This window comes from Ochlerotatus camptorhynchus, unplaced genomic scaffold (assembly GCF_037179485.1).
Source record: "Ochlerotatus camptorhynchus isolate MF236.1 unplaced genomic scaffold, CSIRO-AGI_Acam_v1.1 ptg000530l, whole genome shotgun sequence".
Classification (NCBI taxonomy): Eukaryota; Metazoa; Arthropoda; class Insecta; order Diptera; family Culicidae; genus Ochlerotatus; species Ochlerotatus camptorhynchus.
Genome location: NW_027041014.1, coordinates 967260 through 1111438, shown reverse-complemented (window position 1 = coordinate 1111438; position 144179 = coordinate 967260). Strand labels below are relative to the sequence as shown.

The window sequence follows — 144179 nt, the reverse complement described above, 5'->3', positions numbered from 1 at the left end:
AGCACGTTTTTTCGGGACCTTCTAGTCTTAGAGTTACCTCTATGGTTGTTCTTGGCTACGGTGATCGCCTTGATGACCTCGCTCATCCCGCAAGCATACCGCGTTGAATTTTGACAGGTTTTTAGCTAATGTTTTGAAAATAAGTGCGCAGTGAGGAATCCATGGCAGAACTTCACCAGACATTCACGACTGAGGTTATGAAACCAAAAATTGAATTGTGTCAATAGCATAACATAATTAACATTTTGACACATGCACAGAGTAGGCGCAGATATAGTACAGTGTTGCCAGTAACTTTAAATATCATGCAAATTACTAACCATGGGTGCCTCTCACAGATTACAAAATAGATTATCTGACACTGCAAAATATACCTGGTACCTCTATATACGCATTTAGATTAACATCTGAAGTCCCTAATTTTTTACATATACTGCAAAAAAAAACTTTCTGCTCTGCCCCATTCGTAAAAAAACGGCGGGAAATCCTGTCAGAAGCGAAGCATTTTTTGTGCAGAATACATGGGGTAAGTCACTCAATACATTGTGCCGAAATTAGTTTCGGCACAGCTTAGGCACAACCATCGGCACACCTTAGGCACAATCTGGAAGGCATTGGTTTGTTGTAACAAAAATGGGAGCACTGCTGGACAACTGTCATTGAAGTTGTTCACAACATTACGTGCTGTTTGACTGTATATTCAGGAAAATCCCCCAATTGAATATACCAGAGGAACTCAGACCAGCAGTTCACTTATAGATCTAAATACGAAATGTTCTAGGTTCTAGAGTGGGCTCAAAAGAAAGAGGCAGTTAATCAGACCCCATTAGTACGCTTAATTCAATGTGTGCTGTAACTCGCAAAAACAAACTAAAGAAGTCTAAAGAGAGAGAGAGAGAGAGAGAGAGAGAAGGATTAGTAATTTCCATTTCATTCCACTACCTTAAATGGAAACTACTAATCCTCCTCTCTCTCTCTCTCTCTTTATATAGGACGCCCACATTCATCAGGATAAAGAAGTCTATTCATCAACGTCTATAGTCGGTCTCCAACAATGCTCCCCACCGGTTCCAACTCTTTCCGGCCGCTGATAGACCGATGCTTTTCACATAACGAAAGGCTAGGTTTCTGGTCTGCTTGTTGGGGCATTATAAAACACTAAAACAGGACTTTTATTACCCTATGGAACACAAAACACCAAAATTTTGCACACCCGCCACTTCCCGCGACATCCGCAATCCGATTTATCCTCGCGACTTTAAACCAAAACATTCAAGGTGTTAGAAATACCGGGTTGCCGGGATGGATATTTTACAAACAATCGCAGCTTGCTCTATGACCGGCACACCTGCGGCACACTGACAAAAAAGATGACCCAAGATTGGTGTGCGAAGTGACCTACCCCTTGGCAGAATATGTAAAACAGGAGGGACTTCTGATGTAAATCTTATATGATGTTCACACTATGGACTTGTAACATTTTTCAAACCCTTTTCATGATACAAGCGCTGTATCATGTTTTTAAAACGTGTTATTCCCATACGATTTTGACAACTCTGTACCTCCTGCTTGTAACTAGATATTCTGAATAACATGTTTAAAATGGGGTTCGACCTTCTCGAATCAGATCTAAAATCGCGCTTCATCGCAGCCCTGCAATAGATTTGACATCTCATTATGCATCATCATCGCGTTCGCTGTCAACAAACATTTTGTAGGGGGTTCCGATGTTCTTTTGCTCGAGAAAAATTTATTAAATTCTTTCGTTTGTTTTAATTTGCAAAGTATCGTTTCGTCCTGGAAAAAGTGCTCACCGTGCTTCTTGCATCATAAGGTTAGTTTCTCTTACAATGAAGCAAGCAATAATTGACTTTTGTTTTGTTTTTTCTTCAGCACTTCCCGTGTCCCCTATCCAATCAAACGTTCCGATTAATTGGAACGATTCTCGTACTCGTGTGTGTCTCGTTTCAGTGTGATTATGGAATTTGACCAAAAACGCAGAAAGTGCAACCGATGGACAACAGAGCACATTGATATATTAGTAGAAATATGGGCAGAAAAAATTGATGATCTGCGCGGTGCTCGGCGGAACAACCATGTGTTCCAGGAGATGAAGCTGGCTCTCCAGGAAAACGGTGTAGAGGCAACGGTGGAAGACATCAAAGTCCGCATACACAACCTCACCTCTAAATACCTGTAGTTAATATGCATGTTTATTGTTTTTAATGCAATATTGTTGTTATTCCTATAATTTTGAAATTTAACACAGGAAAGAGAAATCAAAAATTGGGCCATCAGGCGGTTCCCCATCTGAATGGCCTTTTTATGAAAAAGTTCATGATATACTTGGCAAGCATGCCATTAATAATCTGGAAACGTTGATCGAGGATAGCATAATGCTGCCAGGTAATTCGTATGAAATGATAATGAAAGACAGTTTATTTATTGAAAACCATACAGAAACAACCGAAGAAATCCAGGTAGTGTCGGAAGAATGGCTGGATTACGAGATGAGGTCACCTGACCTAGACGGGATGATGATGATGGTCCCACCTCTTACCCCTACAAAGGTTTGAGCTGGACGATTTATCTTTAAGATGATTAAATATGACATTTTAACCAGGTTGGCAAACAAAATCGAACTGGTTTCAGTTACAGATATAAATTCCCTCTAGAGTTTACAGTTGCTTCACAGCGATATAAATGTTGAAAAGCTCAGCCGTCCACCTCTTAGTTCGCCTTTTTGTCCACCTAAAATATTCATAAGTATTACAAGCAATCAAGAGTTAATGAACAATCAACAAAGCATCCTATTACACTAGTAACCCTGCAATCTGATGCTATCATAATTTTCAGCAATGTCAGGAATGCTCACGAACCCCTAACATTTGCCAGAAAACTTACTACTAACTCAAGGTATCTTCCAAATAAGCTTCAAAATTGCATTTTTTTTTTTATCAAATGTTAAATTCAGTCCTCTATATCCGTAATACGCGCGCGAGGCTCAAACCTTTGTAGACTACTATTTTTTTTACTACTACTATTAAATCATATATCAAAAATCCATCATCACCATCGTGGCGAACAAAATAGTTTTTGCAGTGCTACAATAATTATTAAAAAGTCGTTATAACAGTACAACAGTATTCCGTTAAAAATAACTTCGTCAAGATAGGGTTACGGTATGTAATGTGGGTCTAGTCCTTTCATTCGGCCTATCACGCAAATAAATAATTAATTAAGGAATATTACACAAAAAATAAGGAAAATATTGATCACTGATGGTTGATAAATGTGTACCACACACAAATCAATTTATATCACAACATTTCAATACATTTTCAGCTCTCGTAAGTAATAAAACTGGTTGAGAATATCACAATGTTCGGAGTTTTTAGCCGCCATGACTTATAAGGTTAAGATGGGAAGGTTGACTGACGATCATCAAATGGCCTGATTATGGCATTTATTGATTGGAATTACCTGATAATACACACTAGACGTAAAACTTACAGTTGCTGTTTGAATATTTTATGTTTATTTTAATTGTTTAACAACGTTTTCACAAGTAAAACATGGACCCAACTTTAGGGACACATTTCTTTTCTATGTTCCTAACTATGGCCCATGAAATTCATTTGACAGCATATAGCAATAAGAGTAACGTCAACAATGTTGTTTTGCATTTGGATGATAAGGAACGAACAGGAAGGGAGATTTTTTCTGCCAAACCTGTATAATGAACATCACAATGTTCTGATTTAGATATTCTGCGGTCAAAAGACGATAAGCGAAATTTTTAATTTTTAATTTTTAAATTGAGTGATTTAATGTAGTTTTCGTAAAATTTTCTCTAAGAAATGTTTTGAGGAATGAAGAGCATTAAGTTAACAGTGATAGTGATAAAAAAAAATACATCAGAAAACGTTACCAAGAGCGTTTTTTTGAGGATCAAACAAGATAGGACGAAGTTGCATCCATAAATAGACCCAATTTGGGGACAATAGACCCATATTACATACATTTCCCTCGTGAGTTATTGTCTTAAAAAAAGTAAGTTTTTCAACTTTTCGTGGTTTCTGATAGCAAACGACATGATAAGCATATCTAAGCATACCATTTAGCAGTAGAATATCGTTTGCAGGTAAATTCATTGATGAGTTATGATTAAAAACGTAATCGATGGCTGCATATTAGACCGAGGTTAGGGACGTATACCCTACATAATTTGTCAATTCATAAAAAAAAAATCACTGGATAACCGTTCAAAAGACAGTTTTAACGTGTGAAATGCAATGTCTCTTAAATTCTGCTAATGTTGTTGAACGTTTAATGTGTCTAGGCATCGAATTGAAAACATTTATTCCTTTATAATATAATGAATTTTGTGAAGCACTATAGGATACTATAGGATTTAATTAAAACGAATTTATTTGCTTCCGTATTCGATCGTAGCTAGCTTAACAATGTCTGCCTCGAGTGGGAGTCGCCTTCTCCGCGCTATTACTCAGACACTGAACTGAAATGTGTGAGGGGTATGAAAATGGAAATGAGGGGTAATAACTCCGTAATAACTACACTGAATGTTTTCTCTTCTACAGCTCGGCCATCCTGCGGAACTTTTCTCCCACTGATACCTAGTCCCTATGCTGCGTTACAAATGATTGTTTGATCTTCGTTTTCCAGTCGTTATGCTATTCAAATTCATGTTCGTCCTGAAATAGATAAAAGCTAGCGTTAATCCTCTCTATCACTGCTTTCGGATTCAACTTCTTGATCTACATCCGAACTACTACCAGCTTCATGTGACTTATACATTCGCATATTCTGTGGATCAAAAATTCCCTCAAAATGTTTCGTCGACACTTGATACCCATCTATATCTGACACAATATATCTATTCTGATCAAGAACTTTTTTCACTCGGTAAGGCCCTTTGAATCGAGGCCTTAGCTTTTTGTTTTCCCCGACTACTGGTACACTTCTAATAACTACCAAATCGTTCTCCTTGAATGTAGTCCTGAGACTTCTACTATCATGACACTTCTTATTGTAATCCTGCACTTTTCGTATGCATTCGGCTGCCATGTTCCGTGCATCTTCCAGATTTAGCCGATCAGATGACTCCAGCAGGTCCTGGAAGTATTGAACGGCATCATGGTTAATTTTTCGGTGTTGTTGCACTCCATACAGCAGCTTAGATGGAATCGACCCAGTTCCTCGGTTGATCGAATTGTTGAGAAAATACTCAACATCGATGAGCACAGTATCCCAGGACGTCTTAGAGGACTCAGCAATTTTAGCCAATACTGGAAGCAGTGTACGATTGTACCTCTCGACTTGGCCATTTGCCTGAGGACATGCTGTTGCTACAAGAGTATGCGAAAATCCATGGGAATCCGCAAATTGCTTGAACGGTTGCGATGTAAAACAAGATCCACGGTCAGTGATAAGGATTCTTGGAGTACTGTAGTTGATGAAATATGATTTCAGATGGTTCATTACTTCTTTGGAGTTGGTTGTTTTTGTTGGGTACAGCTTCACGAACTTTGTGAATCCATCTACCACCGCCAAAATATACTTGTTCTTCCCTTTCGTCATCTCTAGCGGACCCAAATGATCTGCATGTAAAGTCCAAAATGGTCGGTTTCCTTTGGCGATGTTTTGAAGCACACCATCATTTTTCCTTGCCTTTGGATTAAAAAGTATACAGGATATACACTTTTTACAGTGTTCAGCTATTTTTTCTGACATATTTGGAAACCAGAATGCTCGCTTGATCAATTCTATAACTTTATCCTTTCCGAAATGCCCCATTGAGTCGTGGAATCGGTATACAACAGAATCTTCCATTGCTTGAGGCACGTACAATAATAAACGGTTTTTCTCCTTTCTGAACAACAAGTTATCTCGAACCTCGTATTTTTTTAAGTCTCCATTTGTTGCTGATGCTTTCAATGCGCAAATGACAGGATCTTGAATTTGAGCCACGTACAGAGCGTTCTCGAACGAATTATCTTCATTGATGTCCTTGGCCAAGTCAACTGTGTGAACGTACATCCTTGAAAGGGCGTCGACGTGCTGCATTTGCTCCCCAGAACGATGCACGACCTTGTAGTTAAACTCCTCGAGGAACATGGCCCATCTTGCAATTTTCGAGTTGATATCCTTTTTCTCCAGCGTTTGCTTCAGGGCTTTACAGTCAGTTACTATTTCAAACGGAATACCAGTAACATAGTGTCTAAAGCGCTTCAACGCATATACTATTGCCAGGGTTTCTAGCTCAAAAGAATGGAGCTTGCTTTCTGCGGAATTTGTTTTACGACTGAAAAACATGACCGGGTGATATTTATTGTCAATCCGTTGACGCTGCATCAAAATACCTCCAAATCCTTGCGATGACGCATCTGTATGCAACTGCGTATCAGTATTTGGAGAATATATGCAAAGCACAGGACGCGATATCAACAACTTTTTAAGCTTTTCTACAGCTTCCAACTGCGGTGCTCCCAAAAAATACTCAGCATCTTTCTTAAGAAGATCGTAAAGAGGACTAGCTATCGTAGAAAATCCCTTGATAAATTTCCTGAAATAGCTCATCAATCCCAGAAAACGTTGCAAGCTCTTCGCGTTTTGAGGAACTGGTATTTCGCGAACTGCTTCCACATGCCGGTCACAAGGGCTGATTTGATTGAAGCTGATGCTGTATCCCAGGAAGTCAACACGAGTGACTAGAAAACGGCTTTTCTCCAGATTTAGTTTCACTCCGTTATCTTTGAGAGTAGCAAAAACTCGACGCAAAAGATCTAGATGCTGATGCACAGTTTTTGAGCAGAGCATTATGTCGTCCATAAACACTATCAGTTCTCCAGACTTGACAAAAGGATGCAGAATCTTAGCCACATAGCGCGAAAAAATGGCGGGTGCGTTTGTGTACCCAAATGGAAGCTTGTCGAACTCAAATTGTCCGTTTTCCGTGACAAAAGAAGTGTACTTTTTTGAATCCTCGGTAAGGTCCACATGGAAAAACCCATTTTTCATATCCATTGTAGAGAAATACTTCATTCCATCTAACTTTGCAATCTGGTCCTCGATTACCGGAAGAGGAAAATGATCTCGTTCAACTAACCGATTCAAAGATTTGAAATCGACGCACAGTCGGAAAGATCCGTTTTTTCTTTTTCACCAGAACAATCCTACTGGAATAAGGAGAATCGCTTTCACGTATAATGCCTTTATCTAGCCATTCAGCCACTATTGACTCTACCACCTTTCGCTCTGCGAGACACAACCGTTGTGGTGAGACGTTATAATATTTCTCTTCCCGCAAACGAATTGATGCTGTAAATTGTACCGCTTTTCCGTAGTCCGACTTCTTGATGCAATAATTGGTCTGATAAGCACGCAAAATTTCTTCACGGAACTTCACAGTCTCCTCGTTATCACCACCAATCAAGCAAAGTTCTTCTTCGACCGACTGGTTTAGAGCATTCTCTCCGAATGCTGTGTTCATTAGTACACTGTCGTATTCACTTTTAGGTTTTTCTTCTGATTTCGAGAATCGTATAACCGATAGATTGTTTCGTTTCATAAAATCTCGACCTAGAATTGCACTAACTTCCATTGTCTCATCAGGAACAACATAGAAAGAAACGTCATAAACTAAGGACCTGAATAGAACTATTTTTGTTTTTAAACAACCTTCAACACATATTTTCGAACTATTCACACCTATTATTTCTCGATTGTTTGCTACCTCTTTATCCAATCTAACTAGAGCTGCCAGTGCTGAATGCTTAATTAGGCTTACCGCACTGCCGGAATCCACCAACAGCTTGAGTTGCTTGAGACGTCGTCCAATAATCGCTTCTCCTTCCATCATTCCGTCTTCATCCGTATCGATTCCTTCGTTTGCCGCCGGCTGATCCTGATTAGATGCAGAAATCATAGCGACTCTCAGCTTCGGTGCAAAAGTTGACGGCTTCTTGTCTGAACAAGTATCCTCCTGATGACCAACCTTGGAGCAGCAAGCACACCGAGAACGACGTTGCGGTTTGGGGCAGTTAACGGATTTGTGCCCTGGCGCGTTGCAATTGAAACAAACCCAATCACTAGACCCAGCTTGTGATGTTACTGGTACCAGTGCTGCTGTTCTTCCGTCGTTACCTGTCGGACGGCTTGCTTGCGAAATGCGAGCCACGTTGTAGTTTGGTTTCTTCATCCGGAAATTTGCTTCGCACCACTTCAAACGCTTCAAGAGATCCATAACTGTTCGGTATTCCGCCGATAATATTTGCTCGTAAAGCTTATCACGAGACAGCCCACTAATGATGTATTTGATGAGCGAAGACTGTGACATTTGTCCTTTACTCGCAATGTTCTGCATTTTGAAGACGTAACCTTCGTAGCTTTCCTGGTTGCTTTTCATGGCTGCCATCAGCTCTCGATGGATATCGGCATCATCGACGTAGTTTGGGAACGTTGCAGCTATCATCTCTTTGAAATCATGGAAATTGAAAATGTCCTCCTCCACAGAGTTGTACCACAGTTTTGCTGATCCAGTCAACCAAGAGCAGCTGCATCGGTCCAATTGTAGAGTGTTTTGTAATGATCCAGTTTGCGTAGCCATGACGTAACAGCATTTTCGCCATTGAATTCGCTTATCAAAGCCTTCACTTCCTCCGGATGGAGCGGACGGGATTGAGCTTGCGGTGCGTTCCTCATCAGCCAGTTTTCTTCTTCCTCCTGTGAATCGTATTCTCGTTCGTCGACGCCATGTCGTCGTCTTCGTCTGGGCATCCTTCTCAGTCAGGTTTTTACGTCTTAGACAGAGAATTAGCCTCCTCGTAACCGCACACCGTTTAAAATCACGTAATCCAACTAGCGAATCGAAGCTCAACGTATAAAGCCGCGGTGTATCCCACTTCTGAAATTTCTATAGGATTTAATTAAAACGAATTTATTTGCTTCCGTATTCGATCGTAGCTAGCTTAACAATGTCTGCCTCGAGTGGGAGTCGCCTTCTCCGCGCTATTACTCAGACACTGAACTGAAATGTGTGAGGGGTATGAAAATGGAAATGAGGGGTAATAACTCCGTAATAACTACACTGAATGTTTTCTCTTCTACAATACTAACTCTATCTCCGGGACCATCACATTCGGGAACTTCGCAATCGACTCCACAGACTGTAAAGAAGAAGAAAAATAACTTTCAAGCCGAGATTCTCAAACGATGGGATATCCTAGAAGATCAGGTTACGACACAAGAAAAACGACAACGGGAGATCGACGAACAAATCTTGCACCAGGAAGCACGTCGGACAGAGCTGCTTGAGAAGTTTGTGCAGGATTCAACCGAGCTGAAGGACGCATTTATAAGTTGAACCAAAACGTTATCATCCTTTTGTTGATTTAACAACCATGATATATTTAAATCGTCGTTTCGTTCATTTAAATAGTTGTGCAGAACACAACTACTTTTTATGATTAAAGACACATTGTCCATCGAATTGTCAATTCCCTTTCCCACTCTTCTGAAGCGTGCTTTCAGATGTCCGAAAGCGTTTTCGACAACTCTTCGGCACTTAGAAAGTGCATAATTAAAATTACGCTTTAGATCTTCTTGTTGTAAATAGCTGGAAAGGGTATGGCTTCATCATATTAGCTGAAAGCCGGAAGGCTGAATCTCCGATCAGCACAATGGGAACCTGAACACCGTGAATGATTCGTGTCATTTGCTGCAAAACCGGACTGTGCAGAATTTGCTGCTTCAATTTGGAAGACTCGTACAGCTGCGAATCGTTGCAACGACCAGGACTGCCAACGTTGATATAGAGGAAGCGATATCTAAAATAAAAATAATATATAATTTTGCTTGAGTACAACATCACAAAAACAATTTTATTTTATTTTACCTGTGGTCAACTAGAGCCAGCAAGTTCGTGGAATACCACCCTTTATAATTATGGTAATCGACGGCGTCTTTGGCATGCGGATGGACTTCGATATGACAGCCATCTAAAATACAGAGCGTAATGTATCAAATAATGAAGAATAAAGCTGTAAAATTCAAATGCACATAGGCTCAATGAAACTGACTATATATTTGACTGATATATTTATATAAGTCGTGGTTGATCTTGTTGATCATCAAACTTGAACTCCACGATGATATGCAGAACCAACAACATCTGAATGCCCCAATACACTACAGAAAATATAAAAATAACATGTACTTACCAATCGCCCCGAGGCATTGGGGAAATCCAAGTTTTTCAAACCCGGATATGCAGTCCTCCACTGTGTCCTTCACTAACGGGAAAAAGTTCAAAAATTTAGGTTGTAGGGTATCCCATACAGCTTGGCAAAATTCCAGCAAGATACAGCACGTTGTCGATTTGCCGATACCAAAAAGGTTTGCAATCGTCCGGTACTCCGACGACGACCCAAGGGCATAAACAGCCACAGCGATCCGCTTTTCCAAAGGTATTGCCTTTCTGAAGACGGTCGTTTCCTTTTGTAACGAAGACAGCAAACTGCAAAGCTCTTGGAAGCAACCACGGCTCATGCGGAAGTTTTCTTTAAAAAAATCTTCTCCATTCACTTGGCAGTCAACTTCCCAAAAGTATTGCGACCGTTCCTGAAATATCAATAATAGATCTTCGTTAACTAACACACATTTGAAGAAAAAAATACCTTGACCCAAAACCGAGGAACCAATGCATTCTTTTCCACCACCGCCATTAAGAGCGTCTGCTGCTTCCGAAGCTTGAAAATCGTATTGGCACATTCCCAGCGTTTCCTCCGAGGCCGCGTCAGTGATTCCTCAAATAAATCATTGAGGATCCTCATTTTTCTTTCAACATTTTGAAGAAACATGAAGATGGCAACGTGATTTATTTCCATTTTTGGATTGAGTCTTGTACTTTAAAAATAAAAAGTGGTTTTCCGGCAAAGACAATGTAAACAAAAACATTGGAAACCTAAATAACCACCGAGCTGTCAACTTGTATCACCAAAAACATAATGTGAACGGTTTTGTTGCAGGGTTGTATTAAGTATCGAATAACATGTTACAACTCTCTAATCTGAACAAGGCATTAATGCATATATAGAGGTACCAGACATGTACTGCACAGCACTGTTCTCTGTGAACAATTAACGAAAAACAGATCATGCGTAGTTTCCTATCGATGGCATCGGAAACAACAGCAATGACACAATGACGCTTTCATTTTCTATTAAATGGTTAATTGTAAACAAATAATGAGAAAGTCACGATCGAGTTCTCCTTTTTGCTCTGGATAAACTGCGCCAATTTGTGAGCGGTGTTGAAAATGAATATTCTCCAAGCAAAATAGCTTGAAAATTGAAAGTGAAGGATTCCGCACCACTCAGGTGTGTCGAATTATGACAGCTATGAGCTGAGTCGTTTGCTCATTTGTCACTGCTTTGATGCTTTTTTATTTACCCTAGCAATATTACTCATATAAGTTCATAACTATTCAATTTTTTTTCTCCATGACAATGCTTTTAATAGTATTTTATTCGAGAATGCATCAATTTTAATTACATATCCTTCGTATGTGGTTCACTCATTCGAATCCGAATAAACTAGCCAATTTAAAGCAAAGCCTTCAACCGGAAAGCTTTGTCAATGAACTCATTATTCATGAGTCAATCATTGCCTCTTCCTACATACATACAGTCCATTTGGAATCAACGATTGCCCAAACAAACCTAACTTCTGACCTTTGCTTTGCCTTCCGTTCTGCTGCCAGTCTAAAAAATCGTCGTCCAGATGAAGAAGACTGTGCATGTGTCCACCAACCGAAACCGCACCGAAGAGACTCAATTCCGTCTCTCTTACTCTTAGTTGCTACTAAGTTTGAAAAAGATTGACATCAGACTAGTCCGGTTTTGACTAGTCCAAGAGCGACCATTAATATAGGGTTGATTGCAACAGCATTATGCTGACTCGAAGGCCCTTAAAATTTGAAATTCAAAACTGCCCTTCCCATGGAGTCATCTTTATCGATTTGACCATTTGAGTGCTGCAGCCTAGCGTTTAGATGATCTGTTATCGGTAGGTGATGCCATGAACAGGTTGGTTTGGCCGATGACCTCCAAGGGACTTCACGTCATCAAGCTTATGGTAAAAGCTAGTCGCCACTAATAAATTAAACGATGCGATCGATGTTGACATTCTTGCAAAAGACAGACAGGCTTTACAACTGTTTGCCCAGACAAGAATGGTTTCAATTCGTCACCAGGTTGTGACTTGAGCTCACCTGTTGACTTAATCGGGCAGCAACTATCGGATGCGATCAAAGGCGCAGTGAAAGATTGCACCGTGAAGCGCAAATGCAATTGCGGATGCACTTTAACATGGAATTATTGTTTTTTTTCCCGTCCCATTCTTTGGTGGACACGATGACCTTTGACTTTGACGATTTACACGGTGCAAATCTTAACACCAGACATGTCAATCACGAAATTGCACCTGCCCTTGCTGCAATTGTTGACGGCAAACTTTGGTTTGTCCATGTTTAGCTATAATCTGTTTTCATTAATTTCCCCAATTGAATATGCCTATGTGCTGCAACTCTGAACAAGTTATTTGAATAAAATCAAACAATTACAAACAGTCATCTATTATCAACCCACTTCCGTGTTTATGTACAGTGATCGAGTTAATTGAAAACTAACACACCTGTCATCTCACAAATGATACGCAGCGATGTTCATTTTTTTAATCTGATTGACATATGCATCAGATCACGGTACCACCCTCATCGACCCACATACACCTGCTGACATACCGGACATTAATCGGAAGCTATCGCCGAAGCATATTTCCTCCACACGTCCAACCGTCGGTATGTACCTACCTACGTGCTTGACCATCGAAGGTTTCGCCTTTAATTCAATATTGATGAAGCGCCTCAATTGTGGCAGGACCATGTAAACAATTAATTGAACAGATTGCTTGTACTCTCACGATTGATTCGTGCAAAAATTATTTATTCATGGCCCCGTGCCACCGTCGCCCCGATTCCATTATCCGTATTATAATTACATCGAATGCCTTGCGAATACAAACAACTGCAGAAAACGGTCCATCACACGGAATTAATTTTTGATGCTGGAATCGGACGGGTTCCAGATTGCGCTGCAACCGGCTTTAAATAATTGATTCTGGTTGACATAAAGCATCAATTCGTGTTTCATTTAAGACGCCAGGAACGAACCAGGGCTGAGACGCACCCGAGCGTGCTTGTAGGCTAATTCGTGCCGCTTGCCGATGACCTTCACGCTCAGCGCCAGAACCTCTAGTAGGTACCTAAGACTGATCGGCAAGGCACAGGGAAAACAGAAAATTTTAATCCGTTCTGCGACGCTGCTGATGGAATTTCCCTGAAATTAATTGAAAATGAATGATTAACTCAGCACAGGCAAGGCGAACATCAACTTCGCCACTACGCATTGGTAGTAGAAGATCAGAAGAAAAAAAAATCAGACTTTAGAAATCAACGAAACTGCGAAGCTAATTTTTCAAAGGTTCAATGCCGTTTGTCAGAGAATGGAAATACTATATCTTAGAAAAGATGAGGTTTGCTGAAACTTGGTACGCAAATGGTTGACTGGAAGGTAACTGAAATAGCACAAGGAATTTGATCAGATGATTTGATTTCTTTCATTTTCTAAAATGATTTGTTTTTTGACTCGCAAATTAAATTTATCGTACATCCAATATAAGAGTGCACATGTTTCATACAACAAATTTGATGGCAGTTCTTGTGGTGGACAAGCAAGTTTTTCCAGAATGCATATTTTTGTATAAAACCTTCATTAGATCATTTTCATCTCACTGCGTCCTAGCAAGAAGTACGGTCGACTTGTTTCGCGCTCCGTTGTTTTGGAAGTTTTCTCGGTATTCGCTTGATATAAATTATCAGTTTTTTCTCACTAAGTGACTCCTGGCATAGTTCCCGGTAAATTGATCGAAAAGTGAGTTTTTTTTAGTAGAAAGTGTCATTTTCGGAAAGATTAATCCGTGCCATTGGAAATTCGCAAACAAATTTGGGCATCATCGTTGCGTGGTCACGCATACGCGCTTACGCATACCCGATCACGTATCATCATCATCGAGTGTGAGCACCCGTTTCTACATCTACATCGTTCATCAATCATCGTGCGCCTGTGTGCGCTGAGTACCGAGCCTCGATCAAGTGCACCACAGCGAAGGTCATCCACGCAGCGCGTCTCTTCCAGCCATCTGTGTAAACGCCTACACATATAACGCTCGGTGGTAGAAGTATAGAATTATCAGATAAGTTTTTGTTTTTTTGTTTCTTTTCCTCCTCCATTAGTTAAATTTTCATTTTGTATTTCTGTGTTTGTAGTGTTTTCTGTGTATTGTGTCTGTGCGTTCAGTGGGAGAGCGTTTTGCGCTCCCACTAGTTGAACAAAATGGATGTTTTGTCAGAAGACGACATGGATGACCATTCATCTCAGAATAATGATGATGTCATCCCTGGTTCGTCGTCTCAGTCTGTCAATGGGCAGGATGAGAAAAGCACCAGATTGCGGGCCTACCCGAATGACTCGACTGGCCCATGGGTTGTCTATTTTCAGCCCAAAAACAAACCCTTGAATGTTGTTCAGATATCTGATGATCTGACAAAGCGATTCTCTGCCGTGACCGAAATAACGAAGGTTAGGCACAACAAACTTCGTGTGACCGTCGCTAACCTGAAACAGGCCAATGAAATTGCTGTTTCCCAGTTTTTCACACTGGAATATAGGGTGTACATTCCAGCTTCTGATGTGGAGATCGAAGGCGTGGTCACTGAGGCGAGCCTGAACCCCGAGATACTGGAGAAGCAAGCGGTTGGCCGATTCAAGAACCCCTTGCTTCCTCCGGTAAAGATACTGGCCGTTCATAGAATGAAGTCAGTATCGCTCAGCGAGGGTAAAAAGAGTTTTACCCCCACAGACTCGTTTCGGGTGACCTTTTCTGGATCTGCCCTTCCTCAATACATCGAGCTGGGAAAACTTCGTCTTCCTGTGCGGTTGTTTGTACCTCGGGTCATGAACTGCCAGAATTGTAAGCGGTTGGGACATACGGCCTCCCACTGCGGCAACAAGGCACGCTGCTCCACATGCGGGGAGAAGCATGAGGATGGCGCTTGCGCAGCTACTGCACCAAAATGCGTGTACTGCAATGGAACTCCTCCTCATGCTCTCTCGTCGTGCCCGGCGTACAAACAGCTCGGGGACAAAATGAAACGCTCCCTTAAGGAACGTTCCAGGCGGTCTTTTGCAGAAATGCTTAAGACAGCCAAGCCATCGACCAACGAAACAAATCCCTTCGCTCTTTTGTCAGATGACGAGTCTGGCTCTGACTTGGCTGAGGAGGGAGTTTCTTTCAGTTTCCCGGAAGGTTCTGCCCGGAAACGAAAACGCATCCGTTCGCGGAAAGTTGCAGATCAAGAACTCCAAATCAGCTTGCCCAAATCAAGGAGTGGTGGAAAAAAGGAGACTTCTACTCCTCCTGGATTCCGCAGAACTGATTATACCCAGGATTTTCCACCTCTTCCGGGGACATCCAAAACCCCTGATGCCCCAATTTTAAGAACAGAAACCCCTTCTTCATCTGGGCTGTTCTCATTTGATGACATTGTGGACGGTATTCTCAAATACCTCAACATTTCTGATCCTCTGAAAAGCATTGTCCTCACATTGCTTCCCACTGTGAAATCCTTCTTGAAGCAATTGACTTCAAAATGGCCCCTTCTTGCAGCTATCATCTCCTTCGATGGATAATTTTCCAAACGAGGTCGGGGATTTGATCACTGTTCTACAGTGGAATTGTCGAAGTCTTATTCCGAAATTAGATTCGTTCAAGTATTTAGTCCATAACAATAATTGCGATGCATTTGCCCTCTGTGAAACATGGCTTTCTTCAGAAATTGATCTCCCTTTTTTTGATTTTAACATTATTCGATTGGATCGTGAGGATTCACGTGGAGGAGGGGTACTTTTGGGGATCAAAAAGTGCCATTCCTTCTATAGAGTGAATCTTCCCGAATTCCCCGGTATTGAAGTTGTCGCATGTCAGGCTACCATTAAAGGTAAGAGCCTTTGTATTGCTTCTGTATATATTGCTCCTAGAGTCTCTGTTAATCGCAAACAACTTTTCGACATATGTGCGGTACTTCCCGCTCCATGGTTGATCATGGGAGATTTTAACTCCCACGGTACAGGCTGGGGGGAGCTGTACGATGATAACCGTTCTACTTTGATGTATGATCTCTGCGACAACTTCAACATGACAATACTTAACAATGGAGAAGTAACACGTTTGGCTGGTCCATCCTCGAATGGTAGCAGATTAGACCTCACCTTTTGCTCCAATTCACTATCGTTGGATTGCACTTGGCATGTAATCCAGGATCCGCACGGTAGTGATCATCTGCCGATCAAAATTTCGATTGCCAGTGGGTTCAACTCGTCAGAATCCGTTAACGTCGCGTATGATCTAACCCGTAACATCGATTGGACTAAGTTCCAATCCGCGATAGACGATACAGCATCGTCAGTGGAAGAGCTTCTGCCGTTGGAGGAATATAATTTCCTCTCTAATCTCATCGTCGACAGCGCACTTCAAGCTCAAACACGACCGGTGCCGCGATCGTCTATTCGTAAAAAAAAACACCATCGCTCTGGTGGGATCAACAATGCACGGAGGTTTACCGTAAAAAGTCCGACGCGTTTAAACTTTTTCGGAAACGCGGAACACGCGAGCATTTCAACGCATACACATCTCTTGAACGCGAACTCAAGAGCCTCATCAAGGCCAAAAAACGGGGTTACTGGCGGCAGTTTGTAGACGGATTGTCGCGCGAAACGTCTATGAATACGCTTTGGAGTACGGCGCGAAGAATGCGTAACCGGTCCACTAACAACGAAAGCGAGGAATGCTCGGATCAATGGATTCTTAAATTCGCGCGAAAAGTGTGTCCGGATTCCGTGCCGTCGCAGTTGACTCCTCGCGAAACCGCGAATTCGGTAGACGAAATCAGTCAGCCTTTTTCAATGGTGGAACTTTCACTCGCTCTCCTTTCGTGTGGCAATTCTGCCCCGGGATCTGATAGAATCAAGTTCAACTTGCTGAAAAACCTCCCAGACGTCGCTAAGAGGCGCATGTTGAACTTGTACAATCAGTTCTTGGAGCTCAATATTGTTCCCGACGATTGGAGACGAGTGAGGGTGATAGCCATTAAAAAGCCTGATAAACCCGCGTCGGATCACAATTCGTATCGGCCCATCGCGATGCTGTCGTGTATTCGGAAATTGATGGAGAAAATGATCCTTTTTCGCCTCGACAAATGGGTTGAGACGAACCACCTTCTTTCAGATACTCAATTTGGTTTCCGTAGGGGTAAGGGAACGAACGACTGTCTCGCGTTGCTTTCCTCGGAAATTCAGTTGGCTTTTGCTAAGAAAGAGCAAATGGCTTCTGTGTTCTTGGATATCAAGGGGGCTTTTGATTCAGTATCCGTTGAAGTTCTTTCAGAGAAACTCCACGTTTGTGGATTGTCTCCATTTATGAATATTTTTTTGTACAATTTGCTGTCAGAAAAACATATGAGCTTTTCTCATGGAAACTCTACAGCTTTTCGATTTAGCTACATGGGTCTCCCCCAAGGCTCATGTTCAAGCCCCCTGTTGTACAATTTCTACGTTAGAGAAATTGACAATTGTCTTAGTGACAATTGCACGTTGAGACAACTTGCAGATGACGGCGTAGTGTCTATCACAGGGCCAAAAGAGGTTGACCTGCAAGGACCCTTACAGGATACCTTGGACAATTTGTCTACTTGGGCTATTCAGCTAGATATCGCATTCTCCACGGAGAAAACTGAGTTGGTCGTTTTTTCTAGGAAGCATAGCCCAGCACAACCAAAGCTTCAACTTTAGGGTAAACCGATCACTTATTCCATGTCCTTTAAATATCTTGGGGTCTGGTTCGATTCCAAATGCACCTGGAGATCCCACATTGAGTATCTGAGACGAAAATGCCAACTAAGGATCAATTTCCTTCGATCAATTACCGGAACGTGGTGGGGAGCCCATCCACAAGATCTTCTGACGTTGTACCGGACAACGATTTTATCGGTTTTAGAGTACGGTAGTTTTTGCTTCCAGTCGGCAGCTAAAACGCACATCATCAAGCTGGAACGGATCCAGTATCGTTGTCTTCGTATCGCGTTAGGATGCATGCACTCGACTCATACTATGAGTCTCGAAGTGCTGGCGGGCATGTTGCCTCTATCCGTCCGTTTTTCAGAGTTATCTCTGAGGCTCCTCACCCGTTGCGAAGTAATGAACCCACTGGTGATCGAAAATTTTGAGAAGCTTCTGGAGCTAAATCCTCAAACATGTTTTATGACTTTGTACTACCTATATTTAACACAGGATGTCAGCCCTTCAAGAAATATTCCCAATCGTGTAATATTCTCCGATTTCGGCAATTCAGTGAATTTTGATTTATCTATGACGCAGGAAATCCGCGGAATTCCAGAGCATCATCGTTCTATGATTGCTCCGTCATTATACGCTGCAAAGTTTGGCCATGTTGATTCTGCAAGAACGTTTTTCACAGATGGATCTCTAATAGAGGAGTCCGCTGGTTTTGGTGTATTTAATGAATTTCATAGCGCCTCTCGAAAACTTGAAGCTCCTTGTTCTGTGTATGTGGCTGAACTGGCAGCAATTCACTACACTTTGGAAACTATTGCTTCACTTCTTCCAGCCCACTACTTTATTTTTACGGATAGTCTCAGTTCTGTCGAGGCTATCCGTTCCATTAGGCCGGTAAAGCACTTCTCGTATTTTCTCTTGAAAATACGAGAACTGCTTAGTACTTTATCCGTGCGCTCTTTCATCATCACCTTCGCGTGGGTCCCTTCGCATTGCTCAATTTTGGGCAATGAGAAGGCGGATTCACTTGCGAAGGTGGGCGCTATGGAAGGCGACATTTATGATCGACAGATCGCCTATAGTGAATTTTTCTCTATTTATCGTCAGCAGTCGCTCGTTAGCTGGCAACATCAATGGAATGAAAAGAGCTTGGGACGATTGCTGTATTAAATCATCCCTAAGGTGTCGAAGTTTACATGGTTCAAAGGGTTGGACTTGGGTCGAGACTTCATACACTTCAATCACTATTGTCTAAACGCTCACTTGTTCCGTGTGGGGTTGGGAGACAGCAATCTCTGTGAATGTGGACAAGGTTACCAGGACGCTGATCACATCCTTTGGTCTTGTGCGGAGTATCGTGGAGTCAGATCACATTTTTATGATTCCCTTCGGGCTCGAGGTAGACAACCTAATGTTCCAGTTCGGGATATTTTGGCTAGACGCGATCTGGAGTTTATGAAACTCATATATGTTTACTTTAAGGATATTAACCTTAGATTGTAAGTTTGATTAACCTTGTGTTTAGTTTGTATTTTGTACGTGTGGGTTTTTTTTTCAATGTTTGTTTTCAAGATGAATAGAAATAATTTCATGCTTTAGGATTAATTAAATAGTTGTATCGTAAACCACATTTCAAACCTCCTTCTTCCCTTTTCCCATCCAAAAAATTGTAAATCTCCACTAACCTCGAGACAACCGCGAGTACTCGGTCCAGTTCCTTTAACTTTAAATTTAAGACAGTAATAATGTATAACGCAAAGAATAACTCGGCTCTGTAAAGTTTATTCGATTGAGCCTGTACAAATAAAGTAATTATGAAAAACCTTGCAGAAAAAGAAATTAGTTGGCCGTGCAACCAGATTTACTTTTATTCTCTCCGCGCGTCTCTTATACAACATCGTCTCTGATTTACTCCATTGGGCTTCACATTGGGTTCGGATTCCAACGAAAAATGCTGTCAGCATTGCCTGCACCTGTCTACACCATGAAACTAAGTTTAGCTCATCCGATTCGTAGCGAGAATCCCAGCGGCTCGTGTTTCCTTCCGGAATAGCTTCACGCCAACATCGTTCTTCCACACCATGCTCGGTCAAGAGGGTCGATACGGCAGTCAAGATGACCATAATAGGTTCCCTCCAGCAACGGTTGGTCAAATGCCTGTAAGATCGTCCAATACGACGGTACGGTGCGGAATGCGATCGGCGAACTGAATGGACAAAAATCCTCTGAACGATGACAATATTGTGCCAGCTGCGGAGGATTTTTGTTTTGTTTTACAAGGTTGTTCTGCAGAACGAACGATAAAGAAAAAAAAACACATCATAGAGGGTGTGTGTGATAGGTTTTGTATCTCAGCCAGGTTTCAATCCCGGTCTTGCCAAGGGTCTTCGGGGATGAAAGTTTTCTCCTACGTTTTCCTTAGGTATTCTTGCCAGTCATTGATTCCAATTGGTGGACTTCGATGGGAAATCTACAGGGCTTATAGGGATGTACCAGTAATTATTGGGGGATGTCGATATGTATTTACTCCAAAGATTCCATCAAGTCTGAACGATTACCTTAGCAAAACAGTATAGGATTTATAGGAACAGATCAATGCAATCAAAAATGCAAGTACATTCTTTTCCGTGAGTACACCCCATCACCAACCACTCTTCTGTTGCACTAGTTCGTCTCAAAAAGATCCGGTGCGATGGGTGGCCTACCAATCAACCAATTGACCACTTTGTCAAGCAGTTTTGGCGTGACGTTCTACCAGTGATTTCACAAAACTTGACCAAATAATTTATATTTTTATGAAACGCACAAATGTTGGCTACTTTTCTCGAGGTTCTAGAAGAAAAAATCTCAAAATAATGTTTTATTTCAAAGTTCGAGTGGTAGTAAACGTCATTTTAAGTGTTCGAATAAAGTGGTTCGTCTAGTTCGTCTAGGCCTTGCTCAATCTCGAAAGTGTATGAAATATGACGCCAATAGGTCATATGAATAAAAGCAAGTGCTTTTGATTTCATATGGTGTCTCGATTGGGGTCCCGTTGAAAAGTGGAAGTGTTACTCCGCAGACTGCCCAAGAAACTACTGCAGAGATACCTCCGCATGAAAATACTTCTGAAGACGAAGCCTCAGATGATCTACATGGAAGTGTTCTCAGAAACCAGGTAGACCCATTACCATCTATAAGTTCTACGCACATGATCTAGAAGTCCAATGCTACCATTATAAACTACTACAACGTTATATAAAAAAAATCAAAGCCTGGAATTTCAAACACGACCGTCTGGAATGGTTGTTTGAGGCCAGAAACATCTTCCCATGTTCTATGCAATCCTTAAGAAACGTGGGACACTAATGCGTATAACAGCAGTAATCCTGTGAACTTGTTGAGAACATTATTTCTGGTATCTTTTCAGATGACACGACAAAAACATCCAATTCAAAGCATCGGTCAAAAAACGATTCTTGAAGAACAACTTAAACTGATAAAAGCTCCGTAGGAATACACGGCGCAATTACAGGCCCATCAAAACGAGCGCCACCAGAAGGAAATGGTGCTGTTGGTGCTCAAAAGAAAGCTAACGGTGCTGAAGATACGGCAGATTGAAGATTCCTAGGCTACTACCAACTATCAATACGAAACTAACGATTTTAAATTGGCTCACCACTTTAGTAGCCTATTGGTCCCAAGCAAACGATTAACGTACCCTATTCTAGTTGAAATTCTATTACTACACTATGTTTGTTTTGATTCGCTATGAAAGTTTGACAGATAACATCAGGGGTGTGTGGATTCATGCAGAACATGCAGGGGTGAGTGAAATAGCTTGGGACTGCTTGGGACCGTTGTTCTGGTACTGAGTGAGCCAAAAACAATAATGATTTTCTTCGGGACCCAGTGGTCTTAGAGTTACCTCTATGATGCTACTACTATGCACCCTGACTCATAACGAATAATCGTTATGCATGAGTACACCATATAGAACGTATAATTAGTCTAATTGAACAGTCCACATCGTGCTCTCTTGCCGTGCGGATCTATTTGCTTTTTTGCTGAAGAAAGTGCTACTACTACCTAAAGCTACAACAAATTTAAACAGCACTTTTCAGTGCTCAACCTGTAAAAAATGTTCTACCTTGTTCAACTCTTATTCCTCTTCGATCCTTGTTTGGACCCTATCCGAGGTAATCCTTCTTGGATATCGATTTGGAAAATTCCTTTTCGATCGTTCAGATTCTTATAGTAATCTGCTTGACATGGCGCCTTAACGCAAAAGAAAGGGGCAAACTCTTGACCCCCTTCTGATGAAATTAATTTGAGTAATCAATTTGATTTGCTCACGGATGATGAGAATGATCCATCATCCAAGAAAAATTCTAGTAAACTTTCCCGGCTTAATGCCAAGAAGGAAAAGATTCCCCCTATTGTGATAACCACTTCCGATTTCCATGCTCTTCGCATGGCACTTTTGAATTTCGTGAAAGTTAAGTTTTCACTACAAATTGGACGTCGGAGTGAATGCCGTGTATTGGCTGAAACCTTGGACGGATTTAAATGTCTTCTCAAGCATCTTACTGACAAGCAGCACAATTTTTTTTACTTACGACACCAAAACTGAACGTGTGTTCAAGGGTGTCATGAAAGGACTGCCCAGTGGTGAATCCCTGGATCAGATCAAAGATGAACTGGCAAAATAAAATTACTTGGAGTAGTGCCACTCCAAGTAATCAAAATGAAAATGAAATCCCGTCCTGGCGATTCGCGCAACGGGATTTCTAGTGATTTTTATTTAGTTCACTTCAAGTCTAGTGAACTAAACAAGTCTGGAGGAAATTTCCAAAACCTCACCCAGTACCGTAAGTGCCAGGGATGGGGTCACGGAACTAAAAATTGCTACATGCCAGCTAAATGCATAAATTGTGGTGAGTCCTCTCACGCAAACGAAGACTGCCCTGTGAATGAAGATCCTAAGAAATTTAAATGTTCAAATTGTGGTGAAAATCACAAATCCAATTTTTGGGAATGTAAGACTCGCAAAGCGATCGTACAATCTCGTTCTAAGCGACAGGTAGGAAACGCTCCACGTTCCCTAACAGGTATAAATTCCTCTGCTGTTAACAACGGTCAGCGAAGAACAAATTCTACATTCGTACCCGTAGGTTCAAATATCACCCCTGCTTCACATTTTTCATCTATACCTACTCCCCTCGCTGCTAACAATGTTCAGCGAGTTAATGGAGCTACCTATGCTGCTATTGCAGCGGGTAGAAATCAAAATACTAACCAACGTTCTAACGGAAATTTTGACAATTTTGACTTAGGAAGCATTACTGCCCCTAAAATGGAATTTTTACAGAATTCATTAATTGACATGATTTCTGATATGCTTAAATCTAACTCCATGTTTGATGCTATTCAAACTGGAGTAAAATTTGCAAATAATATTACCATGAATTTAAAATTCAGTAATGGATTTTAAAGCGTTAAATATTTTTAATTGGAATGCTCGATCACTTAAAGATAATGAAGAAGGGCTATTTAACTTTTTGAGAGTTCATAACGTGCATATTGCCGTTATAACTGAAACGTTCCTTAAAGCTGACCATAAGGTTAAGAAGGACGCAAATTATTTGGTTTATAGAAATGATCGTCTTGATGGACCCTGTGGTGGCGTTGCCATCATTGGTCAAAAGATTTTTCTCAAGGTTGACCTTCAGAAACATAGGTCTAAATTCTTCATTATTGGTGATTTTAATGCAAAACACCGCTCATGGAATAATGCTCAAAGCAATTCCAATGCTAATATTCTGTTTTGATGATTGTTCTGCAGGTTATTACACTGCACTGCTTTTCTTCTGCAAGATATCCCTCAACTATTGATTTGGTCTTAACTGATTCATGTCAACTTTGTAGCCAACTGGTTACCCATGCTGACTTCGGTTCTGATCACCTTCCAGTAACTTTTGAAATATCCCAAGAAATAATTTGTAATCCCAACAGCTCTACTTTCAATTACCATAGAGCTGATTGGGAGCAGTATCGAACATTTATGGAATATAACTTCGATCCAAACATTCCTTTGCAAACCAAAGATGAAATTAATTATGCTCTTGAATCTCTGACTACTTCTATAGTTGCAGCAAGAGCTGCCTCAGTACCAAAATGCGAGGTTAAATTCGATTCAATTATAATAGACGACGATCTTCAGCTCTTGATCCGTCTTAAAAATGTCCGTAGGAGACAATTTCAAAGAACACGCGATCCTGCCATGAAGGTTATCTGGCGGGATTTGCAAAAACAAATTAAAAAGCGATTCTCTGCCCTGAGGAACAAAACCTTTGAAAATAATATTTCTAAATTAGACCCGAGTTCCAAACCCTTTTGGAAACTCACAAAAATTTTGAAAAAACCTCAAAAGCCTATTCCAGCGCTTAAAGAAGGTGGTAAAATTTTGTGTGTGTGTGTGTGTGTGTGTGTGTGTGTGTGTGTGTGTGTGTGTGTGTGTGTGTGTGTGTGTGTGTGTGTGTGTGTGTGTGTGTGTGTGTGTGTGTGTGTGTGTGTGTGTGTGTGTGTGTGTGTGTGTGTGTGTGTGTGTGTGTGTGTGTGTGTGTGTGTGTGTGTGTGTGTGTGTGTGTGTGTATTCCATCTAACCCCCACTGGCCGGCAGTGGTATTATGGAAGAACTCTCCCTACAATGTCGCATTTATGGTCATTGTAGACAGCTTTAGTCCGGGAGTTAGAAAGTGATAGCTCTATTGCAGATCCAGCAACCCATTTCAGAATGTCTGGAGAGTCACGCCCATTCCGAGGTTACTTTCACTTACAATAAGCCCCGCATGTATGCATCACCGTTATCAAATGGATATTGATATTACATACACGCTTCCAGGTTCGAAAACATATTTTTTTAAACCTGGCATGTATTTAGTTTAATTTTGATATATATTTTTTTTAATAATTGGAAAGCTCTCACCATATTCTGCTTTTCCGCCGTCGTTGATTACTTCATTTGGAATCCCTTGGACTTTTTCTCTAACGCTTCGTATTTCATTCCGTGCTTCACCAGCAATTTCCTTCCGTAGATCGTCCTTGGTTGGGTCTAATATGATTACGCCTTTTTTGGTCGGTTTCATTGAATTGAAATGAATTGCCATGGTGATCTGGGACGAGGCTCACATCCAAAGTCGCTGTTCTACCGAGCGCTCCGTGTGCGAAAAGAAAATGAAAGAAATTCAAAAGCGATCAGTTTCAAGAAGTGACAGTTTCATCAGATTCCCCAACTAACCATAGTCAAGCAAAGTAAGAATATACAAGCTATATTGCGACTATATGGTTACTTGGGTACTCATATGGCCGTCAGAATGGTTCATCGGTTGCGAAGTGAATATTTCTGAAAGTGATGCGTTATATTTCTCATTGTTTTGATTTTATCCTAACGTTACCTCCATGTTATATCATAGACAAGCAGACACAACACATTGAACATTTATCATTGTAAACCCTACCGCCATCTGTCGTATATACTTTAATGGGCAATACACTCAACAGATGGTTGTAGTGTGTAAACGTCAAACGCTAGGGAATTGATTATGTGCACCACAAGTGGTGGTACTACCGACTAAGAAACATTTAAATTGACCGTTAAAACGATTTCTATGAAGGTTTTAAGAGTGTTATGTCTGCTTGTCTGTGATCATACCTTCACTATCGCAACTTCGGGTAATCTGCGAAAGTATTTGCATTTTTCTCAGGCACTTTTGATCTAACTGCAATTACTCTCTCATACCCGAAATGTACCACGACCAAATTGGCACAACGACGCCCTATACGCTCTCTGACCGAAGCGCAGGGGCTTAAAGAAGGTGGTAAAATTTTGATCACAAATTTGGAAAAAGCTCAGAAACTTGCTAAGCAATTCGAGAGTTCCCATAATTTCAGTTTGGGTCTTACTAGTCCTATTGAGAATCAGGTTGCTCGGGATTTTCTGAATATTTTCTCTCGGGAAAATATTTTTGATGATTCCTGAATTCCAGCTGAAGCTTCTAGCTACCGTCCAATAAGTTTGCTTTCATCAATAAGTAAACTTTTTGAAAAGATAATTTTAAATAAAATGATGCTTCACATCAATACGAACTCAATTTTTGCAGATGAGCAGTTTGGATTTCGCCATGGGCATTCAACTAAACAAATCTGAAGGCTACTCTACTGGAGTTGCTCTTCTAGACATATAAACAGCATTCAACAGTGTTTGGTATGAAGGTTTGATTGGAAAATTGAAAAAGTTTAATTTTCCACTCTATATTATGAAATTAGTTCAAAATTATTTAACTGACAGAACTCTGCAGGTAAATTATCAAAATTCCAAATCTAATCGACTACCTGTTAGAGCAGGAGTTCCTCAGGGTAGCATTCTTGGGCCTATATTGTATAACATTTTCACTTCGGACCTCCCTGATTTGCCTCAGGGTTGCCACAAATCTTTGTTCGCTGATGACACAGGCATTTCCGCTAAAGGAAGAAGTCTTCGTGTTATTTGCAGCAGACTACAGAAAAGTTTAGATATTTTCTCTTCTTATTTACAAAAATGGAAGATTTCTCCCAACGCTTCCAAAACTCAACTTATAATATTTCCACATAAGCCTAGAGCTTCGTTTTTGAAACCTAGTAGTAGTCACATAGTCACTATGAACGGAGTTCCAATTTCCTGGTCAAAACAAGTGAAATATCTTGGATTAATACTTGGCCAAAAATTAACTTTTAAAGATCACATTGAGGGCATTCAAGCCAAATGTAACAAATATATAAAATGTTTGTATCCTCTTATAAACAGGAAATCCAAACTTTGCCTGACGAATAAACTTCTAATATTTAAACAAGTTTTTAGACCGGCCATGCTTTACGCTGTGCCAATATGGTCTAGTTGTTGCACTACCAGGAAAAAAGCACTTCAAAGGATTCCACCCTGGTACAGTACTACCGAAGTACATAGAATTTCGAATGTTGAGACTTTAGCACAAATGTCCAACAAAATAATTAATAATTTCCGGCAAAAATCGTTACAATCCTCAATTGCAACGATTAATTCCCTTTATACTTAGATAAGATTTAGTTTTAGTTATTTAGTTTTAAGCTATCAATTGTTACACTGACATGCAGGTTTAAAAAACCTGTTTAAAATACTGAATTGCCAAGACAGGAACAATGTAAAAACACTTAGATATATATCATAACAATTAAGGCTGGTAAGTTACTGTACTAACTGGAGCACCTAGGTTAAAATGAAATGTAATTTATTTTGAATTTGGAACAAATAAAGAGTTAAAAAAAAAACGAAGAGAATCAATGTTACTTAGGACCTAATGCAAAGTTCAGCTTGAAATATTTTTCTTTTCTGTTCGTTAATCGATTAATCGATTGTTCGAATTAAAATCGGACATCACTAGACGAATTTTCGACAAATCGCCTACAATGAATTTTTCTTCATTTATCGTCAACAGTCGCTCGCCAGCTGGCAAAATAAATGGAGTGAAGGAAGTTTGGGACGATGGCTATTCTCGATCATCCCTAAGGTGTCGAAGAGTCCTTGGTTCAAGGGGTTGGATGTGGGTCGAGACTTCATTCGTTTGATGTCTCGCCTCATGTCCAATCACTATTCGTTAAACGCTCACTTGTTTCGTGTTGGGCTGGGAGACAGCAATCTCTGTGAATGTGGACAAGGTTACCAAGACGCCGATCACATCCTTTGGTCTTGTGCTGAGCATCGTGGAGTCAGATCTGAGCTGTGCGATTCCCTTCGGGCTCGAGGTAGACTACCTAATGTTCCAGTTCGGGATATTTTGGCTAGACGTGATCTAGAGTTTATGAAACTCATATATGTTTACTTAAAGAATACTAACCTTAGATTGTAAGTTTGATTAACCTTGTGTTTAGTTTGTGTATTGTGCGTGTAGTTTTTTTTTTAATGTTTGTTTTCAAGATGAATAGAAATAAGTTCATGTAATATTTGTATAATAAATCATATTTCAAACCTCCTTCTCCCTTTCCCCAACCAAAAAATTGTAAATCTCCACTTACCTCGAGACGACCGCGAGTAATCGGTTCAATTCCTTTAACTCTAGATTTAAGACATTAATCATGTATAATGCAAATGATAACTCGGCTCTGTAAAGTTTATTCGATTGAGCCTGTACAAATAAATTAATATAAAAAAAAATCACTGGACGAATGTCATTTCAAATATAAGTGCCGTTCATAAATAATGAGATAAATTGTAAGGGACCGGGAGTAATCACAAATTACGTTCCCATGGTAACTGAAATAAGCACGGGTGTTGACCGGTTGCGCTTACGACCATGAGCGTGATAACAGCTGTTTGGAAACGATTGCTATGATCTTAAAAATCTCACTTCTATTATGAAGCTTGCTCATAAATTTCAACCTCTGGCCCAATGTCATCCAGATCGAAGATAGTCGAGTTAGCTGACCGACCGTTTTGGCGTTGAATCGTCCAATTATGCCATTTTTAAATCTTTTACAAGGTTCAAAATTAACGAATTTAATCGCAAATTGTGATGATTATTCAAACCCACGGATGTCCATTCTAAAAATCAGTGTTTTGCCTAAAGCTGTCAATGAGCATTGTCAAACTGCACCGCGCACAGGGACCAATTTCGGATGAGGGCAATGAGCGCAGCACAAAAGATCTTTCAATTAATTTTCTCTTTATTTTTGAAATCGTTAAAATCGTTAAATGGGTTTTTGTTTGTTTTTTTTTTTTGCTGTTGTTGTAAGTACAATATAATATAATAATTGTTTTGTTCAAAGATAGCTACAATATAATAGAACTTTTTTTTCCGCTTTCGGTTTCAATAAATTAATTATAAGAATATTTCTCTTGTTTTACCAATTCTTTCTTCATGTTCTTTCCAATCTTCACTGTTCCTTCATTTTGCTATGCAGTTTCCGTTCCCTTCTCCCCCGAGTGTCTGTGTCTGTGTCACATGTTTATGTCTGTGTCTCTGTGTGTGTATGTGTGTGTGTGTGTGTGTGTGTTTGTGTATGTTACCTTACTTGCTTGTTTTCTTCTTCTCATCATTGCTTATCCTTTCCTTCATTTTCACTAGAGTTTGGTTTTTATTCGTTTAATTTTTAGTTTGAGTTAAATAATGCTGAAGAAGAGATTTGTTTTCTGCTTTAAAGAGTTTGTTGGATTTTCAAGTAAAAAGTGGCTGAAAATTTCATTTTCTTCCCGAGTTTACTCGTCGGGCATTTTTACGTTTCGTTACTCTAATGATGCGTGGTAAAACCTGACCGGTGCTGCAATTAATGTTGAAAGTTCAAAAACCATTCGACAGTAACACGAGCGGCGTGATAAAGTTTCTTAAACAATAGTCAACAATGAATGGAAACCAAAAGCTGTGGAAAAATCACGTTCGTGATTTTTTTTTTAACTTTGTTAAAGTGAGGTTATATACACAAGAATCATTGAACCAAGCACCAGGGAAATGGATTGAATCTTTTTTTTTATTTTGTTAATTTGCGTGGCTAAATGTTCCATTGGTGTTCTGTTTCAACTTCTTTTTTTTTTTTTTTGCTCTTTGACTGATTTCCATTGCACTTCTGATCGGGTCTGCAATACTGTCCGTTTGTTTTGTTAATGTGTATTTGTTTGTTTGCTTGTTTGTGGGTGTGTAACCTTGCAAAATGACATTTCCTCAATCGGGATTCAATTAGCTTTGAATGTTTCGATCGAATGTCCAAAACCTGACTGGACTTAGGTACTTCAGTGTGTATGTGTTTTTTTTTTTAATTTTAGTTTTCAAGCCTCAGCGTGTTTTCTCTTTATTTACAAAGTTGATTTGTATTTTGCGTTTTCTTTGTTTTCGTATCAAATGGATGCTTGCAATGAATGAAGCCTTATAATTGATGAAGCCAAAGGTGTCTGTGTGAGTGAGTGTGATTATTTGAACGCGACTTGAAGCGAGAAAAAAATGTATGTAAATGTGAAGTTTTCTTCGACTTTAAATTTTAACAACCTTTTCACTTATGTCCTAAATTGTTTAATGTTGAATGTCAAATTGAGTGTGTATGTGTGAATTTTTAATTCATTCCTCTCACTTGCGTCACTTATCAAAGTAGTTGTAGAATATGTATTTTGTTGTATTCTTCCGTAATGCAGTGTGTTTATAAGTGTTTAATTAGTGCAGTTTTTTTTTGTTGTTGTTGTTGTATTCATTCTATGTTGCTTCTATATAAAAATTTGAAGAAGAGAAAAAGTCTATCTATCTCAAGTTCCCTAGTCTAAATATTTTGTTTCATGTTGCTTTGAATATTCTGAAAGATACGAATCGTGTTATATACTGCTTCTGTCTGTGTTTGATGAATTCTCCGATCAAAGCAATCAACAAAAAAGCAATTTTGACATCTATGAAGGAAAACAAAATACAACATAATGACAAAATGTACAACAGATCATCAGACTTTCTATTCAAATTTCTCTCCTGGGTTTGGTTGCATTTGTTTTGTTTCTTTTATAAATGTTTCCATCGACGGCAAATGAACAGCGTTGTTTTTATTGTTTGACATTTGATGAAACTGGTAATCGTTTTAGCGATCACTTTCGTTTCAGTGTTTTTGGTGTTTGTTTACATTTTTTTTGTTCTAATCATCTCATTGAATTTGTGTTTGTTTTTCTTTTTCTATTAAAGCTTTCGTCAATACTTGTTTGCATCTGTCATTCCTTGCTTTTTAACCTGTGAGTGCTTTTTGATCAAACTTGATTGAGGTGAGTAAACTGGTGACAAGTGCGGCTGGAGTTTGACCACCCTTAGGTTGTATTTATTTAGGATTCAAAGACAGTGCCGGTTGTCTATCTGTTCTAGTTGGGTTGGAAAGCTGAAGGTATGCAAACTGTGCTGAAAACGATTGACTCTTTTGTGTTGGTTTAATGTTAGTTTGCTTAAACGGTTTTGGCGTGAGAAGTTAAATTTTCCCTGGAGAAAGAAAACTTCTAGATATCACAAACAAGTTGCTTTCCTTCCTTATAATGACAGTTTCCTCTAATGTATGAGTGCATATAAGAAAAGTGAATTGTGCCAGTGTTGCTAGTTTTACGTGTCTTATTATATCGTTATAAGCCGAGAAAGAGATTAAATACAAGAATAGTTTCCTTCACATGTAGAAAAATATTTCGAAGATTTTTTTAATTCCTTCCATTGTTTTATTTTTTGTTTTGTTTTTAAAGAAGATTGAACTTGTTTTGAGTTTTGTATCTAATAGAGTTGTCAAAGAGTGTTTGTTTTCCTGCAGCCGATCTCTATCTATATAAATTCATAAATAATCACTGCGAAGTTTTCTTCTCCGATCGCTACTTTCAATGTTTCAATGAACTGTTTTTCTTATATACCTAGTTATGAATTTTCCAAGCAGTTTCAGTGTTTGCTTAGATACTGTTTTCTATTCTACTGCCAGACTACCTTTTTTGTTTGTTTTGCTACTGCCGCATTTTCTTCGCGAATAATTCAAGTTCTAGAAAACTATGGACGTTTTTCTGCTTTTATGTTACTTGTTTCGTATTGTTTTCTGCGTGTCTGGATTCAGTTTTGTTTGATGATAGTCTTTTCATTTGTCTTTTGAAAAATGCCTAACCCCAAAATTAAAACGTAAACTTAAACCGAGAGGTGATACACTCCATCCGACGAGACCTTGCCGTCGGATTGCTACCGAGAAAATCGAAAACTGAACTATTATACACGCACATTCGATGACCCACCGGCATCCACTCGGAGAACCGGTCACTCTCGCAGGTGAACTGAATTTTACGGTGAGATTAATTTTAGGCCTCACGACCCACGCATTTTGGCTGCGCTGCACTGTTTATTCAGAGAAAGACAAGGTGTCATAAAATATCGATCCCAGAAGGTACCAGCCCAGATCGAGAAAATGAAACCAAACAGTTTGTTGACATTCTCGCTCGTTTAAAGGGCAACTCAACAATTTCGAAATCCATCGCATTCAACTTGGTGAGATTAGGTGAGTTGAGGTCTAGCCGATCGCTGCTCAAGGTACATCCATCAATGGCTTTCCGCCTAAATTAGCATGGATAGACGATCTTGGCCAAAATCGATTCTACATGGTCCGGTTGAAACGAGAAGCTTAAGAGCAGCAGGTTGTGCGCCAGAGTGGAAAATTAAGAAATGAAAAAAAAAGCGTTACTGAAAATAACCCCACCCTCCTCCGTTAGCTAATTGTGCAGTTCCAGGCCGAATAGCGAAAAAACTTGAATTTTTTAATCGACCTTCTCCAATTTGTATAAAACTTTGCGTAATTGTTTGTCATAGGCAAGATTCACATTTTTTTCTAAAATTCAGCCATTTTGGATTTTGAAAATTTTTCAAAAAGGCGTCCATGAAATTTTTCAAAAAATTCTAATACGGAAACGACACTGCTGATCAAACTGACGTCTGAGACACAGTTGCAAAAAAAAAAACATTTTTTTTAGATAAATTCAAAATTCAAAACCCATACACTGTACCTTCATTTACGGACCAAACCGGGGGTTCGTAAATCGAATTAGTGCGTAAAAAAAACCTCGTTATTTGGGATTTACTTCGTAAAAAGAGGGTTTTGAAAATATTGTCAAATACCCCACAATATGGGTATTTTTGGAATCGTGTAAGGACCGGAAATCGATGTCTGGCACCATTTTGGAATCCAAGATGGCGGTTTCCGGTTATAGGAAAGCTTGGAAATTCTGTCAAATACCCCACAATATGGGTATTTTTTTTTAATCAGAGTTATTTGTAGGAACCGGAAATCCATACCTGATGCCATTTTAAAATCAAAGATGGCGACTTCGGGTTACAAAAAAACAGAAAAATACTGTTAAATACCCAACAATATGGGTATTTTTGGAATCGGGGTGACGTATAAGGACTGAAAACCCATGTCTGACGCCATTTTGGAATTCGAGATAGCGTCAGACATCGATTTCTGGTCCCTATACGCTATTCCGCTTCCAAAAATACCTATAGTGTGGGGTAGTTGACAGAATTTCCTAGTTTTTCTATAACCGGAAGCCGCCATCTTGGATTTCAAAGTGGCATCAGGCATGGAGAAAATAAAGCATTCAAATTTCGTTTTACATCACATTCAAACCGTATATTTCAAACGTTTACATTACTTCCTAGACTTCGCTTTAGCCTCATACTCCTTTTTAGTGATTTTTGACACTAATGCATAACAGGAGCCACACGTGTTGACTTTAATTTGTGTAACACTCGAGTTATCAACAAGACATTTATAATAATAAAGATGAAAAGGATTAAAGCAACTGATTTTTGGGTTTTAAAAATTCCGGGTAAACCATCAAATGCCGTTCTACGCATATCTGTCCCATGTTATAAAAGTTGCATTCTGAGAAAATCGCGAATGATGTTTCGAATCATTGCTGCTCATTGACAGAAATATACGATAAAATAAGCTCACATTTCAACAGAATCAGTAGGTTTTAGTGAAAACTACAGAAATTACCTTCAATGAAATCAGTTAAACCTCTTTTTATACGAACAATATTAACCGGGACTATTATGCCGAGAAATTCGTTGTGGAGCAGGAAATTCTACGCATGCCAGTCCCACTACACTGTAAGAAAAGACCTGCCAAATATCGAATGGTTCGTCATGTGTTAACAAACGCTAATTTCATGTGTTTTATGAAAATCATTTTTTAAATAGATGACAACAGACATCCAACTTGTATGAATTAAAGATTGTTTCCAGAATGTACCAAACCAAACGATCATAATCTTCAGTGTTCACTCGGCTGTCGACAGAAGCAGACCACTCTCAATGTGTGTCACGCGATCGTCTGTTTACTCGGCAGCAACCATTGTGTGGTCCTCCTCATTGTTCTTCAGTTCTTTCAGTCGATGCGTCGTTGACTTTGGAAAGCAACCGTGTCGTGATGAGTGTGTGAGTGATGACCACGTTTTGCGTCCATTGCTGCAATGGAAGCGCTCTGACCCTCGTTGGCGAATCTGCCATTGCCATACAATGAAACCACTGGAAGCGGCTCCCGTTCTGGTGGATGAGGCTTATTGGATAGCGGAAGATAAAATGTTTATTGTGTTGTACCTTTCGACTATAGTTTTAAGATGTATTGTATAGTGAACAAGAATCCTCGGCTCTGTAAAGTTAATTCGGTTGAGCCTTATCAAATAAATTAATAAACAAAAAAAAACGATCATAATCTTAAATCTGAGAGATAAATGTATCATCGGAGGCCCATAACGAGATTCATTCATTTTCATAATGAACTGTTGAAAATTTAAAAAGACGACAGTGACGTATCTGACAGACATGTTTCAAAGCACGTAACTTTAATTTTTCAAATTGAATTTTGAGTTTCTGTAGGCTGTTATCTTCAACGATGGGTAAGTTTTTGATTAGTTTATACTTAAGTTTATATTAAATTAATTAATATGGCGTCAATTTAAGATAACTACACCACAGTGCAGTGCATATGATTGTTCGCCACATAATTGTGACGCCGAAAACTGGAGGCCGAGGAACGGTAGCAACGAAAGTTGCTCTACAACGATGCCGTTCGGACGCGAGACGGTGTCATGGACAGTTTCCTAGAGGCACTGCAGACGGGATCGGTGTTCGGCAATCAAGATCAACGATAACGACGGGGACCATGACCTGCGCGAGCGGAGCAGAGGGCACAACTGGATCGAAGCCGATTGCGAACAGAAATCCCATCCAATGCTCACTCCCAATCTCAGTTGGGAGATGCTCTCGGAGCTGTTAGGACCTTTGTAGGAACTATTTAGCTCTATGTACATAGGTGTACGAACTGTAAGATCGACTCTACTTACGATTATATAAAAATGAAGAAATGTAATACTTAACATTTTACCTATTTTCAACAGACAATATTGCTGCAACTATCACTCAATATAAATAAAAATAATATTTATTTAACGTATTATTTTCATTTGATTTACATCCACCTATGCTCTCAAAAATTGAACTAAAATCATCCTAGATTAGGACGATAAGCATCCAAGTTGTTGTGGTTTTAACAGATGATGAACTGAATGACAATCATCTCAAAATCATCTGATAATAGTTATAGCTCTTGGGTGAAGCAATAATCATTCGATCAAAGGAACTCTAACTTGCCGTGTTGCTTTGATGGCTTTACTCGTGAGTTTTCATGAGCGTGCTTGCGTCCTCTACCAAGCTTTGGAAGTTCCTGAATTGTTTACATAGGTTCGCATCATTAAATGATACCAATAATAAGTGTGTTGACATTGCTGTAATCGTCGGGAGCTAGTTCTATAAAGTCATTAAATGTATGGGCATCTCGAGAAACTAATGATGCATGGTCTGTGTAGAACAAAACCTTCTAAGCATCTTGTTCTACTCTTTAGCAATATGAATATATGCCTAAAAAATCATCACATATGAATTGATAACATTTTTAGCATTGTCAAAATGGTCTTCCCTTTTGACAATGCTAAAAATGTAAATTTTCGAGGCCAGAAGCATCGTTCACAAGGACATCAAATTTACTCGCGAAGAAAAGACAGACAACAAACTCCCCTTCTTAGATTTTCTCATCATCACAAAATGGCCGTCTTCGTTCAATTTCGAAATCTATAGGAAACCAACAAATACAAAGAGAGTAATACCAAGCACTTCAAACCATTCCCAACAACACAAAATGGCCGCTTTTCACGATACGGTTCACAAGATGCTAACTCTTCCTCTTATCGATGCAGGCAAATCAAAGGAAATAGCTCACATTTTTTAAATCATTAGACTTAAGTGGTACCGCAAAACGCGGTAATTTTGATAGTTTTTTGAAGCAAGTTCTATATATTTTTTGCAACTATTACTTTTTTTTAATCATTTTTTTTTTTTCAAACAAGCACTGAGGATCCTAGAGTCAATTCGTTCGTAATTTGTTTAACGGCGATTATTGCATTTGCACTAGATTTTTTTTTGTCTTATGACCGAACATTTTTTTTTTGGGATTGCTTTGATGATATTCGATGAATGTAGGAAAACATGCGTGAATCGCAAACAGTTTACTTTAATAAATATGAAACTTTGAATGAGTATATAATCAGAAACATCATTAGCAATAAGAAGATAACATTGAATTTGTGAGGGCTTCATCGGAAATATATTTAATAAGTGATGGTTTGAATGCCTTCTTAATCAGGCAAAGACATCACCCCGATTCCGAAAATACTCATATTGAGGGGTATTTGACAGTATTTTCCAGTTTTTCTATAATCTGAAACCGCCATCTTGGATTCAAGATGGCGTCGGACATTGATTTCCGGTCCCTAGACGTCACCGAGATTCCGAAAATACTCATATTGAAGGGTGTTTGAAAGTATTTCCTAGTTTCTATACAACCCGAAACCGCCATCTTGAATTTCAATATATAGTGAGAAATCAATTTCCGGCCTCGAGCCGTCACCCCGATTCCGAAAATACGCATATTGAAGGGTATTTGACTGTACTTCCCAGTTTCTCTATAACCGAAAGCCACCATCTTGAATTTCAAGAAGGCGTCGGACATCGATTTCCGGTCTCTAAACGTCATGCCAATTATAAACATATCCATAATGAAGGGTATTTGACTGTACTTCCCAGTTTCTCTATAACCAGAAACCGCCATCTTGAATTTAAATATGGCATCAGACATCGATTGCCGATCTCTAGACGGCACCCCGATTAAAAAAATACCCATATTTAAGTGTATTAGACTGTATTTTCCAGTTTTTCTATAATCGAAAGCCGCCATCTTGGATTTCAAGATGGCGTCGGACACCGATTGCATAATACTTCATTTGAATTTCCATTTTCTTCTGTATTTGAAAAAACGCCATTTCGACTTGACACTTGATCAAATACAAATTCTGTTTGATTAGCTGCCATCACTGGCAATTATGAATAATGCGCACCACGCACAACACCACCGGATCTCTTCTTGAATTCAGAACATCATCCTTGTGAACACGAAACCCGGTACTTGAAAACCAGAACTGCACCGTGTGTATTGATTAAGACATCCGCACCGATGCTGAACCGGTGTTTTGCCCATCACTGATAATCCATTGAACAGGTTTTTGAATTCTCATGATTGGTTTTAGCAAGGGGTAATCAACTCTGCACACGGTGCCAAAACACAGCATGGCACACTGTTCGGCACAGTAGCACGTTTTGCCGCTCGTTGCTAAGGTTGACTACTTTATTAACTCCATTGGGCTTCACAATTGGCTCAAAAAAATTTGCAAGGAAAAATCTGCACCATGAATCTCGCCAAAACCAGCTAATATCATCCGATTGGAAGTTCAAATACCAAGGGTCGTCCGGAATGGAAATTTTCTCATTTTCCCCTGCGTTTTTCCTCAGATGTTCTTGCCAGTCATTGGTTTCACTTGGGTATGGAGTTCGATGGAAAATTCACAGGACTTTATAGGGATGTCCATTAGACTGATGCAAAATTTTAAATTTTCGCTCCACAGTGCTTAAACGGTTCCAAATTGGGTCCTGCTTAGCCTCCTAAAATTTGAACTACTTTAGTAAGAAACTGACTTCGCACAAACCATTTCAAGTTTATATGGGAATTACTATGGGAATTACTATGGGAAAACTTATGTTTTTGTTCATATGTATCTAACAATTCACCACATCACTATGCTTTTAAAAATGATAGCAGTGATTGTTTTTCCAGCCACTTTTCCCACTTTTCAATCAAATGTAAGGAACAAAAGTTATTAATCATTCAAGTCACTGATGTCTTATGATTATGCTCATTCAACTGTTCAGCAGGCAACATTGGTGTTTCTAGTGAGAATTATAGAGCATAAATATCATGGCTACTATGTCACACTGCAGAAGACAGTGTTGCTAACAGAACAGCTGCTTGATCATGCCATAAGATTATCAATCTCTTAAACAATTAATAACTATTTAATTTGACATTTGGCTGAAAATCGATAATCCGCAAAGTTGTAGCTTAGAAAATTTCCCATAAGAATAGTTATAGAACTTTTCGAAAAAGCAATATAGAAAATAGGTAGTAGACAATGAACAAAAAATTTGGTTTTCCCATAGTAATTTCCATATAAACTTCGAATAGTTTGTGCCAAGTCAGTTTCTTTCCAAATGAGTTTAAATTTTGGGAGGCTAATCAGGACCTGATTTGAAACCGTTTGAGCACTGTGGAGCGAAAATTTCAAATTTTGTATCAGTCTAATGTCCATAGAAGTTCCTGTACTGCTAGGGGATGTCGATACGTCTTAACCTAAAATGTTCCACCAGTTCTGGACCTATGTATCTATGTATCTAAGTACAAATTACCTATGTAATTGCCTCAGCGTAGGATTGATAGGAACAGATCAGTGAAATTACATTCCATTCCGTGAGTCCGACAACAAGCACATACCTATCGTCTACGATCCGGCCATTTTTCAGATGCATCTCTGGCATCATCCTTCTGTTGAACTAGTTTGTCACAAGAGGCTCGATGCGATGGGTGGCCTACCGATCAGTCCTAGTAAGGCCTGTAAGGTCTATGGGCGTGCAGATGAGCTTCAACGACCACAGGGTCCTGCCTGCAGTAGAACCAACAATCAATACGAAACTAACGATTTTAAATTGGCTCACTACTTGACTAGCCTATTGGTCCCAAGCAAATCGATTAACATATCCCATTCTAGTCAAAATTCTAGTACTACACTATGTTTGTTTTGATTTTGACTATGAAAGTTTGACAGATAACATGAGGGGTTCGTGGATTTTCCTATGTTTCGAGGGGTGCATCGATGAGCTTGGGACCGAAGATAATACCAGAGCTGAGACAAAAAGTTGAGCTCGTTTCTTCGGGACCTTCTGGTCTTAGAGTTACCTCTATGGTCCTAGTTTGTACCTCTATGGTCCTAGTTGGTAGAACTGCAGATGCGAAGCTTATCTGGATCATTTCTGAACTATGATTGATCTGGAGTGGTTGGGGGAATAATGCTAACTTTTCAAATGTTTTTTTTTTGTAAACAATGGCGCAATGTATTTTTTGTAAACAATTACGCCTCTTTGAAATGTTGACACTGATTTGATGGTTTTGGCCATTGGTTTTCATAATTTCATCATTTCATTGCATAAGGTAGCCCAACTGCATAAGATCGTGAACTTGGTAAGCTTTAATTTGTGGAGATACCATTATTAGCGTCTCGATAGGCTTGGGTGATGTTTGAGGTCACGTACTTCTGAGTCAATCAGATGAACTGGTTCGATGATGTTGTTTCTAGGGTCTTTCGTCCGTTCGAGTTCTGGATTTGATTCAGAACATTTAACAGGCAGCTGGAGCAAATTTCGTCCACCATCAATCGGGTTACACCATCGGTTCTGCATAAGGGGTGCTTTTGTGCTTTTGTGCAGCGAGTAACTCAATGTACCTCAAAATTCAACCGACGTACATCGATTTCTTCTCTCTGCTTACTCCGTTTACTCTCTTGAAAAGATTTATCTCGTATTAGACGACAGTTTTTTTTTTTTTAAACATAGTAAGATTGTTCAGGTCTGCTATTCAAACGATGTGAATTCCAGTACCACTTGGATCAAAAGGAAAATTCTGGAAAACGGCTCGAACTACGCTGGGAAAGATACCCGAGGGGGCCTCCATCACCAGCTTCTGTAACTGTTTTGGAAGTGAGTTTTCTTCGTACTCTTCCATCTCGAAAAGTTGGATGTGAATTAACAGAAGGTAGGTGGAAACAGGTTACTTGTTCTCATAAAATAACCAGAGGAATCGTTTTCAGATGTCCACTGAGGAGAACGTGAAATCACCGGTATGGAAGCCAGAGTATCCAGTGATCTACTGGAAGACATCGAATCCTGCATATGATTCAGAAAGAGTGGAAGGAAAGAGACCATGGCGATCTGAAGATTTTCAACAGTAAATCTGATCTGACCAAGTACATTTTTTTCTGAAAGAAATATACACGCAGAAATATAGACTTCCGTCAATGGCCGCACCATATCACGATTACCCTGAAGGTACATCAGTAGCACCAGAAGTAAAATGGTGCCCGCTGGCAGCAGAACGTCGCCGCAGTAATCCAGAGCTCGGATCGCAGTTTTACCTAGTGTCAGGTTGTCAAGCAATGCACAGTGGTCCAGAATGCAGATTTAGGTGGAATGATATGTTTTGAGCCTGAAATTGAAACTTTAGACTAAAAGTCTCTTCTACAAAGCTGTTCCTTATAGTTAGGCCCTCATTTTTATGCCAATGAATTCTAGGGTGGTTCCTATTATATTAAAATCAAAAATCTAACTTTTTTGTTTGAATAAATTAAGGTACACATTCTTCGGCAAAGTTATAGTTTGAAATTTCTCATGAAAGTTATTTAGTAGAGAATTTTAAAACTCTTTTAGACGAATGTTTTATACCTGAATTGGTTGCCTGTATCTCTTCTAATAAAAAAGATATACCCAAATATAGTAAAAAATATGACTAAATTCAAATTGATTTTATACGAGTTTAAAAAATAACATACCTCCAATTTTGTCATAATATTGAGAATTACATACGCCCTTTCAAATGCCGTAAAAAACCTTTTTTTTTTTGTTTGCCCTAACCAGAGAAATTAACATTTTAAAAGTGCATACTTTTAGTATAAAAACGTCAATAACTCTTGATCGGCGAAAGATATTGACAAGCTTTGTGCAGCAAAAACTTGCGCCTTTTGAAGATCTAAAAGTTATCTGAAGACACCTTTGCTGAGAAATTTGAAATAAGAAAACTAGAGCAAAAAACTGTTTTTTCCAGAGCCACCCTAACTCAATTCAAGAAAATAGCTCTAAATCGGCCAATTCAAGAGATACAAAAAAGTTATCTCCAACAAAGTTGCTTGAAATTTGCTCAGCTATAACTTTGCCGAAGAATGTATACCTTAATTTATTCAAAAAAAAAAGTTAGATTTTTGATTTTAATGATAATAGGAACCACCCTAGAATTCATTGTCATAAAAATGAGGGCCTAACTATAAGGAATAACTTTGTACAAGAAACTTTTAGTCTAAAGTTTCAGTTTCAGGCTCAAAACATATCATTCCACCTAAATCTGCATTCTGGACCACTGTGCCATGGTAACGGGATCGGATCGGAAGTATTTGGTCCGGCGGATTGAGTATTTCTATCACCTCACGCCGGACGTTTCCTTTTTTTGTGACAGCAGCTTTTCGGCTTCGCACCTCCAAAAATTGCTTTGATGCGGAAAGTGAGAAAGCAAATGACAGTGATTTTGCTCACTGAGCATTGTGAGTTGCTCGATTGCTCATGATTAAGAGCTGTCTTGCCCCTTGGTGTAAACACAATCACAAAAGTCATTAAAACGTCAGGGTTGCCAAACCCAAGAGATATTGACACTGATTTGATCACTTTGGCCTACTTCGGCACGTTCGGCACAGCGGTTGTCACATCTTTCGGCACAATTAAATCTCGCTGCACAGATTACGGTGTGCCGAGTTTAATATCCCTTGGGTTTTATTCATTTCAGGCCCCATTTAGTTTTATGGCCTTTACAAACCATACATCTTCGAAACTAGTTCACGATTCCAAAAAATATTCAAAAAGTTCTATGACTCCCTCACCTTCAAGGACACGCCTCTGTCTATGTCTATGATAAAGCTGTAGTCATAATCCCTTCAGAACAGAGCCATTTGAAGCAATATTGTACTTTGGATCATGTCCTATTCAAGAAAGATAAAAATTTGTAAAAATGACAAAATAGGATAAATTGATCGTTGAATATCTGGAGTGAAGTGAGATTTGGGCGAAATTGCTTTTTTTAAACAAACGCTTCAATTGACGATTTCTCGCGAATAAAAGCTCTGCCTAGAAAATTAAGAACACACACAGGTAGATGAATAATTCATCTCGAATGTGTTATAGCTTGATCCCGAGATTGATCTTTTGTTCGCGAGAAATCGGCCATTGACGTGTTTGTTTACAAAAGCAATTACACCCAAATCTCGAAGTTCTCCAGATATATGCATGACAACCTGCTTTGCCAGTATTCCAGATTTATCTGGATTTTCCAGATTTTTAGTCGTCTTGCCAGATACACAGTCAGACCACGTTTATTTCCAGATTTTGTAAATATTTTCCAAATTTTCCCAGGTTTTTTAAACATGTTGCTTTAAAAATATCACTGCAATTGATTTACCCTCTGATAAAAAAATAAAAATTCAAACTCGCTACTTTTATTATTAAATGATAGCCTTGGACATTATTGAAATTTTCAGGTAATTCTGAAAATAGTTCACAGTGAAGTGTGAGGCGAATTTCTTGTGAAATCAAAAGGAGAACTTCAAGCTAATTCTGAGTAGAGTTCCATCTATCTTTTTGGGCTTCGTGGTTGGGCGGCGTCACCCGTCGTTCAGGCGTATTGTGAGTGCCACGAGGTGAGGGTTCGATTCCCGCTCCAGCCGGTGCAAATTTTGACAACCTGAAAATTTCCCTACTCGTCTACTGGGTGTGGTGTTTTGTCCCATGTCTAGTGTTAAATATTCAGTCTGTGCAACCTCTGGTTGAAGACGGTGTCAATTGTCTTGTTAACTCTGATGACAATTGCATGGAGATTTTGCGAATGTAAGAAATACAATCCGGAAGAGAAATCATAGAAAATTTTTATGATGGAACCTAAGGAGTATGCTGATACGAATCGTGAGAAGAATTCCAATGGAGCTCTGTTCAATGTTTCTATGGAGATTCATTTTAATAAAATTTTCAGACATATTAACGGAATCATGCGCAATTTCTGGGATACTTTTAAGGCCATTTTGGCATAGTAATTGAGTACTTAGGAAATATGGAAAGGGGAATTCCAAAATAATTCTGACCTTACCTACAAAGCAGTTCAAAGGTAATTATCGGATAGGTCTGAGAAAAGTGTGACGGTCATGCTGAAGAGTGCACCAAGGAAATTATTAAGAATATTTTAAGAATTTCATACACCCAACCGAGGGATGTAAGATTCGCTTACAATTATGTGGGATTCATCATCAGAGGATGTTAGTGGAGACCGCATGAACCGAGGATGCGATATACCTAGCTGCGGTCCAATGCAAGAAAATTTGAGACCGAAAAATGTAGAGTGTATTAGTGAGGTAAATTAGTTATGTCGAAAAAAATATGAATCCGATTGCCGACTGGACTCGAACCAAGAACGCTTCGATTATCAGACCTGTGCTTTCCCACTGCTCTCTCCATGCTCCTGAATATGGATAGCCTAAAAGCAAACATGAAGCGCTCATTTTCTCGCATACTCGACTTCGTATGCTTTTTCTGCTGGAGAGATTCGAGGCAAGTGTGTGCGTCGTTCTACAAGCTTATTGGTATAGTCGAAAGCGTAGATAGATCACGAAATGAAAAAGACAAAAAACCATTACATCGCCTGTAAGGTCAACTTCTAACATTCGCTGCGATGTTCATGAACAGAGGATGATAGGAAACGGAACTAACATTCATTGTAATAGATTTTTGGTTTGCGTGTAGGGAAAACTGGACACAAAACTATGCCAATTCTTGGGAATTATTACCACTTTGAGGGAATTTTAGAATTGGAGAGTAATTTATAAGAGATTACAAGAAGGAATGCTTTTAACTCTTAGACTGTTACTGGAAAAGTTTGGATATTATCAAGCTTATTTTAGAGGAATCCAGAAAATAAGTATGATGAAATTCTAGGATCATTCAAATCGAACTAAAAGAAAGGGTGAAGATATGCTGTGAAGAGTTCCAAGTAAATTCAGACTAACAAAAAAATTCAAGATCTGGGACCCAGGAAAAATAGAAATTCCGGAATTTATAAACATTTCAAGATCCTGAGACTTCAAAAATGACGCTATCAGACTTTCATTTTAGTAACATAATAAAATTATTCTTTGGCATCAAATTATTCGTAATGGTCATGCGAATAGTGGAGTTACCCGTAGGCTAGGTAAACTTTTTGTGAGTACCACGATGTTAGGCTTTGATTCCCACTTCAGCCAGGTGAATTTTGCTTCAAAATTAAATTGTCTACTGGTCTATTGGGTGTTGTGTATTGTATGATGTCAAGAATTAAATTGTAAATCTGATCAACCTCAGGGTAATATTAGAATTATTTAGAACTAATAAAATCTTTATATTCTGGTACTGCATCAAATAGTAAGGACTACAGGGTGCGTGACGAATTTTTGCAGTAAATTTCAAATAGTAATTTCTCATGCTTGTGCATCATTATTTAGATATATTTGGCAGCACTGGATAGCTTATACTGTTAGGTGTAAGATTTAAACAAACAATGTTGAGTAAACGTAAAGATGTCGAAACAAGAGAGCAATCTGTCAGCCGTTGTCGCTTTGTTGCGCGCCGGAGTATGCATGAAAGAAATAATTCGGTCGGTAAATGTGTCTGAAAGAACAGTGTATAATATTAAAAAAGGCTTGGGAAAGTGATAATACGGAGCACCTGCTCATACTGCTAATAAAGCACAGAAATGGCTTACGGGAAATATTTCGTAAATTTGGGAGGAAGAAATTTGGCCCTCAAGCAGTCCCGATATCAATCCGTTGGATTATTTTGTATAGGGCGTCGTCAAACGGGATACCAATAGAACCCTTCACACCACACTTAAATCGCTAAAAGCTAAAATCAAGGCAGTGATGACATCTATGAATCGAAACATTTTAAAACGTGCATACCGCAGTTTCCGGAAGCGTCTAACTACAGTCGTCGAAAGGGAAGGCAATTTTTTTGAATAAATTTACTTACAACTTCCATATGTTGCGAAAGAAAATAAATCGCACAAAATTCATTGCTATAATAACTAACTGGTGTATTTTTTCTCAAATATGCCATTTACTGCAAAAATTCGTCACGCACCCTGTACATCGACTATTAGTTTTTAAGAATCCATCCCATCAAATTTGCTTAATTCTTTGCTTCTCACTCTTTTTAAAAAAGTCACAATTTAAAAAACATTTCTAAAATTATTTTCTGCAGTTTTTCACCCAAATTTAATTCAATTTTTGAATTGCTGCGTAATGGATATTTAAACTTTCTGGGCACACTGTGTCAATACGTTTCAACTTTTGGATGATTTAGTAATGCTTACAAGTTATTTGCCTTAGATAATTTATTTAAACATGTAATTCATAACCATTCTAGAAGTTTAAATAAAATCCAGATGATCATACTGACCGATTTTTACGGGAGATTGGCACATTACTTTGATTTCAATAGAATTATGGTAAAAACAGGATTTTTTGGAGCATTCCAGATTTTTCCAGATTTTATATTTTAATTGGTCCAGATTTTTCTGAAAATTACCTGGCAACGCTAATGACAACACCAATTTCATCAGAACAACGGTAGGCTTGTGTATCATTCTGTCATGGCAACCAGATATTCGATTTTGACGACATTCTGACAATAAGAAAGGAAATTAGGGCGATAGTAGTAAAACCCAAAAATGTCTCAAACCATACCATTTACACGACCTCTTTACCTTCTTGAATCTTCGCCATTTCTGCAAATGCCTATAGGTATTTTGAAGCACCCCAATGACCACTCTTGTCCTTTTAAAACATACCGACACCGGCATCGAAAAGGCCATCACCTAAACTAACGCAAGTATCAAGTGCGAAATTTATGTTCCACACTAGGATTACTTTACAACCCGTCTGGCTCTCTCGTTACAATGATCGATTGTATCACCTCAACATCAACTCCGCCATGGCCAATGAGATTAACCCCAATATGAGTTTAGTTTACTCATAAATTGCAACAAGTGCAGGAACTCAGCGATGAGAAAATTTGCCTAAAGTTTTTCCAGGGAAAAAATCCCGAATACGAGAAAAGTGAAGATTGGATTCTCTCAGTCAATTGGTACTACTCCTAGACTGAGTAAAATTTTCGTCATTTTCCTCATCTTCCGGCAGATTTTTTAGGTTGAAATTTACTCATCGCTGAGTTCCAGCACTTTTTGCGATTATGAATAAACTGAACTCGAATTTGGATTAATCTCATTGGCCGTGTGGCAAAAATCTCAAACGAAACCAAAATGGGGTGGGTACCTACTTAGCAACAAACAAAAATCACGAACGAAAATAAAACACAAAATTCGAATCAATAGATAGGAATCGTAACAATTTATTATCGTGCTGGCGATAGCACGGCGAAAAAGATACACGCTAAGTTACGTTCAACAATTAATTTACAATCGATTTCATCGGTTTTCAAAGCTAATCGGAACTCAAATCAAATAAAGTGTAACGTAGCTAACAGCAACTACAAAACATGTACGATTTTCGTTTTTTTCGTTCTCTTCTCTTCTACTTACCACTAAGAAGATATGATACCAGCTAAGAACTCACCAATCGCGAAACAGCATCATAAAGATAGTTTTTTTTTTTAATTCTTCTTCTTCTACAAAGTGTGAATGTGTTTGTGTGTGTGTGTTTAGTTTCTGCTGTACGTTGTGGGAAACGGGAAAATGGAAGAAAATAGATTTGTTCGTTTTTGTTCAGTAAGGGCAGACAATAGCCCGGAAATTTGCTTGTTTTTCGTAGTTTAGATAGATTCTAAGAACCGACTGCCTTTTTGCTCTGTGGGTGTGAAAATTTAGTTTGGCGTGTGAGTGCCCTAGTGTGAGTCTAATTGTTTGAAAAAGTGTAATTGAGTTGGTTTGTGGTTCTAAGATTTAAAGCTTCGTCCTTGATTGGCTGGATCTGTGTGTGAGTAGCTTCTATGGATTTAAATTGGGCTGGATAATCACCGCCCAGTTTTCAGTAGTTACATTGAATTGTTATGGCTATATTTAGGTGAAGAACAACAACTACGACGGAGAGAGAATGATAGACGCGCTCGAAAGAGGGCAAACGGAGATGCGTTAATTTCAAAGAAGATCAAACATGAAAACAAGCATCAAGTGATGGCATGTCATTGCTCAGTGACATTCATGTGTATGTTTTAATGGTTATATTATTCCTAATAGACCGATACGAATTAGGCCAAACTAATTCATGGATCCGTCAAACCGGATACTATTGAAACCATAGATTCACAATTATCAAAAATTTGAAGCACTTGAGATTGTTCTTTCGAGAAATGAAATTGTTGCATTGATGAATGAGGGGGCACGTCACTCTGCCACCTTGGGACTGTGATGATTGCGTTTCTTATGTGTTTTTGGGTGACGGAGGGTGTTGACCGAGCTGTCAAAACATCACTCGAAAGATTGTGCTGACTGGCAATCATAGCATCCATAGCGCTGAAAATGACAGATTCGTCGGCGACTCCTTCGCGGATGCTACTGCTGATTCACAGAAATCTTAGCATGCATCAATATTTCACAAATAAGAAGAAGTAACATCCGCAGCTGTCGAACATAAATAAAACACGAAACAAATCACAACCGGATAATAACTATAATTCTAGATAGAGCTGGAATTAGGGCGTAACAGCCTTTGTAAACAATGACTTATCTCGATGATTTCTACGAATTTAAGGCACGCCTACATAAAGCAACATATCCATCGAGTAGGGGAAGTCTTCCCCTAATCGCTGGGGATGTCGATTTGCCAGGGCGAGCAATGACTTTCGAGAAGTCAATGTTTATAAAAGCTGCTTCGCCCTAATTCCAGCTCTGTCTAGAATTATTCGAAGCCTCGGTAGAAGATGGATCGAACTGCTTGATGCATTCGATCTGATCCGCTGGATTATCAATTCTTTCACTCAGGATGTACTGGAAATAATTGTGGAGACGGACGTCCTCATTTTAATGAAGTAGTGTAGTAGTCCATAGGTTGGTTGGAGGATCTTTTTGTGCCAATGCGCTGAAATGTGGTTTTCATTTACTTTTCTATTGACATGGCTTCAGATTTCTTCAATTTATCTTGCGAGCTTCCATCTGACTTGTTGTTTTATATGTTGTCTTGAATGTTTATGTGTTGTCATGCGAACAAGGTCTCCACCTCGGTCTTCAAGGAACGATTTTGGTTCAGTGTTTGAAAATCCCAAAAGCAGCTGTCAGTGACGATTGTCAATATCGGTTGTGAAATCTGACACCAAATGCAAATTTTTCTCTGAACTGGCAATATTTGATGTATAAACAATAACCGGTGCGAGGATGATTCGGGGTTAACCTAATACGACCGCGGTTCTGGCCGCTCAGCTTATATCACCGACTTTTTGTACATCTACAGTGCCTCGTGGACCAATCGATTTCCCGGTGGGAGGAAACTTAAAAAATGCTGATGTAAGTACTATCAACAATCAATTCGAAACTAACTATTTTTAATTGGCTTACTACTTGACTAGCCTATTGGTCCCAAGCAAATCGATTAACATACCCCATTCTAGTCAAAATTCTAGTACTACACAATGTTTGTTTTGATTAGCTATGAAAGTTTGACAGATAAAATGAGGGGTTCGTGGATTTTCCAATGTTTCGAGGGGTGCATTGATTAGCTTGGGACCGAAGATAGTACCAGAGCTGAGCCAAAAAGTTGAGCACGTATTTTCGGGACCTACTAGTCTTAGAGTTACCTCTATGGTACTATCATAGAGGTAACTCTAAGACTAGAAGGTCCCGAAGTAACGTGCTGAACTTTTTGGCTCAGCTCTGGTACTATCTTCGGTCCCAAGCTAATCAATGCACCCCTCGAAACATAGGAAAATCCACTAACCTCTCATTTTATCTGTCAAACTTTCATAGCGAATCAAAACAAACATTGTGTAGTAGTAGAATTTCGACTAGAATGGGGTACGTTAATTGTTTGCTTGGGACCAATAGGCTAGTCAAGTAGTGAGCCAATTTAAAATCGTTAGTTTCGTATTGATTGTTGGTACTATCCCCTGACTATTCCCTAAGAACTTAAAATTCAACTAAAACCGAGGCTAACACAATGCCCTTTTCCTCTATCCAGCATTTTACGAGCGCTCATGGCCGCCACAATCTGATTGAGTTTCTGGTAGGGAATATATGATTTGAAGTTTGGCTTGTGTCGTTTGACCTTTAAACGGTCAAATTCGACCTAACCCAAACATCAAATCAAATGTTCCCTTCCAGAAACTCAGCTAGATTGTAGCGGCCATCAGCGCTCGTAAAATGCTGGATACAGTTCAGCCCTACGACCGGAAAGAGCCACTCAGGGAAAGTGAAGCCAAATGCGCTGGCCACCGATAGGAAGTTTGATTACTTCGGAATGCCACCGCAACAGCAGCAACCACTGATTGATTCTTTGATGAAAAACGAATGGTATGTGAGGATGAACCAGCCAACGACTGAAAGTCTCTTTCATAAAGAAAGATTAGATAAAAATGGTGTGTGTGCGCCTTTTCCCCTGCTTTGTCTTGGATTTTTATTTGATTTGAATTAAAAGTGTATCCAGCTTTTTACGAGCGCAGATGGCCGCCACAATCTGGACGAGTTTCTGGTAGAGAACATTCGATTTGATGTTTGGGTAATGTCGTTTGACGTATAAACGATCAAATTTGACCGTTTACAGGTCAAACGACACAAGCCAAACTTCAAATCATATGTTCCCTAACAGAAACTCTACCAACTCTGGATTGACAATTCTACGGCGTTTCTCCGAATTATGTTGCCTCAAATAGAGCATCCCTTCAAAATCTCCTGTGCAATTCAACAAACCAACCACCGTGCTTCTCTCTCCTTTAGAAGAAAAACGTATTAGCTTTTGTAAACAATGCATTTCATCGTCGGTTTGGCGTAACTGGTAGCTCGTCCACGCATGCTAACACTACCATCAAATAGGGGAAATTTTCCCCTACCTGTTAGTGGTGTTGGTATGCGTGGACGAGCTACCAGTTACGCAAAACCGATGATCAAATGCATTGTTTACAAAAGCTGATACGTCCCTTCGAAAAAGTAATCGAGAACTATTGAACAAAAAACGTTAACATTATTGGCAGTGGTGCCAGAATTTATGAAAAAAAACAGCTTTCATGTGGCGGAAGGGAGTTTGAGGTGTGCTGCAGTGAGTTTTTGCTGTGTATAACAAAATGTGGCAGAGTGCTCTACCCCTTGTATTCAGGCTTATTCTGCGCCTCGTGTGAGGTAAGGTCAGAGACGATGTTAGATAAGAGACGCGCGAAGACTGAAGGCAAAAGTTCCAATCGAACCGTCAAACGCGGTTCCAATCGAGCAATGTAAATAAAGCGTGGGAAGTATTGAGATTGGTGTTGCATTTTATTGTTGAGGTTGGTTGTCTTTATTAAGGAGATTTTCAGCCAGACGCTGGTTAACTGTTGAGATTTAAATAATTATTATTAAGTTTGCGTGTAAAAAGTGAAATTGGACAGAGAATATTATTGTTATTCATCAGCTGTATTCTCGGTATATTCTCACCAAATATTTGCCCCAGCACAACGAAATACCTCTATAGAGGCTCTGTTACAAAGATCGGTGTAATTTTTCAAGATAGTAGAATTTGTGAAAGACTTCAAAAGAGAGATTTCACTCATACATAGGAAGCAACAATTGCAGATTGAATAATGTTGTGCAACGCTCTTTAGAATATACCCTCCAATGTGGTATATTTTGTAGCACTCAGAGTTGTCAAAAATTGAGTCTTCAAATACTTCCATTGAATAGCAATACTACCGATACGGCTAAAAACTACAAGGGGCAGCCCTATTATAGTCGCTATATTCATAGTCAGGCGGATAGAATTTCGATCCATCAAAAAGCGGAACCAATTCAATATATTGTAGACCAACAATTGAAAAGGCACTATCAACTTTTATAAACAAAACGTTGATTATTCTTTCCTCGCCAATCGAACACAAATTACCGGCATCATCGGATAGAGGAAACTTTCCTCAACCCAAAGATGGTGTTAGTTAGCGTAGGCAAGCCTTGAGTCACGAGAAAAGGGTTTCCGAAGTTTTGTTCGCAATAGCTGATGTGCTCTTTTCTGTTGTTGGTCATGATTTGCTCGATTGGTTCCGCTATTTGACGGCTTAATTGGTTCCCGAGATTCTATCCGCCAGACTATGAATATAGCGACTATAAGCCCTATGGGGTTGTAAGCAGTGGTGACGCAGGACTACTTGTTTTTTATAATAAATCTTATTTGTTAACTGCAGTAGGAGCTTGTGTTTTGTGTGGGTATAGGAATTTGAGCGGGGTTCTCTCTGTTTATATTCTTTAGTCCCCTTTATTCTCTCCGTACAAATCAAATGGAGAGTCACCTCACTCGCGGTGACTTGTGTCAGCGAGTCACCTAACCTCACTCGCGGCGCAGAATAAGGGAGAGTATGACGCGCTTGACATAGATGGCCCACAGCGACTCACGAAGAGCACGAATAAACACCGTTTGGTGAGACCGGATGAAATTCAACTTTGAAATCTGTGTTAGGGAAATCGCTTTTCGCAGGCTATCGGTGATAATTTTAATTGTCATAGCAACAGTTGCACATTACATTTTGAAAAATGATAAAGTCTTAAATTTCACAGATGCGTAGAAATATTTCTGATCGATTGGTGTTAAAATTATTGCAATTGGTTCAGAGAAAGCTGAGTTATTAACGTTCAAAATCTTTCATAATTTTGTTACATGTTCCATTTTCAGTTTTCACAAAGTATGCCCCCATATAGAAATCACAGACGTAGTCCTACGTCAAAAAGTATTCATTTTACCGTAATGATGAAGCAGACGACAGTCGCTCAAATTAAAAGTCACTTAAAGTAAACACAAAACTGCGGGTTGCCAAATCTTGCAGAAAAAGAAATTAGTTGGCCGTGTAACCAGGTTTACTTGTATTCTCTCCGTGCGTCTCTTATATGACTTCGTTTCTGGAGAATGGAGTCTAACGCAAATGGAGACTAACGCAATAGTCACCTCACTTGTGACAGAGAGTCTCACAACTATCAGAATAGGAGGGATTATTGACCTGAAGAATGTAGTTACAGTAAAGTGCGCTTCACACGACAGAAGTTTCGTTAATAGTATCAATAATATGTCAATGAACAGGAAATCAAACTTTTTTGATTTTGCATCAATATGCTCATCAATATGTTCGTCGAAACATTTGAGTATTGACAATATTTTTGCCCGAGTGGTGCTTGTCTAAGACACCTCTTATGGTCATTTTCTATGCGGGCAGTGAAACAACTCGCTGTCATTAGAAAGAAAATAATTCCGTGCAGAGTCCCATTTCATCGAGGATTCTTGTTTATGTCTATCGTTCTCTTTTTGTTTTTCAAAGTTGTTGTTATTCATAAGAAAGCAAGCCGCAAACATTCTATACCTAGTTAATTTTCATTATTCAGAACAGCTGATGTAAAGAGTTTGAGGGTATGTTATTGTTTCTTCTATACAGGGAGGTTTGGGTTTTCTTCATTTGAAAGTCTCTGTTCAAGCTCAATTTATTTCCTTTTTGTTCTAGAGGTGACTGTGGATTGGATTGGTTGATAGTATACGTTATTTTGAATTTGCAAGTGTCTAGAGCTACTTGAATGGAACAATAATTATAAAATTTTGATTTTTAATTCAAAACAAGCGGAATTCATTTTGTTATTACAAATGCCGTGCCTAACTGATCAAGAATTATTTATCGTAGAAATTGTTCAAAACCGAAATTTTGTTCACTGTTGTCTACATGAGAAACGGAACACAGTGAACACATTTTCATACATCAAGGGGTGGTCACTCTACAAACTTATGTTGAGCCTACTTATTTCATTGGACTGACTTTGTTTGCTTGTGAATAATGGCATGTTTGGCAACCCGGTTAATAGGACAGTTTAAATGTTTTGTTTTGAAGGAACTCCACCGCACCAAGGTGACGATCCAGAGGCACCCCAGCTGGATAAGCTGATACCGAACTGGCTCGACCGGAGGATCCCACCGAGAGTCCGACCGCTGCAGCTACAGCTGTGACAAGCTGCTGCTTTGAAATCGCCGGAACTTTTCCGGGGTTCGAAAAAGGCTGCGAGGATCGACGATGGCTACCTGCAGAGAATCGCAACAGCATGAGTGCACGGTTTAGGGTGGCCAAGGACATGTACCAACTGGATGTGAAGAAACGGAATGAAGCGGCTATATTGCTCAGCGGATTTGAAGACGGTTACACTGTTGCACTCCAGAATACCACGTAAGCGTTCCGCTACTGAAGGCTGGATTCTTTAGTGGTATCACTAAGAAACAGGTGGATGCATTCAAAAAGTGGTTTGAAAAATATAATTCCTGCTGGCGATTGTTTTCGCCGATGTTGCCTTTTACCATCACCTAGTCTAGGGTTCAGAATCCCGCAGCCACATTAAAATAAAGGCCAATAAAACAAGCCTATCCGATTTCGAAGACCGAAAAACTACAGGGTACCTAAGTAGGGAATAAGGGCTCTTTCTCCTCGGTTTCTCTACCTTCCTCCAGCCAAAGCTGCTGTGAAATGGACGCAATTTTGGAAATTATTGTTTCATACCACAACCGGTGCTTTTAGGAAAGAGGTGATTGCCCTAGCCCACGGATTGAATTATTCGTTCGGACCTCGATTCAGATGTGTGTTGTTGAGGCATTTTGTGGAGAAGTCACCTTGATTTTGGGAAATCCACATCCAGTAGTACACTATTCCACAGGAAGTAGGCGAAAAATTCTGGAGCCCTTTTTGATTAAGTCGTATGTAACATTTTTGTCAATGAGAGAAACGAGGTGTTTTGTTTTGGTTAAGAAAAAATTGTTACTATTTTCAATGAAATAAAAAACTCTCAGGAGTCCTTCTATTGGCTGAGTTAGGTTTTGATAGCGCTGCTGCTAAAAAATAAACGTTTTTTAACCAATCAATATTATACGACCTTTTGCATGCCGTGGTGTTTAATTCGTCCGTGCGCATTTTAGGGGTTTAAAAGCTTTTTTTAATTAGTAATATCTCACGGAAAGCGTAGTTATCGTTTTATGGACCACCCATAACTGTTTTGCATTGAAGATTTGCAAAATTTGCACTTTTATTAGGAAAAATAACAGGTCGTATGAACAGATTTTAAGCGTCTGTCTCTTCTTTTTTCCTTTATTTAACGTCGGTCTCTGTTCCGCAATCTAGTGCCAATCACCGACGGACATCGATTACCATCCATTGACGACAATAGAATGTGCAGGCCTTCCACACCTGCGTAGGATATCGCACCCATTCAACATACATGGGCCGGGACCAACGGCTTTACTTCCCTTCCGAAGGAAGACGTGACCAGAGATTTTTATGCCTCAGAAAAATCCACCGACCTCGGTTGGGATTGAACCCAGACCCATCGGGGTTTTAGAAAGCAGTCACGCTTACCACTACACCACCGGCGCCGGCAAGCTTCTGTCTCATTTGTTACATATTACCATTGACACTTCCATAGAAGAAAGGTGTCGTATGTAACATTGTGCTATGTTTTGATCGGTTGGCATATATGACAACAAGTTTTTTGATGAGCAAATGAAACAGAAATGAGGTTGTGAATTTAAATTTTGCCTCTAGGAAGAGTAAGCAAAGTAGGGTCTGGTAGTATTAAGGTCCTTATTCTCGTAACTTCGAAACTTTAAGTGTACACATATCAGCTTCTACGATACGTACCACAATAAAACTGTTACTCCACGGTTGCTGCACTGCAGCATACATGAAGTAGTAATTTCAGGTGAAAAGGGGCATTAATTTCCTAGATGTGTGTAGCTGAAAATTCGAAGTGGAAGTGGCCATTTGTGGACCCTACAAGGAATCACCTTAAAATGCAATTTTGTTTACGTTTGTAACATACGATCCAATGAAAAAGGATTCTCGATTTGAGGTTTTGTGTCAACATGCAAAAATTTCTTTTACAAACAACAATCCTTGGTAACATCTCAGATCATGACCATTTTCAACCATGGGTGCCAAACAGTGCCAATGAGTGTGCCATGGTGTGCCCTACTCTATGGTAAACTGTGTGGACTGACCAGCCCCTTGTTATACACAGAATTTCAGTTTTGAACGTAAAAAAAATTAAATTTATGAAACGTCTTGGTCACTTTAAATGCAGACTCAAGATTTCAGACGCAAAGCGTTACAATTCTTATGTAAAAAATGCTATAAAACCGGTTGGAGCATGTATCAGGTAGAGTAGGTCACGGGAAGTAGCCTATTTTGCCCCATACATCCCTAAATTCATTATTTTATGAGGAATCGACTGCTCTGATGGAATTTATTTCACGCACCGATGAAAATTTTACAGAGTGGGGCAATTTTTACTAAAAATGAACCCTAAATGTTCATCTATAATAAATAATATCCCAAGTTGACCAATACACGGAACGAACTCACGAAAAAAAAATGACGTTTGAGCGGTGCCATGTTTACCAAAACTGAACACATGTCGTAATGCTCGCTTGACTTTAGAAAAGGGCCTATCAACTTTTATAAACAGCTTGTTAGGCCCTTTTCACACGAACCGAAAAAAGACCCACGCAAACCAAGAGCACTTTCGGAAAGGGGTGAATTTACCCTACCCGCTGGTGTTGTTGGTTTGCGTGGGCGTACTTAGGTTCGCACGAAAAGGGCTTATCAAGTTGATAGGCTCTTTTCTAAAGTGGCGCGAGCCTTACGTGTTCATTTCTAGTGAACGCGGCACCGCTCAAACGTCAAATTTTATCGGGAGTTCATTCCGTGCATAGGATGCTGCACGCTGACGTCACGAACGAACGCGATGAACCCGCATTCATCAGTTTGATTTCCAGTGGTGGTTTGTTTACCTTTGCTTGTTATAGTCGATTCAAGTGGATTAGAGGTTTTAAATAAAAAGAATTAAATGATATGATATCCGACTATGTTCGTTTGAAAAATATTCCTCTCCAAAAAAAAAAAAAAAAAATTAATATTTTTTTTTTTTCTTAGTCCATGTAAACAAACCACGCACATTTTTGCCTGTGGACTTGGAGACATACTTCAAGTCCCCGCGTACATCGTACGGTTTAGGCAAAAATGTGCGGCTATCTTGAAAAACTGTCGCATTAATGGCCCTTCGCTCATTTTCAACTTCTATTCAATTTTCATACTGCCGTACTCTAACGGAACTATCCACCTACCCTCTTCTAAAGATCATTCTTTAGCTAATAAATCATCACACTAAAGCTTCATGTTAGCATTTCCAACCAACTCTGAAGATGTATAACATGTTGACTGAAACCGTTTGGCAGCCGAGATATTCAATTTAGTCGCGGTTTTGTCAATTTTTGCCCAGTATGCACTGCCAGATATAAAAAAGTGAGGTTAACCCGACGGTGCAGCTCCCTATTGGTCAGTAGCACAATGTTCACCAATAATGAATAATGATCGTTTAATGTTCATGATTAGTAAACATTGCCTGCCTGCAGCTTGTGTCACTTTTCATCGAGTGAGCGAACTCATATCCATCCGTGCACTCGTCTTTTCTGTCCCAAAAAGTTGGAGCAACTTGTTTATGACTGAAATAAGTCGTATAGTAGTTTCCACGACCAATTTGTATCAAGGGTGCTACTAGGGATGTCATTTTCGTTTATTTTTAGTGCAAACCTAGTTTCAGGGATCCACTCTGCCGATTTTTTTACACCCAACCTGGATTCACCAATACACACAAACCCAGCTGTTAAAACCAAATGTTTGCATTGTTCGCTAATGAAATTAAAAGGTTTGCAAATCGAAGAAGAGCGGGAAAAATTGAGGAAAGTGTAGACATTTATATAAATTGCGGAAACATTTGTCATGGATTATGGTTTTGCCGATTTTCACTCTAACTTTGAGCTGAAAATTCGAACGAATGCACTAAAGGCCCAAGCACTATGTTGGTGGAAGCGGAACGGAAACGGCAAGTTTGACATAGAGTCGGTGTATAATGAGTCACGCCAAGAGAAAAACAGTTGAACTCGCATCACGGTTTTCGAAAGATTCTCATTCTTTTCACTTGGCAACAGAGGACTTCTACAACAAACTTCAAATGACTTCTAGCGAGAGAAAAAATATTGCGGCTGTAGTAAATCATTATATCAGTGATTTTGTCAAATTATCTTAACAAAAAATTGAAGAAATTCACATTACTAATCAACACCGAGCGTATCCCATGACAATTTAACGCTCACTGCGTGTTTATGCTCATTTCTTTGATTATATTTTATATTTTATTGCAATACCTTTCGTGGACCTTTCATAGCATCGTAATGTTTATTTACTTTGCACGATAGGTAGCCGGTTTGACAGTTCAATAGGTAGACTTGGCTTCACTCTTGGCGTGACTCATTATACACCGACTCTAGTTTGACAGTTGTCACAAATGACATCAAGATGCCTAATCGAAGTCAATTGGGCTCTAACTAGTTTTGAATCCGACAAGTAGGCTTACTCAGATCGAGTTAAACACCATCATACTGATTCGTCCGTTTAATTAGAGTCAGGGTAGACTCTGATATTAGATCTACGCCCTACTTGCTCGTATTATCTTTCGAAAAAAAACAATACTTTTAAAGCTCTGCAGTAACGGGAACAAATCAATATTTAGTATTCTTAAAAAAATAAATAATCATGGAATTTGACCACATTCAGGCGAATTTATGATTTTTAGAATTGAAACTAAGTGTTGCATACAAAATTTGGCGCTAAATTCCAGTTCACCACAATTCCAGAAGGAAATTAACTTGTCTATCTTTGATTAAGCTTTCATTAATATGTCATTCCAAACCATATTTTTCGTAGAATTTGAATTTGAAAAAAAAACTATCATCAATATAAACCAATAATTTCCATTAGGTAATCACGTGAAACGGTAGATTTCTAATTGATAAGAAAATTTACTGATCACACAGTTCCAGGAATAAGGAAATTAATTCTTATAAGCTTTAAATATTCAATTGAATTAATTAATCGCGCAAATTAGTTTTATACATAAAATAAGTATGAAGCTACCGCATTGAACCATTTTTTTTCAAAAAATTATCTAATGTCGTTAAAATCAATATTTTTGCTGATATCTGCATACAAAATAAATCGCCGTAAACTTTTTCTACCTGCGACATCTGTTGCAAATATCAACAGTACTATTAATCTATTATAGCATTATCTTTTCAACGTGGCATCCAAGTAGCTACAGTATGCGACAAAAAAACATGCAAAAATCTATGAACAATTCTGCTTTGTTTTTTTGTGCCGTATACCGAACATGCAATTCTCACTAACCATGCACTGTCAACCAATGTTCTACTAAAATGAGTGTCTTCCTTTTTGTGAGTACGCGATTGCAAGAGAGGGGTGATTGATCGGAACTAACCTAAACCTGCTTATTTTTTTTCCCTATAAATGGTAAACATTCTATCGGTATAACTGTTTCCGTAACTTTTTCCCACTGTAGCGCGTCGGTTTCCTAACAACTACATGTCTTACACGGTAGCAAATAGTGGTATCGAAAAAGTGTGTAGTTTTAGGTGTGTGAGTGTGTGTCGGTGTATGTCTCCTTCCCTAAATACATAGTTTTTAGTTAGAGATTATAATGCGAATGCAGAATGGTTTGTGTATGTGTGTGTAGTGTGTCAGTTTTAAGTTGGATTAAATAAACTTTCTTCACTCACGGTACCTGATGTTCTACATGAACATTAATTATTAACTTTTTTTTTGATTAAAGATTATGCGTTTTTCTTTTTGTTTCAATGGATTCTTTAAGTTTACTTTCGAACAATAAGAGATTTCCTCAAATGTGTGGGTGTGTATGTGTGTTTCATCCTATCATTTGTCATCTATCAAAGTTTCTCTATGTAGTTGATTCACTTGAATGCGGGGTAGTCATTTTTGTTGTTTTTTTTTAAATATCTTAGATTAGAATAAAATGGATGTATTTTAGTAAACTTGCTTCTGCTTCTATCTCTTTTAGTTCTTAGAAATATTGATGAACTTTTTTGTTTGTATTCTTTTAATGTATGCGTTTTGTCCTAGTGATGTTTTTTTGCTGTTTTGCATCTTTTAATCTCTCACAAGTCTTCAAAGTCATAAGATGGACGCTCGTCTTCTAGTAAATAAATCATTGTTGTTTCTGTTTGTTTAATATACTGCATTTTTTTCTGATAATTCTTAGTCTGCGCGCAACCCAAATCGTTGGATCTAAGCTTGATGTTCGAAATTCATCAATATTTCGCTCGAATTGCTCTTATTATGTGAAGAGATAAACAGTATCATTTCGTTTGACAATGATATTCTCTACTTTTTCCTACGATAATATACTTTTTCAAGAACAACAAAACCAACAATCAAATAGAAAATTAAAAAGAGTTCTATCATTAGTGAAATAACTTTTCTATTTCTCTGTCTGTTTTTTTTTCTCTTAGGTCCTAAACATTAGTCTATCAAGTCAAGTATTTACACAAGAGTGCACCCACCCAAATTGCTTCGTTCAAATGCCTTCAACAACCCCGGCTCTCTATCTCCGTCTGTATTGATTGGTTTATGCTTCTCCCCTTCCTTCCTAGCTTCGACTCTACCAAGTTTTACTCTCGCCTCGTAACGGATCTAAGTCAAGGCCGCCATGCGCGATTTTTTATCCATTACACACCAATGGCCTTGGCTTGACGTTCAAGTTTCATTAAATATTTTCCGCTTTTTCTGTGGGGTCGCTACTCTCCTTTAAACTAGATTTCTCATGTTCATTTGGTTTAGCAATAAAAAATGTATCTCTTTCTCTCTGTCTATAAATATTCCTTCACTTTTGCGTAGGTTTTTTTTTTTGTTTTTTGACTACCATTATTAAAAATATCCGCTTTGAATTCTGCTTTTACATAAATTTTCACCTTCAAACTACGTTATACTCTATCTATCGATTTCAGCTTCTCCTTGAAGTAGACTAGGAAATACACAATATAGTTAGTTGCTTTTTTAAAAATGAAAAAGTTCAATAATCACAATTTGCTCTTGTTTAATTCAAGTTAATTTTTTTTTTCTTATCAACATCATCTCTTCCGATGTTAAAAAGTCAGGTATCTGATTTATTTTAGTCAATTGCCGCATTTGCTGACTCTACCCTTAATTTTTCTTTTTTCAATTATCCAACCTTATCCAACGATCTATAATCGCCGAAATCTATGCAACTTGTATGCTTTGCTACGCAACTTTTGATTGGACACAAGCTTGCACGCAAGCTTCGCATCGTTCTGCGCAAGCTCGAAATATTCCAAACATAACGAACAACGGGCAAAATCAAAACCAAGCGATGGTCAAAAATTCATGAAATACTTACATACCTAAATTTCGATAATAAACAAATCAACTTTAAATTCATTGAATCCAATTCCGTTTCGAACAGAATAATAATAATAATAATAACGAACCAAACAAATCGTCTCTCACTCGAATCGCCTGAAATGGCTCACATTTTGATTATGCTACTGCTGCTGCTGCTGCTGCTATATCTTTAGTTCACTTTGGATCGCTGGTACCCGGTGGCGGTGCCTCGGGTGCTGCTACCCCGTGATACTGCAAGCTTTGGAGGTACTCCGCCCTGCGTTGGTGGACCTGCCTCTCTTTTTCGGCTCGTTCTCTCTGTAGTCTGGGGATGGGAAAAAGAACATCATTAAGGTACAGGTCTGTAACGTCTTGCAAGTCGCTGGAAGGGAACGGAAAACTGAAATGAGGTTTAAGATGTATTCTTACCAAGTTTGTCATTTGTTCATCCCATGTACTTTTGTTTTGTTATTGTAAGCGTTAAGAAACGGAATGAACATTTATTAGTTAGATTCAGATGAGGGGCTACAGAATGGAAAAATATCACCTATGATATTTATATTATACAGAACAGAAATTTGAAACTTTGCATGTTTGCTACCAGCAGGGTTGCTTCCACTCACATGCTATAAAAAATATTTTTCGGAATTATGCAATCATTAGATGATATAATGATGTGTTTTACTTGTAAGTAACAAGAAGAGGGTTAAAAGTATGTGTTTGATTCATAAAACCTGCCAATTTCGCTTTCAGAGCGTCACAATCAGCTATCTTATGATTCGTGAGCGTTCACTCAGAGTGAGCGCTCACGAGTCGTAAAATCGCGGATTGTGACCCTCTGAAAGCAATATTGACAGATTTTATGTCTCATACACATACTTCACGACCTCTTTTTGTAGCTAGTTATCATTATACCATCTCATGATTTCATTATTCCGAAAACATTATTTTATGGCAAGTGAGTGGGAGTAACCCTGGCTACCAGAGAGATCTAGAACTATTTGTAATCAGAGTTGCTTCCACTCACTTGCTATAAAACAATGGTTTTCTAAATTATGAGATCAGTAGATGACATAATGATATGCTGTACTTGTAAGTAACAAGAAAAGGGTGTAAAGGATGTGTTTGACTCATAAAACCTGTCAATTTCGCTTTCAGAACGTCACAATCGCCGATCTTATGATTCGCGAGCGTTCACTCTGAAGCCTAAGCATTCCACTAACAACCCAATTTCATTACTTCATTATGATGGCTACCAAGCCTTTGGGATTTTCCTTATTAGAGAGTTGAATAGATTTTTCTCCTTTAGTTGACTTAAATCTTTGGTTTTAATTAGTTAGGTAGGTTCCGATTCAACACATTGTAGTTTCATTTTTATACCTGTGATCTTGACTTTTATACCTAGGGGATGAGTACTTAAGGGGGTTAGATTTTGAAAAGTTCTTTAGTGGGCATGACACTGATGAAGACTGCACATTGTAGTCGAAATACGTATCTGTCATGGATACCAAAATTTATTAAGTGGAATTAAATGGAAGACAACCTTTCTTGCTGTCTTATTTAAGCATTCCGCTAACAACCCGATTTCATTACTTCATTGAGAATTTCAAACACATTCTGAACATTATTTAATGGGCTTAGAATTCCAGGAAAACTCTAAAAATCAACCTGCGAAGATTTGCAACGCCGTATCTTGATACAGCCGTTTGATTCCAAAAAGATATAGTGGTTCTCAGAATTGTGTGCAATTTCTTATCCGTTGTGAAGTAATGAACCCATTGGTAATAGAAAACTTTGAAGAGCTGCTCAGCAAAAATCCTCAAACAAGATTCATGGGTCTCTATTATAAGTACATGACGTTGAAGATTGACCCTTCTTCGTACAATTCTAATCGTGTTTGCCTCCAAGACTTTTATAGTTTCTCTGTAAATTTTGATCTGACCATGTTGCGAGAAATCCGTGGAATACCAGATCACCCTTTTGCAAACAAGTACAATAACAATAGGAGTTTTTTTCACAGATGGGTCAACTATAAACCACAGACAAACAGACGTAACTCTTTGAAAAAGTTTTTCTTGTCATATCAGCGACATCTTTTAGGCTTCTCGCGGAAAACAAGCTTGCTCCCTAACTCGCAAACAATATTGCATGAAAGTTCTAAAGAATGTATAGAAACGTCAAAGTGATCCGATGCCAGCGCTGCGGCGAGTAGTTCGCGAAACTGATAATATTCAAATCAATTGTTAAATGCGTGAACGAAGATACACAAAGAAGAGTTACGTCTGTTTGTCTGTGTATAAACGTTTCCACTGGATTTGGAGTATTCAACGAATTTCATAGCGCCTCATGTCAACTGCAAAAACCCTGTTCCCTATACGTTGCGGAACTAGCAGCCATATTCTACGCATTAAAGCAAATTGCCTCACTACCGTCTGATAACTATTTCATTTTTACGGATAGCCTTAGCTCGTTGAAGACTTTCCTGACCGAAATCCGAGCCAAATTGAGTACCATCACTTTACTCCGGGTCCCATCTCATTTCTCTATTCCGGGTAACGAGAAAGCGTACCCATTGACTAAAGTGGGCGCTATGGAAGGCGATATTTTTGATCGACAAATCGCCTTTGCGGAATTTTTGGCAATTACCCGTCAAATGGAATGAGTGTCATCTGGGAATATGGTTACACTCTATTCTCCCTTCAAAGGGTTGGACATGAGCCGTGACTTTATACGTGTCATTTCGAGGCTCATGTCCAATCACTGCTATAAGTACAATTTAAAACTTGCCACTCGAAGCGCTGATATTTGCGCATGCGAGATATGCATTGCTGCAAGAGTGACAATTTCAACTAAATCCAAGGGGAAACGTGGCAGACCCAGCTCCTCGGGTAATGCGAAAAAAAAGTGCCAGTTGAGTTTGTGTCCATATTGCTATTCGGAAATGGCAAAAGGTAAACGACATACATGTACGAAGACTGTAGCGAAGCGCAATTTGCTCGGGATTGTCCAGAACGCTCAAGATGCTGGAGACCCTGTCGTTGCGAAGTATATGAGGGTCAAACCCACGGATGGAGATGGTCAGGTAAAGATTTCTAATCTACACGGAGTACCATCCAGCTGGAAATCCACTGTTGATGTAGAAGTTCGTTCCATTTTGTAAATTTTTATCTTTTCAAACCAGTAACGTTGGGGGATCACCTTTTTGTGGTGCGTTACTGGTGTAAGATCTACCATCGAACCCTAGTCATGACAGCTTAAAACTGGGAAAAAAGACTCGGGTTGTGACCACTGCCGTTATGCATTTCTATATTGTATATTTTAAATCAAAAAAAAAAATTATTTATGTTCATTGATTTCACATAATCCTTTTCCCTTTGCCCTTCTCCTTTTTCTTTTCCTCTTCACTTTTCAGAAAGCGAGTAATGGCGCTATATCCAAAAGTCATAAAAGGCTAGGACAAGAGTTAGTGCTCATGCCCCAACCATCAGAAGAAAATGGAGCATCACTTAACCTTTCTAGCGACCAACCAATCATATAAATACCAAAATCGGAACGTACGGTACACAGCAAAAAATAAATTTTGATATCACATCAACTGGATGCACTTCAATCGTGTCAAAAATATGGTGTAATATAACTTTTCAAAAAGGACAAAATTATCATTACTGCAGTGCATGAACTGACATTACGCTGCTTTTACTGCATTGGTTTATTTTTGTAGCATAAAAAACATGATTTTCCATCCTTTTCCACCATCCATACGTCATGCGGGCAGAATTTAAATAAGGCCCGCGATGTTTCCTACGATCAAACGTATAGGATTGATATAGGAATGCTAGTCCCCTGGTTTCCTGTTCTATGCTTCATATTTCTCTGGACCAGAATTATCTGTGTTTATAGCATGCACCGAAATTTTGTTAAACGTCGCTTCACTCACATATTCTAGCTCTAAAGCTTAAAAGCTACTGAATTCTTCTAAATCCTGGTCTCACAAATCATAATCTTTCTATCCGGAGATGAACCATCTTACGGCTGAAAATCTCTTAAATAAAGGAAATCGATCAATCAATCAATTGATCATACCATTTCCTCTCACTTCGTTTGTTTTCTTTTTTTGTCTATTAAAATCCAATTTCCTAAAATCAGTTGCTTTCTGGTCTATCAGATAGTCCCCAATAATTTGCACTATGATCTGCAACAACTGATCTGGCGTATTCACTAATTTCACTACGAATCAACAATAATGCACTTCAGCATTTTACTGTGCCTTATTTTTATCAAGCGATTTATTTCATTGCGCTCGCTCTTGCACTTCAACCCTTCGACTCGCCTTGCGGTCATCTGTACTTTCAGCTTTCCAATCGACCGTTCAGTGCAAAGCTGGTCTAGCCTTGAGTGTAGTATCAAATATGACTTCCATATGTGCTACGAAGTTATGGTCTCACACTCCCCCTCGTTTTTAAATCTACGACTGAGCTAACAATATTCATGCGACTCACACTCCCACGCTATCTCTCTGATTCTTCAGTAGTGATGTCCTATTACTTCTCGATTAATAAATAATCATTTAATTGAGAAAATCGGACATCACTATACTCTTCAGCCACATTTGCTGGTCAATTCCTTCTAGATTAGTCATGTGCTACAGTCTGAAACAACTGGTCTCACTCACTCACTTATCAAACAGCGCTAAGGTAGATCACCTGTCTCGCTCTTGCTCTTCAGCCTGTAGGCTGGCGTAGCAATGTAGTAGTGGTAGTGCGCTTCAGTGTTACACTGGACTCGCTTTTTCCTGTAGCGCTTCGGTTTACAACCGGACTCGCTTGTGCTCTGCAGCTCATCAGCTGGCCTAGCAATGTTGTTCCTAATGCGCTTCAGTATTTCACTGGACTCGCTTTTTTTTTCTCTATCGCTTCGGTTGATAACCGGACTCGCTTGTGCTCTACAGCTCATCAACTGGCCTAAGCAATGTGATAGTGCGCTTCAGTGTATCACTGGACTCGCTTTTTCCTCTAGCGCTTCGGTTGAAAACCGGACTCGCGTAGCACTGCAGCTTCTTAGCTGGACTTGCTTCATCATAATTTGTTTCCACAGGTGCATCTTTAAACACAATTCATGAAATTACCTCTACGTACCGTATCCAAGTAAAATTATCCTCCATCTCTCCAGTCACCGATCTCTATAAAAAAAAATCGTACCGGCTGCGCCAAATTGTAGAATCACCCGATGCCTCTTGGTTCGTTCTGCTTCAACCAGCTACTGTCGTCCACCTCCAGTGATATTCGTATCGCAACTAACTCGATATCGCTTGTGATCATCCTCTCGTTCCTATAGTTCGCCAATACTACTAGACGAATACAGGGATGTATTCTAGCCCAACCATACAGAGGCGTACCTCTGCATAACGTATAATATTACTGAACTCTACACCCACGACAGTACAACATATTTAGTATAAAAATAAGCCTACGCAGCCGGCTTAAATTTGATTTGCGACCCAACTGCGAACGTACGCAAACTGACGTTCAATGTATTCTGGTTTGTTTTTGTTTTTTATAAGCACGGGATCCAATCAGTCTGCCCCTGTGTAGTGGTAAGCGTGATTACCTCTCACCCCAGCAGGCCTGGGTTCAATCCCAGTCGGCGCCGCCGGGATGTTCTGAGGCATAACATCTCTGATCACGTCTTCCTTCGGAAGGGAAGTAAAGCCGTTGGTCCCCGGTTCATGAGTTGATGGGTCCATAGGTAGGGTCCAGGTATGATGGCTGCCTCCCTGGCGTCGGTAGCATTGGTGCTCAGCACGGAAAACAAATCAAGGAAAAAAAATCAGTCTGCCCCATAGATAGACTCAACGACTTCACCTATCGCATTCCGAACCATACAGTCTTATTAGGCGACCAGATCTTCCAGGCTTTTGACCAACCGTCACTGGAGGCAATCCGTTTCAGCCATCCTGTCTGCCGTATCGACAAGACAAGAGATGGTGTGGATGAACTTGATTGAAGTGAAGTCGGAATAGAAGCAGTTCTGTATAAAATCACGAATCGCTGGAATTTTTAATGTGAATTGAATTAGACGGACTGAATTTTGCTGGATTTTTAGAGATTCAAGGTTCCGAGAATAAATACAGATTTTTTTTTCGAACGATCCTCGAAACCGATTTGTCGTTCTTAAATTCTTGATTGAATCGTTGTTTTACATTTTTTTTTTCATTCTAACAAATCAAGCTGAACATTTAACATTGAACGATTCTCTTCGTCGACTTTCTCTTTCGTTAATAACTTAACATAACATACCCGTTTCTTGTTGTGTTTGACGTATTAGATGCTAGATAAAAGCTTCTCTTATCGATATGTGTGCTGAAAATACCTCGATGAAAAATGTTTTATTGTTGAAATTTGTAACTGATTATGATTCAAGTAGAAAAGACATAGAGGTGTTGTGCCTACGGGAGAAGAGGTAGTTAAATTATTTTCCCTCCCGCGGGTTTTCCCCTCTATCAATAAAAAAAAATATATTCAACACATCATAATTCCTTCCTATTATTCAGCTACGAATGTAACAACGATGGTGAGTTCACCATGTTATACCTTCATTTTATTCCAGCAGACAGCAATTTCAAATTTATAAAAAAAAATCTACATATGCCAGCAACACTGACTGGGTGTATCCTATGGCTTACCTTCCCTACTAACATAATTCCTAAATTCCCGAGACATTTATGAGGGGACGTAGAGTTCTCTGCATCTCTCTTAAGTAAATGTTGGACTAACATACCTTTCCTATCCCTACCAGTTGTAAGGACGTGGCCAGGACAATCCTTAACTGTTGGAGCGAGATGTTTCTGTATCTGGGAGATAGTATTTATTTCCTACTTACTATCTGTCCAGTTACAGAAATCCGTCTTGCTCTTAATAGTTTTGAATTCGTACCACCTACGATATTGTGCAACTTGTTCGATACTAATGCTAATGCTAATGTGTGCTGAAAATACCTCGGAATTTCTTTCAATGGCCGTGGGGATGCAAAGATAAAGTCAACGAAGAGAATCTGTCAATGTTACTTAGGACCTAATTCTACTTGTCAAAGTGTGCCCTATCGAGTCGAACAGTGTGCCATGCTGTGTTTCAGCACAGAGTGTGCAGAGTTGATTATCCCTTGGAGATTTTCGAATGTTATCATTTAATTTCGAAGTGTCAAATTTAAGTGAAAATTCACCAAATCAGTGCCAACATTTCAAAGGGGCGTAATTGCGTTTGTAAACAAGGGCTTTAGCCGTCAATTTCTCGCGAATAAAATCTCACCCCTCCAAAATAACAATGCCAGCTGGTAGAAGAAAAATTCCTCTACCTGTTGATGTCATTATTTTTCATGAGTGAGCTTTTATTCGCGAGAAATCGATGGCTAAAGCCATTGTTTACAAATGCAATTACGCCCCTTTGAAATAATGGCACTGAAATGGAATACATCCTGAGTGGGTTTGATCGGCCGTGTACATAAATTCACTTCACATCGCACACAAGATTCGCGAAGTGCGCACCTTAGGACACACGGTCGCTGAGGCTAACTCAAAATTGACTAGAATTTCACTCATTTTGATAAAACCGGGATTGCTCATGCACTGAGTAGACGGCTCTCACACATTACACACATGGCACTTAAAAATCGTGGAAACTGAGTAACTTTTAGACAAACTTGAGTATCGTTTTCATTAATAGCCTCTGTGTTAGGCAAAATGAGTGAAATTTTACTTAACTTTTAGGAAGCCTCAGCGACCGTGCATGCGATGCTAGTATACAATGTTTCATCCAACACTTGTGTGCAAGTTTAACTCGTACAGTATGAAATATTCCACACGCGCGCGTGAACCACGTGGTGATTTCAAATTGATTGGAAGTTGTTGAACATTTGGTAAATCACAATATGTACTCACTTATTTTTCGATTGTCTCATAAATTGCTGAATTTTCCTGGCCGCTTGATTCTGAGTTCGTTGCGAGTAAGTTCGTCTGAAAGAGCAAGCAAATGTCGTCAACTGAATCGCCCTGCTCTGCCCGAATCAATGGGAGCCAACTCACTTCAGAGGACCGGACGGGCTCGGTTCCTTGGACGAACCCTGATGATTGTTCTGCTGTTGCTGGTGCTGCTGTGGGGACTGTTGCTGCTTTTGTTCGTTCTTGAAATTCTTATAGTAATTCTGTATACACTGTGACGAGGAGGCTGCCTCCTCGGCGCTGTCCCCTCCCATGTGACCGGTTGGATGGTTGGATTGAGATTTCTTGAATCGCTTGTTCTCGCAGTACGACCGGTAGCCATTCTGGATGATGACCGCCGCCTGGGTCATCTGCCGGTAGTAGGCGTACTGTTTGTACCGACGGTAGTAGTTCTGAATCACGACGGCCGCCGACCGCTCCTTGTCCTGTTCCTCCATGCGGCTCTTGCGGCCCTTGTACGAGCGGTATGCCTTCTGAATGCACTTGGCCGCTTCGTACAGTTCACGTTGTTCGCGATCTAAAATTATTCGGGTTTAATATGGGAATTTATCCGGTCGAATGCGGGCTCTCACCAGTTAGTTTGAGATTGGAGAAATCCTTTTCGAATGGATTCGAGTTGGTTGTCTGCAGGAATTCGGTGAAATCCTGTGTAGTGGGTGGTGGGCTCGGAGAGCCTACCGGGGGATCCTGTGGAATGGAGTAGCTGGCAGGTGACTGCAGAGGCCCGGACGATGCAGGACTTAGGCTGGAGCAGGGTGTTCCAACGTCATGGTACCTGTAGTTGGTCGTTTAGTGTTAGGAATAATTGTTTTACGGTTGATTTTTTTTAGTGTTGACAAACCTATAGTTGTGATCGCTGAATTCAAAATTGAATTCTTCGAACTGAGACGGAGGCAGAGAATCGAGCAGTGGTTCCATAAAGGAATCCGTCAGGATGCTCATCCCGGATGTGTCTTCGCTTAGGGTTTCCGGCATTGGACTGCCCAGGGACATGATTTCCTCCGATTCGTTCTGCGGGGTTGGAAAATAAGTTGTCATCGGTTTTTAAGATTATCAAATGGTGTTAGAAACTACCTTTATTCGTTCCGGCATCGCTGCGATAATCTGTTCTGCAAGCGTTAGCACCTTGGCATCGGATTCCCCTACAAAGGAATAGAGAGATTTGGAATTGTTAAAAATTACTGTTCATTACTATGTTAAACCTAAAACACCAATAACAGTTAGAATATGGACAATGATACTGAAATAGTGACTTACATTTATCTGTCCGGTAAAATTCCAACTATCAACTACTAGCTAGCGGAAGCAGAATTGAAAAGCACTGACATGCAAGCAAGCGTACTTACCGTTTGTTGGCGTATTACACATATTTTACTCTCTCTATAAAGAAGTACACTACAGAAAGCTCTGAAGCGACTCATTAAAAGGTAGTTTTTTTTCTTGTTTTAGTAGTTTCTACCAAATATATCCCGAATGAAAAATTACGAATTTGATATTTTTCATCTGCTTCCTTTTGACTATATCGATTCTGTTGTTCAAACCTATTTACACTGGGACACCGATATTTACAGTACTACAACAATAAACAAAACAATGAAAAGTAAAAGAAAAACACATAAGATACAAACAAAATGAATCAACTTAGAGACACCAACACAGAAGAAACTAACACTAACACATAGAGACGCTAGTGGATATGGGACAGGATTCCAAAGAGACAGAAGGTACATTTAGAAAGAAGAAACTCAAAAAAGAAAACAAAACAGAAGAAAACAAAATCAAACACAAAACTTAATCACGGTTGTCACTGGAAACTAACCTACTCCGGTCCCACCACTACCCCCGCCGACGGAGGCCACCTCGCCGCCGCCATCGTCCTGGTGATTGATATGATGGAGCAGCTGCGACCCGTGATGCAGCAGATGGTGCATCCCGTGGCCCTGCCCATGCCCGAAGGACGAAACGGATCCGATCAGGGCTTCCGCCACTGCCGCCGCAGCCGACGACGAAGCATTCGATGATGAGTGTCGTTCATCCTCCTGCAGCGAGTCGGTGTCCTCGCACATGGGGCTGCCGTCCGCCGCCGAGACTTCACCTTTATGTGGTGGTTAATTTTAATGTTGTTGTAATGTAACGTATTCGCAAATATGCAATAATTTTGTATCGAAAAAAGGCAAAAAAGCTTCTACTAAGTATTGTGGAAAAAATGTAAAAACGAAAAATTCATCATGTTCAAGTGTCAAAGAGTAAACTCTGTTTGTTTGGCTACTTGGCTTTCAAAGTGGTGCTCAAATAAGCATGTTCTGTATCAAGCTAGTTTTGTTTGATTAAGGCAGTCATAATATAGAATGTGATTCACCTTTTTCTTTTTCGGAATAAGAAGTACTTACACAGGGAAAAGTCCATTTTTCGCAGCGGCGAAAGCAGAGATGTGTTACTCAGATTGCTGGATCCCTGCGAGGAGGACTCCGTGGTACGATCGTTCAACGAAAGCGAAAAATTGTCCGAGTCTGAGCTATTGGAGGCTCCACCTCCTCCGGAGGAAGAAGATATCTTCCCGTTGGAGTTACCTCCTCCGTTGTTGGACGACCCTCCGAAAGGGGATAAATGACCACCGGCAGAGCCGGACGCCAGCGGGAGGGACATGCTACGATCGGTTCTGGAAATTGCAGAATCGGATGAGATGTTGAAACAAGGAATTCTTTGAGCCCATCTTACCTGTTCAACCGTTGAACATCTCGTAGAGACTTGCCAGTTTTGCTCAGTGAAGATCTGGTCTCCATGTTGATTCCACTGTCGATCGATGATCGCTTGGACAGTCGAGCACCGGGTGGACTTTGACCACTGTGAATGAAAACGTGTTCGTAAAGCAGTTCGGAAACTTTAAGACCTCCGAAACCTACCTGGAAAACACCGCTCCTGGCCGCAGGAACACCCCATCGTGACTACGGTTACTATCCGAGTTCGGAGACAGGGCATTCGATAGCATCGGATTGGAGTTGTTGTTCTCCAGTGCGTAGTGCAGCGTTGCCGTTGATGAAGACCCGACCTGTCCGGATCCCTTCATATCGCTGTACGGCGACATGGCCGCCGGTGAAAGTGACGGATTGTACGAAGACGAGAGAGCAAAGTTGTCGTTACTGCAGCTGTCACTGTTGCTACTGTTCAGGGCGTCATTGTAGTTGAACAGATCGTTGATGAAGTTATGCTCCGGACTGACGTCCGGATGATTGTTACCGTCATTATCGTTATTGCTATGCTCGTTAGCCGTTTCAGCTGTAGCAGATCTGTTACTATCTCTGCGACTACCGCTACTGTTAGCTAGAGTTGTGGAAGGATTCGTTAAGGAAGCAGAAGAAGGAACAGACGAAGAATCAGCTGAAGCGCTGGAAGCCAAAGTAGATAAAGTAGATGTGGAAGAAGTGGAACAGGATGACGTGATGGATGCCAGCGTGGGCATCGAAGAGCTGGTTGTTGTTTGTGATTTCTTTTTCTGGAGTCGTTGGAGTTCGTGTTTCTCAAGTTCTGCCACTAGGCCGGTGAAACCTCGATTCTTGGCCACCTCCAATGGAGTTTGCTGAACGCTGTTCTTGACGTTCAGTGCATTCTGATTCCATTTGTACAGGACGATCGCCGTTTCGATGTGACCGCGGGAGCAGGCCCACATCTGGAAGAACACAAATTTCAGTATTGCACAAGATCTGGACAACTAGCTGCCCGACTTACCAAAGGTGTGAATCCCTCCTGATCTTGACTGAGCGCATCTATTTCGGCCTCGAGAATGACGTTGGAATTTTCCGTTTTCCAGGTCAGCATGGTGCGGACCAGCTTGGCGTAGCCCAAAGCCGATGCCAGATGAAGCAGGGTCATTCCCCGGTGCTTTCCAAGCCAGGATCCCGGGGTTACCGATCGCCACATCTTGGCCGTCAACGACTGGCAGTAGCTCACCAGACGGTCTTCGAAGTTGGTTTGCTTGAAGAGCATCGAGTCTTCGGGCTGAAAGGGATGAAGTTTACCGTTGATTAGTGGATGAGATTCAGCATATTTCCTGATTAAATCATTCAAATTGGACTACTTCTTAAGAACGTAGTTCACGGAAGTTACCCAAGCATAACATGTTCTATAAAAGTTGTATGACTGGTGTTGATTATATAGTAGTTTACTCAACATAATTGTGTTACTTAGGTATTGCTCATACTACCTGTATCGCCACTCCGGATATTCATGGACAATTCTCGCGCCACTTTTCAAATAGACCAATTGATTGATCCTCTTCATCGAGTCACTCTTTTGTTAACAACTTGACTGCATTTATATTTCGAGCTAATTTTTCTACATAGTCTGTTAAAAGAAAGCATTTGTTACCGGCGGGTAGCATTGCTGACTTAAAAATTGAATTACACGGAAGAGTAAGAATGTTTATATTAGGGAATTGATTTATTCCGATTTGCAACGGCAAGTTTGAATGCGCTGGCGGCTGAGATCAGAAGAGTGACCGAACAGCTAATCAGTGAGTGCGAGTGGTGGGTGGATGGAATCCACTGAACCCGAATGAAATTGGGGCGGAAACTCTCTCAGGGAAGAGCCAGTGAGCGCATGATGGGGAGCAGAGAACGACGATGGAGCCAAGGCAGTTGGGATCCAGCTACAGAAAGGAGATCACGGAGTGAACTTTGTTCGTGGAGTTAACGGACGAAGAGTGTTAGTCACCAGTTTTTGCCCACCTCGACGTCGTGGTCTCGCCTTCCCGCAAACGGTCTTGGAAAAAGCCTTGTTGGATGACCTTCCGTGCCTGCTCCGCCAAGCGACATCTATCGCTTCGGTCACGCTAACGAGCACCTACGCTGCCGGTGATACCGCTTCTGGCCCTAGGCGACCAGTCATCCACGTTAGCCTCCGTCGCCGCCGTCATTGTATTGGCTATTACTATTGTCAAGCCCTGTCCAGTGGCGCCCCCGCCGACCAGCCGCCACAATAGCACGCCGTGGTCGGAGCCACCGCTTTTGTGTGGGTCGCTACCGAGATACGGATGAGAAATATCACAGGTCACTGCGTCATCGAGTACCCCCTTTCCGGCGAAATCCTACTAGCTTCGCCGGGATCAAGAGATCGCCCTGGTCGTGGCCATTTCCTCGGCTCATCACGGTCATCTCCACTTTCGAAGCCACTACCAGCAGGGACGGCGTCCTCTGGACCATCGTCACCCTCAAAGCCTCGCCTGCACCGTCACCATCGCCGCCCACCACCCACAATGTATCGTCAAATCTAATAAACAGGTATTTAACCGTTTCTATAGTGTTGGTTAGGTACTTCCGTGTCCGAAAAGTCTCTCACGCCTATCGCCCTGAGACCCGGAACCTACAAGGGTCTTTAGTGCCCACCCTAGCAGCTGCCGTTGGTAAAGACCAGCAGTTTGGGGCTTTAGGGGGTTCCCTTTAGCAACTCAGCGGTTCCAGAGCTTATAAAGTAGTCTTATACAGTATTAAGCGTATTTGACGATAAGAAATGCTGAACATGTTTTCGGAGTCGAGTTATTAACGAAAGAGAGAGAGAGTCGATGAAGAGAATCTACATTGGTTTATTGGAAAAGTGACGTGAGAATTGACGATCTACTCCTCAATGTACGAAGCTGAAAATATCACTCAGTGCAGAAACGCAAGCATCGAATCTAAATTAGTGATGCACCGAAAAGTACTATTCGGCGTTTACACCAAAAAAATATCTGATATTCGGCCAATCCCCACCTAACAAGTGACCGACAAAGTGTTTGCGCGAAATGTTTAGACTGCAACCGGCCGAATACTATGGCGGCCGAATGTTCGTTGCAACACTAGTTTAAATGTTCAGATTGCATGGCTTCCAGGGACGTAAAGTGGCGCTCCGCTAAACCATGTTCCTAACAAACTCACGTATGCAGAGACAAACTTACCAGCTCTCCCGGTTCGACCTTAATCTGCAGCTTCTCGTCGATGGACTCCAGCCGCGTCAGCAGGTTGAACTTGTACAACATGTCGTTTCCGTTGCCTTCGCACTTCGTTTCGAACTTGGGCGGAGATTTATACTCGAAGTTGACCGCATTCGATATCACATAGCCATCGCTGGCGACCTGCAACGTTACGACTCCCACCTCGTGCGCTGCAAAGATGAACGGAGCAAGCAGTTTAGAACCATCTCACCACACCCATCAGATCCCACACCACCAGCCTCTGTACTTACCGGGACAGTAGCACCTCAGCACTCCACTCTGGACCAGTGTCGTCGGCACCGGAAACGAATCGAATAATACTGTATAGGACGAGGCGGTACTCCACGGCCCCGTAACTAGCACCTTAATTCCACCCTCCGGGTAGGCCCACTCCGGACTGAAGTCGGTAATCGACGACACGTTTGCGTGGTGATGATGCGACGACGACAGCTCGTTCCCTACCACGATCCCACTATCGGCCGACAGTTTGAAGTGACTCAAATGACTAGCCCCATCGTTGATCTCCCCTCCTGCGTCCGTACCCGTTTCACTACCGTTCAAAAATGCACTCTTCGCGTCTAGTTCTAGTTCCGGAAACTCAACCAGCATATCGAACGCATCCAAATTGACAAACACATCGTCGTCCACCGGATTGTGACTCTCGCCACAATTCTCGATGAAATCCATCGGATTGATCTCCCCATTCATTGCATCATCCGTCTGAGCTCCCGACGGTCCTGCATTGCCAACCGCTCCTCCCCCATGGACATGTCCCAGTGGCATATTGGCGCTCAGCGTCTTCTGGATATCCTCCTGCGACAAGTCCAGCGTTTCGTTGAAGAACGGCAAGTTGTCATGGTGACGATTTCCACCCGGACTGTGCCTCACCGAATAACCTCCGAACATACTTTCGTACTGCTTCGTCGAGCCGCCCCCGATGCCCGATTGGTGATGGCCCTGATGACCACCCATCAGCGATGGCGACGAAGACGAATCCATGATTTCCTGCTTCGGAATGAGACCGCTGCTGTGCTGCGATCCATCGGACGGTGAGTTTTCCATTTTGATACTGCTGTTGGCACTGGTGGTGTTGCTGCCGCCACCACCGCTACTGCTACTGCTGCTTCCGGTGCCATTTTTGGAACCATCGGCCAGAGATTTGTGTTGCTGAAGATGGTGTTGTTGTTGTTGTTGTTGTTGTTGCTGCTGCTGTTGCTGGGACGGGTGGCAGACGAAAGATTGCTGTTGGCCATTTAGGATCAGGAGGCTGCCCGGGTTGCCTTGGAGCTGAAAGGAAATGAAGGGGAATTTGAGTATGTCAAGCGACAAATTTGACTAACAGGTATCACAGTTAAAATTTTACAAGGGTTTTTCTTTATGAATTTTAAACTCTGTGTAAAACTAGTGATCATGATTTTAATGATACACATTGATAATGATATTTTGGCTATCAGTGTTGGGAAAATATAAAGAAAAGTAAGAGGTTGTATTCAAGACACGACCGAGATTTGACGTAGGATTACGTACTCGGTATCAATAATCGTAGAAAAATTTCCGATCGATTGGCTTGTTTAGAATTTAAATCCATCCGCTATTGACAGAATTATAAGTGGTCAAAACCTAACCCCTTTTCGTAACACGGTCGATTTTGGTTTTTTTGAAATTTCACCCCCAATATGTTGCCGAAAGACGTACTCCTACGTCAAAATCAAATCTCACGGATGCCTAAGATTCTTGATTTTCGTAGGCAAAACTTAACAAGGAAGCCATTGCGGATGATATTACAAAGCTACGAATATCAAGCTAAGAAAACTCACCAGCTACAATTCTAAACAAACCGTGGTGAGTTTGAGTTTCATGATTAATGCTTTACATGCAAACGCGGATGTATTGTCAAACATATTCTTTGAAGCCCCTTCTTGAATTTTACCAATACAAAATATGATCATAGCGTCTAAATATTTCATAATTCAGAAAAACATTGTTTAAGCTGAAATGAGAAACCTTGATGAGAATATTCTGGTAAAATCTTGTTCAATATTAAAAGTACCGTATGTATACCGATAAGGATAACACAACTGTGTGTTGCGTCATCATAAAATGCTACTTTCGATGATGGATAAAAAATCTGCATCTCGAGATTTGACAGCAAATAGTTCATCAGCAAGTGGCTTCCCGAAAGTCAAACTCCCGGAGATCAGGTTTCCGACGTTCAGCGGGAACATTCAAGAATGGGTCCCCTTCCGTGATAGTTTTCGTAGCCTCATTGACTCCAATACCCAGCTGATAGAGATAGATAAGTTCAACTATCTGCGTTCATCTCTATCTGAAGAAGCGCTGCAGGAGATCCATTCAGTAGAGCTCTCCGCTGCAAACTACACTGTAGCGTGGGAATCATTGTAAACCCGCTACGAGAATAAGAAACTAATCGTGAAAGCACACATCGACGCACTTTTTGCAGTGGAAGGACTCAGAAAGGAGAGCTACGACGGGCTAAACCATCTCATAAGCGAGTACGAAAAAAACCTTCAAATGCTGGAAAAGATAGGAAAGAAGACATCAGAGTGGAGTACTATCTTGGCGCACATGGTATGCAGTCGCCTGGATTCTGCTGCCTTGAGGAACTGGGAGACTCACCATAATTGCAAGGATGTTCTGATCAATACTTCAACCGCGAAGATCAATCAGTAAATCGTTCATCGAAGCCAGCAATCTGCCATACCGTCGGCACATCCGCTAAAGGATGCCCTTTCTGTAACGAGACGAAGCATTCTGCATTTCATTGTGCGGCATTCTTGTGAATGAAGGTTGCTGAGAGTAATGAAGCTGTTAAGAAAAGGAAATTGTGCCGGAATTGCCTTAACCCTGGGCATTACGCCAGGTCCTGCGAGCGAGGAGTATGCCCACAGACACAAACCACCAACACTGCTAGCTCGCACACACAATCAGTCACTGAACAAGCCATCACTAACCAAAACCTCGTTACACTTCCTATCACTCCCACAAAAACCAACGGCGCTTGTCAAAATCCAAGATCGATTTGGGAATTCGATGCTAGCACGGGCTTTGCTCGACTCGTGTTCTCAGGACTGTTTAATGACCAAAAGCTTCTCGAACAAACTGAAGTTCCGAGAATGCTTCCCACATCTGTTGGTCCAAGGAATTGGACCATCCCATTCAATATCTACATCAGCAGTTACTGCTCTAGTAGGTCCCAGGTCCAGCCATATATCGCAGGATGCCGAAGAGTTTGTTACTCACTGCCGCCATCGATCCATCGCAATGGAATATCCATCAGTTCCTCGCTGACCCACGCTACTAAGAACCTGGTCCAATCGACTTGATAATCGGAGCTGAGTACTACCTTGACCTGCTTTGCAACGAGCGACAGAAAGCGACGAATGACGGACCTACTATGCAGAACACGGTGTTTGGCTGGATAGCTTCCGGACGAATTCCAGACAATGCGGAATGCAGACGAGTCTCTCTGACCCACGTTTGCTGTTCAGCTGAAAATCAGAATCAGCTTACTAAGTTCTGGAAACCAGAAACGCGCAAAGCGGCTAGCACTCACTCGTTGGAGAAATTATGTTGTGAATCGAACCACCGCAAACAACCTTCAAAGCGAGTCACTCCTTGCTTTCCCGTTCAGCGGGTTGGAGATGACTATGGTGCACCACAAGCGATAGGAGATCAGATTCAACGACGAGGGAATGTTCTTCCGAAACCTCGCCTGGCTGCAGTTCCAGTGTTGGGCGATGGAGTTCTCTTTCGAAGAGTCTTTTGAGCACATCTGGATTTTGTACTTCCGAGCGCAAGACCTTATCCCTTCTGACGTCTTACAAGTCTCACACAACGATAGTTTCAGCTGTCATCTTGGTCGTCGTTCAGCGGGTTCCATCCGAGGGGTGTCCAACTGAGTCTTCTCCTCCATGATGATGACCAAGTCCCCGAGCGCGATCGGCTTCGTCTCCTCAAACCACTTTATTCGACGTGCGATGGAAGGTATTCCCGCATCCACCGGCGCCAGAACTGTTCGTGTATCACATCGTTCGAGCTCATCATGAGAAAATGGTTTGGTGTCAAAGCTTCTTGCTGCACCGTCTCCAAAGTGATGTACGTCAGAGGTCTCGAATTCACCACGCTTTCTGCCTCCACCAGCAGCGCTACCAACGTTTCCTCGTTTGGCGTCCGTGAGGTGTCCATAGCAGCGAGAGCCGTTTTCACCGACCGTACTCATGTGAGGCGCCCGAGGGTGGATTGAACACCCACTTTGTGTTTGCGTTAGTAAACGTCTCGGCGAGCTGGAGGTCAATTTTGTCCATCTCCTGCTTCAGCTCGTTGCTCGATCCCACAAAGTTTTTTCCCCTATCGCTGCGAATCTCAACGGGTGCGCCTCTCGCCCGATGAAGCGCCTGATTGCCATCTTACAGGACTCAGCTGAAAGTGCATGAACAACCTCAAGATGAACAGCTCGAGTGGTCATACACGTGAATAGTGCGCCCACCGCTTAGCGTTACTACGGTTCACTCTCACGGTGATCGATCCAAAATAGTCAACTCCCACGAATAAAAATGGACGCACGTATGCCTGCAGCCTGGCCGCATGAAGTGGAGCCATTCGGGGTATCGCTGGACCTGATATCTCCACCTTGCACACCGTGCACTCCTTAGCCACCCTGCGCACGAATTCTGTCTCAACTCGTTTACGACGGTTTCACCATTAGCATGAAGGTACTTTCTGTGATACCATTCGACTAGCAGACGCGTAACCAGATGCTTCTTCGGCAAAATTACAGGAAACTTCGTGTCGTATGAAGCGAACGTTGCAGCTGCGATCCTGCTGTCTGAACGGATGACTCCAGACTTGTCCAAATACGGTGACAACTTACGATTCGTGCCAATCTTCTCCAGCCGCACCTGTTGGTTTGTCCGCCTGCCCCTAGCTTCCAAAAGCTTCGCCACTTCGTCAGGATACTGCTCGTATTGGATCCAACGGAAGATCGTTGACCCGGCCTGGCTCAGCTCCTGCTGCAAAAGCGGTCCATCCAGCCGCGACTCCTTGATCACCGTCAGCTGTAAATTCTGCGAGCATCGATGAACGTAAGCTACCGCTCGAACTAAACGCATCCATGATGAAAAACACTCCCACTTCACGAGTTGTGCCGCTACTACCTCCCCATGCACCATACACGATCTCAGCTCTTCGTCGGTCGTCTCGTTGGCTGAATGCAAACTCGTCCTCTCCACGAAACCTACAGCTGTTAGGGGACAAACAGGGGCCGTTACCCTATTTCATCCGCAACATTTTTCTTCGTGGATACCCAGCGCCACTGCTCCGCCTTCGATTTAGACAGGATCTCTCCGACTCTACATGCGACGAACTGCCGATAGTTTCGATGGTCCGAGTTTATCCAGGCTAACACCGTCTTCGAGTCGCTCCAAAGGACTACTTTCTCAATCCCCAAAGAATGCCCGTTGAGTATGGTTTTGGCAAAACGTACTCCGATCACTGCGGCCATCAATTCCAGCCGGGGGACAGAATATGCCTTGAGCGGGCCACCTTTGATTTTCCTCCAACCAGCGCTACTTGAATCCCTTCAGGAAACACGGCCCGCAGATATCCAACGCACGCGTAGGCTTCTTCACTCGCGTCAACGTATACGTGCAGCTGCAATGAAATAATGTCCTTGACCGAATGCTGAGGAAAGTAGCAGCGCTGAATGCTAATCTGATTCAGATAGCGAAACAAATCCGTCCACCGTATCCACTTCTCGCGCAGCTGCTGTGGAATCAGTTCATCCCATTCCGTCTTTGCTCTCCACAGATCCTGGATCAGTATCTTGCCATGGATGAGGAAAAAGCTTAGCAGTCCAGCCGGATCACACAGGCTCATGACAACCCTCAGTACGCGAAGACATCTTCATCCGGTTTCCAGTATACTCCGAGCACGCGTTCAGTAGAGGTGTAGTCTGAAGGAGGAGAATCGTTCGCCACTCAAGTGGCCGCGCCAATGTGTAGCCAAAATTCACGCAGGAACAGATGGGAATTTATTTATTTATTTATTTATTTATGTAATGGTTTATGTAATTCACCCCAAAATGACAGTATACTTATTCTAGATAAATTAACATAAAATACTCTTAAAATTGCACTTACTTCTAAAACGGAAACATTGAAGTCAAATACATTGTAGCATCTGTTAAAGATGCGACACATCCTCCGAATGGGCTCATTCTATCCGTAGTTGGTTCGTGAGAAGCGGTTGTTCAGGAAAGTATGCGAACGTAGATTACGGCGACGGGTATAGATGTCGATACTACTCAGCAGTGTAGAACAGTCAATGTTTCCCTGAAGAAGATCACCGACAAAGCTCGCCATTGCTACGTTACGTCTCGCATCCAAAAGCTCTAAGTTGATAAGCATACAACGGCTTTCATAGCTAGGCAGATTTCTAGGGTCATTCCAGCGAAAATGCCTTAAAGCATACCGGATGAACTTCCGTTGAATAGCTCCAATACGCATGGTTTCATTTTGGTAGTATGGAGACCACACGACCGTCGACTACTCCAAACTAGGTCGCACCAACGAACAGTATAATGCTTATAGGCAGTATACATCTTTGATTTTTTTGGCGAAGCAGAATATGAACCCGAGTTGTGAGGAAGCTTTGGATACTACGTATGCAACGTGATCCTTGAAGCTGAGCTTGGAGTCGATCAGTATTCCCAGATCCTTGATAGTCGATTCACGTTTCAAAGTTATGCCCGTCAGGGTGTAGTCATGGTGAAGAAGCGAACGCTTGCGGCCAAATGAAATTACAGAGCATTTCGAGACATTCAGTGACATGCGATTAATACGACACCACTCAGCGAAACTTCCAATTGTTGCTGTAAGAAAATGGTATCACTAGGTTCTTTTATCACGAAGTAGACTTTCAAGTCGTCTGCAAAGGATAGTTTAAGGCATTTCAGGATGGTACTGACGGCATTCATGTACAACAGAAATAGAAATGGCCCAAGATGACTACTTTGGGGAACGCCGGATTTCACGGGGAAGGATGAAGCACCGTAGTCTCCAATCTTGACAGACATTTTTCGACCAGTCAGGTAGGAGTAGAGCCAAGTAAGCAGGCCATCGTGAACACCTATCCTGTCGTATTTAGCACACGCAAAGTCATGGTTCATTTTGTCAAATGCTGCGGAGAGGTCTGTGTTGATGGCATCTACTTGATCGCCACGTTCTAATTCATGAATGATGAACGAAGTGAACGTAACTAAATTGGTCGTCGTGGAACGCTTAGGCATGAAGCCATGCTGATCCGTCGAGATACAGTGTGCAAAGCTTTGAACCAATTTTTCGAGTATAATCAACTCAAAAAGTTTGGAGGTAGCTGTTAACGAAGCTATTCCAGGGTAGTTTGAAACAGTCCTTTTGCAGTCTTTCTTGTTGATTGGGAACAGGAAAAACTCTTTCCAGCAAGCTGGGAAAACCCCAGACATCAAGGAGAGATTGAAAACGTTGGCTAGAGGTATCGCGAGAACAGCCAGGCAGCGTTTGAGGACTAAGACGGTATGCCATCTGGTCCGGAACCCGTTGAAGTTTTTAGCTGCCTCCCGGCTGAAATAACCATGGGAATGTTCAAGTCGTGACAGTACGAACCAATGATGGTAGCTATCACCGAGTAATTTTGAACGGATGGATACTACCGATCCGAAACAAATTTGCTTCACTGGCTGAGGAGAACCAGGACTCCTCCAACGGCGGAGGCTAAGAGGCCTCTGCACACCAGTTAAGCTATGTAGGGGAAATGGATGTAATGTCGGCCTAAATTTCCCTAATTTCGGCCCATATATAAATTCAGCAATAGACTAAATTTTCAATAGCAACCAAAAATATCCATTTGTACTGTCCCAATAACGCGTTCATCTAGATAAAATTGATAAATAGCACATTTTTAGCGATGGGTCCAATCTTAGACCCAAAGGCCAACATTAGAGCCATTTCCCCTATTTCTTGAATTTTCAAAAAAAATTCCGACATTTCCCATTATGTCTGGACGATCAAGCGTTGCACGCTGACATCGAGTTGTATTTGACCAGATAAGGTAATCTATGTTGTCCAGTGGTGGATCCTTGTCGCATGCCAAATGCATCTTAAGTTTGTCAATTCTTGTCCAATTCTAAGGAAATCGCAGCTGCGCTGAGTACCTACACTGCGCGGCAATGCTTCGTTTAATTCAAGCTAAATCCTGTTCCGTTTGACACTTTCGAGGTACATCTAAACATCGAATGCATGCCGGGGAAGGAGAAGTACAATTCTACCCCTGGCTCAACGTAATGGCCGTTAACGAACTAGGCCATTCAAAGTGTTTTTATGTTACTTCATACGTGAAGTTAGCGATTTTCAGAGTTGGTTGGAAATGCTAACATGAAGCTTTAGTGTGATAATTTATTAGCTAGAGAATGATCTTTAGAAAAGGGTAGGTGGATAGGTCCGTTAGAGTACGGCAGTATAAAAATTGAATAGAAGTTTGAAAATGAGCGAAGGGCCATTAATGCGACAGTTTTTAAAGTTAGACGCACATCTTTTGCCTAACCCGTACGATGTACGCGGAGACTTGAAGTATGTCTTCAAGTCTACAGGCAAAAAATGTGCGTCCTCCTTTTGCTCATAAACTGACTGTGGCTGTGGAATAGTTCTAGACCAACTTGGTCATCTCAGAGAGAAGGCAGTAGGGTGGTTGTTGCGTTGGTCATGACGAGAGGAGCAACACAATTGTTGGGTAAAGAAGAATTGCATTATAACACACCATCGACTGGAAATGCTCTCGCAACGTGTAGCTTTATGTAGTGATGAAACGTCGCTAGAACTATTCCACAGCCGCAGTCAGTTTATGAGCAAAAGGAGGACGCACATTTTTTGCCTGTAGACTTGAAGACATACTTCAAGTCTCCGCGTACATCGTACGGGTTAGGCAAAAGATGTGCGTCTAACTTTAAAAACTGTCGCATTAATGGCCCTTCGCTCATTTTCAAACTTCTATTCAATTTTCATACTGCCGTACTCTAACGGAACTATCCACCTACCCTCTTCTAAAGATCAGTTTCTAGCTAATAAATTATCACACTAAAGCTCCATGTTAGCATTTCCAACCAACTCTGAACTAGGCCAGTTTGTCCGAACGGTCACAACATCGTGGAGCCATAACGAATCTGCGCAGTCAAGAGCGAGATTTGCCGACGAAATCATCGGCGCCAGAGGGCCTCCGCTCCAGGCAAGTCGTTTATCGCTACATAAATTCATCTTAATTAGCACCCGCTCATCTGTTACAGTCGACACCACCACCGATCGAACTACCGGGTTCGATCCGTCCATTCAGTCCAGTTGCAAGGGCCGCTGATAAATTCGTTCCATCCACGAAGTTCACGTTGTAGCAACGTCGTCGTAATAGCAATGTCGTCGTAACAGGCAATCCAGAAATCACCCGTTGGAATCCACGGTCAAAGAAAATCAGCGATCAGTCCAGAAAGAAAGATACAGTTTACCAAATCACTAAGTATATCAAAATACCGAAACGTTCAGCGATCGTCGATCTACAAAATCTGCAAACAAACGGTCGAAAACATCAGAAACACGTCGTCGTCCGGGGATCATGATCGAGCGAGCAACCCTGGCAGGTAGCTCATTCGATGCGGAAAAACATAAGGCAGCCCAACGTTGCCTGCCAGGTAAGTTGTTCCAGTTTTATAATGTACTTAACAAATTCTGCCGACAAATTGATGCACCAGTAAAGAAGACGAAAATCCACCAGTAGCGGTCAACTACGAGCAGCACCCCGTAACGTAGGTAGATCACCTTTTCGTGGTACGTTACGGGATGTAAGATCTTCCACCGATTCCCAGTCTTGACTACTTCAAACTAGGGGAACAGGATTTTTCAGTAATCAAAGGAACACATCTTAGTCCTTGTTACTTTTTATGCCTTATTGATAGTGATAAGTCCTCGGGTTTCCTGGACCGAGGATGATCTTGAAACAAGGAAAAAAATGAGTTAGTTAGTCTTCACCTATGTGATTCCTAATCTTCTATTCGTTGTTCCCTAGTTTGAAGTGAGTTCTGATGCATGGTCATTATCGGTGTCATTGCTTGTTTTTGTTGCTAAGGAATTCCATTTTGACTGACAAAGGGGCGCGCCTTTGGAGGGTGTTCCAACACTCCGAAGGGTATAAATAGCGGAACCTTTCAATTAGAATCGATTCCTTGCGATGAAGGCAAGCATGACAACTGTATCAAAACCTAATACTTCATGAATACTTCATCATTTCTCAATAGTGATGAAGTAATACGACATGCACTAAACCTGAGTGGTGCGAAGTGAAATTTTCTTCATGTTGGTAGTGTTGAAATAAACGTTTCATCACCGTCGGTTGGTAGAGAGAAGTGTCAAACAGCTTTTTGTGCAGAGCCGATTCGTGACTTTGTGACTGTTTGTTTACATTGTTCATAGCTGGAGTTTTTACGGAGTGGAATAAAATTCAGAATTGTTGCAAATCAGATGCAAATTTAATGTGGCCGACGATATCTATGGAAGTGCTGTCGAAATTCCCAAATCGTGTGAAACTCGAACATGAAAACTCTATAGAACCCCCGTAGAACCTCGCTGACAGCAACTAAAATATCCACTGAAACCTCTTCTGTCGCGGGAAAAATCTGTTGAAATTTCCTGGAACTTTTGTACTATCATCACAAATCTCCATAGAACGTTCTCCGAAGTCACAGTCGTTCCTGAGCGAAAAAAATCGGAGGGGTTTTTTTCAGCGCAGGAGTCTACTTTGGTCCAAAATACGCAATAATACTGTTATTTTTAATTGTTTGAGTCGTTTCGAATCACGTTTTTAAAAAGATCAAAAACATTACTGAAAAATATTTATTTTTTATTTTGGACGATAACAATACTTCTATCTATTTCAACGAACCACAATGATAAAAAAGTGGTTCGATTTGACAGCTCGAAAGTGGTTCGATTTTGAGGTCCGTCTTCGCACCACTCAGCACTAAACTAAGGACACTGTAGAGTAGAAATCGAAAGTTGTCGAGCGATCCAAGCTCCAGCAGGAGAACAATAGTTTTATGTAATCTACGAAACTTTAAAGTGTCTAGTATATGAGCAAGAATAAGAATAGCAAATGTGTCCGAAAAGTCGGTTTTACTCGCTAACAGTATTCATATCTGATTGCAATTCTGACTGTGGTCAAGTTTTACTAAGTATGAATTCCAAAATATTTTCATAGGACCGATATAATCGGTTCCTTCTACTGTATTTTAAATCAATATCAATAAAAAAGCATGAGAAGTTAACTGAACAGCATAATGTAGTCTACGTCAACCATGCGGTCGTGTCTTGTACACAACCCCATCAATGATTTTTTAACTAATTTTCAATTTTGTAAATTTAGGCAATTAACAGATCTATCATTCTACATCAGGTCACATAAGCACCTAAAAACCAACTTTTTGACAAATCTAGATAGAGCTGGAATTAGGGCGTAACAGCCTTTGTAAGCAATGACTACTCCTGTTCATTTATCGGTATTCAAGGCATGCCTACACAGACCAACATATCTATCGGGTAGGAGAAGTCTTCCTTTACTCGATGGTGATGTCGACTTGTCAGGGAGAACCATGCCTTCCGAGAAATTATCGATAGAAGTCATTGTTTACAAAAGCTATTACGCCCTAATTCCAGCTCTATCTAGAAATATTTAGAACAGTAAAAAAGAAAACTGCTAAAGGGAGAATAAATTTGAAATTTCACTATCCGGATTTCCGGATATCAGGATATCGGAATATCCACATAGTTACTATCCGCCTGATAACCTTCTCAACGCTTTCTACAATTATTTTATTTCAATATTGGGCAGTAGAAAGAACGATATTGCATTTGTCTGAAAGTATTTTTATTATGAAAACTGAAATATCCGTATAGTTGAAGTCCCAGCTCTAGTTTAAACCTGGTAATTTGGAAAATCTTATGATGGGAAGAGGAGGAGGGGTAACGTAATTAGTGCACGTCCCCAAAGAGAGCTTTATGGAAATTATGGACAGACGCCCAAAAAAAAAATGTTATTCCATTATTATTAAGCAGAGATCGGATGGATTTAAGATAAAATAAACAATGCATTCTTCAACGTTCATACAAAACTGTGATACATTTTCATTTTCCATGTGACATAAATGCATCTAGTCTAACTCGACCGACCTACTAGCACTTCATCAATCACATTTTTACCCCCACTCACCTGTGACAAGCTCAGCACCAGTGAGGGCGTTCCACCCCCACTCGAGTTGACCATTGACGCACTGCTAACCGCACCATTATTAACCGTAACGTGATTATGATGGCCACCGCCAACACCATTATTATTGCTATTGCTACCCCCATCCTCCTGTCGCTGATGCTGCTGCTGCTGCTGCTGCTGTTGTGATGATGGCCTCTGATTGACAGCATCGCTTGACGACGACGACGACGACGACGGTACCCCACCTGAACCCCTCGCTGACGACGACTGTGGGTGATGATGGCCAAGCATTGATATATGATTCTCGCCATTAGCCGTGAGATTTATGCTGGGGTCGCGACCGTTATTAGGATGGCTCGCGGTTAATTGATTGTTGGCCGCGGAACCGCTGCTATTGCTGCTATTGCCGGAAGCCGCGGACGAAGGTGAGGACGACGAATTATTGCTAGCGATGATCATATGACTCCGATGCTGCTGCTGCTGCTGGGCCGCAGCCAAATGCTGGGCACTGGCCACCAGTCCGTTTGTAATATGACTACTGACACTTGTTAATTGTGAGTTACTGTTATTGTTGTTCAACGAGTTGAGATGCTGGGTGAGGGTTAAATTACTACTACTGCTGCTGACCACTACCGACGAAGACTGCTGCTGCTGCTGCTGCTGATGATGAGGGTGATTGCCAGCAATTGTTCTAATTGAATTTGGATTGTTGTTGCTGTTGCTGTTGGAGTGGTTCAGTTGCTGAGAGGTAGGAATGACTTGGAAATGTATCGAAGTGTTGTCCTTCGGAGCGATGGAGGATCGGTTGCCGTTGCTGTTGCCGTCCAGGAGACTATTGCCGTGGGACTGTTGGAGTTGTGCTTCCCGTGCACGCCGACTGTCGATCCAACGGGGATACATCTGTAAGGGGTGGCGTGGGAGGTAGAAAGATGGGGGAAGATTTAGATTGAGATTTTGCGGTCAATGTAGAACATTGGGATTTATCTTATGGAGCTGTTGATTGGTGCTAAATTGAAGACGATTGATGGTGATTACTGAGGTGGTTGCTTTAGATTGTAAATTTGAATTAACAGTCTGAGAGAATGGGGAATACTCACCCTCGATCCAATCAACACGTTCGGCGCCGTTCCCGCGAGATGTCCTCCATCGGGCCGTTTGCCCAGTTCACTTTTGGCCGCACTGATCCTCCTCATCGGATGGGAACAACTCTTTCCATCGACACAGTTCGCATCCGGACAACCACACTCGAGCTGCTTCACCAGGGCCGACTGCCGTGCCATCCGTTGTTTCTCCATCAGCTGACTCACGATCGCTTCCACCGTTTCGGCCGTGGAAATCTCGATCTCGTTCGTCGCATCCGGTTCGTCTTCGCTGAAAACTGCCGGAAAAACTGTCCCATCAGTGAAATAGCCGCTATTAATCCAGGCGGATGGGTTAAGGATACTTACACATCGGTTTGAGTTGACTGACCAGTTCCTCTTTGGTCCACTCCTTCTTGTCGCCCCACAGGGCCAGGTTCGGAGTGATGACCGCCATCTTGTTGTCGTCCGGATAGGGGACGTTCAGATAGTGGACGAGGACAATGTCTGGATTTTGAAGCAGCCAATAGCACCGCCGGTGGAAGGTTGGTAGGATGGCCGAATGTACGTAGCAACCGTAAATGCACTAGCGAATCAGATAATGGGACAGGTCAGTTACAAGGGTCCCATTGTTGGGGTTGAGAGGGAAACGATGAACTTACCTCAGTGCCTTGCACCTTAAGCTTCATGTGGTCTTCGCGGGTTGTCTTGCCATCTTTTCGCTTTTTCCAACAATAGCCGTCGCGCCGGTAGCGAACCTTCTTTCGTGAGTAGAGCAACATCGAACCACTTTTTGGCCTGGAAATTAAATTTGCAACAAAAGAAAGTCAGTTGAATAATTGACGATTCGTGGTTTTGTTCTAAGAGATTGCATTTTAAATTTCGGTTTTGGCAAGAATAAACGACGAAATGTCGCTGAATAAAGAACAAGCCCTTGTTAAGAACGAAGCTCGCTGTTTTTTTTGCACCGGAAGGTGCATGTGTAAAACAGGTTTTAAGGCGCAACAAGTCTTGTGACGTCAATTATTTCCGGAAGGTGATTGCAAACATTTGCCCCGATTCTCAAACTAACCAACAGGTGCCAATGGTCCACCTCCATTGACGCGTGGAAAATTCCTTCAAACGCCCAATTAGCGCCGCAATTTCCCTCAAGCAATAACAAGAATTTTTCACACCACCTAGGCCACTGCCGGTTCTCAGGTTGCAAATTATTTCAAACTTCCTACAAATTCACTTCCCGCGCCAATTTGAGCTCGGTCGAAACCGACGCACATAAAACTCCCAGGACTCCAGCCGTTGGTTGGTTGGTTGGCTGGGCGGAGACCGGCGAAACAAGCTTTCCGAGAATTAATTAGAGGATAATTTCACGCCTCTCGTGTCTGCGTGTGTTTGAGTGTGTTTGTGTGTATGTGAGAGCCACTTTTCGCGCTGAACACGCGTGTATGAATATGGTGCCAACTACGCGCGTTCCTAGCAATACACGCCGATGAAGAAATTCCTGGGGCCGACGACGACGACGACGACCGTCTCATTTCGCATATCATAATTTATTTCCGGTAGAAGGCAGCAGCTTAACCACGACGAGCACTACTGGAGGCACGGCAACTATTTCCAACTAGGGTGGGAAGGGGCGGGGGAAAAGTTTGTTTTCCCAAGCCGACAACTATATTATTATTTTAAAGCGTGCACAAATCCATATGTGAGGCAATACTTTCGAGAGAAGTGTAACAACGGCCGGCGCAATTGAAGGTGCGTGCATGCATGTGAGGAAGGCACCGGTTCTGGGAGTTAATTATTTTGTTTTCCGTTTTACCAAGTTGTATTTAACACCGGGTGATTTGGTTTGACTTAGTGCTGCTGGTGCTTGTGCTTGGAAGTTATACTAGGAGGGCTGTGGATTTATGGTTAAGATCAGATTAGTTGGGGTTATCCTTGATTCATTTCGAGGTAGAATCTAGGGGGAGACAACTGGAGTATATATTTGGATTCAGTTTCTAATGGGTTGTTTTTCAAGTTTAAGATTGTTTTTTATATTTTAAATGTGATCAAAATTACAATCAGAACTGTTTCAACATTTAATCGCTTTCATTGGTGCGTTTCATATTTAAGCATGGATGCTAACCATTTACACCAGGCCCGTATTAAGTGAAACATTATCAATGCAAAATCAGTAATCAAACTGATTTCATTGAAAGCAGGATTAGTTTTCCATTTGATTCAACAGTGTAAATTTTTGCTACCAACCAAAATGAGATCAACTGGGGCAAAATTAGTTACATCATGACAGCAAGGTTGGATTTCAATTTGATTTCCAGTTTTGCTCGGGAAACGACTAAAAAATAAGGTCACCTATTTTCACTGAGAGATCCGTGTAGATAGCATCGCAAATTACAAAAGATGTTTGCAAAAGATTTGATGCAGTGGACCTCTTCTGCATAAATCCATTTTTTTCGGAGACAACGTAACTGGAGCAAGTGTGTTTAAAATAATCCAAAACTATCAGCTCAAAAAGGGTTGAAACTACGCAGAAAGCCGCAATGCCTCGATATTTGATTATTGACTGCTTATCACCTTTCTTGAGGACAGGGAAAACCAAAAAATTCTTCCAGCCATCAGGGAAGATTCCAGAATGCAACGAGAGGTAGAAGATGAATGCTAGTGGTGCGCTCAAGACTCCCATAGAGTTTTTAATCACCACAGATGGAATTCCATCAGGACCAATGCTGGATGGTTTTTTTTTAGCGAAGACCTGCCCTTTGGACGTCATCTCTCGATAAAGGTGGAGATTCAGCAACTGAACGTACGGGAACGTTACTTGCAGCATTTGAAACGTGTTCGTCACAAAAACGCTGAAGAAATGTGACCTGAATAGATCCGCGATACCATCCACATTGCACATTTCTCGATCTCCGTTGAACATTCCAGATTCCAGAAGTTTTTGGGGTAGTTTTAAACTTATTTCGAAGTTAACGCTGGTGGTCTTGTTGAGCTGCTTATACTGTTTGTTAATGCGGATGTTTTTCTTTCACGACACGTCATTTCGCAGTTCACTAACTTTTTCAAAACAGCCCGTTTCGATGATTTAAGACTTTTCAAACGAGAATGACCATGCAAGGTGAATTGGTATGGTTGGAGTTTTCTTCGGTACGAACTTCCAGTAGTCATGAAATGCTATCCATAGTGCTACGAAAAGAAAATGCCTGGTTCAATTTCAATGATATCTGCAGAGATGAATGATGCACATACCTCTTAACTAGTGGCTCAATCGTCTCATAAATTGAGCAGCTAGAAGCAACTTCACGGCTAAGAAAACATAAATAAAGCAATTCATGATTCTCATTGGAAACACTATTTAGTTGCAGGAGATCAGCAGTGCTGTAGCTGTCCAGGATAGTTGCTGCCAAATGTTTGAGTAACTGGATCAAGAATGGAGGAACCCGGCACTTGTATTCATCTTAAATATGATCCAAATAAAGAGAATTTAGGTGTTGATTAATCAACTCGGAATCTCCAACTAGTATAGGAATCAACTATTAGTATAGCCTATGCTCCAAAATTTGAAAATCGTAAACTTCACGCATGGAGTAACAAAAAACTCTTTTAATGTAATAACTCAAGGCGGGACTAACCGTCAACATTGCTGATAATGGTACTGTACGCAACACCACCGTACTGCTTCACTCTTAAGGTACGTTTAGACTATCTGATTTGTTGGTCTGATTCGAGTTGACTGCTCGATAATTTTGTCGGATGCAATGTTCGAATGCGTTCACACTTTTTCGAGATGATGATCAGATATGACGTTTGATTTGTCGAACGCAATAGGTTTCCCAAGTAACATTGCAAGTTTTATCGAGGTTTTAAAGCATGCTACAAGTCTAAATTGCGGTCTACAGAACCCTCACAAAACCACAATTGCTACTTGGGTTGTGTTTAATTTTCATTCGATTCATTCAGCAAAATAGCCGCAAGTGAAATGAAAATATTGATTTTTTTTTCTTCTAAAATTTCATGGCTTTGTGTTTTGATGGCAATTCCAGCAGCAAGATAAACCGATTTCACGATTCAATATGTATAATTTGACTGATTTTTATTTCCTAGTGTGTTTGGCCGTCAACAAAACAGTGTTAATATAATACGAAGTATGTTCTATATGATAATAAGCATGCCAGACAGCAGGTCTGAAAGCCTACTAAGATTTTTTTTAGAGCTTCAGAAAGATTTGGAGATTTACTGAGAAATTTGAGATCTACTGTAAACTTCGGAAAATTTTACAGAAATTAAAAGAAATTTGCAGTAATTCAGAAAAATTAACAAGACCTCTAGATCTTCAGAAAAATATTCAAAGAAATTTTCAAAACTTCAAGCAAGTTTAAATCTTTTCAGATCAATTTGTAAAACTGTAAAGGAAATTTTGGTAAAAATTTAGGGAACTTCGCAGACCTTCAGAAAAGTCCAAGAAACTACAGTGAAATGTAAAGAATTTCACAGAAGTTTGGTGATCAACTGAAACATTATTGAACATCAGAAAAGTTCGCTAAAGAACATTGGAAAAATCACAAGAATGGTCAAAGATCTTCAGAATTTTGTTTAGACCTTCAAGAAAGAGTGCAGATTTTCTGATGCATTTTTAGAATTTCAGAATTTTTTATGGATCTTCAGTGAAATTTGCAGAGCTTCAGCTTGGTCGTTTAAAAAAATATTTATACGATTTCAGGGAAAATTTGTAGATCTTGAGAGAAATATTTAAAACTTCAAGGAAGCTCAACTATTTTCAGATAAATTTTGAGAACTTTAGATAATTTAGAAGATCTGCAGGGACATTTTCAGATGTTTAGGGTAGCCTGAGAGCCTACAGAGGAATTTATAAAACTTGAGACAAGTTTGCAGATGTACTGAGAAATGTATAGAACTGCAAAGAATTTTGCAGATCTTCAGAGACATTCAGTGATTCAGTGTTTCAGCAAAGTACTTCAATTCCAAAAACAAATCTCAGCGAAGTACGAAAGTCCAAGATTTGCAGAAATTCAGAACTCCATGATAGTTGAAAATAGATACATCTGAAGTACTTCAGAAAAGTCCACAGACTTAAGAGAAGTATGTAGAACTTCAGGAAGTTCGTAAATTTTTAGAAAAAAACTCACAGAACTTCTGGAAAACTCACCGATCTTGAAATGTATTTACACAACTTCATAAAAATTCATATATTTTCAGATAATTTGTAGAGTTTTCGTGAATTTCAAAGAATTTCAGATAAATCTGCAGAACTTTATGGAAGGCCAAGAATCCACAAAGAAATGTACAGAACTTTAGAGAGGATCTACTGAAAAATCAGCAAAATTATATTGAGGTTCTTGAATTTTAAGTGAAATTTACAGAACCTCGGGGAAGTTCAATGATCTTTATAGATATGTATGTATGTATGTAAGGTAGCCACCATCCCTTCGAAGATCTTGTCTTGTATGCAGCTCCACTTAATAGCAAGATCAATTTGAGCTACCGATCTGAATTCACAATATCGCTGTATGAAGGGCCAAAAACGGTGGGGTGGACCCGTAAGCAGAGGCACTTACGCGAAATCCACGGGAATTTAAGAATCTCCTTCCAACGATACGATCCAACAAATCGAATAACGCAATTCGCAATACTTATTAAGCTTCCTACAGGATGGTTTGTTAAGAAGGGCGCGTCAATCTCCATGAAACTGTTGGAGTAGAATTCACACCATCACAATCGAATCGGTAGGATAAAGAAAATGATAGTGTTTATTCCCTCCTAGACTCCGGTTGTCATACCACTCCAATCGTCCAGTTTCAGGTCAAATGATACCCTGATGCTCCCTCCCAACCCAGTATTTATTTATATATATAGTAAACATATGTAATGGAGAAATGAAATATATCAGAACATTAAAATACGTAATAATGAAAATACATTTATATGGATAAAAAACTGGTATTCCGCAATGAAAATAATAATTATTTTACATACAATATGATGCAGCTCTATGTCTCCTCAGCTCCCAATAAGAAAGATGTAACCCAGAAATTTCCAGGTTATATTATGCAAATAAATATTTTTAGCTAGAATGATACTTGATATGTTTGCGTTGTGTTATGTTGTGGGAGAGCTTGGGATTAAACCCATGATGTTCTGCTCATTAAGCAAAACCGATCCCTCTAAGGTTATCGAGCATCTCAAAACCAAAACACTAGACGGCAAAACATGATTAAGCCCTCACCTGGTATGTAATGAACAACAGAAATACGCGATAATTCATATATTTTCAGCATATGATGCAATATCACAACTGTTGATAAAAGGAACGGATCCCATCTTATATAAGACCTGGATGACCTGAAATGTGTGTAACCGGGTTAATACTTATTTAAATGTAATGTAATATTGAAAATGCGTTATAATGCCATGTAACAAGATACAATAAACACAAGATTTTTACAAAACAGATAATGAACGATTCAGATTTCTTTTCAAGCTGACACTTTGCTTCCCTGGAGCCGCTCATAATAGCTAACATTAAGAATTAAGTATAATAAAATGTAATTTACAATAATATTAAATGATGTAAAGTCAATAATGAAAGATATGTAGTACTATAAACACTATAAAAAATAGGATAACCAATAGCTAGCTTAGCTTAGATTGACTGCACTCCGTGATTGATCAGAATCAGTGAAATTGTACAATGAATCAACTGAATGGGGCTGGGAGTGACCGTCCATTCTCATTGTACAAGTTTCAGTGACTCTATATGTTGTAGATCAATAACGGCGCCGGCCACGTCCTTGCAATCAGGTGGGAGTAGGGAAGGAATATTAGAGTGACCTATGTTGTTTGTGGGCCGTGTTTACCTCTGCACCCCAACAAAAGACACAGAAAAGGAGATTTTGTTAGTAAGTTGGGTTCGTTGGAACAGGATTCACCTTGATAAGTGATACGACCATGGTTTTAAATGAATCAGTGTTATCATGCATTATACTTGGATTTGCCCGAAGCCAAAACCAAATGGTGTATCATTGGGCCTTATAACGGGTGTCACTACACGGTGATAAGAAAGTGATACTCAGAATAAGAGCCGTGATTACCGTACAAATTAAATGGGAATCACTTCACCGTGACGACAAGTGACAACTGTTCACCGTGATGTGACACCCGTAATAAGCCCCATTATAATATAAATCTGAAGACGTTCCATCATCGAAATGCTGAAAATAAACTTAGAGCATGAGCATGAGCAAAATTGATCGCTCGCGACTGCCAACACCAAAGAGCTGAAAACCAATTCAAACAAATCAAATCAACAGACAAAACTAGGGTGAAAGCTGTAAGAGTGAATCATTACAGTATATATCTAATGATGTTCCGTCATCAAAGAGCTGGAAGAAAATTCAAATAATTGAAATCAATAGATCCAGTCTGAAAGAAGGCTGCAAAAAGAGAATAATTATACAGCAATGACCCCATTTTGTCAGCTAGCAAAGTAGGTGCATCTTAAACATTCATCTTGAAGGAGGAAGGTATGAAATTACAATTATGTGGAATTATTGAAAAATAACAGTCTGATGCGCGGAGAGATTGACAGGATCGGGTCATAACTGTAATGTGAATATTAGGAAGATTTATCATCATCAAACTATTCTTGAATTGACCTGGAAGAATGCTTGTGAATAATTGTTATACAGATAAATTAAATTGATAAACTAAATGGTTCAAACAACAACTCCAGCCTGTAAAAAAGCTGAAAATAGGGAATCTTTACAATGTGGATCCCTGACGGTCTTCTACTCAGTAAGCAAAAGCGGCAGCCACCAGGCTAGTCGATCTGCTCAATTTAAATATTGAAACCTTATTTTGTGAAGTTCTTAAGAATACCAATTGAAACACAATGTAAACAAATAAAAGTTAAGAGTCTCATCCGAATCAAATGATTCCAAACGATACGCATTCATAGAAATTAAGTTTAAATAGACAAAAGTAGAAAAATGGTAGGTACATATGAGCTGGATAATGGAGTGCACGTTTGATTAGTATTTCCACAGTTATGGCCCTTCGCTCAATTTCAACTTCTGTGAAATTTTCACGCTGCCGTACTATAGCGGAACTATCAATCTATCCTCTTTAGAACTTTTTCTAGCTAATAAGTTATCGCACATGTTGATATTGGTATAGCATTTCCTCCCAACTCTGAATATTTAAATATATTTGGAAACTTATGGATTGTTTTTTTTAGCTATGAAACAAATACATTAAAATAAACAAATTATGCAACAACCCTAATTATTTTATTGAAAAAGTGCAAGACTAATGCTTTCAAAATTACTGCACAACTTAAAAAAAATGCTGTTATTTCCAAACGATAGTACAAGCAAACCAAAAATTTATTACATTCAATGTTAGTTGCATTTCCTATCCAGCGAAAACCGCAGAGAATGATAAAAGTTGGCCATGCAGACGATGCAATGATTTTTTTCTTTTTTATTTCGTGTTCTATCTACGTTTTAGACCATACCATCAATCTTTTTATTTATAACATTGTAGAACGACGCAAACACTTGCCTCGATTCTTTTCAATTCTCCAATTCAGCAGAAAAAGCATGCCAAATCAAATTATAATATAATAAATCGTACTATGAGCGATTTTTATTCGCTTCTAGTCGTCTAGTCTATCCATGTTTCGAAACATGGAGCATAGAGCATAGAGAAAGCACAGGTCTGATAATCGCAACGTTCGTGGTTTGTGTCCAGTCGGCACTCTTTTTTTAGTCATAAATAATTTATCTCACATACACTTACAAACTGGGAAATACTTTGCAATACCACACAATAAGGGTATTTCTGGGATTAAAATGACGCCATTTTTAAATCAAGGATGGCGGCTTCCAGTATAGAGAAAAAAAATGGGAAACACTTTCAAATACACCACAATAAGGATATTTTTTGGATCGTGGCGAAGTGTAGAGACCGGAAATCCATGTATGACGCCATTTTGAAATCCAATGCATTGAATGTTTTCGTCACTGGAGAAGCTCAAACAACCTGTGGTGATCGGTGTTTCCAAGGAAGACCAATCAATGACTGCTTGGCATCAAGGAACGATTTGCGGAGTTAATCTTCAAGGCATAAGGATGACCATAAAAAATGTTCTGTTCATACCGGATCTGCGTGCAAACATGCTATCGGTCAAGAGGATGGCCAAAGTTAGCGTAACGATGAGTTTTGGACCGAATGTTGATGAAATGAAGCATGACAACTTGGTGATAGCGATTTGCCCATTGAAAAGTGACTTCTACGAGCTGAACGTCTTCTATTTCAACGGTTCTGCAAACCGGTGTGCAACTCAAAATGTCAATGCCTGGCATCGTCGATCGGGCCACATTGGTAAGAGCAATCTGGACGTACTGAAAGATCCATTCTGACGTTTGCTTTCCGATCACGCCTGTTGCCTGGGAGAAGTTCCGCTGTTACGAGGCGATGGCGACAGCAACGTTGGGCCACGCTGTGTCGAAGTTGACCGTTGACCAAGGCCGTGAACATTGTTCAAACGAACAGAAGCTATACTACGACGAAAAAGGTATCCAAATTGAGGCCACAGCAGGATATACACACAATGTGGTAGCAAAAAGGAAGGTTTAACCGGACGTTAATAGAGAAGGTTCGTATTCAACAGGAGTCCAACCCGCGCAACCGCTGATAGGAAGACTCCTGCGGAGCTTTGGCTGAAGGACAAACAGGATCTGGCAAGACTTAGAGTTTTCATATGCTAGGCTTTTGCTTGGATACCATCGCACAGAGAAAGATGGTACACCCCAAGAGCAGAGCTGCAGTGATGGTAGGGTATGATCGGAACGGCTTCCACTTATGGGATGCGGAAACTAGGCTGCTATTTACCTCAAGAGATGTTAAATTCGATGAATTTTTCTTTCCGTACCATACGAATTCAACGATGAACTACAAAATAAATAAGTTTGAGGACTGAACCACAAGACTGAGCAAGAGGGAAAAAACCTGAATCAGAGTGACAACGATGATGATGTGCAACTTTCTTTCAGAGGTGCTCCCTTCGCAACAAGAACTTGGTTCGAACTTTGATACGGCAACCATTAGACACACCGAATGGGAGGGCAGGATCCCCGGTAATTTGATAGATTTTTTCACCGGGAGAATTTTTACTGCTGTAGATTGCTCATCAACAGATGCCATTCAAGCCTTCGATGAGCCAAGCTGCGATCAATCAGTCATCAAACTGGAATGCCCGTGATACGATGTACCTGGAACTTACGACGAGATTTTAGGCAGCTCCGATGAACTGGTAACTGGTTTCAAGCTGTTAAAGACGAGCTAAACTCCATGAACGAAAACGACGTCTGGTGTCTGGTGGAAAGCCCAAGCAATGCTGTTCTGATCAAGACAAAGTGGGTGTTTCGCATCAAGGAAAGATGGTAAACCTTCCCATTATAAAGCGCGTCTAGTAGCTTTCAACAGAGGCATGGATTAGACTACACTGAAACCTACGGTCCAGTAGCAAAAATTGCAAAGATTCGGACTGTCCTGGCTGAGGCGGTTCACAGTACGCACATCAACATGGAGTCTTGTAGTGAAGACTGGTTTTCTCTATGGGGATCATCAAGAGAACGTGTACCTGGCTGTTCCTGACGGGATTGATGCGCCGTCCAACCTGGTATGCAAATTGAAGAAATCCTTATATGACTTGAAGCAAAGCCCACGCTGTTGGAACAACAAGTTGAACGAAGAATTCTCGAAGTAAGAATTTTCACGTGTCAAACACGATTACTGCTTATATGTCAAGACCACTAGGAAAGATAATGTGTACGTTATTGTATAAGTTAAGAACGCAGTGTTGCAGAAACCATTCGAATTTCATACACAAGGATCAATGAAATCAAAACCTTTAATCAACATCAACTAGCAGCAACATTAGTTTTCTTCGAGGAGAAGTCACAATCATGGTCAGCAAATTTATCGAAATACACTGAGCAGCATAGAACCAAACCAAACAAACTGCAACGCGCTTCATCAGCAACATGCGACCGGACGGCAATTCAATTTCACCACATATATACTATAGTAATGGCACGTTTCTCCAGTGAGGCCTCTGTAACTTCTGGCAAATAAAATTAAATTCATTATTGTTTTGGATTTGGAAGTGGTAACATCTAGTTAGTCCCTTTTTAAAAACGTATCACAAAACCATGAGGTTTTAACTTATATATTGGTGATCTCCTAGTTTCTGGCGACCATTTGCATTCAGTTTTGGAAATCAAGAAAACACTTTACGAGATGTTCCAAATGTCAGATTGCGGGGAAATCAACTACTTCCTGGGAGTCAAGATTCGATACGACAGGATGACAGGAACACTATCATTGTCCCATGAAACTGGAATCAACCGTGTACTGATCAAGTTTTAAATGATTAACTGCCATTTAATCAAAACGCCGATGGAGAAGGGTTGTCTGCTACATGTTCAAGATATAGGCCAAACCGCGAGTTACTGGAAAGTATCATGTACACAATGCTATGTGTTCGTCCGGATATCAGCTACTGGATGGGATATCTAGATAGATATCAGCAGAATCCATGAGATTCCCATTGGCAAACTTTGAAGTGAATCGCTCACTACTTAAAAGGCCTAAAAGGACATGAAGCTCCTATACACCAAGTAGGATAGTTCAACTGCTCTGGTGGGATTTTTCGAGGCGGCAGATGCTGATGCAGATGCTGTAGACAAGAAATCTGTACCCGTATTCGTGTTTCAAATTTTTGGCAGTACAGTTTCGTGGGCCAGCAGGAAACAACAGAATCCGGTGCGCTAAGCATGGCTGTGTCTGAATGTATATGGCTGAAAGGAATTCTCATGGTTATGGCATCGGATCAGTCCTTCATGATCTTCGAGAATAACCACGGGTGCATTTCTATGGCGAAGAACACAGAACGTAAAAAAGCAAAACATATCGATGTCAAGCATCACTTCTTGCAGGGAATAATGAAGATTGAGCCAATCTCAAGCAACAAGCAATTAGCGAATATATTCACCAAAGTGCTAGATACTACAAGATTTCAAGAATTTCGAAATCTCCTAGGATTAGCCGATTAAGAGGGTATTGATGCAATCGAAGCTACCGAAGACTTTAATAGTTGTTAGCAAGTCCTTAGCAACGCTATTGGTTTCAAGTAATAAGTCGGTAAAATTTTTCATTTCAATTGTAACACTACACAAGATCATTCCAATATATTCAACTGTTGTTTATTAACTCTCAAGAAAAAAGTGTTAAGGAAAGTATTTTTTTCAACGACACATGTAAAAGTTAAAGTCCGTTTTTTTTTAGTTGCACCTAAATTAAGACAAAATTGAATAAATCAGCATTGCAACTCATCCACTTCTGTTTTACAATTCGGGCTAACTAACAGCACGAGATGATTTTCTAGTGCTAGTAAATTGGAAAATCTTAGTACAAAACTTAACCAGACTCAAACTTCAAAAAGTTGGATGTCTCAAGAGCTGTTAGAAACCGATTACCAATATCTTATTTTAATTCACACGGTAAGTCTTCTTCCACCTGGTTGATCTAACCCTAAAGAGTCGCAATGTCTCTGAACCGGTTGCCCCCTTCAAATTGGGAGCCCTGGCTTTAGCCCACCATCACCCAACTGTTAATACGACCCTGGTTTGACCTATAGTAGGGTTCAAACAAGCGAACTCCACTATCGTGACATCAATTCATTCACAAGACCTACAAGATCCTCCAATCCAGTCCCTATCATTCTCTTGACTCATCCTAAGACCTAAAGGTACACTGAAAATCATAGCCATAATACCTACACTTGAAGTTTCTCAGTCTTGTGCGCAGAGTTCAGTGAACTCATCAAAGTTCACAACCTTGGTGAAACTTATTGTAAAAGATCACTGGTGTGCTTTGGGCAGTTATAATTCATAGTCCATAGGTGTTAACTTTGGGTAATCCATAATTCTGTCTTCGAAAGGGCCTCCCATATAGCAATTTTGGTTTACCAAAGTCTTGTATACCATCTTTTGGACTTGAAGAATGCTTTTAAACCTCGATAAAGCTTGCAATGTTACTAGGGTTGTGTTTGTGTTTGACTTTGACCGATTCTTAAAGCTACTTGTATATTAGTCAGATACTTTCTCACATTTCATATCCTGAAAAGCCTCATTTAACGCACCTGTTTGAACCATCTTCATTCCCCGGGGGTCGATTCATCTCCTTTTAGTCCTCAGACATCCACATCGAGATCAGAACGCGTGAGTTGAAAGTGCGAGTATGTGTGTGTGTATTCACCAAAGACTGGTCATATATTTTCGGCTGCTGTTTATATTTGTAATATCGGTGTAATTTTTCGCGCTGGTTTCCATCGAAACGACCCACATAAAATAAGCCTCCACCTCCATTGACCATCGGGGATTATAATGAACGTGTGGAGAGTAGCAGCAAGCCCTCATAAGCCCTGTGTCAGCTTTAAAGTCGACTCCCGTAATAAATTGCGCTGGGGCCCGTCCGTCGTCGGGCGTTTGGGTGCGTCGTATGTTTGCACAAGATTGTGGGAGGGGGATGAACGAATTATGAGCGTTGCTTTTCCGAGGCAGCAGCAGCAGCAGCCAGCAAGAATATTGCAACGTGCGAAATAAAATGCTTAAAATTACACAACATCGCACCGGTGGTGGGTGGATCGTAAACGGGGTGGGAAGGGGTGCAGCAGAGTGCGTTAAACAGCGGGGAATGGTTTATCCTTGTTTTGTTATGGACACCGGGTGATAAAATTTAATTAATATGTATTTGCGAGCGTAAATCTTGTGGCGTGGCAAAATGGATCGGGAAAGGGTTTTTTGGTCCCGAGATTGGGATTTCCGGTGCCCCGTGGTCAGATGATAAGTTGGAATTATGTCTGTTCATGTCCAACTTGGGTTGACTCATAAAGATGTCTGCCAAAATAAATTCATAACTTGAAGATCTCGGATCACATCTCAGCTTGAAGAATGTCATGGGAATTGTCACGAAAAACGTTACATAATGACAGTCATAACTCCGATGTTTCATCCTTCTCGGCTGTCGGTGTGGGAGTTCTCAGGGGAGAGTATCCCGTCAACCCGTTTTTGATGGTGGGTGTCAGATATGACGAGCAGTTTAATTTTTTATATTTATGACGCTCATTCCGCGAGCAGCGACGCTCGCTGAGTCATATTTTTTATGCCCCGCCAGGATTTGGTGCCAACTTTATGCACTTTTAAATGACGTGCTTAGAAATATGACAGTATGACGGTTCATAAACACAGAAACAAAAAGTAAAAACGTTTGACGATTTGCGTCTCCCAACAGGTGGTAGGCTGTCATCAGTTTAACGGTGGAGGTTGTATATTGTTTACGATTTTTTTTTATCAAAAGGAAATTGAAAATTTGTTTATTATTTTTGCCTTACCTCGTTTTCACCTCTTTCGACTGCCATTCGGAATGTTTGTCGAAGCTGATGAGAATGGCCGCAATTTCCTGAAAATAAATTAACGGAAAAAGAAATGATTACATATGGGTTTAAGATTAATTTAAGTGCAATGCATTATAGGAGGTAGTGGTCAAGAGAGTCGAAATGTCTTTAAAGTTTGAATTGATAAAATTTAAGCTTACTTATTTTCAAATAGTACAATCACTCATTAGTCCATTCTCAACCAACAATAGAAAAGAGCCTATCAGATTTAATATTTGTACTGCTCTTGTCGCGCAAATCGAAGCTCTTCTACGCAAAACCAGCAATACTACCGGGAACGGCTGAATTCCTCCTATTCTATGGGGTTGTTGGTTTGCATAGGCGAGCTTCGGTTCGTACTATAAGGGAGTTACAAGTATTGTTTACAAAAACTGATAGGCCTTTTTCAATTGTCGAAAATTGGTAAATGGCCAGTATTTAATTGAGCAATTTTCAATTTTCAATTTTGAATAGTTTTATTTTAAATAAGTCAATTATTAACAGGACAATTTTGAAATGGTCAATTTTGAATTGGCTAATTTTGAATTGGTTAATTTAAAATTCATAAATTTTGAATTGATCAATATTTAACTATTGATCAATATTTAACCATCCAATTTTGAATTGGTCAATATTTAACCAGCCAATTTTGAATTGGTCAACATTGAATTGGCCAATTTTGAGTTGGTAAATTATGAATTGGTCAATTATGAATTGGTCAATTTTCAATAGATCAATTTTCATTGATCAATTTTGAATTGGTCAATTTTTAATTAGTCAATTTTTAATTAGTCAACATTGAATTGGTTAATTTTTAAATTAATCAATTTGGAATTGGTCAATTAAGAATTGGTCGAGTTTAAATTGGTAAATTTTGAATTGTTCATTTTTGAATTGGTAAATTTTGAATTGGTCAATATAAAATTGGCCAATTTTGAAATGATTAATTTTGAACTGGTCAACTTTGAATTGGCCAATTTTGAAATGATTAATTTTGAATTGGTCAACTTTGAATTGGCCAATTTTTGGTTCATTTTAAATGAGTCTATTTTGAATTGGTTGATTTTGAATTGTTCAACTTTGAATTGGTCAATTTTGAATAGGTTGATTTTGAATTAGTCAATTTCAAATGGGTCAATATTGAATTGGTTAGTTTTGAATTGGTAAATTTTAAATTGGTCAATTTTAATTGTTAATTTTTGAATTGATCAACTTTGAATTGGTCAATTTTGAATTGTTCATTTTGGAATTGGGCAATTTAGAATTCGTAAATATTGAAATGGACAATATTGAATTGTTTAATTTGGAATTGGTCAATTTTGAATTGGCAAATTTTGAATTGGTTAATTTTAAATGAGTATATTTTGAATTCGTCGATTTTGAATTGTTCAACTTTGAATTGGCCAATTTTGAATTAGTCAAATTTAAATCGGCCAATTTTTGAATCAGTCGATTTCGAATGGGTCGATTTTAAATTGGTTAATTTTGAGTTGGTCAATTTTGAATTGGTTAATTTTGAATTAGTCAATTTTGAATTGGTTAATGCTGAATTACTCAATTTCAAATATGTCGATTTTGAATTGGTTAATTTCCAATTGGTTAATTTTGAACTAGTTAATTTTGAATTGGTTAATTTTGAATTGGTTAATTTTGAATTGGTCAGCTTTGAAATGATTAATTTTGTATTGGCTGACTCGTAATAATAGCGCACATGCTTTTGTAAATAAACACGGCTATCGCCAATTTCTTGCGAATAAAAGCTCAATCTCGGAAACTAGCTACACAATCATGTAGAAGAATAAAGCCTGTAACATTTGGAATAGTTTGTTTGCGAAATTAATCTTTTATCCGTTCGGAATTTTGAAATGGTCAATTACCCATTGCCTAGTGGTTTAAACGTCTGTTTTCACACTGTTAATTAATAACACCATGGAAATGTGAATTTAGAGTGATGATGTCTTAAGCAAAGCTGATGTACATAAAGGGTGATACGGTCAAAATTTGGTCAATATCAACTTGACGTATTTCTTTCAATTTTGCATTTAAAAAACCTGAACACCCCTCATTTTGAAGGTGTGTGTGTGTAGAATGTTGCTCCTATTTTGATTTTGGAATTCACTCTTCAGTTGTCAAAATGCCGTCCAAGCAAGAAGAGCAGCGTATCAAAATTTTGCTCGCGTATCGCGAAAATCCGAGCTACTCGCACGCAAAGTTGGCAAAATCGCTAAAAGTTGCCAAATCAACCGTTACAAATGTAATTAAAGTGTTTGGGGAACGTTTGTCGACAGCCAGGAAGTCTGGATCGGGGGGAAATCGAAAACCGGATGCCGCTGAGACGACAAAGAGAGTTGCCGGTAGTTTCAAGCGAAACCCTAACCTCTCTCTCCGAGATGCCGCAAATAAGCTGGGTGTATCGTCTACAACCGTGCATCAAGCCAAAAAATGAGCCGGACTATCGACTTACAAGAAGGTAGTGACTCCAAATCGCGATGATAAACAAAATACGACGGCCAAAGCGCGATCCCGGAGGCTGTACACGACGATGCTGACGAAGTTTGACTGCGTGGTAATGGACGACGAAACCTACGTCAAAGCCGACTACAAGCAGCTTCCGGGACAGAAGTTTTATACGGCAAAAGGAAGGGGAAAGGTAGCAGATGTTTTCAAGCACATGAAACTGTCAAAGTTCGCAAAGAAATATCTGGTTTGGCAAGCCATCTGTACCTGTGGCTTGAAAAGCAGCATTTTCATAGCTTCCAGGACTGTCAACCAAGAAATTTACGTGAAAGAGTGTTTGAATAAACGTCTGCTGCCTTTCCTGAAGAAACACGGTTGTTCCGTACTGTTTTGGCCGGATTTGGCATCTTGCCATTACGGTAAAAAGGCCATGGAGTGGTACGCCGCCAACAACGTGCAGGTGGTTCCCAAGGACAAGAACCCTCCCAACACGCCAGAGCTCCGCCCAATTGAGAAATACTGGGCTATTGTCAAGCGGAACCTAAAGAAGACCAAAAAAACTGCTAAGGGCGAGCAGCAGTTCAAGGCAAACTGGCTTTCTGCGGCGAAGAAGGTGGACAAGGTGGCTGTACAAAATCTGATGGCAGGAGTCAAGCGTAAGGCCCGGCAATTCGGATTTGGAAAAGCGGAAGCCTAACTGAATATTTTTCCTGAATTTTATACTAATTGAACTTGAAAAAGAAATTTAATTTGATTTTTTAAATAAACGATTTCACCGATTTACACGCGTTTTCCCTTGACCAAATTTTGACCGTATCACCCTTTAGCCTTCTTCATCTTTTGAAAATTTGAGTTTTGTGATTAATCCTCCTCAAAGTGGGACGCAAAACTTGGTTTTTCACAAAAGCAAGATATAAAATTGATATCTTCGGCAAAAAATAGTTGGAACAACTTTGTCGAAGACTTCAAAATCACCAATTTAATTCCATTCCAATTCGATTCCTATTCTATATAAATTCACATAAATTCCATTCCAATTCCATTCCAATTCCATTCAAATTCACATAAATTCCATTCCAATTCCATTCCAATTCCATTCCAATTCCATTCCAATTTCATTCCAATTCCATTCCAATTTTATTCCAATTCCATTCCAATTCCATTCCAATTCCATTCCAATTCCATTCCAATTCCATTCAAATTCACATAAATTCCATTCCAATTCCATTCCAATTCCATTCCAATTCCATTCCAATTCCATTCCAATTCCATTCCAATTCCATTCCAATTCCATTCCAATTCCATTCCAATTCCATTCCAATTCCATTCCAATTCCATTCCAATTCCATTCCAATTCCATTCCAATTCCATTCCAATTCCATTCCAATTCCATTCCAATTCCATTCCAATTCCATTCCAATTCCATTCCAATTCCATTCCAATTCCATTCCAATTCCATTCCAATTCCATTCCAATTCCATTCCAATTCTATTCCAATTCCATTTTAATTCCATTCCAATTCCATTCCAATTCCATTCCAATTCCATTCCAATTCCATTCCAATTCCATTCCAATTCCATTCCAATTCCATTCCAATTCCATTCCAATTCCATTCCAATTCCATTCCATTCCTATCTTATTTCAATTCCATTCCAATTCCATTCCAATTCAATTTCAAATTATTTTGTAAAAATTTCAGTTTATTTCAATTTAAATTCCATTGCAATTCTATTTCAATCCCATTTCATTTTCATTTCAATTCCATTTAAATTCTATTTCAATTCCATTTAAATTAAATTTCAATTCCAGTTCAATTCCATTTTAATTCCATATCAAGTTCCTTTCAATTCCATTTTAATTCCATTTTACTTCCATTTGAATTCCATTTGAATTTCATTTGAATTCCATTTAAAATTTCAATTCCATTTCAATTCCAATTCCATTCCAATTTATGTTTCGATTCCAACAGTTGTTCCAATCCCAATTGCAATTCCATTTAATTTTAAATTTCAATTCCGATTCCATTGCATTGGTTAATTTTTAATTGCTCCAAATCTAGTTCAATTCCATTCCTATTATTTTCAATTCTATCTTATCTTCATTTTCATTCCATTCCAATTAAATTCCATTTCAATTCCATTTCAATTCTATTTCAATTCCAATTCAATTCCATTTTAAATCCATTAAAATTTCTTTTTAATTCCATTTAAATTCCATTTTAAATCCATTAAAATTTCTTTTCGATTCCATTTCCATTCCAATTCCATTCCTATAAGTGAACCGATTCCAATCCTAATTCCAATCCCAATTTCAATTCAATATAATTTTAAATTTAAATTCCTTTTCCATTGCATATCGGTTAACTTTGAATCGGTCAATTTTCAATTGATCCAATTCTATTTAAATTGTATTTCAATTCCTATCAATTTATTTTTCAAATTCCCTGCAACCTTCATTTCCATTCCATTTGAATCTAATTAATTTACAATTCCATTTCAATTCAATTTCAATTCCATTTTAAATCTATTTCAAATTCATTACAATTCCGTTTAAACTCCATTCCAATTCCATTTCAAATCCATTTCAATTCCATTTCAATTCCGTTAAAAGTCTATTCTAATTCCATTTAAATTCCATTTGTGTTCCAATTCCAACACTATTTCAAATCCCAATTGCAATTCTAATAAACATTAAATTTGAAATTCCATTCTATTGCAATTGGTCAATTTTGAATTGGTCAATATTTAATTTGTCAATTTTGAATTGATTAATTTTCAATTAGTAAATTCTGGCTTGGTCAATGTTTAATAAGACAATTTTCAATTCTTTTTCAATTCCATTCCAATTAAACTCCATTTCCATTCCATTTGAATCCAATTAATTTTCAATTCCATTTCCATTCCATTTTCATATAATATTATTGAAGATTTTTGAATTCGTTTCGAATTGGGTTGAGGTTTTTCTCAAATTTCTTGGTTTATGCCCATCCTGGTGATGAAATATAACTTACTAGGTTTATAAAGCTGTCCAGTTACAGTTTGTATTATAATGATGATTGAGTAATAAACTGAATATACTGCATTTAGAGTGAAAAACAACATTTCAATTAATTTATTGAATCTTCCTTTGAGATTACATCGAATCTGAATTTCCATCACCATTTCAACCGAAACAAGATGCTAATTCAACCTATAAGTGCTCAAATCAACATTCAAAACGAGCAATAAAATACGCTCCACAATCACCAAAACCCGCTTGTTGCTATTACTTTCCATCGGAATAGCTGCTTTTGGGGAGCCACTGGAGCAACACACTGAGACTTGTTGGCAACGATTGCCATCCGTTTTAGCCCCGAGAAAATCACAGATAAGCAAAGCCCCATCTCCCCGTTTTCTCAATGAATGTCATACAATGAGATGTAAATGTGTCTTTTGTTTGTAAAGTACCTACCAACATCCTTGCCGGAGCAGTCACTTTTCGCTTCATTTTCATTTTTGTAAACCTCATTTGAAGCGACATAATGGTGCGAGTACCCATATGGGCGAACGAGCTTATCTGCCACGGAAATCGTGAATATGCACCACCCCGACCGAATGGATAGCTTTTCCTTTGCCAGTGCACTTTTCGACATTTTCATTCAATTGAGAAAATTGAAAAGTATTATGAAGCAAGGCACACATACTCATTTTCCGTGAAAGCAGTTCCTGGTCTGCTTTTTTTTATTTTATTTTACACAACATACGCGTTGGATCTCGGATCGTGTGTTGTAATCTGAAGGCAGGAATCTTCCTCCGAGCTAGAAAACCAATTTAATTTAATAATACAAATGAACTGCTTTACATTTCCTGGATGAAGTTCACATCGCATCCCATTCGGCAAGCAGAAAGGATTCCATCCTTTGTATGGCTTCGGGGAAGACTGGAATTGTTGATATATCTTTAATTTACATTTGCCCGGAATAAAAATCCGAGACGACAATCGTAAAAATATCCACTGATAAAAGGAGAAACGTTCCGCTTCCCGATGTGTCTTTGTCCGTTCCGTAGGAAAAGTGCATACATTTTTTCAGACCATCAGTAACACAAAACAATAACGTATGACGACTACACGTTGTGTCGTTCTCAGGATGAAGCCGTCTTCCCACCGAGCGACCGCCAAACTCTGATGTGCATGTGTTAGTTTGCTTGTCTGGTACCTACTTGAGGAACTCCCGGGCAGAAAGCTATACTTGTCGATTTTCTTCCCAGTCAGCGGAATTTTTTTTTTGCTGTGGCCAAATCAAGTAGAAGCGAAGTTGAGATAGGAAGGTGGAGAATGGGTGGTAGGGCAGTGGGAAACTGTTCTTTTTATTTTGGCGAAATTCTTATACCAAAGACTTGCCAATTGCATTCCACTCGCACAGCGAAGGGCGAATTGTTTGGTAAGGCTTTCTCTCTTCATCGTTCAACTATCTATTTATGAGCTGTTTGGTTGTTTTTTTTCGGAGGTTCGTTCTGTTTGGGCTTGGCTGTGTGCTTTTTTGACGAGGAAAAGTTTCCGTTTGAATTTAATTCGGGAGGAAGAATTTCTCTAAACTAAATTGGATTGATGTTTATTTAAGCGGGAAACCGAGTTCTATAAATCTAAAATATCCAATACTCTGAAGGACAGAAAGCAACAGTTTGAACCTCCTGAAATACTGCTGGCCATTATAATGGTTTTTCCTAAAAAAAAATTACAGTGTATATTTTTCCTAAAAAGACTTTAATTTTTCCTACAGCTTTGTCTCAGACGTCATTTCGACCAGAAGTGACGTTTTTGTGCTACAATTTATTGAAAAATGTCAGACGCCGTTTAGGAAAAATTTCCATGTTGCAAAGTTTCAGGCAAGTCGAAGAAGTTCGAGTCAAATCTTATTTGTTCTGCCTGGAACTGCTCATTATGGAAAATGTAATTTTTTTTTATATTCATGTTCTAGAATATTATTTTTTTAATTGTGACCGACCATTTATCAGACCTATCCAAATATGTTACAAAGATAAGGGGGAGGGGTCATCAAATTGAATCACGGAAAAAAAGCTGTAGGAAATTAGCTAGTTGACCGATCTTTTTCAAACTTTCAGACAATAAAATATAGCAATTGTGGCATATATATTTCATTCAACTTGAAAACCATAAACTGCCTCTACCCAAATTTTCAAGAGAAAATATCCAATGGTAAATGATGCAATTTGATGTGGGACACCCTTTATTAAATGGTAAAGATATTATAAGTCAATTACGGATGATCCCTAATGTAATAAATATAATCAAATGTATTGATTTGTTTTTAAATCAATAGTAAGTCTATCACCATAAGGCCGGACAAAATGAGTACTTTTACATTTGTCACACATTCATTCGACTCAGGTGCGGCGGAGCGGGGGAGGGGGGTGCAGTTAAAAATAAATTTAAAAAATAATAAAACTTGAAGTAAGGCTTGGAACCAAAACGTTAAAGTGTATTTCAACCTTTTTTTTCGAATTGGCAAACGAATTGAGTAATGCGCCGAATACCGGACGGTCCATAATTCTGGACATTTAATTTATTATTAAATATAAGATCAATTTTTCAACATAATAAATACATGTGAATAGTTATAACGGTATCAAAAGACTACGATAAAATTTAAGTGCAATTTTGAGCATGGTAGACAGTGATAATTAACTTTTAAAAGTGACCGGATCTACGGACTTAGTGTCCGGATTACGAGTCTTTACGTAACTATGAAATGTTTAGAATTGATGAACTCCAACAATGTTACAAGTGTAAAAAATCTCTAAATTCAGAAAATTGTTTCAACTTCAAGATTTTAAATATTTTTTCCAAATCTCAAGAATTCAAAATCTTCTGAGAGGCTATATTCAAATATTATACGCAAAAAACTTGCATCCTCTGTATACGTTTCTTAAGCAAAAAATTTAAGGTTAAGCGAAAGGTAAGTTCAAACATCTTTAGGACAGTTCAGAGCTTCGGGAAAGTTCTGAAAATTTAATGGGAACAGACATCCGGAAAATTGTGGCGTCTTTCAAAAATTTCAGGACGGTTTGATCAACTTCATAACAATTGCAGAAAATTTACAGATTTTCCAAGAAAATTCAGCAATGTCAAGCGTCTAATGAATGTTAAATAAACTGCACGAACTTAAGGCCATCGTTCGGACATTTTGAGCCGTTTGTCTGTGATTTGGGTGGTTTTCCAGGAAACGTCCCGAAAATCCTGTGAAGGAAAGCGAATATCGGGAAACAAATTCCGTCCGATTGTAGCCAAGGATTTTGTTTTCCTAGTGGGGTAAAATTTGGGTGGAAAAGTGCATTCAACTTCAAGTGGTGTGCTTTTTCCGGGAAAATGGCATTTCCACCCAAAGAGAATATGCACGTGAGTGTATATGTGCGCGCAAGGAAATGCAATCTTGCGCCTATGTTTTCCCGGGAATTTCCCAAGAAAGTATACCATATTTTTATACCAGGACATTCTGCAGACTATGCACAACATGATGGTATACATAAACATATGATTTTCGAAAATTTGTAGCATGGTTTTTCAATTTCCAAACCATGCGCCAAACATTCTCGCTGTAAATTCGTCACGGACATAGTAAAGAAGCAATCAGCAATTACGCATTTGTTTTACCACGTTGCCACATTTTCTTGTTCGTAGGTCCACGAGTCCTTTTTCGCTAGTTCGCTCATCATATCAAATTGATCAGGAATTCTTCCGAATGTCAAAAATTATATCGAAGACCTACGACGGATCCGAAATTGAAATTGAGATCTCCATATATTCTTTCATCATATCAAACTGAACAGGAGTTCTTCAAAATCTTATCTTATCTATCGAAGACCTACGACTTATCGGGAATTGAAATCGAATCCTGCATATTCCCTCATCACATCAAATTGATCATTAATTCTTCCGAATAATCAGAAATTATATATAAAACGTATGACTAATCGGAAATTGAAAATAAGTTCTCCATATATTCCACCAACACATCAAATTGATCATAAATCCTTCTGTAGACATTCCGGCAGTTAGAATATATTTCAAAATACAAGGATGGTCAAAAATTCTTCCAAACTATCAGAAGTTATATGGAAACTCTTCGATTGATTGAAAATTGAAATCAAATTCTCCATTAATTCCTTGATCATATCATATTGGAATTATCAGGAATTATTCCGAATAATCAGAAATTATATCGGAAAATGAAATCGAGTTCTCCATATGTTCCCTCATCACATCAAATTGATCAGGATTTCTTCCAAACTATCAGAATTAATATCGAACACGTATGACTAATTGGAAATTGAAATTGAGTTCTCCATATATTCCATCAACATATCAAATTAATCAGAAATCCTTCCGATGAACTTCGGGCAGTTCGAATGTATATCAAAATACAAGAATGATCAGGAATTATTTCGAAATTTCACCGAATTATCAGAAGTTATATGGAAACCCTATGACTGATTGGAAATTGAAATCGATTTCACCATAATGTGTACCCTATGTACCATATCAAAGTGTTCAGAAATTCTTCCGGATTATCAGAAATTATATTGAAGGTCTTCGACTAATAGAAAAATTGCAACCAAGTTTCCATATATATCTCAATCAAATCAGGTTGATCAGGAATTCTTTCGAATTATCAGAAATTATAAAAAAAAAACTTCCTGATCAGAAATTGAAATCGAGTTGTCCTTATGCCCTTACCATATCAAATTGATCAGGAATTCTTTCGTGTGACCAAAAATTGTATCGAATACCTACGAATGGTGGGAAATTGAAATCGAGTTTTATCAGGACATCTTCCGAATTATCAGAAATTATATCGAAGATCTACGACTGATCGGAAATTGAAATCGAATGATCCATATACACCCTAGCAAAGTGATAATGAATTCTTCCGAATTATCAGAAATCATATTCAGGGCCTTCGACTTATAGAAGAATTGTCATCGATTTTTCCATATAGGTATATCTTTATCATATCAGGTTGATCGGCTATACTTCCGAATTATCAGAAATTATATCGAACACATACGGCTAATTGGAAATTAAAATTGAGTTCCCCAAATATTCCCTCATCATATCAGATTTATAAGGAATTCTTCCGAATCAGCAGAAATTATAAAAAAGACCAATTACTGATCGGAAATTGAATTCGAGGTCTTTGAATATTTCCTCATCATATCAAAGTGATCAGGAATTCTTCCGAATTATCAGAAATTAAATCGAAAATCTACAACTGATCGGAAATTGAAATCAATTCTCCGTACATTCATCACATCAAATTGATCAGGAATTCTTGCGAATTATCAGAAATTATACCTAACACGTATGACTAATCGGAAATTGAAATTGAGTTCTCCATATATTCCATCAATATATCAAATTGATCAGAAATCCTTCTGAAGACATTCGGGAAGTTAGACTGATTTTAAAAATACAAGGATGGTCAAGAATTATTTTGAAATTCTTCCAAATTATCAGAAGTTATATGGAATCCCTACGACTGATTGGAAATTGAAATCATATTCTCCATTAATTCCCTCATCATATCATATTGATCAGAATTGTTTACGAATTATCAGAAATTGCCACTGATTGGAAATTGAAATTGAGTTCTCCATATATTCCATCAACATATCAAATTGATCAGAAATCCTTCTGAAAATCTTCGGGCAGTTAGAATGTATTTCAAAATACAACGATAGTCAGGAAATATTTCGAAATTCTTCCGAATTATCAGAAGTTAGTTGGAAGCTTTACGGCTGATCAGAAATTGGTATCGAGTTCTCCGTATGTTTTCTTATCATGTTTAATTGATCATAAATTCATCTGAAGATCTTTTCAGTTGGAATGTATTTCAAAATATAAGATCTTAGGAATAATGTCGAGACCTTCAAATGACCAAAAATTGAATCTACATCGTTTGAATAGTATCCCACCATATAAGAATGATCAGGAATTATTCCAAATTCTCGCATCATATAAAATTCTTTCGAATCATCAGAAATTATATAGAAGCCTTACGTCTGATCAGAATTTTTTTCTCCGAAACACTTTTTATTGTAATTCTGGTTTATTGTAAGAATTTCAATCACATGAATAGTGCATCGCAATTTCATAAAAATAATAATTAGGAAGTCATTATCCAATCTTAATCTAAAGAATTTGAGCGTGTGTGGGTGAAAACAAATATAGCAGAAAAACAGCAAAAAAAAGGTTATCTTCCATTTAATTCCACTTAATTAATTTTGGTATCCATGACAGATACGTATTTCGACTACAATGTGCAGTCTTCATCAGTGTCATTCCCACTAAAGAACTTATCAAAATCTAACCCCCTTAAGTACTCATCCCCTAGGTATAAAAGTCAAGATCACAGGTATATAAATGAAACTACAATGTGTTGAATCGGAACCTACCTAACTAATTAAAACCAAAGATTTAAGTAAGCTAAAGGAGAAAAATCTATTCAACTCTCTAATAAGGAAAATCCCATTCATTTATATACCTGTGATCTTGACTTTTATACCTAGGGGATGAGTACTTAAGGGGGTTAGATTTTGATAAGTTCTTTAGTGGGAATGACACTGATGAAGACTGCACATTGTAGTCGAAATACGTATCTGTCATGGATACCAAAATTAATTAAGTGGAATTAAATGGAAGATAACCTTTTTTTTGCTGTTTTATTAAAGCATTCCGCTAACAACCCAATTTCATTACTTCAAATATAGCAGGTGAAACTTTTATATTCGCCACAGATTATGATTGTAATATTTCTATTTAAATATTCTTCCAAATAGCCGAATAAATAGTATCTTAATTTCCTCCTGAAATTAAAATACATATCTATGGCATTTTCAATCAACGCATGCTGATTTCATTCATTTCTGATTCAGAAAATGAGAGCATTCTGCTCGCAGTCATTGGTGTAAATGAGACATTGCAGTATATTAAAAAAAAAATGTTTTCTTAGGACTAAACCAAATAAATCAAGTAAAAATCAGGAGAATTGCTTTCAAGATTTTTTACTTAGTCTAGTCACACGATAAAAGCGCAAGAGGTGATGTCTATATAAAACACATATATCATGGTATATATAATTGGTTAGCGCAACTTCATTATATTTATAACGCAACCTACTAATTTGGGCATGTTGTAAATAAATTTCATCCTTCCAACGAATGGATTTTTTTTTATGTTTCCATCATCAATTAACAAAAGTTATTATTCTGGGGTATTTAATTGTGCGAAAAAAGGGCATAAAATGAGATCTCATACTCCCAATGCAGATGCAATTTTTTGGTGAATCTTTACATTCTACTTTCAAAAAACTCATGGGCTCTTTAGAAAAAGCTTGATACTGTTAATAGAGTTGTACACCATATTCTTGATAAAATTCCCAATTTTTGCAAACATCTTTTTTTTTGGGAAAAAAATAGAATGTCAACTTATTTTTAGTTATCTTACGTTTCTCTTCTACACACCATACTTGGGATGATAAAACATGAATGAAATGTATTCGAAAAACAAGAACATTACTTGTATCATATAATGAAGTTATAATTCGGTATTGCAACTCTTAATTACCTGTTTATAACACATTTATAACTGATGCCTCTGAAATATAACTTATTACTTTCATTTTTTAAATAAGTTATATTTAAGATGAATTCATATTTGCTCAAGTTTCTAAAACTAACATACGAAAAGATGTTGTTTATAAGGCTAGCAAGTTTTCACCAAGTTTTTTTTTATAAATATGTTGTAAACCGATAATTGAGACATTCAATACCGAATTATAACTTCAAGATAAACAGCATGTCAGAAAGGTTGAATACTTCACAAAAACAATACAACGGGTATAAAACAAGACGTTTTGCATTAATATAGAACTTATTCACAACTGGGATTTGTTTTATTTGTCAAGAACGATGTTCCAAGTGATACTTGGGAACGCACCGTCAGACAATTGTAAGATACTGCGAGAAAAAAAATCTAATTCATTTCAAGTCCTGTCAAGAGTTCCTCAGGGCTCGCACTTGGGACCTCTTCTTTTCATTTTGTACGTTAACGATATCTCTCTTATTTTGAAAAAAGCTCAAAGTGCTTATTCATGCTGATGAAGTACATGTTTTTTTTGACGTGGTGTTGTAATTTTTGTTTGATAAAATAAATAATATATAAAATAAAAGATTTACGAGTTTTTCTAGATTCTAAATTAGTATTTGTGGATCATTATAACACAATAATTCTTAGAGCAGGCAATTCATATTTATTTTATAAAGCAATTTTATTTTATAAATCGTTTTGGTTTCCACTTTACACCTTACACAATTGAACGAATAGAGTCAATCCAAAAGTAGTTTTTATTATATGAGTTAATTGGGATGGACAGCATTTCTTCTCCCATCTTATGAAGCATGTTGCTTGTTAATCAACATTCAGGTATTGAAAGAGCATCGTCTCTTGGTCTCTTCCGTAAACAATATAGCTTAGCAACGCATTGACTCAGGTTATTTATTATCAAGACTTAATTTTTATGCACCGTTCCGAAAATTGCGCAATAGACATTTGTTCGCGGTAGATCGCCACCGCCCTAGCTAAGCAAAATATGGACCGATAAGTCAGATGATATCTATATATAATGAAAACTGTGAAATGATAGTCCTAAATATGTCACCGCTAAAATTGAAAAATAATTCCAAGCACTGCGAAATCATAGATCATAAGTAATGATATTATAATGTAATCTACGCTTTTGATTAACGACTTACTAAATAAATAAATTGATAAATTGATATAATATTTCCTTATCAAATCGAAATTATTAAAAATTCTTATGAAGATCTTCGGTCAGTAAGAATGCATTTCAAAATATAAGAATCACATGATTAAACATTAAAAATAATTCCATTGAATATTCTCTCATCATATGAGGTTGATTAGGAATACTTTCGAACTATCAAAAAATTATATCGAAGACCTTGGACTAATAAAAAAATTGAAATCGAGTTCTCCATATATTTCTTTATCATATAAAAAAATCCTTGAAGTACCAATGCTACCGGCACCAGGGAGATAGTTTCCACACCTGAACCCTACATATCGGCCCATCAACTCATGGACTGGGGACCAACGGTTTAACTTTCCTTCCGAAGGAAGACGTGATAAGAAATTTTATTCCTCAGAAAACCCCGGTGGTGCCGACTTGGATTGAACCCAGGCCTTTTGGGAATCACGCTTACCACTACACCACCAGCGCCCCTTTTATAACAAATATATCAGCAATTCTTCTGAAGATCTTCAGTCAATAAGAACGTATTTTCATACCATAGCGTTGAACAGGAATCATGTCGAAGATCTGTAAACGGTCAGAAATTTAAATAAAATCCTTTGAATATTCGAAGTTTTGCTACATTCTATCTGACCGACGATCATCATAATAATTACTGATCACTTTGATATGATGAGCGAATATATGGAGAATCAATTTCAATTTCCTGTAAGTCGTAAGTCTTCGATATAAATTCTGATAAATTGGAGGAATTACTGATCAACCTCATATGGGACGATAATATTCAAAAGATTGAATTTCAATTTAAAATCATTTGAAAGACTTCGACTAACCATCTTTATATTTTGAAAATACATTCTAACTGACCGAAGATCTTCGGAAGATGACTTGATATGAGAAGCGAATATATGAAGAACACAATATAAATTTTTCTATAATTTGGAAGTCCTCGAAATAATTTCTTATAATTCGGAAGAATTCCTAACCAATCTCATATGATGTACGAATATTCAAATGGGTTTATTTCAAGATCATTTGAAGATCGTCTACATGGCTCCTGATCAATGCTAAATTTTGAAAATACATTCTTACAGACCAAAGATAATCAGAAGGACTCCCGATCACTCTGATATGACCAGGGAATATATGGAGAGCTCGATTTCAATCTCCGATCGTAGGTCTTCGTATCATTTATGATAATTCGAATGAATTATTTATCAAACTGACATTGTTGGATAGTATTCAACGGGTTTAAAACAAATTTTTGATTATTTGAAAGTCTTCTATATGATTCCTGATCATTATTACATTTTGTAAATACATTCTTACTGACCAACTGAAATTTTTTATTCAATTTGATGGAAAAAGGATGTATATGGAGAGCTCGATTTCAATTCTTCTTTTAATCGAAGGCCTTCGTTATAATATATGATAATTCGGAAGAATTCCTGATCACTTTGATATGATGAAGGAATATATGGAAAACTCGATTTGGATTTCCGATCAGTCGTAAGCCTTTGATATAATGTATCATAATTCGGAAGAATTCCTTGTCAAGTTGATATGGTCATGGAATAAGGAGAACGCGATTTCATTATCTGGTCAGAAATAGTTTTTTTTTTAAATAATTTCTGATAATTCGAAAGAATTCCTGATCAACCTGATTTGATTGAGATATATATGGAAACTTGGTTGCAATTGTTCTATTAGTCGAAGTCCTTCAATATAATTTCTGATAATCCGGAAGAATTCCTGATCACTTTGATATGATGAGGAAATATTCAAAGACCTCGAATTCAATTTCCGATCAGTAATTGGTCTTTTTTTATAATTTCTGCTGATTCGGAAGAATTCCTTATAAATCTGATATGATGAGGGAATATTTGGGGGACTCAATTTTAATTTCCAATTAGCCGTATGTGTTCGATATAATTTCTGATAATTCGGAAGTATAGCCGATCAACCTGATATGATAAAGATATACCTATATGGAAAAATCGATGACAATTCTTCTATAAGTCGAAGGCCCTGAATATGATTTCTGATAATTCGGAAGAATTCATTATCACTTTGCTAGGGTGTATATGGATCATTCGATTTCAATTTCCGATCAGTCGTAGATCTTCGATATAATTTCTGATAATTCGGAAGATGTCCTGATAAAACTCGATTTCAATTTCCCACCATTCGTAGGTATTCGATACAATTTTTGGTCACACGAAAGAATTCCTGATCAATTTGATATGGTAAGGGCATAAGGACAACTCGATTTCAATTTCTGATCAGGAAGTTTTTTTTTTATAATTTCTGATAATTCGAAAGAATTCCTGATCAACCTGATTTGATTGAGATATATATGGAAACTTGGTTGCAATTTTTCTATTAGTCGAAGACCTTCAATATAATTTCTGATAATCCGGAAGAATTTCTGAACACTTTGATATGGTACATAGGGTACACATTATGGTGAAATCGATTTCAATTTCCAATCAGTCATAGGGTTTCCATATAACTTCTGATAATTCGGTGAAATTTCGAAATAATTCCTGATCATTCTTGTATTTTGATATACATTCGAACTGCCCGAAGTTCATCGGAAGGATTTCTGATTAATTTGATATGTTGATGGAATATATGGAGAACTCAATTTCAATTTCCAATTAGTCATACGTGTTCGATATTAATTCTGATAGTTTGGAAGAAATCCTGATCAATTTGATGTGATGAGGGAACATATGGAGAACTCGATTTCATTTTCCGATATAATTTCTGATTATTCGGAATAATTCCTGATAATTCCAATATGATATGATCAAGGAATTAATGGAGAATTTGATTTCAATTTTCAATCAATCGAAGAGTTTCCATATAACTTCTGATAGTTTGGAAGAATTTTTGACCATCCTTGTATTTTGAAATATATTCTAACTGCCGGAATGTCTACAGAAGGATTTATGATCAATTTGATGTGTTGGTGGAATATATGGAGAACTTATTTTCAATTTCCGATTAGTCATACGTTTTATATATAATTTCTGATTATTCGGAAGAATTAATGATCAATTTGATGTGATGAGGGAATATGCAGGATTCGATTTCAATTCCCGATAAGTCGTAGGTCTTCGATAGATAAGATAAGATTTTGAAGAACTCCTGTTCAGTTTGATATGATGAAAGAATATATGGAGATCTCAATTTCAATTTCGGATCCGTCGTAGGTCTTCGATATAATTTTTGACATTCGGAAGAATTCCTGATCAATTTGATATGATGAGCGAACTAGCGAAAAAGGACTCGTGGACCTACGAACAAGAAAATGTGGCAACGTGGTAAAACAAATGCGTAATTGCTGATTGCTTCTTTACTATGTCCGTGACGAATTTACAGCGAGAATGTTTGGCGCATGGTTTGGAAATTGAAAAACCATGCTACAAATTTTCGAAAATCATATGTTTATGTATACCATCATGTTGTGCATAGTCTGCAGAATGTCCTGGTATAAAAATATGGTATACTTTCTTGGGAAATTCCCGGGAAAACATAGGCGCAAGATTGCATTTCCTTGCGCGCACATATACACTCACGTGCATATTCTCTTTGGGTGGAAATGCCATTTTCCCGGAAAAAGCACACCACTTGAAGTTGAATGCACTTTTCCACCCAAATTTTACCCCACTAGGAAAACAAAATCCTTGGCTACAATCGGACGGAATTTGTTTCCCGATATTCGCTTTCCTTCACAGGATTTTCGGGACGTTTCCTGGAAAACCACCCAAATCACAGACAAACGGCTCAAAATGTCCGAACGATGGCCTTAAATGAAGTTCCAAGAATTTTAAGATATTTTTTGAAAACATTATGTTATTTTCATTAAGGTGATTCCTTGAAGTGTCCAAAGATGGCCGTCATAATGACTGATGTGCCCTATCACTTCAAGTTTTCTGGAGCACAAATCTCGAACGCTATTGCGACACCGCTCATGAAATTGTAACTCCCTGTTAGCTGCACTGCAGCAAACGTTAAGTTCCAGTGTTCTTGCTGTATGTTTCATGAGAGCTGATGAAATTGTGAGGTGTAAATTAAATTAATAAGAAATAAAGCATCTATACCAGAAAAAAAAAATGCGAGCACGTTAGGAAGATCTGAGAATTTCATGGAAATCCCCAGAATTTCAAGAAAGTTCCGAAAACATCAAGAACTTTCAGAATAACATGGAAGTTTTAGGATCTTTAGGGATCTTCTGGGAAGTTCCATCGATGTCTGGAAAGTTTTTGAGAACTTCAGGGAAGATCATAGAGCTTCAGAGCAGATTCATTAAGTTCAAAAAATGTCAGGAACTTCAGGAGCTTCAGTTGCAAAAACTTAAGTTGACTTAAGGATCTTACGGGAAGTGACGTAACTTTAGACAGTTATGAGAATTCAGGACAGTTTAATGATTATCCAGGTAAATTTTGAGTACTTCAGAGCAGTTCCTTCAAGAAGTTCCAAAAATTATTAACAGTCTAGAGAAAATCAGGAGGTTTAGAGAACAACACAAATATCAGAAACATCACAGAAAGACAAAAAAATTACAAATTACAAATTAATTTCAAGGCAATTCCAACAACATCACCAGAAGAGTAGTGAGAACTCCAGGAAAATATAAGCGAACTTCAGGATGGTCATCAAAAATGGTTGGTTCCTTGATGGAGTTCTGAGTGATGAAAGGAAATACCTAGAATTTTGAAGAAGTTTCATGAACAGACTGCGGAATAATAAGGAAACTTTTGTAACATTTCGGGAATTTCAGGGAAGCTTCAAGAACTTCAAAGTGGTTCCATCAGCTTCAGCCCAGGAAGCAAGTCCAAATCATGATCGTCAATACTATAATAAACCCAAAATTAATACATGGGACGGCTGGGAGAACTTTTTTCTTGTTCAGGGATATCCAGAAAGCTTCAGGAAAGTCAAGGAAACATGATAAAATTTTTAGCGAACTTGAGGAAAGTTGTGGAAACTTTAAACATGTTCCGATAACCTCAGGGAAGATAGGTTTCGAGATTATCAGGGGAGCTCAGAGAACTTAAGGCTGCCACAATAACTTCAGGGACGTCCAGAATTTCCGTCGAACTTGTTTTCCGTAAAATACAAACGGCACCAGGGAGGCAGCTCCCACACCTGAACTCTTCCTATCAACCCATCAACTCATGGACCGGGGACCAACGGCTTTACTTCCCTTCCGAAGGATGGCGTGATCAGAGATTTAATGCCTCAGAAAGTCCCGTCAGTGCCAACTGGGAGTAGCCCATTGGAGTGAGAGGTAGTCACGCTCACCACTACACCACCAGCGCCGCTGAGTTTAAACGTTAGTTTCGATGAATTCAGGACAGCACCATGAGCTTTAGCAAAATGTTGAGAATCTTTAAGAAGTTCCAGGAATTTCGCGGGAATCCAGATATCCTTTAAAAATTTCAGAAAATGTTGGACATATTTTGGAAATTTCACAGAAGTTCAGAAATGTTCAAGGAAGTTTAAAGATGTTTAGGACAGTTCTATTTATTTCAAGTATGAAGATCTTTAGGAAAATTTCAAGCACTTCAAGATGGCCTCGACAACCTCAGGGTAGTTCAATTAACTTCAAGGAAATTACAGGAACTTGCCAAATGTCCAAAGAAATTCAGGGAATTTCCGAAAACGTCAGCAAAGTTTCGACATCTTCATGGAAGATCTGAGAACTTTAGAGAAGTTTAATATTGTTAAGCAGTATCATTATTCACAGGGATGTTCCACAGACAAACAGACATAGCTCTTAGAAGAAAATTCTTCAAAAAATATCGTCAAGCGTATTTTGCATGCACACTAACACCCATTCCCAAGCATTGATTTGCAACCGGAGCATCTCTCGTTCATGCAATTTTATGACTAGTTGCTTTTTCCTCGTTCTGTCATCACGTCAGCTGTGTTGAATAAAAACAAAACAGATTGAAGTCAATGATGTCGGTTCTACGAAATTTTCCGTAGATCTATAGAATTGATTAAATTTTGCAGAAATACGGATCCGTTGGAGAAATTCACAGAAGCTCAGTCTTTTTTAGGGATTTGTTTTGATCTTACAGTGTAATATTACACAACAATCGGAATGATATTCGTCAGATTAGTATGTGGTACAGTAAGGACCCGATTTTGGCAGCCCCTCCACGCATCAGACATTTATCATTAAATAATTTCATAAAATCGTAGTTCCAAATCATTCTCATGCATCTTCAAGATGGATGTTTAAGGTATACTTTGGTGCAATAAGACCACTGAAAAAGCGCATAAGACAAGATTTTCATAAAGGAGGCTGACAAAATTGGGTAATTACTGTATATTAGACTGAGGCAAAATTTGAAATTTTCGCTCCACAGTACTCAAACGGTTTCAAATTGAGCCCTGATTAGCCTTCCAAAACTTGAACTCATTTAGTGAGAAACTGACTAGGCACAAACCATTTGAAGTTTATATGGAAATTACTATGGGAAAACAAAACTTTTTGTTCATGGTGGTCTTGTCTTTTTACATATTGTACCGTTTATAAATTCTATTGCTATTCTTATGGGAATTTTTATCAGCTACAACTTTGCAGAAAATCGTTTTTCAGCCAAACGTCAAATTAAATAGTTATTATTTGTTTAAGATATTGATAATCTTATGGCAAGTTTAAGCAACTGTATTGTGAGCAACACTGTATTCTGCAGTGTGACAAAGTCTAGATAGAGCTGGAATTAGGGCGTAACAGCTTTTGTAAACAATGACTTCTCTCGATGATTTCTAGGAAGCCAAGACTCGCTCACTCAAATCAATGTCACCATCGGGTAGGGGATGACTTCGCCTTCCCGTTGGTTATGTTGGATTGCATGGGCGTGCCTTGAGTTTCGAGAAATCATCTAGATAGGTCATTGTTTACAACAGCTGTTACACCCTAATTCCAGCTCTATCAAGAAGTAGCCATGATTTTTGTCCTCTATTCTACGCGCCATAAACAGCAATGTTGCCTGCTGAAGAGTTGATTGAGCATAATGATAAGACATCAGTGACTTGAATCATTAATAATTTTTGTTCCTTACATTTGATCGAAAAGTGGTCTTGAACAAAGTTGTTGCTATTTCAACAAGCTCAGCTATCATTTTCTAAAGTAGAGTGAACTGGTGAATTTTGAGATAGATACGAACCGAAATCATGCTTTCTCCATAGTAATTCCCATATAAACTTCAAATGGTTTGTGCCAAGTCAGTTCATCACTAAATGAGTTCAAATTTTGGAAGGCTAATCAGGGCCCAATTTGGAACCGTTTGAGCACTATAGAGCGAAAATTTCAAATTTTGCATCAGTCTACTGTATATGTCTCTAGTGGGATGCTTTGGTCCCCTTATCATTCTCAAGAGCTGACATCTACTTTTTTTTTCCTTTGGTTTGTTTTTTCCGTCGATCTTGTTTTCCGTGCTGAGCACCAATGCTACCGACGTGCCAGGAAGGCAGCTCCCATACCAACGGCTTTACTTCCCATCCGAAGGAAGGCGTGATCAGAGATGTTATGCCTCAGAACATCCCGGCGGCGCCGACTGGGATTGAACCCAGGCCTGCTGGGGTGAGAGGTAATCACGCTTACAACTACACCACCGGCGCCGTTAGCTGACATCCACTTAATTTACCTGAAAAAGAACTGGCATCACTGGTAAGTTCGAAATGTAGTGGCTTGCTTAACGCTTCAGTGGCGCCACCATGACAAATGCGAACACATTCAAAACTAAAACCTTATTAGCGAAGAATGTGATTGTGAGTATTATATCTGCTTGTCTATGGATGTTCCAAGTATTTCGAGGAAGATCACTTCCATTAATTGATTGCAGGAGCTTTAAAGTTTTTTTTCCGGAAAAATATGGAATATTTCGACAATTTCAGGAAAGTTCAGACAAATTCTGTAAATATGCGGGGTCTTCAGGGAAGTTCCAAGAAAATCAGGAACATTGTTGGAACGCGTCTCTTGCATTAAATTCGAGATCTTCTTGAAAATTTAGGAAATTTCAGGGAAGTGTAGAGATTTTAAAGGAAGTTACATGAGCTTCAAGAAAGTACTGAAATATCTGAAAAATTCGGGGAGCTTCAGAATTGATCAAGTTCCGGAAAAAGGCGGAAACATTTACAAACCTCTGAGAAATTCAGGTCTAGAGAACATTATTGATCTTCAGAGATTCTTAGGCCAGTTGCAATAACTTCAGGGAAGCTCCAAAAACGTCAGCAAAGTCTAGACTTTCGGGGAGCTTTAAAAATCTTGAAGAATAAGTCATTTTGTTTTGGCTTTCGTCTTATCATCGACAACGTTTCGATCCAGGTGTTATGATCTTCATCATTTAGTTGTTGATTTTTTAGCTGAACGAAAGCCGGTACAACTTTATATCCCCTGAAGAAGGCCAAGCTGAAAGACCGAAACGTCTAAAATAAAACCTCTCCTTTCCTTTATTTAACGTCGGTCTCTGTTCCGCAATCTAGTGCAAATCACCGACGGACATCGATTGCCATCCATTGACGACAATCGAATGTGCAGGAAGGCAGCTTCCACACCTGCGTAGGATATCGCACCCATTCAATTCAACACATACATGGACCGGGACCAACGGCTTTACTTCCCTTCCGAAGGAAGACGTGACCAGAGATTTTTTAAGCCTCAGAAAAATTCCACCGACCTCGGCTGGGATTGAACCCAGACCCATTGGGGTGTTAGAAAGCAATCATGCTTACCACTACACCACCGTACACCACCACCGCGTAAAATAATAATAATTTGCTCAAATAAACTTTTTTTTTTAATCTATTGCAGCTGTTTATAAATCAACATTGGAATTGATTGTTGGGTTTATTGAGAGTAATTCAAATTGGCTTTGACAGACCCTATAAAGCAACCATAAACCTTTCCTAAATCTAAGTTGAATTAGCATCAGTTGGTTTTAAAATATGATTTATTAGGGTTTTGTAGATAGTTTATCGAATTTGATATGACTTAATTGTTGTGACACTGTGTATGACCGTCATAAAACCATTGGAAATTGTTGTTGCAGCAACAAAACCTTTATAAAATTCAAATAAAACCAAGTAGCTCTAGATTTGTAACTTGAGCGATTTCTAGCTATGGCTGTTAAAATAAGAAAAACATTCATGGGACTTTCAACGAGGTTTCCCGCAGTAAAGGCGAAGAAAAACCATGCTGCAGATAGTGGGTACTATCCCGGAACAGTCTAGGAAATTTTCGTTTTGGATGCCCAATTTACCAATCCAAAACTTATACAGGTTATTCTCAGTGATAAAGTCTTTTCCAGTTAGTATTAGGCCGCTTCTTTTTAATTACTGTAGCGTTTCTAGTTGACGTAGCAAGAAACGGTTGACAGCATTTTGATCAGGAAAGATTGTTTATTCAGTGGTGAAAATTCCATCAGGATTCATAAACATGTTTAAAAGTTATCGAAGATGGCCCGCGAGAGACGTGATCAAATTCTACACACTCACGTTGTCCAAAATAGACTAAATACCGTGTCTAAACGTTACCGGGGAACACTAACGTAGGATCGCGCAAAACGAAGAAAACGTAGAAGTGGAACACATGACCGGAAATTACGAGCAAAGATCATTAAGGCAGTCCAAAAGAATCCTGGGATCTCCGTACGCGATTTGGCGAAAAGGTTCAGTGCGGCGCACAGCACAGTTCGGCGAATCTGTATGCGTGAAGGTTTTCGATCGTAAGATCGTACCATGCCAGCAAACATCCCAACAGGACGCTGAAACAAAACCTGGTTGCCGAAAACCGTGCAGGACGCTGTACGAGCAAATTCCAACCAAGTATAAGAGCTGGTAAATATCACAGCCGTCATGTGACAATGAGAAAACAGGCCCTCTCATTATCACGAGACGAAACTACCTATCATTGGCTTTCTTGTCATTTTCCAATGATCAAGCACTCATGAGAATAATTCTTGTACGGTATGGACATCAACATTTCTAACTGATTTAGATGAATTAAGGCAAGCAACCGTATGTAATCGATAGAGTGAATATATTATTAAGATTTCCTCGGAACTAGTAACATTAATAGCAATAAATGAGCTAGTAATTACGATAAACACAACACTGTCACGTTCTGTCATGATAAAAAGTTCGATGAGATTTTGAAGAAAATCTCTATCATCATTTTCTCATCCAACGATAGTGACAGAAATATCTCTGTAAATATCGCGTGAGATCTTTCATTGAAAATGACATTTGCCAGCCCTGAGTATAATGCGTCAACATAAGTATAAAATAGACGCTCGCAAGTTGATGATTTGTCAAGGCATCTGCAGTTGTGGAAAGAAAACAAAGGTTTTCATCACTGGAGCGACTATGAATGGTCAACTTGTAACGTTCTCCGTTAGGTTGCATTATACATATATTTTTCTATTATTTCGAGCATCTCTTTTGTTTAGAACTTTTTCCAATTCAAGGACATCAAACATCCTTTTTGATTCTAAAAATCCAATCCATCGCATACTAGGGGAATTTACGTATTCTCGTCAATCTAAGCAGCGTCCGAACTTCTATTAGCGATTTCTCAGCGTCACACACATACATGACAGGTTTGTTTGTTGACATTTATATGCTGCTTGCTGTTCTACCAATTCCAATCGACAGAATTGATCAAAACGGGTTGAACATGTTTTTACAACGCTCCAAACTTCTCAGGTGAGAGTGACTATTGTCGGCAGTCTCTTTTTCTTCGGCATCCCTTTCCATTTGAACTGCGTGTTAACCAGCTGTTCTATTATCGGCAACTCGAAATCAGCCGTATTTTGTAGTATGTATATTTCATTTAAAGAAAAATATGGTATAACAGGAATTCACAGTCGTAAAAATGTAATCTGATTGAAGCTGAAAAGGTAAGAAATCGGCTTAATACATTCAGCGAAGAGTTTTGATGGGAAAATACAGTGAAATAAACGTTTCAATTTCGGTTGCCGAAAACAGTCAATGAGTGCCGAAGCCATAATTTACCCTATAATGTTATAGCAGTTTTAAAATTTGAATATAATTGCCGTTTCCAATGCAATAGGTCTTTTTTAGCTCATGGTTGAATCAATAGATGGCCAATAAGTTAACTTGTCCAACATAATTCAATGAATCGTGGTACAGTCAGGAATCCTTATTGCCGGATTCCTTATTGCCGGTATCTCTTATTGCCGGATCCTTATTGCCGGGCTATCCGCGAATAAGGATACCCACAGCTTATGGGATTTTCACTAATGGGGGATGTAGTGGATTATCTCATTTGTTTCAATACATAAAGCTATACTGTCTTCGACAAAGTTGCTGTACTGGGTTAGACCAACAAGCCTGTGCCATTGGATTCAGGTTAAATTAGGAACTACGCCGCTAGAGGCGCTTCACTTTTATGTTACTTATGACGGGCGCTATAATATATGGATCATATTTCCAACATAGAATATTTCGTGATCCTGACCATATAGAAAGTTACTGTCTTCAGCAAAGTTGGGCAGGTGATCAAGTCCTTTTGGATAGTGGCCATATTAGTTCAGAACTCTCTCACTACGCAGCGCTAGTGTGCATGTGCAATTCCTATATAAACTGTATCTCGAGAGCCTGGCCATACAGAAAGTTGCTGTTTTCAGCAAAGTTGTGCAGGTGAGCAAGTCCTTTCGGATGATGGTCATATTAGTTCAGAACACGCTCACTACGCGGCGCTAGTGAGCAAGTAAATTTCCTGTATAAGCTGTATCTCGAGTATCTTCGGATGATCGTCATATTATTTCAGAACTCTCACACTACGCGGCGCTTGTGTACACATGAACTTCCTTAATATATTATTTCTCCAAAGCTTGTCCATATAAGATGTTGCTGTGCAATGTGAGAACAGGAACCGGAAAAGGGATGACGTGTAGAGGCCGGAAATCGATGTCAGATGCCATTTTGGAATCCAAGATGGCGGCCATCGGTTCAAGAAAAACTGTCAAATACCCTACAATATGGATATTTTTGGAAAGGGGACGACGTGTAGAGGCCGGAAATCGATGCCAGACGCCATTTTGTAATCTAAGATGGTGACCATAGTTTCAAGAAAAACTGTCAAATACCCTACAATATGGGTATTTCCGGATAGGGAACGATGTGTAGAGGCCGGAAATCGATGTCACGCTGCGTAGTGTGAGGGTTCTGAAATAATATGACCATCATCCGAAAGGACTTAGTGACCTGTACAACTTTTCTCAAGACAGTAACCTTCTATATGGCCAGGTTCTCGAGATACAGCTTATACAGAAAATTCACTTGCACACTAGCGCCGCGTAGTGAGCGTGTTCTGAACTAATATGAACATCATCCAAAAGGACTTGCTCACCTGCACAACTTTGCTAAAAACAGCAACTTTCTATATGGCCAGGCTCTCGAGATACAGTTTATATAGGAATTGCACATGCACACTAGCGCTGCGTAGTGAGAGAGTTCTGAACTAATATGGCCACCATCCGAAAGGACTTGGTCACCTGAACAACTTTGCTGAAGACAGTAACTTTCTATATGGTCAGGATCACGAAATATTCTATGTTGGTAATATGATCCATATATTATAGCGCCCGTCATAAGTAACATAAAAGTGAAGCGCCTCTAGCGGCGTAGTTCCCAATTTAAACTGAATCCAATGGCACAGGCTTGTTGGTCTAACCCAGTACAGCAACTTTGTTGAAGACAGTATAGCTTTATGTATTGAAACAAATGAGATAATCCACTACAGCCCCCATTAGTGAAAATCCCATAAGCTGTGGGTATCCTTATTCGCGGATAGCCCGGCAATAAGGATCCGGCAATAAGAGATACCGGCAATAAGGAATCCGGCAATAAGGATTCCTGACTGTAGCTGGTGCTCTGTGGATGAACTGACAACCATCGTACAAAAGTGTAGTGTAGTTCACAGTGTACTGTGTACAGTGTACAGTGTAAAGAGTAGTGTACTTCACACGAAACAAATCCCCAATGCGCTGGATTTATGAGATACGCGGTCGACAGAGTTAGGGTGGTGAAGGATCTCGCAGCTTTCATTCAGAGATAATTACTCGAGCATTATTGTCAAAGAAAACAGGAATTTGGGCTTTATAAAAAGAGCTGCCAAGGGTTTTCGAGATCCCTACTGCCTTCGATCACTGTATTACGCTCTAGTTGGTTCGGTTATGGAAGCTGCTTCAATCGTATGGAGCGCAAATGCACACACCTGGATCAACTAGTTTATTAAATTTGCGCTGAGATATCTTCTTAGGCGTAACCCTGCCTTCTTGCCGCCGTAGCTTGCTCGGAATAGAAACGCTTCAACAATGACGAGACTTCGCCAGAGCTGCTACTTGGAGAAGCGGATTCATCACACATTTTTGGATTGGTCATTCTGATCGTGACACTGACGTTACGATCAGTTAAGTTTTATTCATGTAGACTTCTTGTCAGATGGATTAAAGTAAATAAATGAATAACTACTCAGCACTTATGTAGGACGGACGTCACTTATCATTTTATCATTACCCATCGTTTGAAAATCAACCAAAATATTGGAATTTGAATTTTTCTTAATTTACTTATGGTTGTTCCTGAAAAATTTAAGACTTTATAGTTTTTCAAAATGTCACTTTTGAAAATTGCACGAATGTGCAATTGTTGCTATGATAATTAAAATTATCACCGATTGCCTGCGAAAAGCGATTTCCCTAACACAGATTTCAAAGTTGAATTCCATCCGGTCTCACCAAACGGTGGTGAGTGGTGGTGTTCTCCAGTACACAGTGAAATGCTCCCCGCAAGCAGCTAGCTATCTAGGCTGGCCTCAACCGCTGCTCGGATTCAGCTCCAATCACTGTGTGTGGTGGTGTCTGGTCGTCGGCATAAGCAGCAGTGCTTTCGACGCGTGGCGTTCAACATTGTTCTCCAGTACACAACGAAAGGCTGCCTTCCTTCCATAGAAGGAGGAAGAAGCCGCACCGCTATTGATCGGAATCAGTAGCTCTTCGTGAGTCACTGTGAACCATCAATGTGAAGCGCGTCATACTAAAGAGTGTAAACAGGGAGAACCCCGCTAAAATTCATATTCATACACTGAGGCAAATATAATTAAGAATTTCATAAGACTCGACGCCTTATGAACAACAAATATAAATATCATAAGCGCAACTTATGAAAGATTTTCGTCTAAAATAACGTAGCTCTTATACGCCATGCCTTTAGCTATTCCATTTTCTTAAGCGTTGAAAGACCAATCAATTCAGAAAAATGGCTCCAAAATGAAAACGGTCGGAGATAAAAAGAATTATTTCTTCAGCAAAGATGCTTGAATTCAGCTCAGCTAAAACTTAGTTGAAGCTAATGCGTTGTTTTTTCATATATAAAAAAAAAGTTTTCTACAACAATAATTTGAAGAACACCCTTATTAAAAAAAAATAAACAGCTAAAAGAAGGACCATTTGAAGCTAAAACGTCCAAGATGTAAATTTACCAAGACGAAAGTCCTAGTTCTGTTGTCTTACGTTTTAGAGGATTTGTGTCTTCTGTGAACTTTTTCAGCATATAAAGTTTATTGTATTAGCCATTTTTTTATAATTAGTGTGGGTCTCAAACGGTTGATTGAAAAACTAACTTTTTTAATTTTTGAAAAACACATGTTTTGTAGCAACGGTTTGGCAAAGTTGTAGCTAAGATCATTTCAAGCTACTTTGCTAAAGAAAAAAAAAATCTCATTTTTGAGCTATTTTTTTAAATTGACTTTAGATCAATTTGAAATCATCCCAACTACAACTTTGCTGAAAAAATGTATCTATACTATCAAAAATAAAAATATAAGCAAGATTGCAAAGACTCATTTCAGCTAAAACAATGTTTTTTTTTCTAAATTATGAAATAATTAGATGCCATGATCAAATTTTGAATTGGTAGGATACAAGAAGAGGTTGCAAAGAATGTGTTTGACATATTAAACCTGTTTATTTCACTTCATGAGAGTCACAATCAGCGATTTTTCACAAACTCACTCACTCACTCACTCACTCACTCAGCGATCAGCAAATCGCTGATTGTGACTCATAGAGAGCAAAATTTACAGGTTTTATGTTTCCAACGCATACTTTGTAACCTCTTCTTGTAAGTTACAAGTAAAACATGCCATCATACCATCTTTTGGTTTTATTATTCCGAAAAACATTATTTTAGCTGAAATGAGTCTTTGCAACCTTGTATATAAGATAATTTATCTATATGAATAGTTTGAGAACCACAATAATTTTAAAAGCGGTCAAAAGAAGGAGCTTTTAAGGATTGAGAAAGGTCACTGAAGACACAAAACCTCTAAAACGTAAGTCAAATGCACTAGGATTTTTGTCTTGCTAAATTTCCATTCTGGACCACTGTACATTGCATTTTATGAAGAGCGATCTTTGCATTAAAACCCATGCTTGAAAATCAACTGCCATCTGGAATTAAAATTGTCTTGTTGTTAGTGGAATTATTATAATTATTCAACAATATTAAGCCGTATTTAGGAGGATTAAATTGTTTGTGTCTTACATAGTCCATCTTTGCTTTAAAACAAAATGATCATAAAATCGTCTTAAATTCATCCCGCGCATTTCTTGCCTTCTAGAATCCCATGGTAATTAAAAAAAAAACTCCTATTCCTTCTCTCAGCCCTCGCTGTGCACGCACCTGGCTGCAACTCTCCAGCCCCGCATCGTCATTCGAAAACAAATGAAATCTGGGTCGCACCCGAAATGCACATGTAATCTCGAATGTTACAGCTTGTTGTCCAACATACGTCACTCTGCAGCTCGTCCTCCAACAGAACGTCCGCTGCAACGTTCCACACAACCGACTGTAGTAGAAATGACCTCAGCTCTTCCCCGGATCTCTCTATCTGCCGCACACCCGTTGAGTGATGAGTTTTGTGTGTGCTTCGGCTTGTTGAAATGAAGTTTGTTTATTTGCTTATGCTCTCTCAATGTGCTTGTTTGTGTAAAGTTTACACTTCACATCACAGTTTTGTGGTTCCAACCGGCCGCTCCACCCCGTCCCCGTCTCGATCTCCATCCGGCATTCATGTGTTTGATCTTTGAACCAACACACTCCGGGGTAAACATCCTATGCTCCCTTCTTCCTCAAGGCCAGCAAATGCGTTCATTGCACATGCACAAAGAAGTGCACACCATCGAGTTATTTAATTCAAACACTATTACGAATTAATTACACTTCAATATATGCAAAACTTTTGCGTCCACACAACACTTGCGCTTAGGAAGACTTTGACCACCCTTTGCATTGGTCTCTATTTTGCTCCGGAAAAGTGTCAGCATCCTCAGTCGACACTTTTCCGTTTTTCACCAGAAATGAATCAGTCATTCATCACCTCTCAGCTGTATTGCGAAAAGCGGAGGAAACTTCATTTAACAAAACCACCTTTCAAAGGTGCATCCTTGAGCCCCAAAGCAGCAGACCACGACCGTCTCCATGGTGAGTGTGAGGATTTTGCCCGGTTCACACTATCATCGAAGTGACACATGACAAACTGCAGCAAATCGTCAGGAGACGAGCGGTGGTGACGGGCATAGACACAGGAGGGACCGGAGTCAATTTGTTTGATGAGTGCTGGGAGTTGCACGATATGGGAGAGGGATGACTGAAGTGCGATCGGGCATCGTTTGCAGAGAATGCAATTTTGCTTCAAGCATGCATGCGGCAAGGGGATGAAGAGTTGGAAGGAGGATTTTTTAGGAATATTTGTTCCCGGAACTCGGAAGTGACAAACTGCGACAACGTGAGATGAGCGTGTTCTCAGATTCGATTGGTGACGACTGAAGATTATTTGAAGTGTGTCGCTGCAATTGGAATAAATTGGTTGGTCGCGGGATTTCAATTGTATGCGGTACTACTTGACCACTTAAAATAGCAGGAATTGGGACTCAGTTTAAGGCTTGAATTGGATGCCTTACAGCTGGGTAACTTCAGAATGAAAAAGACGTGAAGAAGTCAACATCGATATCGGATGACATTTTTGAACTTAAAATGGCGACATTCATTTGCCTCTAACTTTTTTCATCAACAGCATTCCACAAAATTATGTATAGAGCTTTTGTAGGTTTTGTTATTAACTACAACTTTTGCCCGGAACTCAAATCTGTATCTCTTATGCATCATGAACTAGAGCGGGCAGAACTTGTTACTATTTTTCAGTGAATGTAAAATACATTCACTGAAAAACAGTAGTGGCTTCTGTTCACTCTGGTTCGTCATGCATAAGAGATACGGATTTGAGTTGTTAACAAAAGTTGTAGTGAATAACAAAGCCTACAAAAACTCCATACGTTATTTTGCGAAATTCAGTTGTTGAAAAAGGTTAGGGACAAATGAATGTAAATGAATGCACGAAATGAATGCAAATGATTTTCAATGCCTGGCTATGTTTATACCCCTTGAATACTCTCCAGTTCATGTTTACCACCAGTGATGGACTGCAGAAAGTGACATTGATGATGAAATCCCAGCCGTCTCTGAAAGAACAGCCTAATATCGCGGATACAAATAATTCTCATATTGTCATACAAGTGTATCCGTGGCATAACTTTCAGCTTTGCTAGAGCTTCTAGTAGGCTATACCCTCTTGCGTGGGTACGTCTGCTTCCCCACTCCACTGCCCAAGCATTGAAGCTTCCTCCGATGACTACTGGTATTCGTCCGATCAGCTCTTCGGTAAGTCCATCCAGCATTTGATGTAACTGCTCCGTCGTCCATCTAGGGTGTGCGTAGCAGCTGCATATGAAGATTCCGTTTGGCGATCACGAGACCTTCGTATGAGCTCGCAATCACTTCTTGAGTGCGGTATCTGTCAAAAACATACATTGTAGCCATCCCAGCTCTATCCTCCACCGTTAAGGCCCACGCACATTAGATCCGGATCGGACGCGTTGCGGCAAAGTGACAGCGAAATCTATTGTTTAACTGTCAAATTTACGTCAACGCAACGCAAACGGATCTAATGTGGGTGGCCCTTTATTGGGAGGAACTCGATATCGTTCCGGAATGTCGCACTTGATTTCCATTGTAGACTGCCACAACAATTACTGTGCAGTGTCGTACTGATTGAAATGTATTTAGGTTACATTAGCTTTGGCTCGCCATCGCCTTTTTGTACGCTGGGCCTCCCGTCATGTGGTCAATTCCGTCCTTCTTTTTACAGAGCGTGCACCTGAGCCCTACATTTTCAGCACAGATCAGTTGCAGTTCCTCGCCTGGTGACCGAAGCCCATACACTTAAAGCATCTCTTCATTTTCTTGGTTACCCGAGGGGTGGCTTACAGCGAGCACACTGATCACCCAACTACACCAACACACTGCAGGCTGACAGAATCGGGAAAGCACTGTATACAATCCAGTTTTATACATAGCATTTTCACGCCATTGAGCAACTATTTCTGGACAAATTTTTGAACGTTTTGTATATTTTTTTTTGTCAAAATTTGCAAAGCCAGAGAATCATGATGATCATGATATATAGAATCCACAAAAACTGGTTACTTATTATTATTTTCATATGTGCGCCCCCTTTAAGGAGCGCCCATTATGGGTTCAAGGGTCGCCATAAAATTCAAAAATACTTTATTTTCCGGATATTGGATTTTCAGTTTAACGGTGGATCAAAACGCTAGGAAGTTTTATGTCCAACGTTTCGGTCTTTGAACTTGGCCTTCTTCAAGGGATGCAAAGTAGTACCGTCTTCGTTCAGCTCAAAAACAATTCCGACTAAAATTAGGTCAGATGATGATCCCAACCCCTGGATCCAAACGTTGACGATGTTAAAACTGTAACACTTTTTCTTGAAGATTGAAAGCCGAAACAAAATGACAATGCATCATTATAAAAAAAAATCAAAACATGCATGATTTTATCGGAATATTCCTCAATTCTCCGGAACTTCTTGAAAATTCCTGCAATTAATTAATGGGACTACTCTGAAGACCTCTTTCTCGAAATCTTAGAAAATACCTGAAAATCCCTGCTTAATTTTTTTTAACAGCTCTAAAGTTCTCTAATCATCCCTGAAGACGTCGGAACTTTGCCGAAGTTTTCAAAAATTCCCTGAGTTTATTGGAACTTCTGTAAAGTTCTGGTTCCTTGAAGCTAATAGAACTACTCTTTAAATTTCTTTAAAGTTTTCTGATATTCTCTTTGCTCTCTGGACCAAATTGTTGCTGCCGTTCATGTTGCTGACCTGAATTCATTGAAACTAACATTCACAGATCTTTAACCATTTCCGAAAGTCTGGACCTACATGAAGTTATTGTAACACCCTTAAGATTGCTGAGCTTGCCTGATAATCTCTAGACCCGTCTTCCCTGAGATTCTCGTAACTTCTATAAAAATCCACAGTTTTCCTCAAATTCTCTGAATTTTTCTGAAGTTTTATTGAGCTCTCTGGAAACCCTGTAGCTAAAAAAAAACTTTCCTGCAGTTTCCCTCTCAAGTAGCAATTTTGTGTTTATTATAGTCTTGAAGACCATGGCTTCGGCATTTTTTATCACTTTATTTATGAGATTTTTAGCCGTATGCTAAAGGTTTGGACTTGAAGAATAGCTTGATAAAACATACAATGTTACCTGAGCTGAAGCTGATGAAACTGCGATAAAGTTCTCGAAGTTTTGCTGAAGTGCCCAAAATGTTACAGAAGTTTTGTTACTATCCCGCAGTCTGTTCAAAATGCTCGATAATTCCTTTCATTCCTTAGAAATTCCACCAATGATCCAACATTATGTGTTGATATTGCTACGCTTCTGATGATATTGCTGGAATTGGATTGAAATTACTTAAACCTCTAAACTTCACAACGATTTTTTTTAGCACCGTAAGTGGGGTTTTTTTCCTTCCATACTTCACAACATTCACTCATTTTTGCAGGGCACAGTCATTAGACAATCGACTGTCCCCATCGTATGACTTTATCAAGTTCTACACTAGCCTGCATTCTTTTTACCATTATACAAGGGCCAGAAAGGAAGGGCGGACCTGCAAGCAGAGACACTTACGTGAAACCCACGAAATTGCCCCGTAACGTGGGTAGATCACCTTTTCGTGGTACGTTACGGGATGTAAGATCTACCACCGATTCCTAGTCCTGACTACTTCAAACTAGGGGAACAGGATTTTTCAGTAATCCAAGGAACACATCTTAGTCCTTGTTACTTTTTATGCCTTGTTGATAGTGACAAGACTCGGCTTTGTCTACCGAGGATGATCTTGAAACAAGGAAAAAAATGAGTTAGTTGTCTTCATCTATGTGATTCCTAATCTACTATTCGTTGTTCCCTAGTTTGAAGTGGTTAAGACTAGGGTTCTGATGCATGGTCATTATCGGTGTCATTCCTTAATTTTGTTGCTAAGGAATCCAATTTTAACTGACAAAGGGGCGCGTCTTTGGAGGGTGTTTCAACACTCCGAAGGGTATAAATAGCGGGACCTTTCAATTAGAGTCGGATCCTTGCGATAAATGCAAGAGTGGCAACTGTAAAAAAATCGAATACTTCATCATTTCTCAATAGTGATGGAGTAATACGACATACACTAAACTAAGGACACGGGATATAGGGGAAATGACGGCTTCGGCATGACAGACTATTTTCGGCAACCCAAATTGAAACACTATTTTCACTGGATTTTCTTACAAAAACACTTCGCTGAATACATACAAACGATTCTTTATGCTTTCAGCTTCAATTTGACTATATTTTTACCACTGAGAAAAAGCAATCTAGCAAAGTTTTCTTGAAATGCAACACACGCACTACAAATTGTAGCTGATTTCGAGTTGCCGATAATAGAACAGCAGATTTACATGCAGTTCAAATGGAACGGTTGCCGAAGAAAAACTGGTTGCCGACAATACTCGCTCTCACTAGAGAAGATTGGAGCTTTGTAAAAGCGTTTCAAAACAGTTTTTGACAATTCTTTCGACAGAAATTGTTAGAGCAGCTGGCAGCAAAAGATTGTAAACAAACCAATACTGCATATGTGTGCGTTCCTTAGAGAAAAAGGCTATAGAAAGAACGTCGCTGCTTAGGTTGCCGAGAATACGTAAATTCCCCTACTACAATAGATCAATTTACTGGTCGCAGTAGTGTTAGGTCCCGAACAGAGGAAAAAAAAACCCACGAAATTTATGGGAATCTCCTTCCAATAATAAGATCCTGTAGGAAGCTGCAAAACGAGCCATCGTATGGGAGGATGTTCCAATGAATGGGGGAGAAGGGCCCGCCCTCAATCCACGAAATGTTAATGATAGGAAGTTGGCAATTCCACCCTCCCTTTTCAAACCGCTTCAATCGGGTGCCAATCTCTGTTATGTAAAAAGTTAAGTTAAATGATAACCAAGTGAGGAATATGCATACTCATATTCCTCTATTCCTCTAAAACAATTTATTTTATCTTACCACTTTAATGTATACTTTAGATAACATTTTAATAATAAAAACATAAAACGATCTCACACTTGGTGAAATAAAAAATGGTCCAAAAATCTGGTACCACTTGTAGATTCCATCTACCATTCATTCTACCGAGCTGCACAAGAAAAATGCACACTTTGATTGACACTTCGAAGATATTCCATCGAAACCAAACCACTAACACAATCATATCCCTACAGTTCTTTTTGATAATTGATTCCCCTCTTCACACGTATGATAGCAGCCGTTACGACGACGAGACCCTCAGGCATTCAGCGAACGTCATATTCTAGTCATCATTTTCTATATATGTCACCCCGTCTTACGGTACAATGATTTTTATTTTTATTTCTGTGTAACTTCTGACATTTTTCTTGTTCTCCAAACGTCCTGATATTCTCTAGACTGTCATTATTTTTTGGAACTTCTTGAATGATCTGCCCAAGTAGTCAATATTTACCTGAAACTCTCGGAACTTCCTTGAAGTTCCCATGATTTTCATGATAATCATGAAACATCCTTGAATTCTCATAACTGCCTGAAGTTACGTAACGTCCCTCAAGATCCTTAAAGTCAACTTGCAACTGAAACTCCTAAAGTTCCTTAAAACTTCCATTTTGTACTGAAAATTATTGATGTTTTCAGAACTTCCTTTATATTCTTAGAATTTCCAAGAAATTTTCAGATCTTCCTGAGGGTTCTCGCTTTTTTCTGATGTAAATGCAAATAAAATATAGTTCTCAACTTTTTCCTAAAACTCTTGGAACTTAACTTTAGTTCCTGAAAGTTTTCTGGACTATATTCTAAGAAGATCTGTTAAGTTTTGAAAGAAACGGCTAGCTCAATGCTCTCTTAACCTCGGGCCCGCTGCCCATGCACTCTCGGTAGACTCGTCGGGGGGCAAGATGGACCAATCCCCAAACGAACAATAACTGGAAACCAACTTTCATGCACCTAGGGCTCAGAAATTAAGGAATAAGGAGACATTCACATTCATTTTATCTTCTTTTTTATATAATGAGAGAGAGAAGGATTAGTATTTTCCATTTAATTCCACTACTTTATTTGCTTATCCGAGTCGACTATTAGTACAAAACACTGAAGAAGTCTGCACATTGTAGACGAAATACGCGTATCTGTCAAGGATAAGCAAATAAAGTAGTGGAATTAAATGGAAAATACTAATCCTTCTCTCGCTCATTATACAGGTATTCCACTAAGACACCCGCATTCACCAGGATTCTTTTTTATTTAAATATACATGAAGGTAGGGAAAGGAGGGGACAGAGGGTAAAAGGAACGATGCGGCCGTTCAGCTCCCGTTGACGTCATGCAAGTGTAGAGAGAGAAAGAGAGAGAGTTCTTCTAGCGACATACCTATTGCTAGTTACTCGGTGGTGGGATGCTCACAGAAGGGGGAGAAGCACATCGGTATCATGCACTGGCAAGCGGGAGGGGGGGGGGAGGCGTCTGACCTCACCAAGCTGACACCTCCGTAGCGTTCGCTTCTCCGCTCGACAACCGTGTGTAGTCGACCGAAATAGCGTAGGGGTCTCGGCAGCTACCTGCACCCAGGATGGGGATTACGTCCGGGTGTTAAGGGCCCTCTGGCGCTTCCTCGGGGCCAAACGGGCCTTAGTTCGGGCTTTCGTGACTCACGTGATACAATCTGGACCTCCGAGCACACTAGCATTCACTTCGGCAAACGACGATCTTCGCTATTCCCACGTGGCTCCGTTGTCCGACCGACAAGGGCGGTTCACAGAGAATCTTCTGATTGTCCCACGTTGACTTCCAAATTCTAGCTCTTCAATAGCCGGCTTTCCTCAACGAGCGGGCAGAATCTCGAGCGACGGCGTTACAGGGTTAGAGCGGCAATCTGGGGTCACCAAGCCTCTGAAGATACCCTTCTCCCGATCGAGGAGGCCGTGATTTGGCGTGTAGATGACACCGAGAAACGTGCAACACCGTGACACTTTTCTTCGCTGGTTTAACCAGAGTCTCACTCGCGCACCGTGCAAATAACCGCACACTCCACAAAACGTAGTGGTCCTTCGTGGGAACACTCAGATTCACAGCGTGTACGAACGGTCCAAATTCCTTCCAAGATGGCTTCGGGAAGACAATCAAAATCACTTTACGCGACGATCTCCGTGTACCTCCGTCATCGGTGATAGTTCCGTACCCCCTCCCCTTAGCTGCTCCCCAACTTTTCTTCCATCCCATCCTCTCCTTTTCGCACTCTCCCTCTCAACTATCTTTTTCTCTCTTTCGACGGTTGGCTTCCGGAAATGGGAAAACGTATCCCATTTCGCTCCATCGGAGATGTGAAGGGTGCACGTAATTTGCACACGGTGGGTTTATTAGTATTTATATTTTTGTGATAATTTTTCCCTCCCCTTGGCTAGTTTTTTTAACCTGGACGTTGGTGGGCGGGCCTAATCTTATGCTTCATAGTGGAGCGTTGGAGACGGTTGGTTTAGGTCCGGCATCGTTGGCTCATGCCGTGACAGAATAGCGTCATGAGCATGCGATGAGGATTACTGAGCTTCATGCTTGGCAAGCACAGTTTTGGTCACAAACTGCTCATTTGCTAGTGACTTTGCACACAGTTGACAAAACGTAGTTCTGTTTGAAGCAGTAGATAGAGTAAAGTTCAAACTTGTAATAGGTACGTAAGAGAAGGTAGATTTTAATTCTAGTCATAAACTGCATTTGTTTTTGCGTTGTAAAAATGAAGTGAGAAATGCTCGCTGCACATCTCGGACTTTAAGTGTAAAAATTCATTGGTGTTGATTCAAATGTTAAGATTTACCTAATCTTTGTATATCTATAGTAGGCTATGATTCTGGTCTATCAATTACTTTAAGGAAAATCAATTTTCAACAACTGAGTGAGGGGTTGTTGGCAATGGAGCGGTTGGTGTGTACGACTGTGCATGCCAAGCATGCTGAGCTTCCCCTCTCTGATGAACCATTGCATAAGAGAACCAAAGTTCTAGCCTGAAGTGATAGTATCACACTTGTTACTCCTTTAGTTGAAAGCCGCGTTGTAGTACGCTTACGTATAGGCACTGACGTTGGGTGCGATACTGGCGGGTTTTGCCGCAAATCACTCTTATTTTATTTATTTTTACGCAGATAGATTTATTTGGGTTTGCAATGGAATTATACTGAATTATACTATTGAAATATTTCAGAAAGTGCCCAACAGTGCTCCTTCTACTTGCGTGACAAGCTTTCGTTGTTGTTTTCGTTGAGGTATTACTCAGGGAACAATGTTAAACACCATTTTTGTACATGGTATTGCAACTAATCTTATATGTGCTTCATTTTGATTTGGGATAAGTGTTTGAACTATGGTTCGGGATTTCCACTGTGGCGTGCTTCTATTGTGACATAACCATACGTATTTTTTAGGTGCGACATAGTGGAAACGTGTGAGCGTAGTTGAAGCATATACCCTATGTAATTAAAAAATCAGCTAGGAAACTAACTTCAAAGTGAACCATTCAAGTGACTAAGAAGGTGTCACCTGGGACGAACTAATATATATTAAATATAGGTCAAAGTCAAAAACAACTTGAAACACGTTAAATTTTAGATTACATTCACAAGTGCAGCTACTTAATAAAGCATTGTAGGTAGATTAGAGATTTCAATTATTTATTAAATTAGACAAGATATATCATAATCATCAAACGAACTTAAATAAGAAAATTTAGACAGCCTAGTAGCATTAAGTGGATTAACAGAAGAGTTAGGATGCGGAGGGTCCGCTTAGGGAGGCAACTAGCCTTTAAAGCAACTGGCAATTAGCCTTTTCATGTATTGTCTGTTTATTTTGATTATTGCTTTAAAATATCGATTTGGTATATATGTGAAAGGATGAATCAGTGGGAGATGGATTTTCGGTTTCTTTACATTTAGCATCACTATGCGTCATTTCCTCAAAACCCTTCAATAACCGGCCTCTTCAATCCCTTCCTTTTCCCATGGCGTTCAAGTGGTCCGCATAGACTATTCAGCCATTACCCGTCCTTTATCCTCGGCATTGGATTGACTTGCGCTCTCATTGCCCCACCAAATGCTGCAAAATGAAAATGAAAATGAAATATTTTTGTGATAATTTTAGTGCAGAACTTTGCCGTCTTTTTTATTATTTACGTTATAATCATTGGACAAATAACGCAAGCGCGGTTTAGATTAGTCCAATGATATTTTTTTCGTTTGTTGGTTTTCGATAACTTTTAGCTACATGCAAAGCTTTACATCAACTTAATATGGGGCTGAGTAACGAATTAAATAGGGGATAGATTTTATGTTAAACAAAAATGAACAAAGGTGGTTTGAATATAGGTATCTATGTACGTATATCATGCAAATATGGGTATTTAAGTAATGGTGAGCCTTCCTATGGCAAACAATTAAGTAATTATCTAGCTTCCTATCAATTAAATTGTGTGTATTGCAAAAGCTGTACAATCCAATCGGCTTAAAAGCCATTGTTAGAGGTGATTGACCGGTAACAGTTTTTGGACAGTTAAAGTTTCTTGAAGGTCTTATAAAGTTCCTGGAATGTTCTCGAAGTTATAGAACTATCGTGAAGTTCTTTGATCTTCATCTAAGTTCTCGAAAAATTCCTGATGTTTATAGAACTGAACTGAAGTTCTAGGAACCTACCTATAAAGCTCTTCAATCTTCCCCAAAGCTCTGAACTTTCCTGTAGTTCTCGGAATTTTTCTGAAGTTTGCGGAAGATCTCTGAACGCATCGGATACTCCCTAAAGTTTTCGGAACATCATTGAAGTATTCGAAATTGATCTAAAGGGCTCGGAACTTTTCTGATTTTTTTTTTCTGGAGTTCCCTGAATTTCACAGAAATTCTTTAAAATTTCCTGTAATTTTCCTGAAATTAATGGAATTGTCGAGAAATTCTCTGATATCTTCCATGAAAACAAAACGTGTGGAAACCGACCAACGAATCTATATTTATTGGCAGCTTAATTTTGTTAATGTTTGGATTATGTTTTCTCATGTAAATTGAACATGCTAGAGTCAATATTCTTTTTTTTTAATTCGGTGAAATTTGGTCCTAGCATTTGTTTGCATCACCAGGAGCGAACCAATATTCCTCCACTCAGGAACGCAAAGGGAAAATTGGAATGTTTAAATTTCTTAATGCTGTTGGAAATGCAGATATCTTTCTTCACAGGATAATTCCTGGGGTTGCCCAAATAAAATCAAACTGTTTGTTGGGCACAACAAGTTGATGAATGATGAATAAGCACAGAAAATTTGTTTGATAGATTTGTAGCAGCCCAATTTTTCTACAGCTATACCCAAAATAGCGAGGAACCTATGTACGGATAATAGGGTTAATGAAAAATTCGACAGTCAATTACTGTTTTCGGCAACCGTTAATTTCACTGGATGTAAAAAAAAACTTCGCTGAATGTATTCAAATGATTCCATAGTCTTTCAGCTCCAAGCTGAGTAGATTTGTTAGAAAGTGTATTTTACGAGGGTTTTTTTGAAATGAAACACTACAAAAAGTTGCTGATTTCGAGGATCCTTTGAAATTGTACTCACAAGTTATAAAAAAGCAACCCTGCTTATAAATATTCTTACTTCAGCTGTTCAACATTCATCTTGAACTTCAGTGAAAAGAAAACATTAACAATAAAGTGCAAGTACTTTTACTGTACAGTACACTAAAAACTTTTCTCTTCGTCATTCCCATCCCTATCATGCTCAAAAGGGAGAAAGCAATGCCACTTCCAGTCGAAGTAAAATATAACCTCTCATTTCGCTTAAATTTATTTACATTCCACTTGAGAGTCCGTCATCATCATTATCTGCGGCGTTCGCTTCTGTGCATTAAATTATTGCAATGCAAAATGTTGTTGACGATGTGGGATGAATGTGGGATCGTTGTTCCGCCATTTTCAGATTCCATTTGCAATAAAGGTAGTTCGTATACCTAGTCCTTGTGCCGTCGCGACGTTGTTGCGTTACACTGGTGGTGTGCGGAAAAAAAACTGCATTTAACCACCGCCAACTATGACGACGACGACGAGGGCAACTAAATGAGAAAAAAGAATGCTTCAAACACTGCAACTCAGATCATAAAAAAATGAACAACAATAAATGGAGAGAACGATGATGGTCCTCGTGGAAGTTCACTTTATGCAAACTTTGTCATCGTTTTTGCTCAACTAGGGGCTATCTAACTGCACTGTGTTGACTGCCCACCGGCCGT

At 39.4% G+C, this 144179-nt stretch overlaps 1 protein-coding gene across 1 annotated transcript; it reads right to left on the bottom strand.

The window, feature by feature from the left end:
• Nucleotides 1-57985: 57985 nt before the first annotated feature.
• LOC135713020 (calmodulin-binding transcription activator 1-like) lies at nt 57986-132007 on the bottom strand. The gene is made up of 19 exons (XM_065236098.1): nt 131999-132007; nt 102076-102143; nt 88265-88400; nt 87972-88188; nt 87621-87901; nt 86524-87423; nt 74475-75510; nt 74188-74393; nt 71985-72254; nt 71162-71925; nt 70977-71102; nt 70649-70917; nt 70078-70353; nt 69333-69400; nt 69100-69269; nt 68831-69033; nt 68343-68775; nt 68199-68273; nt 57986-60590 (listed from the first exon to the last, which is right to left on the bottom strand). The coding sequence occupies exons 1-19, from the start codon at nt 132005-132007 to the stop codon at nt 60461-60463; spliced, it is 5637 nt and encodes a 1878-aa protein (XP_065092170.1). The 3' UTR covers nt 57986-60460.
• Between the last annotated feature and the right edge of the window lie 12172 nt (nt 132008-144179).

What these genes read in the sequence shown, in the direction of transcription:
- LOC135713020 (XM_065236098.1), bottom strand. An exon ending in CTCCAATCTCAAACTAACTG is followed by an intron (nt 68,776 to 68,830) that starts GTGAGAGCCCGC and finishes GAATAATTTTAG; the next exon opens with ATCGCGAACAACGTGAACTG. An exon ending in ATGAGACAATCGAAAAATAA is followed by an intron (nt 60,591 to 68,198) that starts GTGAGTACATAT and finishes TCCCATCCCCAG; the next exon opens with ACTACAGAGAGAACGAGCCG.